Source organism: Scomber japonicus, chromosome 15 (genome assembly GCF_027409825.1).
Source record: "Scomber japonicus isolate fScoJap1 chromosome 15, fScoJap1.pri, whole genome shotgun sequence".
Lineage (NCBI taxonomy): Eukaryota > Metazoa > Chordata > Actinopteri > Scombriformes > Scombridae > Scomber > Scomber japonicus.
The window spans coordinates 28,249,705-28,371,600 of NC_070592.1; the positions used below are offsets into that span (position 1 = coordinate 28,249,705).

Here is a 121,896-nt window from a genome sequence, read left to right on the forward strand (position 1 = left end):
ACAAAATACCTATAATAACCACAACTTCCATTTAGGTCAGTAAAAATCTGTCCTGATGAATATTTATGAGTGCTTATAACTATAATTACACGGGACAAGTGTTACCAACTTTATAGCCACCTCCAAATAGCATGATGATATATATATATATATATTAACATTGTTGCGACTCGCCTGATACATTTTCTCATTATGTTGAGAGTGATGTCCTTCAAAATAATACTTACTCTGGCAATTTAGTCGTACTTGAATGTACTTTCTAGCAGACAGGGTTGCTAGTGACTATATATTTTGCCCCACATGAATGTCAACACTAAATGTCAAGTTCCTGTAGTTGTAGGAACCAAAGTTAGAGGTTCAAAGAAAATGTAAAAATGAGAAGGCCAAATGCTAACTCAGTTTCTTATGCAGTAAGTTTAAGGCACTTCAAGATGCTCTTACAATAGTGTTAGGCAGAGCAGTGAGAGGAGTTGTATCAAAAGCCTTTATTTAGTCAACCCAAAATACATGATCCACTAGAAATAAACAATATTGCATCACATAATAAAGCAACTATGGATACAGAGAACACAACTTTAACAATGTCATCAAAATAGCAGCAGGTACCAATTAAGAATCTTTATAAAAAAGGGTTTCCTTTTTTAAACCTGGTTTAAAAATCGGATAGGTTTCCCTTTGGTGATTGAAAGACCATGATGTTAAATGAAACTGGGATACTTAAAGCATCCACTGGTTTCACTCTGTACATGCTAGCGAGTGGGGAAAGCTCCACATTGGAGTTACTGTATATCTCACTGTCTTCCATCTGAGAGCTGTTTGTTTCTCTGTTATTAGCGTGGTTAGCTATGAGCTGACACACTAATATAGGATACAAGCCTGGGGTTTGTTTTCTATTAGGGTTGTGAACGATAAACCGATCCAACCGGATATTCAGTTCAACAAGTGAGAGATACGGCTGCATGGGTAGGAGCCTCCTCAATCGATACGAATTAGCCATGAATTCTTGGATGAATCAGTTGTAGAGTCATGGATCAGGTATCGCGAGACTTGGAATCGGTTGGTGGCATCACACACGGGTCAGCGTCTCTGAAACAACTTAAGAAGCTGCTTGCGAAGCTCCGTAGCCGCCTAGCTGGTATTAGCATGAGTGATAAACAAGTGACAACACGGAAAATGGAGGAAGTGAAGAATGACAGCGTCAGCCTGAGCAATGGAGGTGATAATATTGCACCTTTGTTATCTATTCTAGTGTTCACTTTGCTCAGGTTGAAATGTTACACTTTGTTGTGACTATTCTCTGCTACTTTTACCTCTGGAGTTCCCATCCAACGACTCAGCCAGACTGTTTTTTGGTCCATGTCTAAAAATAAATACATTGACATGTGATTTTGTTGTTCTGGTTTTTTTTGCCAGTGCCATAAAGCCAAAATGCTTGGGGATATGTGGTCTTTTACATATTTGAAAATAAAATATTGTACTGTCACTTTCATAGAATTGGCTTCTTTATTTTATAAAATATCTACAACAAATATTAACCGTAGACTCAAATTGTATCATTCTTACACTGTATCGAATCAGTCTGTAATAAAAGGATATCATTTTTGAATCAAATCGTAACATGTGTATCTGGATGAAGATGTGCAACTCCATTTTCTATACAGCTTCATTATTAGATTATTATAATAAACTGATAGTAATTAATCACAGCAGAATTGTACAATTAGTTAATTGTTGTACCATTTGGCAGCCTTGATATGAAACACAAGTGTAAAAATGCATTCAATTATTAAATAGGATAAACCAGGCTTTTACTCAAAGTAACACATGTATTGTAAATAGGATCAATAACCAACAACCCTGTTAGTGACTGTTTGTATGTGGCTGGGTGGTGGGCTTATTATGGAGAAAGTCCAGGGCCATTTTTTGGTCCCAGTCCATCCCTGGTTACAGAGTGACTACACTGGTCAGTTCTGGAGGAGTAACCAGAGTAGAGCAACATGCTGTGTCTTATGCTTACCTTAGCTGATCTCATTATTTAGTAGGGGGGCAGGTTCTGGAACATATGGACAAGTATGCTACATGTATATTGCTGCATTGTGAGAGCATTAAACCAAAAATGAATTAACATGTTCTTCAGTAATGTATGACTGGATTAAATAAAAGAAAATGTAAAAAGTTAAATGAATACAGACTGTATAGAATGGATTGGTCTTTACACACTCTCAGTATATACATAGAACTTGAATGATAAAGTCTTCTAATCTCTTTTCTAACATTCCTAATATTTGCCTGCCTTTCTCCTTCCTGATACCAGGTCTATAGTAAACAACACGCTTATTATACAAACACAGTTCTTCTGGAAGAGCAGATTCATAGATTCATCCAATCAGAAAAAAAGAAAAAACTCATGTATACTTTGAAGTTTAGATTCAGTTTTATCACATAAGGTTAAAAGTAAGGTGGAAAAAGTGCCTATGGCGTCACATTTGGTGAAGCATCCTATAAAGTGTAGAAATGAATGAACCGATACACATGGGTTGATTAGTTATGGTTTAGATATCACAGGTGTTGAAGGTTAAGTGAGTGTGCAAGTCATTATGCTGTAACTGTACAATGAGAGTCTTAATGAGGTCACATGATAGTTGCTAAAGTGTACTTTGATTCATAAGTTTGATGCAGAGAGCTGGAGAGAATGACACAGACTGTTTAATGTTGTATGGCTGAGGCTTTCCCCTGGAGCTGGCTAAGCACTGGTCCACCATCTGGTCTGAGCAGCACTACTCCAGAGAGCGTTTAGGGGGATGAAAAAAAAAAAGAAGAGTGAGAGGTTGAAATGCACACACACACAGAATATAAATGTTGAATAAGTGGAACACTTAAGACAAAACGTTTCTTTTTTTCGATTAATACTCACAATGAATAGTCATTTTTTGCCACATCAGCTCATGTTCTTTTGCTGCTGCTATTGTATTGCTTTTTGTCTTAAATACATAAACTCATTATCTGCATGCATTCATTAATATGTCGTTCTAAATGACTCTTACTGTTCTGTTCAGTTCAAAAAGCTGATTTACAACCAATGTTTTGTTTTTTGATTCTTCTAAAAAAAGAAATGACAAAGGAAGCTATGGAAGTGTACTGCTGCCATGTCAGAAAAAGATAAATCAGTATCAATAAACATCAATCTCAGATCAATAACTCATGTTATAAAGTGAAAGGTTCATTATTTAATATAATTATAACAATTACAATAATAATAATAATAATGATAATAATAATTACATTAATCTCTACTGTAAACTACATGGAGCAGCACAGAAGGATGTTGTAATAAAATCAGATTAAGATGAAAAACATTTTGTTGTAACAATAAACTTTTCCCGTTGTGAGGTCATACTGACTCTGTTTGGCTTTTACGTTTCCATAGCAACAGAACAAGAAAAGAGAAACATAAAGAGGCTGTCCTGTCATCATGATGGACAGACCAGCAGGAGGAGGAAGGTCTCTATGAGGTGTCCCATCTGATGTTTCCATGGAGACCATTCCTCTCATCCTCCTGCAACTTCTTCTCCTTCCCCTCTTTTGTCATAACTCTTCCTCCTCCTCCTCCTTCCTCCTCCTCCTCCTCTTCACTCCTCCTCTTTACTCACTCTGCCTCCTCCTCCTCACTCCTCCTTCTTCCCCCTCTTTACTCCTCCTCCTCGTTCTTACTCCTCCTCTTTACTTCTCCACCTCTTCCCTCCTCCTCCTCCTCCTTATTCCTCCCCCTCTTCTTCCTCTTTACTCTTCTTCACTTCTCCTCCCTCCTCCTTACTTATCCTCCACCTTGTCCCCCTCCTTCTCACTCCTCTTTACTCCTCATCCTCAACTCCTTATTCCTCCTCCTACACTACCTTCTCTTCTTTCCTCTCTTCCTCCTCACAGGACAGCACATGAAGTTCATCCTCCTTCTCAAAGTCTTCATCACTCCTCCTCCCTCCTCCTCCTCCTTTTCCTCACTACTCCTCCTCCTCCCCCTTACTCATCATCCACCTTGTCCTCCTTACTCCTCCCTCCTCCTCCCTCCTCCTCTTGCTCCTCCTCCTCACTTGTCCTCCTTACTCTTCCTCACTCCTCCTCCTTACTCCTGGTCCTCCTACACTACCTTCTCTTCTTCCCCCTCCTCCCCTTCAGTCTCCTCCTCCTCCAACCTTCTCAAGAGACTCCTCCTCCTCACAGCACATGAAGTTCATCCTCCTCCTCAAAGTCTTCATCACCCCTCCTCCTCTTTACTCCTCCTCCTCCTCACTCCTTCTCCTCCTCGTCTTCCTTACTTCTCCTACTCCTATTTACTCCTCCTCCTTCTCCACCTCCTCCTTAATCCTCCTCGTCCTACACTACCTTCTCTTCTTCCCTCTCCTCCCCTTTTGTCTCCTCCTCCTCCTCCTCCGACCTTCTCAAGAGACTCCTCCTCCTCCTCACAGAACAGCACATGGAGTTCATTCTCCTCCTCAAAGTCTTCATCTACCTTGGATGAAGACTAGTCCTCCTTACTCTTCCTCACTCCTCCTCCTTACTCCTTGTCCTCCTACTCCTCTTTACTCCTCCTCCTCCTCCTTCTTCCTCCATCCTACTTGATCCTTCTCCTTACTCGTCCTCCTCTTCACTTCTCCTCTGTACTCCTCCTCCTACTCTTCCTTATTCCCCCTCCTCCTCTTCTTTAATCCTCTTCCTCCTACACTACCATCTCTTCTTCCCCCTCCTCACCTTCTGTCTCCTCCTCCTCCGACCTTCTCAAGAGACTCCTCCTCCTCCTCCTCCTCACAGGACAGCACATTCTCCTCTTCAAAGTCTTCATCTACCTTGGATGAAGACTTGTCCTCCTTACTCTTCCTCACTCCTCCTCCTCCTCCTTCTTCCTCCTCCTACTTGATCCTCCTCCTTACTACTCCTCCTACTCTTCTTTATTCCCCCCTCCTGCTCCTACACTACTTTCTCTTCTTCCCACTCCTCCCGTTCTGTCTCCTCCTCCTCCGAACTTCTCAAGAGACTCCTCCTCTTGAAGGTCTTCATCACTCCTCCTCCTCACTACTCCTCCTCACTCATCTTCCACCTTGTTCTCACTCCTCCTCCTCTTCTTCCTTACTTCTCCTACTCCTATTTACTCCTCATCCTCCTCCTTCTCACTCTGCCTTCTCCACCTCCTCCTTACTACTACTCCTTAATCCTCCTCCTCCTACACTACCTTCTCAAGAGACTCCTCCTCCTCCTCACAGGACAGCACATTGAATTCATTCTTCTCTTCAATGTCTTCATCTACCTTGGATGAAGACTTGTCCTTCTTACTCTTCCTCACTCCTCCTCCTACTCCTCTTTACTCCTCCTCCTCCTACTTGATCCTCCTCCTTACTCCTCCTCCTCACCCTCACTTGTCCTCATTACTCCTCCTCTTCCTTCCTCCTCTTCACTTCTCCTCCTACTCTTCCTTCTTCCTCCTCTTCTTTAATCATCTTCCTCCTACACTACCTTCTCTTCTTCTCACTTGTTCTGTCCCTCCTCCTCCTCTGACCTTCTCAAGAGACTCCTCCCTCTCCTCCCAGGACAGCACATGAAGTTCCTCCTCAAAGTCTTCATCAGTCCTCCTCCCTCCTCTTTATTCATCCTCCTCCAAACTCCTCCTCCCTCCTCCTCTTCTTCTTTACTCCTCCTCCTCCCTCCTCCTCTTCTTCTTTATTCCTCCTCCTCCCTACTCCTCCTTCTCACTCCTCCTCCACCTGCTCCTCCTTGTCACTCCTCCTTCTCCACCTGCTCCTCACTCCTCCTGCTCACTCTCTCACTCCTACTCTTCCTCCTACACTACCTTCTCTTCTTTCCGCTCCTCCCCTTCTGTCTCCTCCTCCTCCTCACAGGACAGCACATGAAGTTCATCCTCCACCTCGTCCTCCTTACTCCTCCTCCTCCTTGCTCGTCCTCCTCGTCTTCCTTACTTCTCCTACTCCTCTTCCTCCTCACTTCTCCTCCTTAATCCTCCTCCTCCTACACTACCTTCTCTTCTTCCCCCTCCTCCCCTTTTGTCTCCTTCTCCTCCAACCTTCTCAAGAGACTCTTCCTCCTCCTCACAGAACAGCACATGGAGTTCATTCTCCTCCTCAAAGTCTTCATCTACCTTGGATGAAGACTAGTCCTCCTTATTCTTCCTCACTCCTCCTCCTTACTCCTTGTCCTCCTACTCCTCTTTACTCCTCCTCCTCCTTCTTCCTCCATCCTACTTGATTCTTCTCCTTACTCCTCCTCCTCTTCACTTCTCCTCTGTACTCCTCCTCCTACTCTTCCTTATTCCCCCTCCTCCTCTTCTTTAATCCTCTTCCTCCTACACTACCTCTCTTCTTCCCACTCCTCCCCTTCTGTCTCCTCCTCCTCCGAACTTCTCAAGAGACTCCTCCTCCTGCTACTCCTCACTTGTCCTCCTTACTCTTGCTCACTCTTCCTCTTCCTCCTCACTTCTCCTCCTTACTCCTCCTCCTTAATCCTCCTCCTCCTCCTACACTACCTTCTCTTCTTCCCCTCCTCCCCTTTTGTCTCCTCCTCCTCCTCCAAGGACAACACATGGAGTTCATTCTCCTCCTCAAAGTCTTCATCCACCTTGAAGACCTGTCCTCCTTACTCTTCCTCACTCCTCCTTACTCCTTGTCCTCCTACTCCTCCTCCTACTTGATCCTCCTCCTTACTCCTCCTACACTACCTTCTCTTCTTCCCACTCCTCCCGTCCTGTCTCCTCCTCCTACTCCTACGAATTTCTCAAGAGACTCCTCCTCCTGCTACTCCTCCTCACAGGACAGAACATGAAGTTCATCCTCCCCCTGAAAGTCTTCATCACTCCTCCTCCTCTGTACTCCTCCTTACTCATCCTCCACCTTGTTCTCACTCCTTCTCCTCTTCTTCCTTACTTCTCCTACTCCTATTTACTCCTCATCCTCCTCCTTGTCACTCCTCCTTCTCCACCTCCTCCTTACTACTACTCCTCCTTAATCCTCCTCCTCCTACACTACCTTCTCAAGAGACTCCTCCTCCTCCTCACAGGACAGCACATGGAGTTCATTCCCCTCCTCAAAGTCTTCATCTACCTTGGATGAAGACTTGTCCTTATTACTCTTCCTCACTCCTCCTCCTACTCCTCTTTACTCCTCCTCCTACTTCCTCCTACACTACCTTCTCTTTTTCTCACTCCTCCCATTCTGTCTCCTCCTCCTCCTCTTCCTCCTCCTCCCCCAACCTTCTCAAGAGACTCCTCCCTCTCCTCCCTCTTCTCCTCCCAGGACAGCACATGAAGTTCATCTTCCTCCTCAAAATCTTCATCACTCCTCCTCCCTCCTCTTTACTCACCCCCCCCTTGTCCTCCTTACTCCTCCTCCTCACTCCTCTTCCTCCTCCCTCCTCTTGCTCCTCCTCCTCTTTCTTACTTCTCTTACTCATATTTACTCCTCTTCCTTCTCCTTCTCACTCCTCCTTCTCCTCCTCCTCCTACACTACCTTCTCTTCTTCCCCTCCTCCCCTTTTGTCTCCTCCTCCTCCAAACTTCTCAAGAGACTCCTCCTCCTTCTCCTCACAGGACAGCACATGGAGTTCATTCTCCTCCTCAAAGTCTTCATCCACATTGGATGAAGACTTGTCCTCCTTACTCTTCCTCACTCCTCCTTACTCCTTGTCCTCCTACTCCTCCTCCTCCTCCTTCCTCCTCCTAATTGATCTTCCTCCTACTCTTCCTTATTCCCCCTCCTCCTCCTACACTACCTTCTCTTCTTCCCACTCCTCCCGTTCTGTCTCCTCCTCCTCCGAACTTTTCAAGAGACTCCTCCTCCTCCCTACTCATCTTCCACCTTGTTCTCACTCCTCCTCCTCCTGGTCTTCTTTACTTCTCCTACTCCTATGTACTCCTCATCCTCCTTCTCCACCTCCTCCATACTACTACTCCTCCTACACTACCTTCTCAAGAGACTCCTCCTCCTCCTCACAGGACAGCACATGGAGTTCATTCCCCTCCTCAAAGTCTTCATCTACCTTGGATGAAGACTTGTCCTTCTTACTCTTCCTCACTCCTCCTCCTATTCCTCTTTACTCCTCCTCCTCCTACTTCCTCCTCCTACTTGATCCTCCTCCTTACTCCTCCTCCCCACCCTCACTTGTCCTTCCTCCTTCCTCACTCCTCCTCTTCCTCACTCCTCCTCTTCCTCCTACATTACCTTCTCTTCTTTCATCTCCTCCCCTTCTGTCTCCTCCTCCTCCTAACAGGGCAGCACATGAAGTTCATCCTCCTCCTCAAAGTCTTCATCACTCCTCCTCCTCCTCCTTACTCATCCTCCACCTCGTCCTCCTTACTACTCCTCCTCCTCCTCACTCCTCTTCCTCCTTACTCCTCCCTTACTTCTCCTCCTCCTTCTCCACCTCCTCCTCCTCCTCACTTCTCCTCTTTACTCTTCCTCCTCCTCCAACCTTCTCAAGAGACTCCTCCTCTTCACAGGACAGCACATGGAGTTCCTCCTCCTCCTCAAAGTCTTCATCCACCTTCTAAAAACCTCCCCACACATGTTGTTGGCAGTAGGAGGAGAAAGGAAGGAGAACTCAAGTCCTCCAGCTGGCCTGTGTTCTTCTAAGTCTCTGCTGTCATGGAGACCACTGTCCATCATCTCTGGGAGAACAGGATGATAGGATAGTGAGGGGACAGTTTCTTGTCTTTTTCTTTGTCCTCGTCCTTTTGTTCCTCTCCCAATCCTCAGGCAACTCCTCCTCCACTTGCACCTCCTTCTCTTCTTCCCCCTCCTCCACTTCTTTCTCTCGCTCCTCCTCCTCTGTGTCGCTCGGCTTCTTTGCTGTTACTCCTCCTAAGGGTCCTCCTCCTTCTCCTCAGTGGACTCCTCCTCCTCAAAGCCTTCTTCTGGTTCCTGTTCATCATAGGCTTCGTGTGTGTGTCTGTGTGTGTGTGTGTGTGTGTGTGTGCGTGTTGGCACATACAATCAAAATAGCTGGTGTTGTCCTCAGTCCTTAGCTGGGGGATGAATGGAGGCTCCTCATCCATAAGGAACCTCCAGCAGAGACCCTTGAAAAACAGGTGAGCCTTCACCTCCCCAGCTCCTCCTGGAGAACAAATGAGACAAACAGACACAAAAAATGTTGAATGTCAGGAAACACTAAGTAACACTAACCTGCCCCCAGCTGTTTCATCACAATCTTCTGCAGGAGAAGACTGATGAGGTGCTGGGCAGCAGCTGTTGGGGCTGCTTCCCCCTCCAGCCAGATGATGTCACCTGAGAACAACAAAAAAGCACATATCAGCAGAGGTGCAGTGGGGATTTTTTGAGTGTGGGGGGGGGGGGGGGACTGTTTTTATGACGTCATCACAAAAAAAGTATGCCACACATGCACACACACAAAAAGTTCAAGTTTGCTAGATATGGAAACTATAGCTAATCAGTTACAAAAATCAGCATCACCAACAACAATTATAATATATGCTGTATTGCTTCTTTCTCATAACCACACACACACACACACACACACACACACACACACGCACACACAAATCATACCAATTTACAATAATACAATAATAATAGAGACACACACGCAATTCACATCAAACACACTGTCTACGTACACAGAGGTTAATTGAACATCATGTATCGTTTAATCAATATCACTCACAATGTATTAGTTTATTTCAATTACGCAATGCTAAAATGCTAAATTTGAAGTTAAGTTCGTGGGACAAATCCAAAATAATCACAGCAGACGGAGCTACCATAAAAAAAACACCAGTGTATTGCTACATTGCCTCTTCCTCATAACCACAAATCATAGGCCTAGAGTCACACACACAAGTCACACACGCATTATATAGCCTATGCACAATATTAAATCACAGCTGAGCAGACAGTTCTGCCATAATAAAAAAACAGTGTAACTTACGTTTGATGTTTTGCTTTTCATTAGGCTTCTATTCCACAGTCAAATTAATCACCACCATGGGTCAGGATGGTCGATGCGGTCAGTTGCAGGTCTCGTTCTCCCGTCTTCAGTGGAGCGATGGCACCTCAGCCATGTGGTCACGTATCCTGTCGGAACCCATTGGTTTAGTGGTTGCCCATGCAGGTTGATGAACATCAAGGCCAATACTCTTTCGATGAGTAACTTTGTGCAGGTTGGGGTAGTTACAAGATTAATTTGGCTGAACCCCCTTTGACATTCCGCAGTGCTGCATGGAATGACTTTAGTGTAGTTCATTAAAGGCCTGAGGTCATCAGGTGTAGCATACCCGTTGCCTAAATCCATTAATTGCACTAAGAGTTGGCAGCCCAAATCGATTGCAGAGTTCACTTATTTCCACCTCTCCAAAAGCAAGTGGCATATTCTATGCTGGTGGCCAGTTCTCACGGTCCAGGACTTTGAGTTGTGAAATCAAGTGGGCATAGTCTGCCGGTTGATGCACACTATTTTTGCATTGTCTTTCAGCGGAACTGTGCCAAGAACAGCTTCAAGGACTTTGGTCCTGGGTCGTTCTCCCATTCCATCAATGAACCAAAAGCTATGGTTGATCAGTTTGTCTGTGTAGGCAACTGATGTGGTGCGGTTTGGTAAACACTGTGACAGCAGGGCTAACTCGTGCAGTGCCTCATACATAAGTGCCAAGTCTAATACAAACTGCTTTGAAGTCAGTCGCTTTAAAAGACCTTCATACAGGCTCCTTCAGAGGCCAAGCTAAAATGAGCATATAATGACTCAAAATTATTCCAAACAGTAGACATTGTGCGAAAGGAACTTGCCACCACTCTCGTACTTAACCCTCCTGTTGTCCTCCAGTCACGGAAGGAAGGGAGGGAGGAAGAATGAAGGAAAGGAGGAAGAATGAAGGAAAGGAAGAAGGGTAGGAGGGAGGGAGGGAGGAAAGAAGGAAGGAAGGAAGGAAGGAAGGAGGGAAGGAAGGAAGGAAGGAAGGAAGGAAGGAGGGAAGGAAGGAAGGAAGGCAGGAAGGAAGGAAGGAAGGAAGGAAGGAGAGGAGAGGAGGGAGGAAGGAAGGGAGGAAAGGGAGAGAGAGACAAGGAGGAAGGAAGGAAGGAAGGACAGAGGAAAGAAGGGAAGAAGGAAGGACAGACAGAAAAAAGGAAGGAAGGTAGGAGGGAGGGAGGAAAGAAGGAAGGGAGGAAAGAGAGAGAGGAGGGAGGAAGGAAGGAAGGACAGAGGAAAGAAGGAAGGATAGAGGAAAGAAGGAAGGGAGGATGGAAGGACAGACGGAAGGAAGGAAGGGAGGAAAGAAGGAACAGTCAAAACAGACGGGGTTTATTTGACCCGGAAGGACGACACGAGGGTTAATACACAGCTGATTTTTCCCACTTGCTGTTGCAACTCGGCAGCACACTCTCTCAGCTCTCTTTGGTTTTGGGGTGATTGACAGTACACAGTGTAATTTGTCCATAAATGCCTGACAGCGGTTCACAGCGCTGATGTCAGACACAGTGTCACCCACAGCGAGTTCCAGCCGGTGATTTAGGCAATGCCGAGTCAAACTATTGGGATACTGCTCTGACAATTGTTTTGCAACACCAGATTTTCTCCTCACCATGACACTTGCACCATCACTTGCAAACGCAACTAAATGCTTCCTCAAGTATGCATCATCAAAGCGATGTGCATCGAGGCATTTCAGCAGGTGTTGTACAATTGTATTCGCTCTCTGGTCCAGAAGTTCAATCAAATCAAGAAACATGAAATGTGGATCACAGTTCTTTTTTGTTTCACATTTGAGGTACACAATTAGTGTAGTTTTAGATCTCAGGCTGTTTTACACATCTGTGAAGCTATATGATCCATTATCTGTGCTGCACTGTAACAGGGGTGCAAACCAATTCCAGTGTCAATCCCATTCTCATTTTGTAAGTCCAATAATCCATAATGATCAGAAAATGGCCTGTTATTCAGTGCCAAGTAGTAAGCAGTATGGAACACAGACCAGGTGGCCTTCATGTAGGATGTGTTCATATTGTCACACACACTTTCTCAAGAGTTCCTTTTTTTGCATTATCTTGAATGCGTTGAGCAGCAACATGTCCATTAGACCACTGATGTTTTTAAATCTTTTAGTTAAAATGAAAGTCTGTGTAAAGTAAGAATAATATGTGTGTGACATACCACAGAAAAGTGTGTTATTAACCATTGTGCCAAATTTGAATGATTAAAAAAATCGCCAAATATATGAAATTAGGCTTCAAAGTTGTGTAAAACTCAGTCTCTTTCTCTGCTCCCAAACGCTGTGGGCGTGGCCACCCCTACCAAGTGTCACCTGTCAATCAAAGTCACCACCTCTACCAGAAACATGGACGCTACGTCTGAGAGCTTTCTGCCGTTAGCTCAGCGGCTAGCTCAGCTGCCAGCTCGGCGGCTAGCTTCTCGGCTAACTCAGTGGTGGCTAACTGTAGTAGTAGTAGTAGTGTGTGCTGAATGTATTTCTACCTCTACAGCAGCAGGGGCGGGTTTATGCTAATCACTAAATCCTGAACACAGAAATGTTGAAACACAGTTTGTGAAGCCTAGCTCCACAATTCAAATCTAAATGGTTGAAATGCTTTTTACACCTTTTTTAGAAATACATTTATGACCTATTTAATGTGTTAACAAGAAAATGTCTAAATTCACTTTACACAGTCTTTAAGTTAACATTCTGCTCTTGTCCTTATCGTTATGGGTGAATGTGTAGGAATGACATTCATCTCCCAGTCGTGAACCTTGGATTTTAAAAACCGACAAGTCAGTAATAGAAGAGCACACTACAGCCAAGTTTTCTGTCCTCACAATCTATCCAATGGTATGCCTCCTTCTTTTTCGCCCACATCTCCTCAGTCCATATGTCAAATGGTGAACTGCTTCCAGGTCCATCCTAGCATTAGCAGAAGTAGGGGCTGGTAGCTGGTGGTGCTGACTTGTTCCAACATTATTGTTATTGACGTCTTTACAAGAGTAAATATCTATATTTTTCTGCCGACTTGTCATTTTAACACTGGGTTCATAAATGAGAACAAGCTGCGCTTTGAATCACTTTTTTTCTCGTTTTTTTACCTCGAATAGGCAGGAGTGTGTCAGGATGATGACGATCATACTAACTTTAATGTTAATTTTATTTATAGAATAGAACAGAATAGAATCTAACTTTATTGTCCACCATGATGGAATTTTGTCTTTGGGTCACCAATAATAGACATGCAGTATACAGAAATAACATAAGATCCATAGAATCCATAAACTCCATAAAATCATTCTTAAAATACATAAAATATGTAAAGTATAAAATATAAGTGCATATCAGTTTATGTATTACAAAGAAATATTTCAAAGAAAGATAATACCGGGTTTTGTTTTTGCTTTATTTTGATAGTAGGTGGCATAGAGACCGACAGGAAACAGGGAGTGAGGGGGAGAGAGAGGTAACCTGCAGCATAAGTACCTTGCTGGACTCGAACCAGGGACATTGGCTTTATATGGCATACTTTTTATTTATTTATTTATCGTTTATTTGCCGAGGACAATGTATATTAATGTACAATTAGTGCAATGACGTCCTGTAAATATACCGGGTTTAGCTCAAGGCTAATTTCCACCCGTAGTCCTCACATTAAAAGACAGACAGACATACCATAAAAACAAACATCTTAAAATATAAAAAAAATAAAAAAATATATATAAATAAAAGAAGGCACAATGTTAGCAGCAATTCTATCCTAGGATACAGTACAGGATATGATATAATAACAAATAAGGGCTACAGTAATACTGTATTAAAGTGCTAGTCAGAATGTTATTCATGGGTGCATATTTGGTGGGACAGTAAGCATTCTTTAAGATGTTTTTTAAAAGCAATAAAAGTGGAACTATCTCTGATCGGAGTTGGGAGACTATTCCAACATGCACTGCCCTTGACAGTTAATGAGTTTTGGCCTATATGGCTACGTCTGAACTGCACCTCACAGACCCCTCTGGAGGCAGATCTGGTGCTGAGTGTGTTGTCTCTCCATTTAAAAAATTCCTCTAACGGGGGAGGAGCCAGCCCATTGAGGGTTTTATAGATAAGGCAGCTGTTTTTAAAACTTTTAAGATTTTCAAAACTTAAGTTGCACCTCGCAAGAATTGGACAGTGATGGGAAGAATAGGATTTTCTGGTAAATACCTTAATAGATTTTTTATATAGTTGTTCGATCGGTTTCAGTGTGGTGACACCAGCAAACGACCATACCACAAAACAATATTCAATGTGGGACAGAATCATACAGTGAAGGTAAGATTTAGCTGCATCAGACGAGATGAGGGGTCTGATTTGTTTAAAATTTTGTAGGCTGAATCTTATTGTGTTGGCCACTTTTTTGATGTGTTTTTTAAAAGTGAGATTTGAGTCTAGTGTAAGACCAAGGTACTTGAACTGGGTTACCTGGGTTACAAGTTCCTCTCCTCCAATGAATACGTTGGTTACGCTGTAACCATGCAGCTATCAAGACGCTCCTTAACATTGGATTAACATTGAAATTAATCTTTTTTTCTTCTGCTACTTCTTCTTCTTATTATTATGTATATATTTTTAAATCATGCTACAAGAAGTGGGGACGACATTCCCCCGCGTTCCCCGTCCACTACACACCTGTATATCAGTAATCCAATAACAGAGTTAAAAGTTTAGCATAAAAAAAAACCCAAAACAAAAAAAAACATACACTGAATGAAAAACATCTTAAACAAGTTCAATGTAAAAGAAATAAGAAATTCTAGCACGTGTTGCAAGATTTTCATGAAAACCACAAAGTAGGATAATGCAAATTTTTAATAATCTTTTAAAATAAAGGAAGATTGATTTAGATCTGCTAGCATGACTTAAATATAGAAAGGTCAATTATGTTCTTGTGTCCATGTCGTTTAGTCACATTTAAAGGGTTAAAATTAGAAAATAAATGTATGAATAACTTGCACACATTCTTTTTTTGTGGACCCAGCATCAAATTTCTGCTTTTAATCCATTTTGAGAGAATATATTAGAGGATTATGGCAAAAATGTCTAAGTGGTGTAACCATAAAAACTTTGTACCAAATAATTCAACTTGCTTAAAAACAGTAAATAGTCAATAGAACACCATATCAACTAGTTTGGCATGATCTTACATTATAACTTTTATATTAAATAAAGGTAATGGAATACAATTGTTCTAAATATTACATTTAATCTGGGGATCTGAGTCCACTTAAATACACTTAGGGTGGATAAAATATTGAATATTTGTCATTCTTTTGTGGTTATATCATTTGATATTTTCAGGAGCATTCAGTCTAACGTTAGGTAAAAAATGGTGCAAATGTCATTTCAAATGATATAAAACCAACAAAAATATTAAATGTACATTTTAACAAACCTGATGCTGCTTTTAAAACTATTTTTTAAAGATATTTTTAAATTGTTCATCTTGCCAAGCCTTTATCACTGACCCAGAAAGAGATGAATTGAAGTTAAGACTCTCACCTTCATTCATGGTTGAAGAGCTGGAAAGAAATACTTACCTCTGCTAGCTGCTGCTGAGGTCTCAGGATAGATGTTTTAATGTCGTTGAAGATGGAAGCTGTAAATTCAGTTTTTCTAACACTGAGGTTAACTCGAACGCTAACTCACTGCTACTGAACACAAACCTGACTGTCTTCTGTGGCTCAATAACTGGAATGAAGAATCTGTCTTCTGCTTACTGAAAGTTCCAAGATTCCATTGTACTGTGATGTCATATAGGTAATTTACATATAGAAGCCAACTCATTAGCATATTTTAGAACACTCTCTCACACACACACACACACACTTGGGATAAAAACAGCACATGACAAAGCAGAATCAGTATTTTCTTACAGTATTATTTCATCTTTTGTTGTCACTCATGTTCACACCACCTGAACCTTCCTGTTGGTCCTTCCTGTTAAAATGCCGGTCACACTAGGGACCTTTGTCTCATGTTATCCTCATCCCTTGTTCCACAGGGAAAATGCCCGTCAGTCCCACAGGACCAGTGACAAACCATCCACTGTTCCATCCAATTGGTGTGTCCCCCCTAAAAAATGAGATACCATATTCATCAGTGATGCCTCCTGGCCTGTTGCTTTGGTTACCCAACCATCACATGCTCATCAAGAAAGTATCCCACTCTCTTCAAGTGGTGGACACAGTTTTAAAGACTTAGAAGTGTACTGCACTGATTTAGCATTGAACTCTTATAACATTGTCAGACTCATGATGGACAGCTTAAGAATTAATAATCAAAGCCAACGAAGCAGTACCAGAGATATCGCCTTTTTTATCCATTCATTCTTCTTTGTCAAAACCTGGCATGTACATTACCCACAATACAACTGGACTGGAAATCACTCAACCGTTAAGATTCGGTGTGGAGTAATAGAAGCTAATGTATACTGCTGGTCTCCAGCAGAGATGAAGGGTCTGGCAATCTCATTTCTTTTAGATTTTTTTCATTTTCAAACTTGAAGTCTCAGCCCCAACTGATACTGACTTAAGTGACATCACTTGAGGCAATTACCATATTTCACACAGCTCCAAAACACTTTATACTACTTTACTTTTTTCATATATGCAGCAATACTCCCTAACTCCTTGAAACACACACTGATGTGTAAAACTTGTGGAATTACCTTTTTAGTACTGCTGGTTGTCTTATGTATTAGTCATGGCATGGCACAGGACCATTGATACAGATTAAGTTCTAAAGGGTAGTTAACCTCAGACATCCAAACTTCCTCAAATGGGAGAATGTTAACTTGTAAACAGGACAACATATTCTTGCTTACATCATCAGCTCCAGTCATAACTGTGAACATCATCACAACTGAACATCTGTTATGTTACAAAATCCTCTCAACTCAAAGTTTCACAAAAGTACTGTTTCCATAGCAGGAACCATCCCTGAAGGACAAGCTCCCAGAACTTGTATAGGGGCAAAACGAGTTCCTGCCAGAAATAAGCGTTTACACGACGTTCAAAACTGTTGCAGAATGATGAGGTCACCTCCAGAGTCCGTTTTTTTTTTACCAAACTAGCAGGTCCATCCCTAAAAATGTTAAAGCAAATTTTCAAGTATTTATGTAGTACTTCTTTAGTCGATCACCTAATCAAAATTTCAACAATGAATTTCTCTTAGAACTGTACATATTGTAATGGCTAACAATGATGAGGACTCAAGAGCAGGACTGCAACTCTAAAACACTTGAACAATAAATAGATATTTCTAATCAGTGGTCAGAAATACAACAGAGGATACAAGCTCGAAATAAAACTAATTAACACAAGGCCACTTCTAAATAATAACACAGACTCCAAAAAGGGTAATAAAAAGATCCTGTATAAGAAGATCTAATCTGAGATGAATTTTTCTTGCACTTTTAAGGACTGCATTTCAATTTCGTTGTACTTGTACAATGACAATAAAGACATATTATATTTAATCTAAATAAATGCTAAATACTGATTTTGAATCCGGACAGTGTGACTCCAGTCAACAAGAACATAAGTACAGACAAAATGCAGATTAAGAATGGCCTATGATTTGACTCAAGGTAAAAGCTACTTCTGGTTTGGTTCTTTTCTGTCAGTTCTGATGTTATAACTCATAGTTGTTGTCATTTATAATAAATCCTCACAGATTTTAATATTGATTTACACCTTCACTATTAAACAAAAAAGCATTTATTTTCTAGATGACCCCAAAATTGTACATGTACAGTATGGTTTATAATACATTAAAATTTGCCTTTAACTATCTAATCTAACTATTCACATCACGTTTAATTTGAATCAAGTGCTGCTTTTCCTTCATATTTGAAGCCTGTATGAGACTTTTAGAGGCAGATAAATGGAAGTACTAACAACTGCTTTTGGACTTGAACTGAATGAAAAAAAAAGTGTTTAATGTGTGCTCAGTCAACCATTTAATGCCTATTGTTAAAAATGGACATTCACTCTTTGTCATGTTTCATTGTATCAAATGACTTTCCATCAGAATTCACATAAAGATGTCTCACCGAGGCAGGAGAGTTTTTTTCTCTCGTTCTGCTCAAATTGCATTGGCGTTTTAAGATCAACTTGCATCTGACCTTGGCAACTTTTATTTTGCACTCTTATTTAATAATGTGACGGATGATGTGTTGTCTTATGAACTGCATTCGATGTGAAGCTGAAGACATATCTCTTATTCTCCAGGATCCAGATCTGTCTGTGTTGACCCTGCAGAGTCACCTTGGACATAACAAATGATACAGAGAGCTCACACTGACACCCTGATACCATGTGGAGCCTCATACAGGTCACTTCTAAAGGGATTTTTATATATATGATGAGGAACACAGTGGAAGATAATCAAATAAAGCAGGAAATATATATCTCACTTACAAACATACTGCTTAGAATTAACACTAGAATATGGTGATATTATAGTGTTAATAGTTACAGTAATTAAAAAGCAGTGTTGATCCACACACAAGCAAATACCAATCCTGATGATATGAAGGAATCCAATAAATGTTCACAACCTGAATTCATCTAACATTATCAATCAATCAGTCGATCTTTATACGGCAGCAAGGAAAAACTGTTCAAACATCAGCCAGCTCTAGGTGGGCAACCATCAGTCTTGACCAGTAGGGTTGAGGGAGAGAGAGAGAGATAGTGAGTGAAAGAAGGAGAAGAGAAAGAGGCACACTGACAAACAAGCAATCATAACTTAAAATAATAAGAGTGGTGACAGCAATCGGACATCCACAAGGACCAGGACGTTGATGCATCTGCCTGTGAGACGAGTGAGCACAGAGAACTCCAAGGAAGACGTTTAAGTTGTGAAATGCATAAATAATACATGAATATAAATGGATAGAGAGGAGGGAGGAGGAGAGAAGAGCCCATTAAGACAGCACTGTAGAGTCTTAACACTGTAAACTCTGAACGATCAAATCATATTTAATAAAGTGTGTTTATTGGACCTTCTGACATATAATTTAAAACAAAACAAATACAACATTGTTAGGCCCTTATAAGTCCTGCATAAAGCTCATATCACCATCTACAACATGTTTTATGCATGATGATGATATATTATTTACAGATAAATGAGCTTCTATACCTGCTGTATCTAATCTGATTTTCAACAGGGATTTACCATAAAATAACCTATAAAATATTTAGTCATTCAGCATTGTATTGGTTCATCTGTGAACTACATGTATCTGATCTTATACATCAGGAAAAAGAATGATCACACTGATGATGTGTCTAAAACTCATGTATCACGTAGGATTTATTAGGCATTTCTTTAGATTCTAAATTGTTTTATACAGTGTAAACTGGACAGTGCAAAATATGTTGATTCAATCAATAGTACATCCTCTGGGAACAATTAATTTAATTTAATTTAATTTAATTTAATTTAATTGGTGGATGTTTTGCTGATGCCACTATATAACAGTCAGAGGATTTCTCAGTATATTAGAATCCATCCACTGGGGACTTGGAATATCTGTACCAAATTTATTGACAATTCATTTAATAGTTGTTGAAATATTTCATTGAAAGCCAAATATGTCAACCTCATGTTGGTGCTAGAGGATAACTTAGAGTAGAGGTGAAAAACTAATTTTAGTTCAAGGGCCTCATACAACCCAAGGGGGCCAGACCAATAAAATCATTGCATAATAACCTATAAATTATATAAAATACATATTATAACTTTACAATAATAAACTCTCTAGGGGCACTATTGTAAGAAATACAATAAAAGACCAGAAGTGTCGACTGTGAAAATAGGTGAGAATAGCATTAAGGTGCATTTTAACGAAAAATTGGACAATTGGCCGGATTGGACCTCTTGGTGCCCCAGTTTTGGCCTGTGGGCCGTATGTTTGACTCCCCTGACTTAGAGGGTCGCTAAATTCAACAGGATGTATTCTCTGTGAAGAATGAATGTCTGTACGAAATTTCACAATAAACCATCCAAACATGTTTAAGAGATTTAAGTTTGCATTAAATTGATAGACTGACCAAAGCTCCTCTGATAACATGGTTAATATTTGTTATTGTTGTGCAGCAGTCTGACCACACACAGCCTCACCAAACACTGATGCTTACACTGATTTTTTTGTACAGTCCAAAGAGAGATCCAAGCTTTATGATGCGTTTAAGAGTCAATACATGGTCAGGAGTGACAGATAGAAAGATTTGCTGCCTTTTTTCAGTCCAGTTGCATCATCCTCATTAACTAAAGACAGATAACAGTCATTCTTTCAGGACATATTTTAGTATATTTGAAATATTGAGATATATTTCTATGTGTGATGGTAAGAAAGTTAAATAAGAAACAAAGCTGCAGGAACTAGAAGATGGTGTTTAATCTGTGAGCGGCAGGTAGCCAGTAGACTCAGATGAAGCTCTGGGTGTCAAACTGGAGATGATCTAGTGTGTGTGAGGAAGTGGACCACAGTGCCAGCCGTCACACACAGCTCACCTTAAGACTCAAAATACTGTGTGAGAGCGCTTTCTAACCCCCAGTCAGAAGACATCTAATTGCTAATCTATAATCCTTTTAATACGCTTTTGCCTTTTTCCGATTGATCCTTTTCCAACTGGAACAGCAGCACCCGGGGCTACATTAATCCTGTTATTGAAAGCCTGGAGTGTGGCTCTAGAAATCCAAATAGCTCTTTTACCCCTGTCACCCACACTCCCCACCAATTGGGTCCCTGGTTATTGTCTGTAATTGATAACCCCATCAAAATGAAACAAAAGCTACATTAGACAACAAGAGCTTTGTTCAGCTGTGGAGGAGAGGATTTTTTTTGTCTGTATTGTATCAGTTGACAAATCTTTTGTGTGTTTTGGTGTGTAAACTGGAACACTTTCATTCATGAAATTGGTGACTGTTGAAATGTGGCAAGGGACTGTATACAAATTATTTGACTGATTATTTGGCATACCCTACCCAACAACAACAATAATAATAATAATAATAATAATAATAATAATAATAATAATGGTACAATAGGATTTGTCAAATAATTTGTATACAGTCCCTTGCAACATTTCAACAATTATTTATTATTAGTAGTAGTAGTAGTAATAGCAGTAGTTGTAATAGTAGTAGTACTTGTAGTAATTGTATTAGTATTATTATTAATATTACAACAATTAGACCCCCAATATATTATGTATGAATAATATTCTTTCCATCCACTCTTTTTATTTTTTTATTTTTTAATAAATGGCTATAACTACCACTGAATGAAAGAACCTGGAACAGACCAGAGAACTGTAATATTTTCACCACACTCCCAGATACCAAATAATAAAAATACATATGAATTAGATCAGCTGATATTACAGCCTGATACGTATCATAATCAAACCAATTTTATAAAGGCCTGAATCACACAGCCATGAACAACATGTTTCATTGTTGTAAAGCAAAACAAGTCATATCATGATGAACTTGAATCACATTACATTATACTAAACTTGTAATGACATAATTTTCCTTTCTGGGAAGGCAGCAGTGAGTATTGATAGAAATGATGTGTAACCACTCATCTAGTTTAACCACACTGACATATTGGCTGTGCAGCTATTAAGTGATTATGACAGAGAGACAGAAGCAGGATTACAGTCCTCTCCTAATTGCACACTGAAGCATAGATGCGTTGAATTCCCCTTCATTTTAATAGCATGATAAAGTTGTATCAGTCACTCATCTATTTATTTTTATTTTGATTATTTGATTACATTTAAATGTTTCTGTAAATCGCTCTCGATAAATTGACTTGACTAAATCTTGCAAGACTAGGCTGAAATATAATATTTCTTCAAAAGGAAGAGAAAAAAAAATCATGATTACACCTTCGTGTCTAGTAGCTTTCACACAGTCCCTAATCTGAGACAAACATCAGGTCATCTTGGTCGAGTTAGTAATTGGATTAGAGAGCCCAACAATTCAAAATGAACTACAATACACTAAATGTCAGCACACTAAATAACCACTAACATTTAGCACAGGTAATGATCTATGAGTGATATCAGCTGAACCATGCAGCCCTGACATTATAGTGACACTGAGATTTAGTCACCTTTTGCACCTTTGCTAATCATCTAAACAATACTGTATTTCAAGGTAAAACATGTTTTATTTCAGTAAATCAGCAGCACATTTTATTTTGGGACATTTGTAAAGGACTGTGTTTTTTTAACCAGGCTATCCGATTGAAAGAATGAGTTTTCAGTTTTGGTAGAAGCTCCAGCAAATCTCCATGACCTTTGATCTAGACTGTCCAGCCACTCTTTCATTTCATCAATCTGTGATTAAGTTGTGCCGATTTTTTTTTTATATATTCTGCTCGGTGAAAGATTGCAGAAAACAGAAAAGAGGTAAAAGAGTATAGTTTTATTTTAACACCCCAGTATTGTCAATGATAGCCTTTATGTTCACTCTGATTTGATCTACACAACCAGGTTTAAAATACCTGACAACAGTATCCATCATTATTCAGCATCCTTTGTAGCACAGTATTGTTCAGACTCTATTGTTCATGAAACAATAGATGACAAATGATCATGTGGTTGTTCTGGAGTGTTAAATCATATATTCACTGTTCATGTTCAGAGATCCAAGTTTAAGCCCACAATGTCCTTAACCCTGTTACAATCTTACAGTATGTTCTGGGTCACTTTTAACCCAACGTAAGAATCCCCTCATAAAAAGTGTTTATACCAAATGTTGAAGCACAGATGTGTTTAGAAAGCATCAATAGTGGATCTGACTGATCAATAAATGTGATTAAACCTTGATTCATGTTCCAGAGAGCAGAGAGAGTGTATTTTTTAGCTCCTATCACACAATGTCATGTCCTATTTGACCTAAGACATGAAAATATAACATAGCAATAATGATGGAAATGTATTTAATGTAAAGTGAAAATGAACTGTGGGGTTTATTGTATAACCATTAGAGCCATCAGTCTTCACTGCTACATCATAAAAAGAATGATTCAAACTATGAACTATTCATTTAACATAAACACATGTCAATAGATACAGAGATCATTTGACCCAGAACACACTCAATGGACAAATATTTGTAGCATTTATACAAACATTTTAAATATTTTCATTTTTGTGCATTTTGGCCTACTTCAGGAAAAGTCATCAAATTTCAGAGTAAAAGACATTTGGGGAGTTTGACAGCTGTCACATGTCAAAAAGGAACAAACAGTATGGAAGGGTTAACTGTTTGAACTCTAAGCTTGTATCTTTATGTTTTAGCCAGGCGTGGCTGGTTATTCTCAGAATAAGTGGGGCTACTCAGAAATACCAATTTGCATGTGAGTTTTACTGGACATGTTTTAGTTTTTATCGAAATCTTTTTGTGCAACTTAAAATTGAATGTAATTGTCTGCATGTCCAGAGTGTACTTCAGGTATCACACATTGCTTACACTGGGTCAAACTAAGTCTTGAGGTCATGAAAGGCTGCACCAAATATTGACCATGAGACACTTTCTCCCCTTGAGACAGTAGGTGCAGATGTCTGCTCCTTTTGAAGAAAACAGGAGGCACTGTGATGGTGTTGCTATGGCAGCCAAGGTCAGAGATGTCTTTGCCTGCTTCTCTCTGAACAGAGTAGAGGTAACTGTAGTCAGAGGTTGGATATTGTTGACCCTGAGGAATGGAGGGAAAGTGTGCTGAGCTGTGTTCCCAAACACTGTACATTCATACACCTCCAATTTTAGAGTTGTAGACCAATACACTAACCGCTGAGGACCCAAACTCCAGAATTGAAGGGGGCATCAGGACAGAGCGTGTTATTCTCCTTGGTCAAGTCTCAAACCTTTTCATTGTAAGTCATCTTGGACACCTGTGCACTTCCTCTACTGAGGTATGAGCTGCATATTAAAATATACAACACACATCTTTTTAACACAGGTAAGGTACATGTATGAGTGGAATGGGGAGAGTGTCTAGGGATATATGAACCAAAAATAAGTCATATTAATGGATTCTGTCACTGCTTTTGTTGCTCTTTATTTTTAGTCTACTATTAAGTCTAGAACTACAGTTCCCATAATACTGAATAAATAGATGAAAGCAAGAAGTAATGCTACAATATGAGTTGTGTGAATTTATTTACATCCTTGCAAATTATCAGCATGAAAAGTCATGCTGAATGAATTATAAGCATCCTGTTAGCACTGAGACCATGCATGTTAAAACAACTATAACTAGAACTCATACAAACATAAGGATCACTTCACAAGACAAGATCTGCAGTTATGGGGAGCGTCTTTATTTAAATTGACTTCAAAGCGACATCAGAGATATTTATATCCCAGAAAAGTGAAAATCACACTCAATCTAATATGAAATGCATCATGTCTGCGCGTTCCAATTTAATACATCATCATCAGTGTGTGCTTATTGACTCGATTGTATGTATCAGGTGAAAAAGGCTGATAACTATGCAGTACTGAATTGTGGAGATAGAGCCTTAAACTGTTTCTCACTCGCTCATTTTTCCTGATTTTCTGAGTGGTGTACCCGCATGACCTTGGTCCCTCCCCTACTACACCGCGTTCCAAATTATTATGCAAATGATATTTTTCTCAGATTTTCCTAAATAGTCAATGAGAATGACAGTCAGTATAATTTTCAAGTCATCAACCGTTAGAGTATAATTCGAATTTTATTGAACAAACGTCCCAATGATAACAGTGCATTTTGAGTTTTTTATTTTTGAAAAAAATACTGTTCCAAATTATTATGCACAACACATTTTCAAAACATTTTATAGGTTGTAAAGATCCATTGAACTTGTGAGTTTCTGGACAGTTTCTGCTTGAATGTCTTTGCAGGATGTCAGAATAGCCTCCCAGAGCAGCTGTTTGGATGTGAACTGACTCCCACCCTCATAGATCTTTTGCTTGAGGATGCTCCAAAGGTTCTCAATAGGGTTGAGGTCTGGGGAGGATGGGGACAACCCCATGAGTTTCTCTCCTTTTATGCCCATAGCAGCCAGTGACACAGAGGTATTCTTTGCAGCATGAGATGGTGCATTGTCATGCATGAAGATGATTTTGCTACGGAAGGCACAGTTCTTCTTTTTGTACCATGGAAGAAAGTGGTCAGTCAGAAACTCTTCCAACTTTGCCGAGGTCATTTTCACACCTTCAGGGACCCTAAAGGGGCCCACCCGCTCTCTCCCCATGATTCCGGCCCAAAACATGACTCCCCCACCTCCTTGTTGACGTCGTAGCCTTGTTGGGACATGGTGGCCATTCACCAACCATCCACTACTCCATCCATCTGGACCTTCCAGGGTTGCACGGCACTCATCAGTAAACAAGACTGTTTGAAAATTAGTCTTCATGTATTTCTGGGCCCACTGCAACAGTTTCTGCTTGTGAGCATTGGTTAAGGGTGGCCGAATAGTAGGTTTTTGCACAACTGCAAGCCTCTGGAGGATCCTACACCTTGAGGTTCGTGGGACTCCAGAGGCATCAGCAGCTTCGAATACCTGTTTGCTGCTTCATGATGGCATTTTAGCAGCTGCTCTCTTGATCCGATGTTTCAAGCAGAAACTGTCCAGAAACTCACAAGTTCAATGGATGCAAGAATTGTGAAGGTGATATCACAGAAGGGGTCCTATGTTAACATGTAACTTGGCCTGTTAAGATGCTTTTTTTATTGAAATAGATTTTGATTTCAGTAATTATGACCTCCTAATGCTGCAAATTCAACAAATGACCATTTTCAGTTCTTTACAACCTATAAAATGTTTTGAAACTGTGTTGTGCATAATAATTTGGAACAGTGCATTTTGAGTTTTTTATTTTTGAAAAAAATACTGTTATCATTGGGACGTTTGTTCAATAAAATTTGAATTATACTCTAACGGTTGATGACTTGAAAATTAGACTGACTCTCATTCTCATTGACTATTTAGGAAAATCTGAGAAAAATATCATTTGCATAATAATTTGGAATGCGGTGTATATAAGACAGAGAGTCTTCTCTCCTCAGTGGTTAACCTGCCTAGTGGCCAGTTATTGTTACTACATCTAACACTACTCTACAGTTAGCCAGTTAGCCACCGAGTTAGCTGCCGAGCTAGCAGCAGAAACCTCTCAGACGTAGCATCTATGTTTCTGGTAGAGGTGGTGACTTTAACAGGTGACACTTGGTAGGGGGCGGGGTTTCAACGAACTCGGAGGGCACTCCCACAGCGTTTGGAGCAGAGAAAGAGGCTGAGTTTTACACAACTTTGAAGCCAACTTTTTCTGTGGTATGTCAAACTCCAAACACATATTTATTCTTACTTTATACAGACTCTTAACTATGCACTTGTTAACAGTTAATTATGCTTTTTGCAGATACCGGATCTAAAGTGAGAACAATGCCTTATTAAGGATAATAAATATTTTATTATGCATTTATTAATGATTAACTTTTACAGTTTTCCAAATGTATTTGGAAGATGGATCCTAAACCAACCTATTTGACAGATACATTTGTAGGGCACAAAATGCACAAAAATGGAAGGTTAACAGTGATTGATGCACAGTAATGGTATTTAGCCTGTTTCATATTTTCTCCAATTAAACATTACTGTATGTTCTTAATAAGGACATGCCAGCAAGCAGTGCACCAAGGGACCAAGACAGTGAAATCAGTTAGGGACAAATCTCTTTTCAACAAGTCCAGACTTTCACTCTTTCAGTGGATGCAGTTCATTTATAGGTAATACATTTTATAGTGCTAGATCATTTATAATTACTTTGAACAGGGCCTACGTCTCAGGTTGATATGATGGAAGACAATATTGCTGCAAGTACTGCAACCCTCTCCAAGATGGCCAAAAAACTAAGGAAGGTCTGTAGAAGGTCTGTTGACCGAATGAGACGACAATGAGGACAGCTCATTGGTGGACGGCAGGAATTCATTGTAATTGATGAGAGTCATTTCCGCCATAAGAGAAAGGTGTGTAGAGCTAAAACAAAGGGCTTGCTGTAAATGGTTTGTGGTGCTAAGAGAGTGATTGGTAAAAGTGACAACACCATCACAATTAGTGGGCTGGACAGAATATTCATTAAAATTAAGAATCTGTTGGCCTTATATGCTATTGGTTACTTGTACCATAAAGCTTAAACACCCTGCTTTCAGATACTTGTCTGTCTGCAGGTACCAAAGTATTATCATACTGAATGTTTAAATAATCTTAATGCAGGTTTTTTTCACATATATGAATAGTAGAATGATGATAATTGTCGTTATCGTGTAATTTGCAAATTTCTTATTTTGTTTTGGACCTTGTCCCACTGATTGCACATCATGTCAGGATAGGATCAAACATCATTAGTGATGAATGGTGTGCTTATCGTTCCCTCCCTGCACTCAGCTATAATCATATGAATGTGAATCATGCAAGGTGGTATGTAGATCCCCAAACAGTTGCCCACACACAGCACATAGAAAGATTCTGGCATAGCATTAAGGAGCAAGTCTGGAGACAAAGACATAATCAAAGTGAACGCTTACTGTCTGACCATCTGTCTTATTGAGTGGACTGAATGGCTAGGCAGGAAACACAAAGATGGTTCTCTTGGTAGGCTGTTACGTGATGTAGCTAAGAGGTACGGGGTAGGCTACAATGAAGGCTAGAGAGCAGGTGGGGAGGTCCCGGTCTGAATAAAATTAAGTCAATGAAGAAGTGCCTTAAACCTGCATTCTTTATAATGGCCAGCAACTCTAAACAGTTCCCCAATGAGTTTATGGTCTCAAGCACTTGTTTCAGTGCAAATAGACCATATTCAAAGAATGCACAAAAGCAGTTGCTTTGCAAAATGTTTAAACATTAATTGCTCACTGGAATTAAAATAATAACAACCTCAGTTTTATGTTGCACTTTGCAAAATAATATGCCTCAATGTTTAAAGATGCTAGAAAGTGTATTCTTTTTTTCAAATGCCTGTTTTAGGTGATTTTTATTTTTATATATTTGTAGTAAAATGGCCTCTTGACAGCCACATGCAGCAATAAATAAAACGATTCTGGGCTTCACCGTTGAAACATTTGTATAGTTGTGCAAAATCAAACCTTTCATGTTTTTCATGAGTTTCGTCACCATGGTAGGGTCTCCTAAATGCTAAGAAGGGGAGCGGGAGGGGTATTCAGTTGGTTGCAGTCTGCAATCTCACCACTAGATGTCACTAAATCCCACACACTGCACCTTTAAAAAGGTAGTTCTAAAGGCTAGAAGTGTGTGCAGTAAACAGTCAAATTTAGTATGAAAGTAAATTAATGTGGTACAAGTAGCCTTTAGAAGTAAGCACAATCATTTTAGTGTCAGTTACAGCAATATTGTGTAGTGTCTTACATCAATTGCCAAACGATGATGATGATTGACAGCTTTGTAGAAAAACGCACAGATTCAGGTGTATTATGCTAGTAGACGCTAATGTAGCCTTTGCTATCCTAGCATCTTACTTTAGTGTGCTGACATTTGAACCATCACAGTAAATCTAGATTGGCTTACAGTACAAAACAGAAAAGTAGAGCTGTTCCACCAGCACAAAGTGAGCTGAAGCTTTAGGGTAATGGATCTTATATCACCTTTAATGTCCTTATATTTCAGGAAAATGTGGTGTTCATACCAAACTCATACCACACTACTAGTCTAAGATAAAGAGTTTTATTAATTCACAGCAATTTTACCAAGCTATAACCTTAATTTGACAATGATCCATTGAAACGTAAATGAATCTATGTGGAATATTTAAATGGTAACTAGTCAAACATTTCCATTTTAAGTCTATGCTGTATTTTCTTATTTAAATTTCACTTGTGCTGCTGTTATGGCTGCAGGCGAAGTATTTTATGGTGTGTGTGAACGCAGAGTGTAGCATCATTTATCTTTTTATGGGCTTAGCAGATAATGAACTTAGTTTTAACTTAATAGTATTTCACTGCAAGTGTGGGAAAAAATTGCCTTCTTATTTAAATTTCTCTATGCATTAAATCCCCCCCTCCCTTATTACCAAACACTAGAGCCTGACCCCTTAAGGTCAAATTGATGTGTGGAGAAAGTGACCTACTCTGCATTCGACTATTAACCCCCAGTCAGTAGAGCCTGATACTTCTGCTAGTGTTACAAAGTTTAGAGAGAAAAACAGTTTACAGTAGTTATGGCAGGAAATGTACTTAAATAAAAGGAGAGGAGGAGGAGAAAGGAAAAGATCAAAAAGATAAGGCCTGGAAGGGATGTTGCAAAGAGGGGTGTGTACTTTAGCAGGTAATTAATTCTCCTAGATTAAAACGCTACGTGTTTCATCAGACGTTTTCAGAGGCCCTGAGGCAGTGCTCTTTTAGACACAATCACTATTAATTAAATTGTTTTCCATAGTGTTATTGAACTTTTAATAAGGATAACAAACACCCACTGTGAAGCCTCTTATAGCTGTCTTGAATCTCTCTTGAGTCCCGTGGGAACTGTGTATCATTACATATGAGGGTAACCTTTACCTCCGTGTCATTTCAGACTCACTGATGTAGGTCTAATGGAATTTGGGAATGAGAGTGGGAGGACATTATAAGTTTGATGAAGTTTGTCAAGATGCATTAATTCAGGTGATTTTCACTTGCTATGTCCCTATTATGTGGTCGTCATATGTTAAATAATGATTATGTCGAAACATAATAGGTACTTAAAAGTGTCCTACACAAGGGGCGTGAGTGCTAATCCACTCATATTAACATCCTAAAGAAAAGAAGGAGCCTGCTGACCCTGCTTTATAAGTCCATGTGCAGTCCATGTGAGTTTTTGGTGTTTAAAGTGTCACACAGTGGTTGTCATAAAAGGCCGTAAAATGAAAAGTATGAACAGATCAGATCAGCAAACTGCCCGCTTAAATTATGAAATCATTTAAAAAATATTTATCCATCAAAACAGTTTCATGGAATTTAAAGCATACATAAGAAAATAAAGACAGTGATACATGATATTGATACTGTCTTTAAGCTGGACTGATTCATATTCTCATTAAAAAGTTCCAGTTTTTGATGGTGGGGGAGAATTGAATTGGGGGAGGAAGAAAATTCCACAGTTTTGGGGCAGCAATAGAGAAGATCCTGCCCCACATAGTACGTACTATGATGCTACATTTTGAATAAATAAACTCGGAAAATATAAACTAAGTGCAAGATTTTGGCCGAGCACTGTTTCCACAAAGGGAGAAACTGGTGACAGTTGATGACTGAGGCCCCGTTTATACATACCCGGTTATTTTTAAAAACCGAGACATTAACCATCGTTTGCACCCTCCGTTTAGACGCAAACTGAAAATGATGCTTTTTAAAAACTCCGGCCAGAGTGGAGATTTCGGAAAACTGTTTGCACGTTTGCATGTAAACGGAGAAAAACAGAGATTTGGGGAGCCCACGGCAGATTGTGAGACGGAAACTGCTCCTGGGTTAAATGCGACATTGTTTATAATCTACAGTCTATGTTTACAATCTACGGTGATCATGGATGCAGAATAGCAGTCACATTTATGCTGGTGCAATCCCTTTGTATTAGTTTGCATTTGCAAATATAAGTGTTGTATTATGTGGAGGAATGAAGTGACGTTGTTGTTGTCGCTATGCGGGATTCTGATTGGCTGACATGGGTTTGAGCTGCTCTTGACGGCATATATACACGGGTTAGTGTAAACGTAAAGTTTTCTGAAAACGGACTGGTGTGCACGCAGTTTTTTTTGTAAACAGAGGATGAAATGTCTGTTTATGAAAATAGCCGGGCACGTGTAAACGTAGTCTGAACCTGGCTCATATGCAGCAGCAGAGTAGATGTGTTGATGACTTGATTGCGGACAGGTGTGCAATTAGGTGAAGCAGTGATTGACAGACCACACCCAGCTCCACAATCACACAGAGAAACAGAAATTGGTCAAGATATTGTGTGTGATGTAAACCGTAGTGCAAGTAATAATACACCCACGGATAATTATCTTCAAATATGTAGTTCACTTCACCTCTGCTGGCCTCTTTTAGCCTCATTTATCAACCTTATTTCCAGCAGTAGGTTTAAAAGGCGGCAATAATCCCACTGTATACTACCTGCTGAGTACCAATCAGGAGACAAAGTGTGCAGTTTAGCCACATATTTTTAACAGGAGGTGGTGAAATAGAGCAAAACAGTGAAAGTCAAATTAATGCTCATGTTGCACTGTGTCTGCTGACTGTGTGAATAGGCAGTAGTTTGCTATCATGTTCACCATACCAACTTTATAAAGGTGATAATGTGTCAAATATGTCAATATATTGTATGTCAGATATCTGCAGACGTTGACCTGTGTTACTGCTGAGTACACAACAGCTCACATCTGCTCCACCGTGAAACCTCAAAGGTTTTAATGGCTCTCTGGTGGACTTTTTGAACCCTTTGTGCATCCTTTCCTTAAACCCACAGTTGTAAAGGCTGATAACACTATTTTTCAGCAGCTATCTATCAATCTATCTATCTATCTATCTATCTATCTATCTATCTATCTATCTATCTATCTATCTATCTATCCATCCATCCATCACTGCCACTGAAAGACATCTACGTGTAAAAAAGTTATTTTGAATAAAATGATTTCTTCCTTCTGCACAAAAATGCCCCCCCCCCCTCTCTCTTACATTTCACAAAATGCCAGACAGTAGAAATGAAAAGCAGTTTACTTTTGCCCTTTGAAAATGTCATGCAAATACTCAAACGCATCATCTTCTCGCTCAGTCACAGTCAGGTAACATTCAGGGACTAATGCGTTCCGCTCAAGAGAAAGAAAGTGGACGATCTCCCGCTGAGGACAAATATGACAGAGAGACGCAGAGAGGAACACAGATGTAGAGATAGTTTTTTCTTCTCTGTAGAGGAGGGCTGAGAGGCGGGGGAGGGGAGGGGAGGGGAGGGGAGCACTAAGAGATCTGAATAACTAATCCAGCGGAACTTTTTCACTTCGCTCGAAGAGACCTTCAGGGACCTCCATCTGACAACTTACAGGAACCTTTTCACCTCCAATCACACGAGGGCCAGCCAGGGACAGGAAATAGAAATTGCAATTATAATTGTTTTAATATTTCTTTAATTATATCAGTTATTTCTGGTTATAGAATATTCAATGCTCTTCTTAGAAACAGTTCGGGATAGAAGAAAGTTTCCTAGAATGATTGTTACCTTTAGGATACTTCTGTTCCCGAAATTGACTTGAGTGTTCTCTTAAAAAAAGCACAAAAGAAGCCCAGAAAACAAACATCTTAATGAGGTTAACACCCATCAGACTCAAGATGAACCTTTTCAAAATAAAAAGCAGCAGTGGTTTGGGGAGAAATGGCCGGTGTCTAACTGTGAAGATTCAGAAGTGATTAATGAAAACTAATATTTCACAGCAATTAAAATAATTAAAGCTGTAGGGCTTTTAGCTGTTAGGCTGGATTGCTGCAGGAATGAGGTGGCAACAAAGCTGAGAAGCAAATTGCATTACTAAGTTGAGGAGAACTGTATTAAAATGCAAATGTACAGCTGTTAATAGTTCTTCAAAAACCAATAATCCCCCACAGTCAGTCATGTGTCAAAATGGTTAATGGAAAAATATCCCAGAGGCACGCAGGGTCCTTTTTCCATTCCGCTTTTGATTAAAGCAGAAATTCTGTTCGGAGGAAAAGAAGCGCGGTTTAGGTCAGTATGGAATTGGCCAAGATGGCTTAATGTGGGCAAGATCCCAAACTCATTGTTCTGATGCCCTGATTTCACAGACATCTCTTCTCATGGGAAGAATCCTTATCGTGAACAAGAGGGGACTAGGCTGCATAAGATCTGCAGTTATTACATTACATTCATCACGCAGCTGAGCGAGACACAACCTGTGTAAAGGAAATTTTGACATGAAATGATGCTCTGTGGCGGTGAATGACAAGGGAATGTTTGAGAATGTTCCAGAGGCATCACAGATACTCTGTTCTGTCAGATTAGGCAAATTACATAACTGGCTTGAGAGTGGGTTATACTTTATTTCATAGTAGATTGTATTCACAGTCTACTCACATCCATGATTACATTGTAAAATATTTTCATGTAAATTTACAGTAATGAACTGGCAGCGTTGCCATTATCTTACAATTCTCCTACTGTAATTTGCTTTTAAAGTTTGCTACTGTACTGAGCTACAGTACATATTGAGCTACTGTATTTTCTTAATTTTACAGTAAACAACTGGCAGCTGGATTGCCATTATTTTACTGTGAAATTAACATTTCTTAATTAGTTTTGTCCTGTATATGTAAAATACCGTTTAAACTGTTTGTGTATTACTTCAACAGTATTTTAAAGTTATCTAAAATGATCAAACATATATTAGCCTATATCTGCTTGATTTTTTATCGGGTAGAGACAGCAAGGAAGCACAGCCCTGCACATGCTGGAGGAGGTTTTGGCATTCAAGCACAAGTTGACTGTTTGCCAGAGATTTACAGAGAGGTCTACTGTCTCACTTCCCCTCTTTGAGAAAGTTCAAACAAGCTCAAACAAGTCTGTAATCACTGCAATGCAAACATCGTTTGGGAAACGATTCTGTGACTTCAGAGATGAAAAAAACATTATCCTTCCCTGTCACTCCCCTGACCATCCATCCATCCCTACTAAATATGACTGCATTTGCAAGTGTAAGTCAACCCGATCTGGAGATGGAACTGGCCGACATAGCCGACAAAGATATGTGGGTGTCCAAGATCCAGCGATTGACAGCTGATCTTGAAGATGTTGCCCGTCAGAAGGCCATGCTTGCTCACAATCACAAATGGTAAGAGATTGAAAACCCTCCCAAACCGGACCAACTTGTTTTTGAAACATGGAATGCCATCCCCGACACTTACACCAACATGTAAAAATATGCATTTGGAGTCCTGTCGATATTCGGATCCACATATGTATGTGAGCAGGTCTTCTCCACCATGAACTATATAAAAAACAAACACCGCTCACGCCTCACAGATGACAGCTTGCAATCTTGCGTGAAGATGAGGGTGACGACTTACAGCCCTGATGTGCAGACGCTGTGTGCTAAGCTTCAGGAGCAAAAGTCACATTAACCAGGTAAAGTAAATATTTTAATTTGCTATTATTTTGTAAATAGGCTATATTTTACATTGTTCAGTGAAATACTCCCTTTTTGAAGAGACACAGAAGCAGACGGCTGTTGGATCATTTAAGTTCGGCTTTTCATTTTGTGAATATGAGGAGGACTCAAAATGACATTGAGTATTTTATTTGTAAGGAACGTTCAAAATGTTTGTATGCATAAATACAATTTCGTTTTCTCTGTTGCAGTTCTTCCATTTCATAAATGCAACACACAATAGTTTTTATACATAGAGGTAAAAAACGATATGCAGTGTTACGTTCAACCTGCTTGACTGGTCATTTGTTTTGGTCTGCTGTTTTTGTGCCCTGTGTTTTTCTTTTGATTTCCTTCTGACATGCAAATGAGGGTGTGCCATAACGAGACTACAATTGGTGGAAGAGGTTTGTGCCCTGGCCTGTGATTGGCTGCAGCTGGGAGGCACCTGCTTTAAAGGAGCCAAGATGGTGGCGGCCTGGTGGCAGCAGGCAATTTCCTCGTCCTCCTCCTCTCCCAACCGGCCACACTTTTGTTCTGTCTTGTTATTGAAAGTAGATATAGTTTTGATAGTTTATGTTGAGTAGTAAGGGTGGACTGCCAGTTTTGTTGACCTTGTTTTCTCTTGTTTACTTAGTTAGGGAGTTAAGTTCCTGTCATTTGTTTTCTTAGAGCATGTTTCTTATTTTCTTGATAGGATTGTTTTATTTGTTATTTTGGCCTATTTCGGTCTCTGTCTTTTATTTATATCTACAAATTTATTTATTGATTTGTGTAAATAAATTTGCTTTATAGACAACCTAATTTCGATTGTGGCTACTTGGGAATTGGGGAAGATGGGGCTTATTCAAGTTATGCCCTAAGCACCCCTAGACTGAGGCATAACAATTCGTATGCATAAATACAATTTTGTTTTCTCTGTAGCAGTTCTTTCATTTTCATAAATGCAACACTTCATTTTAGATGTCAAAGGGGTTTTGTGGCAATGTCTGGTGCAGTAGAGAGTTGCTTTGGTCACTGACTAGACTACTCTCTGCTGCGTTGCATCACTTAGAGTCCTGTACTCCTTGCGTTTAAACCAGTTATCTACTATCTTGCTTTCGAAATGTTCTCTACTCCGAGATGTAGACCTAGCCACCGTATGGTGGTTAGTAGTGTTGGAGGTGGCACAGCTCCAATTGGTGTTGGCACTGTTGTCACAAAAGGAATCAGGGGCGGATTCCTAATTATAAGGGTTGGATTAGGGGATTCTCCTGGAACCCCCTAGGAAGGCCGGTGTGCGTAAAATTGCGGTAAAGAGGCTCTTCCCTAAGGTAAAAGATCCTGGTGTGATCTTTATGTCTTGGGATAAGACCTGGACATCAAAACTTAACATGGTTCTTCGCCCCTCTGTAATCGTGGGCTTGAGGGTACCTTCGGTCAGCCAAGATTGCCTTCTGTGGAAGATCTCTCAAGGGGCGGTGAGAGAATCTCTCTTGCATATGAGAAAAGTCCACAGGTCAAGGACAACCCTAGTGGTCTGTAGGGTTTGTGCTACGACCTTTAAAACTCCACATAGAGCTGTTTTGCCATGCAGCCAAATGTAGTACTGTTGGTCCCGGGGTTAGGAAACCCACCACACATGCTTGTGATTTATGCCCCTTGAGATTCTCCTCCAAAGGGGGTCTCTCTTTACACCAGAGAGCGAAACATCTGGAGAGTTACATGAGACGGTTGGGCGAAGCCCCTCCATCTGGGAACATTAGATGCGTGTGGTCCACCTCGGATACTGACACACTGTTCCGATCCAACGGAGTTCTCATAGGTTTTGTAAAAGAAGTGGTGAAAAGCACTTCCTCACTTTACCGCAAATCAAGTCTGTAATAAATGGAGACAGATCAAACCTAAAAACACCAAGAGTAGCGGCTGTGCCTCCCGCTGAGGATCTTAGTGAGTTTCTGGCTGCCTAGAGGGTTGGGGTCCCTTGTGAGGATACGGTATCTCTGGCAAAGATACACCCTAGAGCAAATATCAGACCAAATAGTGGGTTTGGGTCCTCCATCTTAGGAAAATCTGATGTTGCTCTGAACAGGCTCTTGCGGGGGCTCATTTCCTCATGGCAAAGGGCGTAAGGCTAGGCATACAGGCTCAGCTTCTCGGGATAAAAAACTGGTTAAGACAACCTCATTCAAACATGTTCAGACTAAATACTATACGAACAAGGAGGAAGTGGCACAATTTATCCTCGATGGCAGGGAACGTTCTCTATGTGAGATTGATTCCCCAGGTGGTGACTAGGGCTTACAAGGGGATCTGGGAAAAGGTGGATGAATATGTGGGGCTGGGTCAGTTTGCCCGCCTGCTTAAGTCGGACAACATACCTTTCCTTTCCCCCATTTCTCCAGCTGAGGCAGTACACAGGATGGACCAGAAAAAGGCAGCAGGCCCAGATGGTGTCCGCCAGAATAATCTGTTTCTCTGGGATAAGAAAGGAGAGAAACTAGCAGACCTATTTAATGCCATGCTGCTATCTGGCCATATCCCTTCATGCCTCAAGCAGAGCAAAACAAAGCTCATCCCTACGCTCATCTAGTGACCCTTCTAAAGCTAAAGAGAAACCAGTGGCGCCCTATCACTGTTGGGTCAGTGATACTTAAGGCCTTCTCCAGAATCCTCACCCTCCGGCTCGAGGACGCTTGTCCTATCCATCCAAGGCAGAGAGGTTTTACTGAGGCCCCGGGGTGCTCCGAAAACCTAGTCATTCTAGAAAAACGTAATCAAACTGCGTAAATCCAAGAGGAGATCCCTGACAGTGGCTTTCATTGATCGAACCAAAGCCTTTGACACGGTCTCTCACAAGCACATAGGCGATGTGCTGAGAGCGAGAGGGGTTGATGTGCTGATGAAGATCATCCGAGACTCGTACACGGGTTGTACAACAAGAATCATGACTGCTAATGGCCTGACTACGGCCATTACTCTGAAAGTAGGTGTCAAACAGGGAGATCCTATGTCCCTTACTCTTCAACCTGGCCCTCGATCCATGACTCCACACACTGGAGAGTCTGGGCAAAAGGTGTAGAGGTTGAAGGCCGGAATTTGACGGCGCTGGCCTTTGCTGATGACCTAGTCATCTTGAGTGACTCCTGGAATGGCATGAACCAAAATCTCGGAGTACTCTGAGTTTTCCAGTCTGACCGGGTTGAAGGCTAACCCTGGGAAATGCCATGGCTTCCTGATAGGGATGGGGGACGAAAAGCGCTACTCACTGAACGGGTGTTGGCCATGGTCATTGGGTGGGGATGAAATACACATGGTGGGAGCACAGGAGTCAGTGACATATCTGGGCGTTCAGATTCATCCTCTGAAGGGCATCCTGGTCCCTCCTATCCAAAATAGGATAGAAGACATGACAGACAAAATCTCTAAGGCTGCCCTCAAACCCTCTCAAAAGGTGGATGTATTGAAAGCGTACGCGCTTCCAAGAGTCACCTATGTTGCTGACCATGCGGGTGTCACAATGTCACTCTTGAACGAATGTGATAGGGACATTCGGGTTGCGGTCAAAAAGTGGCTCCATTTGGAGCCCTTTACGACTGATGGCCTACTGTATAGCAGGAACAAAGATGGAGGTTTTGGGATTAGCAGATTGGCATCTGCCATTCCTGCTACCCAGCTTAAGAGGTTGCTGTCTCTGTACAACTCGCGTGACGAATGTACTAAGACCATGTCCAGGGCTGTCTTCCCCCGGGGCAGACTCTGGCAACTTTGGAAAAAGGTTTGGCCCGAGAAGGTTGCACTTGGTCAGAGGTGCGACCTAGATCTCGAATCTGATACTGGGAACAAAATAAACACTCGAGCCTGGAGGCAAACAGAGTTTGACAGATGGTGCAAACTTGCCCACCAGGGCATGGGAGTTGCGGTAGTCAGAAATGACAAATTCTCCAACAGTTGGCTCACGGATGCTCAAACAGGCAAACTCACGGAGTCTGAACTGATTATGGTGATTCAACTCCGCACCAACACCCTACCTACACTATCTGTACTAAGGAGAGAGGCAATCCCGGCTAGCTTCCTAGATTGCTGCCTCTGTGGATGTGGCAAAGAGACCCCATTCCACATAATAAGTTGCTGCAGGGAACTGAAACTTAATAGAATAGTAACCACAACAAAGTATGTGACTTCTTGCAGAAGGAAGGTGAGAACCACAAATGGAGGGTTCTCAGTGAAAAGACATTGAAGACTTACAGGGGCTGGGTGGGTATCATAGTCCGGAAAAGTAAAGCTCTGGTGATAGATGTCACAATCTGTTTTGAACGGGACATCAACACACTGGAGGCTGCCTGTGCAGGCAAAGTCAGAAAGTACAATGTGTTCAAAAAGGCTGTTGCTGACCTCCTTCCAGGGGTCCATGAGGTTGAATGCTTTGGCTTTCCTATGGGGGCCCGTGGTGATGGGAGTAAGACGTGAGTAAGACAAGAGCAAAGACAGTGGCTACTGTCTTAAGTAAGAGGGTGCTGCTACATACAGTGGACATGTGCAAGATGTTCAAGTCTCTGACCTATTAATAACATGGATGTGAAGACATAACATAATAAATAAAGTTGATTCTAACCTTTGTCCCATCTTCTATTGGCAGTGGGAAGGTGAAAACTGCAATGTCTGGTAGAGCATTTATGTGGCTCTGCTGCAGATAGAACATTGTACAAACATCCAGTTTCTGTTTCCAGTTTGCAAAGCTGTTTGGGTATTGACAAACAATGTGTCGGCATACTGTGAGGCACTGTGAGCGTGTTGGGTTAGGCTCATACTTCCTCATCTTGTCTGCTATCACTTTCACCATCTGCCATCATGTGGCAGGTGAAGGCCTCTTACCCTCTGAAATGGCTGAATGAATGTCTACAAGTGTGAGGTCCCATGGTAATTTAATGAACTTTGGCTATAATTTGCTCATGTTGGAGGAGGGCTGGTCTTCAGTTCCACTTGATGTCAAGAAAGAGAATAAAGATGAGTTGGATGGACTGGAAAGAGGTTCACTGAATTCAGTGGTGGTGGGAGGCATGAGAGGCTATAGAATTTTAAAAAAATGAATGTCATAAAAGAAAGCATATCCATTTTGAATGCTTCCAATAGTTTTAATTGTTGAATAACGGATAGTAAGTCTGCAATGTCCTCTTCTTTTAAATACTTGAGATCGTCTTTTAACTCTAAACCAGAGCTTAATGACTTGTTGAACAGCCTCAGAAATAGTTGGCAAGTCTATGAGAGAGAGATAGGTATATACTTATTGTCAAATTTTGACAGGTCCCAATCAGAAGCTGCTACATCATAGGTGGGCGTAACCCCCACCCCCCTTATTAGAGCCAATATTATGTTACCACGTCATCACCGGAAGTCCTGCCTTATTTTCCCACGCTCTGTGAGCGTGTGAACTCTGAGAAACCAATGATAAGAGGGGTGGGTGAATTCCCTCGAGTTTTGAAGTTGCTTTAGAAAGTAACCTGAGTAAGTTGTAGGAAGGCTGGGCTGTCAAGGTTGTAAATCAAGGTGGGGGCGCAGCATACCTATCCCAACACAGAACCACATACACACATATAGTAATAGTGACCAGTTGTCATTCATTAAATCACCTCGTCGGGGAACAGATGTGTGAAAGAGTGAAGAGTGAAAGACAGCCACAGAGGCAAACAGGGCTGGTTCACATAGACACCTATGCTGAAGCATTGATGAGTTGTTTACTTCCTTATTATCGTTAAATCACAGTGTTGGTGACATGTCTCTTCGTGTTAATAAGCGTTCAATTTCTGCAGGCACGTTGACCGACGGTTTCGTCTTTAAACGTAAAAATCAGTTTAGACTGAGCAAAGCAAAGACAAAATGCAAGACATCTCAATCCAGGATGGGGAGAGGCATCTGTCTCGTGGTAAGTCAAATTTTTTTCAATTAAAAAAAAAAAAAAAGATCTGTTTCGTTGTTTTTAAAGATTAAAAAAATCTGTTTTGTTTTTTAGCTGATCTCTCTGTGATCTCTCTCTCCTAAAGTGACTCCGGATGAGTTTGAAAATATAAATCTCACCCAATCTGATTACGGTATGTTTTATTTTTCATTGACAAATTTAAGTTTTTTTTCCATCTTTTTAATTAAACTTGTGTAAGCTACATTTATGTATTCAAGGAAAGTAAAGTAAAGTGTGATATTTACTTAGAAACGCTGGATCAGACCTGTGAAAGATTTTACACCGACGGAAGAAACAGGATTCCGTGTGTGCACTATGGTGATTTGGTGGTCGAAGATATTTGACGATGAGGACAGGAATGTCTTATCCCAGCAGATCACTAGCGCTGAGACGCAGGAAAAGACACCAGATCCTGAACGTTTGATTCAAATCCATTACTCAAGAAATCCTGATGAGGAATGAATATTAATCCAAGCCACATATGTGCCATCTGAAACTGCTTCCCCATCGAGAGATCCTAATGAAGAAAGAATATTAATCCAAGTTTTCTCCGATGACAATCTCCAAACTCGGCCTGCTTCCACATTGTTGGATCCTGATCCTGTGTCGGAGGAACACGGAGGTTAGTTTTTTAAAAATGTTATGCATTTATTGACATTCTGTATATCATTCACGTTGCCGCGTGTAGACTTTAAACGAGCGGATATGACTCGCGGTATGTTCAGGCGGGGGAGTTCCTGTCCTCTGAAAAGAAGCCAATGCCGAAGTAACTTAGAGCTGCATTCTATCAAAAGGCCACCAGGGGGCGACCGTTGTGTTCAAAAAGACGTCCGGCTCTATACAAGTCAATGGGGAATTCACCAATTTCTCACTTGATTTCTAACCCCAGTAAACATTTTCAAAATGTGTTTATGGTCTCAATCGCTAGTTTAAAGCCTTCTTCAATGCAGTCTGGTGTTCATTTGTGAAATTTTGGTCTCCCTGATTTTATATTTGACGATAAAGCAGGCTACGTGACTACGTTGGGATTGACCAATGTCCTTGAGATCCAGCCCTCGCAACCAATCGCAGCCTCCCCGCTCTGCCGTTGGTCCCGCCCATACATCAGTCCATGACTCCGTCTCATACCCATATAAGAAGAATCCGTGTTCTTTTTTTCCCGGCATGCACCTGAAATTTTCAAGATGGCGCTGCCTAGATTCGATACTATTGGCTTCCGAGCAGCAGTCCACAAACCAATGGGTGACGTCACGGATGTTACGTCCATTTCTTATATACAGTCTATGGGTATGTTTCAACTCATTCTCAAAAAATACAGCGCCCCTTATGGCGCGGAGTGGTACATGCGTGCTGTGTATGTCGTTTAAATATAATGTTATAAAAACACTGTCTGTTTTACAGCAGAAGGAGTTGTACCGTCTGAACCTGCTGAAACTTCTTTTTCACCTGTGAGGAGCGCCGGATGGTGATTATTATTAATTTCTCACGACGGTGTATATATGTTTGTATAGGGGCTAAATTCATGTTTTTTTTTCTCAGTACGAAGACAAAGGTTGGCGTGGGCCCGTCAACAACAACAAAAGGAGGCATGTGAGAGGCTATCAGCTCTACAACCATCGGGGGAATTGCAGGGAGTCAATCATGCTTCAAGCCATTCAAGCCATTCTCTTGTTAGTTAAAGTTGTAAGAGGTGACTCTTCAGTCAACATTGTTTTTTTTTTAATGGGGGGGTTATTTTTTTTATTTTTAGATTTTTTTTTTTTAAATGTCAGAGCAGCGCAGTATTCCTGATGAACAGCATGAAGGTATAAAGACATTAAATGGGGAGTCTAACCAGTATGGTATAATACCGTTTCAACTACCGTATTTTCTGGACTATAAGCCGCTACTTTTTTCCCACACTTTGAACACTGCGGCTTATACTACGGTGCGGCTAATGTATGTTTTTTTTTCGTGGTGCCTAAAACATTTTGCCTTGTAACAGTAGACCAATAAAATTGATGAGTAGTTCACAGAGGTCCAATGAAATTGTGTGATAAATCAAGCGCGCTTTATTATTGTAAATCAGTCATTTGTACTCACTCTCATCAACCTGGAAAATACTCGAAGAAAAGCATATGATGCGGCTGTTACGTACTTCATTATTTTTTCACTTTGTTTCATGTTTGATACACGTTGTTGTCCGACTCGTTCATAGGAGAGAACGGGAGAGTTCGCTCAGTAGGTAAGTTTTAATTCAAAGTTTTCCAATAAATGATGTACAGTGACAGGTGCGAACGAGGTAGATTACTCCAGTAACAGTCAGACTTAGTTTAATGACTTAGAAGTCACCAAATGACTTACTTTAACGAATTTCGTTAGTTTATATAATGCAGATTTGTAAAATATTACTTTTGAGGGTCACAGTGACAGACAATAAACTTAGCATGTGATAATTGTGGTAGCAGCAGTGCAGCAGATGTAATGACGTCCACGCAGCACGTTGGATGCAAACTAATATTAAGCCTATAGCCTATTCATTATAATGTCCATGGACATAGATTGAGTTATTTTGCCTTAATAATGACAAAATAATACACAATAAATGGTCGGATTGGGAACCCATATGCATAATGTCTCCTCACTCGCATTTACTAGTGTTGCTTGAAATGACCAGGGCTCAGTTAATGTTGCCTTTTGAAACATCGTCGATTTCCCGGGATGCCCGGGAAAATTGCCTCCCTCAAGCAGGGTACACTTGCACTCACAGCACACTACCCAAATAATCCGGATTTTAGGGGGCAAACGTGCTTGGGCACGGTACGATTGCCTAGGGCGCCCTAAATGTGTGTGTCGGGTTAGGGTTAGGGCGATCGGACCAACCCTAGCTAATATCTCATATTACAACGTGGGACACCTGCGGCTTAAAATCCGGTGCGGCTTGTACAAGTACAAAATTGATTTTCTTTCTAAAATTAGAGCATGCGGCTTTTAATCAGGTGCGCTCTGTAGTCCGGAAATTACGGTACTTGCAGCTATAGAAGAATTAGACCAACGCCCTGAGCCAGAGCCACTCCAACACATAGACGATGCTCCCCAACTCTTGAGTCAAAACCTGCAAAGTGATCAAAATGAGTCCTCTCAGCAGCAGCAGCAGCAGCAGCAGCACGGAGGGTCTCAGGTAGAGTTAGATTCTCAAAATCAGAACGAATCCGTCACACAACGCAATCATTTTAACAATCTGGAAATAAAACGCGTCTTTAACATTCCTCCCCTCGGAGATGTACCTGATATTGCTCAATTTTATCTAGATGTGTTGCAAAACCTGACAGATATAACAGAGAGAGTCAGACCTGAGGTCAGACGCAATGACATCATACAGCTAGAGATAATAGGTGAAAATGTGAGAGACCACGTCGTCATTAAGTATGATGAGAGGGATGATAACATGGTACCGGCTTTTGAAAATTTGTTAGCCAGGTTGATACAATCTAACGGGTACATCGAGGGCTCCCATCTAGAATTCATCGTTCAAGTGCTGCGAAACCACCGAGGCGGTGCAAAATGCAAACATAAATTGTTAGACAACGAAATAATCAACCTGAAACAACGCCACCTCTACGTGGTAAACAACCAAAACAACTCTTTATGCTTCGCCATTAACTTGGCTCATCTCACTCATCCCGATTTTACCAACAGTTAGGCCTATGAACCCGGTAGAGAGTTGCAATGTCTCGCAGGCCTGAGGGAGCAGATGGAAGTAACCCTAAGTGACATAGGCAGATTTGAACAGATACTGAACCGTAAAATTGTAGTGTTTTGCAGAAGTTCTGAGACACAAACTCTTTTACCTCTTCAAACAGATGTTCCCAAGTCAGCTCATCCTCTGTATCTTTTGTTTCAAAACCACTACTACGGGATAAAAAATGTTAAAGGTCTCTTAGGAACCAATCACTTCTGCATTTTCTGTCACAGAGGTTACGAACGCCGCGAGAAACACTACTGTCCTGATCATTGCAATCTCTGCTTCGACCCTAACTGCCCTAGTCATTATTCTGAAGCAGTATTCTGCTCAGAGTGCAACAGAACTTGCTGTACGCGCGCACCGAAGACGCTGTGTCTTTGTAAAACAAACCGGCGCCAAATTGACTCTTTAGCGTATCTTCCGAATAATTGAGCAGAGTCTCAATCATGGCTCTGTAAGGATGAGTAGCGCTGGACTGTGAAATCAATCTATACCCCAGCATAACGTCGCATTGGCTGAAAATTGTATTGAGAGGATAATTGGTGAGCGCCACGGCCGTGTCGGCTGGGATGTCGGTCCCGTCCTTCTCTGTAATTTTCACCCGGAGATGCAGCATGGTATCGTTTAGATCCAGATACTTTTCACCGTCTCCGGGGATGAAAAATTCTATGGGAGAGTTGTTGGTCAGAGCTGAGAGGGGTTGGCATTCTTGATATTTTTTTCTCCTATGGATAATTGTATCATGGGAGCGGAAAATAGATCCAGTTCTGCCAGGGTGCACTCAGGTGATTTCTGATGTAAAAGAGCCATTTTTTGTTGTTGTTGTTTTAAAATAGTTTAAAATATATCGGAGCTGTGCGTGGACTTCCTTCTCTTACCCCCGTCGCTCCCTACTGATTTGCTCCTTTTGTTTCTGGCGTTTTTTTAAGGGAAAAAAAAAACTCTGTCACCGGGTGGGCATTTCCTCTTTCTACAGGATAAGACCATCATACCTCCTGAACCCTCTTGATTCCCCTGTTGCGATGTTGGTGGCTGCCGTTTTATGAAGTTTTGCAGCGGCAAAACCGGTCTTCAGTAGAGGAGATATAAAACGAAATAATTTTGAGAAGATAGACCCTATACCTCTACCATACATCACCGGTGCTCCGTAAAAAGCGGGTAGATTCCCTCCCACTTGACCTTCATAATAACAGATAAAGCGGCGAGGATCCTCTTTGAGACTTAGCATAACTGTCCTTAATGAAGAGGCAAAGAACGTTGAACGGGTTTAAAGTGGAGCTTCACGATAGTCTTTCCAAAAACAAAGTCCACGTGCTTGTTGCAGCCTGTTTTAATTTCAATGCGGATGTTTTTGATGTAATTCTTCGATACCGGTAGGTAATGCACCGTATTATACCTGAGACTCACCACGTCTCCGAAATCACCTTTCACGTTTACGACACACAGCAGCGGTGAGTAGCTATCCCCAACCGGTTGATACTGAATGATGTCCGTGTATAGAAAGGTCATGTGTCATTTTGATCAAACTAAAAGGGGACTTGAGTCACTCTGTACAATCCAGGTGGGGACCAACTTTTCTGTTTTAGAGCACTAAGTTTAAAACAAACTACACATGAAACTCTTTAAAACTCTGCTTCCTGTTTTGCTATTTATGACAGTGGCTTTAAGGTACACTACACTGTATATTTCAGTGATTATTCCCGTACATGTTAAACTACACAACTCAAGGACTAAAAACAAATATTTGTTTTTTCTTCTTTTGAGAGGTAACAAATAATTTCCCTTCTTTTTTGATACACTGTAAGACAAATAACAATCACCAAAGACATGTGAGAGGAGTCAGAGGTAAGCAGCTCTGGGGACCATGGAGGAGTTGGCAGAATATGCTAAGTGGGACTGTCCATACCTGCATATTAAACAGTCAGGGCTCCTCAATGAAAGTTCACAAGAGTCTTTGGCATCTTTTGGAAGTCATTTCTGTGACAGAAAATCTTCTCTACAAGATGAGGTAAGATGTGCCTTGCAAATGTTTTTTTCTCTTCACTTTTTTTTTTTAAATATACATCCTCTAGAGTATAAAAAAAATTATGGTAACCAGTCACCACTTATTCTTGAAGTGTTGCTATGAAAATGTACGTCATTTTTACAAACTTCCCTAACCACTTTTTTTCCCTTTTTTCCAGAAAAGTCAAATCAGTCGTTGTTCATCCTAAACAACAAGGAGTACAATTTAGATGGACATACACAGAGCAGAAGAAAGGTATATTTTTGTGCAGTATTTCTACATATGTCTCACGCTGAAAGGAAATTAAAAGTTCCAGTAGCTGAAGAGTAGTGCCAAGTTGAAGTCATGACAATCAGTTTTCTTTGTTGCATTTTTGTCATTCATCTTGTATGTGTGTGTAAACAAATGAACCTATAATAAGTGATGAATGAAAAACTGACCTGTTAACAAATGACCATGTTAAGCGATAACTGATAATTATGATGCTAATGAATGAGAAATTAAACCCTAGAACATTTAAAATCATAGCACAATGCTTTCAAAGTTCTTTCTAATCATATTTATGTTACTTTCTTGTCTATCAACAGTAAACAAAGATTGGATTCTGGGTGACAGTTATGTCAGACATAGTGAAGACCATGCAAGAGAGACCATGGGGGCCAACCTTGGTGTATGTGCCCATATCCAGTGGTTTGGCAGGGGAAGCATGTTTTGGGACTCCCTACTTCACGTCTTCCACCAGTGCCTTAAAGGAAGAACTGCTCCAGATGTACTACTGATTCACTGCGGTGGAAATGACTTGGGACGTGTGAAAAGCGTGCTGCTTATCAAAGCAATGAAGAAGGACCTGCATTACCTCCACCAACAGTTTCCTAGGATAAAGATTATTCTTTCTTCAATCAATCAAAGACGCCAATGGAGGTACGGCCCACCAGGGAAGATGGATAAAGCACGGAAGTTTGTCAACAGTGTTATGGACACTTTCATTCTGGGTTGTGATGGGAGGACTGTACATCATCCAGACATCGTGTTTGACAAGCCAGGGCTATTTCTGAGAGACAACGTTCATTTAACTGCCAGCGGACAAGATATATTTTTAAGTGCAATTGCCAAGGTTCTGAAAGACTCTCCTATAAAGTTGATGTTGGATTAAATCTTTAGACCACAATTCTTCAGTCAGCCAGCTGATAGCATAAACTCTCTAAAACTAAAACTTTGGTTTTGCTTGGAGGCACACAAATGTATATTTGTATTAAATTGAAATTATAAATGTATCTTTAAAATGATCAGTCTAGTTAATTTCATCTTTATTCATACATGCTGGTGTGTGTGTATGTCGCTCCATGCTATCTCAATGGGAACTTGTGTCATTATGTACCAGCCAACAGTGGACCCATGTCATTCCATATGCAAAACAATAAATAAAATGCATTCCTATACAGATTGTGGATGCAAGTACATTAAAATTAATTCTTTTTAAAAAGTAGAAGTCTGATGGTAGGTGGCCACAGATTAACTTTTTTGGCCTGCTGATGAAGTTGTCTACAGCCTGTGTCAAAACTAGCACAATAATTAAAGAGATTAAAATAAATTGACAGTAGCCTAATTTGCTTATCTTCTTATCTTTTGCAAATATGTTTCTTCCTCTGTATCTCTACAGAGACCTGAGATTTATATCAAAAATAAAATAATTCAATATCCAGTTTAAGATAGATTCCAGCATTGCAAGATTGTATCCACATACTGTGTGTTGTTTGGATCATTTAGCTTTTACACAATTCAAACTATAGAAGGTCCCCTCTTGCACTGCAATGCAATTATGGATGAGTAATGACAGAAGAGGACATTATCATTAAGGGATAAGAATTTATAATACATCTATATTATGTAAACCCCGTATAAAGCAAAATTTTGTGGCCAATACTGCAGTCCTTGCTTTTAGTGCATGCAGCCATGTTACTTTTGAATTCCATGCAAAACAATAAGTATTCTTAAATGGAGCCATCTTTTTCATTATTATTTCTATTGAAGAGACTGAGAATAGAATAATGATAATACTAAGTTAAATTATTATTTTTTTAAAGAAACTGAGAAAATCATTGTTGTAAACAAAGACTCATTTGGGTCATTAGGTGAATGAATGGGCCATTAGGTGAATGAATGGGTACAGACAGCTCCACTGCAGTATGTGGAGGTCCACTCTTTGATAGGTAAACGTCGCTCAGAGATCTAAGTCCCCTCTTGGCAATTTCTTTAAAAATGATTAAAAGTCACATTTTCAGTAATAATATGGTAAAACACATCCAAAGTAAATTTTATTTCCATTTTTGTTTTTTCAAAATAAGTGTAAACTTAAGACCCCTCTTGTCAGGTTGGCCCGACAGGTCCACTCTTACCCCTATTCGCGTGTGTGTAAGAGAGTAAATATGCGTTTTATCAAATCACTGCAAGTTTTGTCAAGTTAAGGAGCGTGGGCGGCTAAACATTTGATGTCATTCATTCAGAAATGACAATGTTGAGAAAAAAAAAGCTTCTCAAAACCAAGAAGGAAGCCATACGCTTCCGTACCACTGAGAGCGGAAGACGTGTCCTTTTTCTTTTTCTCGTAATTACGAGATAAGGTGTCTAATTTTTTTTTTTATCCAGTGAATGCAATACGCTTCCGTACCCAATACCACTTTTGCATACAAACCACTTACAACTGTCCCAGGTATATGGGATTCAATGTGTTTAAGACTCAAAAGGACAAGTCATTCTCTATATTTTCTTGACATCATGTTGATGGTAGTACACAAAATGTTCATAGTAAAACTGTGTTTGTGTTTGACATTTGTTAGACAGCTGGTAATGTGCAGTGTGTGCTTTAATTAAGGGTTGGACAAGGGTTTAAGTGTCTACTTGTTTGTTTTTCCCAAAGCTTCATCAGGGTATATGTATATGGTACCACTAATAGAAGTCTCAGTAGATATATACATAGTTTAATTAATTATTTCAGCTTCAGCCAGCCTTCATCTATTGGACTGAACCAGTTTCTAAATAAATCCCTTTTTCCACTACCCACTGTCCCAGTGTCTCTTGGGTCCTAGATTAAATGGTATTGTCACAGAACAATCATGCAATGAATGCAGAGAAAACCAGTGTTCTTATACTGTGGCTGATTAGGTAGATGGGAAGCAGGTGTGCAACAGACAGCAGCTCCATTTAATCAGGAAAGCCACACCCAGCGTCTGAAAGAGAACTCACACAAAAAAATAAAACACCAAAAATAAGTCAACAATCATGATATTTTAAGACCTAACTCTTTTCCTGGAAATTCAATATTTTCTTGAGCGTCTTGAGCAGAACAAAAACAAGATGGCTCTTATCTGATTGAAATCCGACCACCTTGAAAAGAAGTTTCCCAGCTGCTGTGTATCACATTGATTTTGATCAAAGTGCATCTCACTCCTCAAAAACACCTTAAATTCACAAAGAGCATCTAATAAAGCTTCACTGTAAAATCAAATTAGTTATTACTTAAAAAGCATGCAAAGTGATTGCACTTAAAAAAACAAGTATAGAGAAATAGGTATTGTAAATTGTACTAACTAGTGCTTTTTTAGTAGAGTACACTTAAACATGAATTAAAGCAACTAAAACAATCAAGTAGAGTGTACTTGATAATTTACTTTAGATGTACTCTCGACTTAGTAAAGACTACTCAGAATTACTATTTCAATCTACTAAATTATTGCATGTGAAATTTACTGTGTAGTCCATACAACACTCTTATCTAAGTTGAACTAACTTATGTGACATCCCCTGTAACTTAGCATTTCTAAGTTATATTTACTTGAACAGCCATCTATCTATCTGTGTCTATCTATGCTAAAACCATGTAGACCGATTGCCTCAAAAAAATTAAGTGTTACTTCAGTAACCTAAGTGCTTCAAATATCTATACATGAATGAAAAACAAGTTCAAATCTCCTAAAATAATCTAATTTACAGTTCAACATAATAAATCAAGGTGATAACACAGTTGAAATTTCAATTACCGTAAATTCCGGACTATAAGCCGCTACTTTTTTCCCACACTTTGAACACTGCAGCTTATACTATGGTGCGGCTAATGCATGTTTTTTTTTCGTGGTGCCCAAAACATTTTGCCTAGTAACAGTAGACCAATAAAATTGATGAGTCACCTAGTTCACAGAGGTCCAATGTAATTGTGATAAATCAAGTGCGCTTCATATTGTAAATCAGTCATTTGTACTGACTCTCATCAACATGGAAAATACTCGAAGAAAAGCATATGATGCGGCTGTTACGTACTTTATTTTTTCACTTTGCTTCATGTTTGATACACGTTGTTGTCCGACTCGTTCATAGGAGAGAACGGGAGAGTTCGCTCAGTAGGTAAGTTTTACCTTACAATGACAGGTGCGAACGAGGTAGATTACTCCAGTAACAGTCAGACTTAGTTTAATGACTTAGAAGTCACCAAATGACTTACTTTAACGAATTTCGTTAGTTTATATAATGCAGATTTGTAAAATATTACTTTTATGAAGGTCACAGTCACAGACAATAAACTTAGGATGTGATAATTGTGGTAGCAGCGGTGCAGCAGATGTAATGAAGTCCACGCAGCACGCTGGATGCAAACTAATATTAAGCCTATAGCCTATTCATTATAATGTCCATGGACATAGATTGAGTTATTTTGCCTTAATAATAACAAAATAATACACTAAAAATGGTCGGATTGGGAACCCATACAGTATATGAATAATGTCTCCTCACTGCATTTAGTGTTGCTTGAAATGACCAGGGCTCAGCTAATGTTGCCTTTTAAAAAATCGCCGATTTCCCGGGATTCCCGGGAAAATTGCCTCCCTCAAGCAGGGTACACTTGCACTCACAGTCACTAGCCAAATAATCTGGACTTTAGGGGGCAAACGTGCTTGGGCACGGTACGATTGCCTAGTACGCCCTAAATGTGTGTGTCGGGTTAGGGTTAGGGCGATCGGACCAACCCTAGCTAATATCTCATATTACAACGTGGGACACCTGCGGCTTTTAATCAGGTGCGCTCTGTAGTCCGGAATTTACGGTATATCCATTTTTAAAATTTTTCTTCCTTTTTATATCAACACGTCAACAATAATTGTTTTATTTCCAGCATCAGAATCATTTCGGGAAAAAAATTATCCATCTGATTTTTAGGTGCTTATTTTAAACAGTGAGGTAACAGTAAGACAAGCTTAAGTGTGGCACAGTAGTTGGTAATAAACTGAAAACAGGGTTGGCGCGCACAAGGTGGAAAAAGGAACAAAGGTCTTAAAATGGGGTTGGTCCACACAACATGGCACTAGTTTACATTCATTACATTTTAAAAAGTCACAGAGCACACTTTAGTTTCAGGTCTGTTAACACATTATGCCACTCTAAAATCGTATTGAGCTGGTTTAAAACTGGATTTTAAGAGGCTGTATGCAGCTATTGCCATTGCAAATACTGGCTTCTGTACACCACCATTTAAATGACAGTATAAAACATAAGCTCAACCACTTCTACATTTTTGGGACCATACCAATAGGTACATTTATCCAGCAACAACATACTGATCTTTTTTACATCAAAGAAAAACATTTAGTATAACAGCCAATTTGGTAATCAAACAAACATGTACTGGAGGTTTGACATTGTACAGTGAAACAATAACTTTTTCTTCACAATAACAATCTGAAACACCAAATTTTCACCTATGTTACATTTCTCTGACAACTCACTGCACCAAATGTCTGATACGACAGTCCAAACAAGAGGCAAAGTGCCTCAAGTAGGTTCTGGAGATCATCCATTACAATACCTCCTTCAACAATGGTGTAGACAGTGGGTCAAGGTGGAGCTGATTTGGAGACAGTTGCACATCAGTCAGTCACCACTAGTGATGGGAATGGCAGTTCTTTTTACTGTACTGAATCTTTAGAATCTGTTCATTAAAATGATTCGTTCAAAAGATTTGTTCACCGAATCGTTCAGTGCTCTCCAACTCCCTGAACTGATAAACAGCCAAATAATCCGTCATTCAGTTCATGATTCAGCCCTGAGGTTGACGTTCACTTTACTGAGGGACGGTGCGTTCAAGGACTATATTATACAATCATTCGCGGGACACGCAGCGCTGCTTATACATGCACTAAAAATATTACACAGTGAAAGTGTCTTCTGTGCACAGTAAAATAACATAACATGATGCTACACTGATGTTAGCAACACAGCGCTAATGTTAGCAGTACATGTACTGAACGTGAGTCAACTCCTCAGCCCTCAGTGCCCTGAGTCAGTGAGTGACTGACACAGCGCCACTTTCAGCAGTTCGCGAACGTGATTCATTCGCGAACGATTCATTGAACGACATGCTGAGGACGTGAATCTCGTTCACGTACTGTGCTGAAAGTGGGCTGAATCATGAACTGAATGACGGCGAATCACATTCGCGAATGAATCATTGAACGACATGCTGAGGACGTGAATCTCTTTCACGTACTGTGCTGAAAGTGGCGCTGTGTCAGTGTTGTCGTTCACTGAGTGATTCGTTCGCAGTGAACGAGTGAGTGAGTCGCGGCAGTTCCACTCCCAACCGGCAGCCATGCTCGCGGCTGAGCTCAACTGAACTGAACTGAGAAAGGAATGAATCAGTTCATGAAGTGATTCAGTTCGCTTCGTTCACTCAAAAGATTTGTTCGTGCGAACGACTCAACACTAGGCCCTGGATGTTGTGGGGCTGTCATAGTTGACACGACTCTGTAGCATTGCGTGGACATCGGGGGCAGTGCCTCTGGATTGGCAGACTGGGGTGGTGGTCCTTCTTTTTAAGAAGGGGGACCGGAGGGTGTGTTCCAACTACAGGGGAATCACACTCCTCAGCCTCCCTGGTAAGGTCTATTCAGGGGTGCTATAGAGGAGGGTCCGTCGGATAGTCGAACCTCGGATTCAGGAACAGGATTCGTGGAACTGTGGACCAGCTCTACACCCTCTGCAGGATCCTTGAGGGTGCATGGGGGTTTGCCCAGCTAGTTCACATGTGTTTTGTGGACTTGGAGAAGGCATTCGACCGTGTCCCTCGGGGAGTCCTATGGGGGGTTCTCCGGGAATACAGAGTACCAGACCCCCTGATAAGGGCCGTCCGTTACCTGTATGACCGGTGTCAGAGCTTGGTCCGTGCGAGGAGTGGAGTATGAGATAGTGATAGAGATAATAATTGTTGACTGTTCGCAGATTCTGAAATATCAGGTGAGAGCACACTGTGGGTGATGATTAAAAAACAGAGGGCGGGAACAATGGATGCCAGTGCATACAGTCATTTATTTTTTAAGAGCTTGTTCTTAAAAATCATAGTAAAATCAACTGATTAAAACCCTTTAAAATCAACTGATTGAAACTCTCTAAAATGGTTTCAACCAGGTTAAAAGCTAGCAGAGTCATAAAAAAACAAGAAGTCTCTGTTTAAAAAGGAATGCAGCCAGACCAGGATAGGTGACACACAAGGTTTTGAAGAGGAGACTTGTTGCAGCGTCCGTTAGATATTTCCGGTGGCTTGTCTCTCCCAACATGGAGGCCTACCTGGAACACACAAAATCACTGCCAGTATCATCGTTCACACACCATCCACTCTCTCATGTGGATGTCAACACCAGAACGTTACTAACAGCCCAAAGGGATACTCACACACCAGGCAGAGCGTTGAAGCCCTGCCCGCTGCGAGTGTGACACGTTGTAACGTTCTGGATTTTCCGTCTTTCTCTGTCTCCATCTTCCTCTTGGCCCACGGTTCCTGGTCTCTCTGTCCTCTCCAGCCAAGCTCTGTCTCGCTTGTCAAGCTCTGTCTTTTTTTTGCCACTGTCTGAACAGCTTTTTATTCCACTTCTCCTTCCGGTCGGACCCTCCTCGCAGGTGCAGGGTTATTATTCACTAATAAAAGGTGTGTTCACTGGCAGTTGGGCAATCTAAAACATGCAATAAAAACACACACACAATAATGAATAAAACCATGCAAGAATAAAACTCTAAAATTGTGCAACAATAAAACCAGTCCCAACTGCCGTGTGACAGTCCGCATTGCCGGTAATAAGTCGGACTTGTTTCCGGTGAGGGTTGGACTCCACCAGGGCTGCCCTTTGTCACCGATCCTGTTCATAATTTTTATGGACAGGATTTCTAGGCGCAGCCAGGGTGTGGAGGGGGTCCGGTATGATGACCTCAGGATTGGGTCACTGCTTTTTGCGGATGATGTGGTCCTGTTGGCTTCATCAGATCGTGACCTCCAACTCTCACTGGATTGGTTCGCAGCCGAGTGTGAAGCGGCTGGGATGAGAATCAGCACCTCCAAATCCGAGTCCATGGTCCTCAACCGGAAAAGGGTGGAGTGCACTCTCCGGGTCGAGGATGAGATCCTGTCCCGAGTGGAGGAGTTCAAGTACCTTGGGGTCTTGTTCACGAGTGAGGGAAGGATGGAGCGTGAGATCGACAGGCGGATCGGTGCGGCGTCTGCAGTAATGCGGACTCTGCACAGATCCGTTGTGGTGAAGAGAGTAGATTTACCAGTTGATCTTCGTTCCTACCCTCACCTATGGTCATGAGCTTTGGGTAGTGACCGAAAGGACAAGCGGCCAAAATAAGCTTCCTCCATAGGGTGAGAAGCTCAGTTATCTGGAGGGAGCTCGGAGTAGACCCGCTGCTCCTCCGCGTCGAGAGGAGCCAGATGAGGCCTGGCCTGGGAACACCTCGGGATCCCCCGGGAAGAGCTGGACAAAGTGGCTGGGGAGAGGGAAGTACCCTGCGACCCAAACCCGGATAAAGTGGAAGAAGACGGAACGGAACATTTTGGCCGTTGATTCATCACATTGATCTCATCAAGTTTAGGCTATAGCCTCAATTAGATGTAGGCTAATCAGTTGTTGTGATTTTATGAGTCGTGTACACATTGATCTTATCAAGGTAAGGCTTTAGCCTTACTTAGATGTAGACTAATCAGTTGTTGTGTTCTTTTAGTCATCCACACATTGATCACAACAAAGTATGACTGTAGCCTCACTTAGATGTAGACTAATCAATTGTTTGTTTGTTTTTGTCATCCACGCATTGATAACATCAAAGTAAGGCTATAGCCTCACTTAGGTGTAGGAGCTGTAGGAAGGCTGTAGCCTCAATAAGATGTAGGCTAATCAGTTGTTTTGATTTTATGAGTTATCCACACATTGATCTCACCAAGGTAAGCCTGTAGCCTTACTTTGATGAAGGGGCTGTAGTAATTCTATAACCCTACTTAGAACTAGGGGATGTAGTAAGTGGTGAAGCAGCAGCAGTAAATGTTGGGTTTGCATTTGCAGTAACTTAATACAGCCCTGATATGCATGTGGGAGAGGGAACAGTGAGGCTGATGTCAATGAGACACAACACAAACAGAGACACTGGACTACATGCTGCAGCATTTACTGTCAATCTCCTATGCATGTGAAGGCCGGGAATGGTCGAATCGATCTTTAACCATAACCATCGTGTAGTTGATATTATAGAAACCAATCACATATGAGATGCTGGCATCGAGCATTAATGATCATTTTGAGTATCAATATTTTGTCTGCTGAGTGTTTGGAGAGCATATATTTTTTGCCATAAATTTGGGCATATAATTGTTGGTAAATCAGTCCCTATTTTAAGTGTCTCTGAGTAGGATTCCATTCAATTTACAATAATAGCAGAATTATATTGTCAGAAGGTCAGAAGGTGCTAGACCCAAAAGCATGAATTCAGAGGCAAAAATCAAATGTCCAAACAACATTTATTTAAATCATAAAAAATAAACCAGGCCTTAAACTAAAGAGGCAAACTAAATTAAGAGAGAGAGGTCCAAAACAACCTTTAGAATAATACTGGGAAGTTTTCAACTGAGCAGGCATGATGAGAGTGGGGCATGTGGCTTTACAATCTGACAGAGTAATTGAGAAAGGGCTGTATATAAAGGGGAGACTGAGTGGGAGGATGATGGGGGGCCATCTGTGGATGAGGGTGATGAGGCTCAGGTGAGGGGAATGAGGTGATCGCAGGATCTGCAATGACAGGAGAGTTGGTGAAAAAGCAGATAACCCTGTGACATATTCTTACTATTCTCACAGAGGTTTTTTTTCTGTACACTATGATGCCGTACTTTTCAATCAGAAATCTAATTGTTTTCCTTCTTTCAGCTGCCTCTTTATTTAGTTGGACACAGTTTATCAATCATCAAATAAATCTTGTGAAATAAAAATTCCACCAGGTCCTCATAAAAATTTTATTAAATCATTTCCTCTGTGGCAGTCCTGTGAGATAAAACTGGCATAAGTGTTAAGTACAATTAAACCAAACAAGAATAGTTGTGTTAAATGTTTGCCTCCACACTGATGGTATTTAGTTATATGCAATCACATGTTTAAGAAATCCCCGCTGGCTTGTTAAAAGTGAGCATTGAGGGCAAACTTTTGGAGGCAGCTCCTTAATGAGGACAGCTATAAAAGCACCCCGCGGACCGGCAATGAACACACAAAACCTGGCATCCACTTTAATTACTGATAAGTTGTGAGCCAGCTAAAGGCAGCGGATTTCCCTCCCCCAGAGGCTCTAATCTGTTTAAAGCCGACTGCTGATCCTAACTGCCGAGTCGGAGGATTCGATGGCAGGTGCCACTGTGAAGTCCCAGAACAGACGCTATCAGTCTCGCATCCCAATCTCCACATCTCACAGGGACTTGAATACAAGTTTGCCTCTATGTGTCCAACTTTTTGGCACGCTCGATTATTAGGAAATCTGCTCGATCACACATGGTGCAAGATCAGAAGAAGCTCCAAGAAGTAATTATAGTCAGGCACGGAGCTTATGTGTACTGGGCCTCTTTTACTGAGGAGGCAAAGTGATGCTTCCAACAGACTGTTTAAATACACTCTGTTTGTACACTATCCACATGTGAAATATGGAGGCTGTGTAATTTGTCATAACACATACCAAGTGCTCCGAAAAAATCCATATTTAATCATTTCGTCATTTCTTCAGCCTGAAGACAAACCTACTATATAGCAGAGAAATCATGTGACTCCTGGCTGTGATTATGATGCCTTATAATGCCTCATGAGGTGGTGCAAAGATTTTCTATAGCTGGTTATTCATGTGTAATAAATGGGTCAGGATATTTAACTACAATAGTTTTTGAGTACCGTCTGAATTGTAATAATTGAGCACTGTAAGTGACACAAAATACAAGGTACTGGTAGGTAGATAGATCCAGAATGATTCCTTTCATTTTCCAGTATTTTCTTTCAGGTCTTCAGTGTCTGCAGATGAGTTTCGGAGATGCTTGTTGCCCAACAATACAAACACAGTGATCACAGATAAGGCATACCTTCCAATCTAGTGCCTGAAATGATGTAAGCACAATAACTGGGGTTTGTAATAACTGCCCGATCATATAAGATATGTCTAGGGTAAGCTGATGCTATGCTGCTGTAAATCTAAACCCATGCTGTAGTTCAGTTCAGCACTGCTGCATCCACCTCTGTAACCCTTTATGTCAAGTGTAAATCCAGATTCATGTTATTTCAGCATTGTGCATAGTCTATGATTTAGATCAGAAGTAGAGAACCCTGGATGATTTATTACAGGTTGAATCGCAATAGAGTCTCGCGACATTGTGATCTCTGCTCTGAGAAAACTCAGACAGATTGTATACCTAGTCTTAGAGCAGGCGTTTTGCTGCTGACACTGTTCTCATCATTGACATTTTTACCATTCTGTACCAAAAACAAATTCCACCAACATTGGTCAAGTGGCCTTTAAAGTGAAATTGTTGTGTTACAAACTGTGACAAAGTGGGTAAGACCACACCATTTGTCCCTGTTACACTTTCATCTATTTCTTGCCATATTTGTCATTAGGTTGTTCAGCAAGTAGAACATATCTGTCTGTACCACAGCTTTCACATACTATCCCAGGTTGTGTTTGTGTTACACATTAGCTTGCTTGGGTACTTACCATATTCATCATGTCATCATGCTTTTAGTAGACAAAAAGGGGAGCCTGTGAACCTCTTTTTGCTTTTCAACTCTCGCTCACATCACCATTAGATGTCATGAGTTGGACCAAATATTACATTGATTTATTGTGTGGAGTTAAATGTTTGGTTCACTATTTGTTATTTGTATTTGCAGTTGTATTTTTTTGTGTTGTCCAACCCTGCTCCTCGAGAGCTACTGCCCTGCATGTTTTAGATATCTCCCCACTGTAACACACCTGATTCTAATAATGACCTCGTTATCAAGCAGCTGAAGCTTGTCAACAGGCTTAACAAGAAGTTAATTATTATAATCACTTATAATTATCGTATTCCATTTCTGCCAAATCTGTAGATGTCTCTAAATCTTACAAGCTGGTCTTTAAAAGGAATAGTTCAATGTTTTAAGAAATATGCACTTACTGTTTGTGTACAGAATAAATAACTTGTTAATAACATGCTGTTTCCCCGCTTCCAGTCTTTATGCCAAGCTAGTCTAACTATATCCAGCTCAGATCTAAGAGGGTTAATTAGATCTTTTCATCTCACTCTTGGAAAGAAACTGGTTAAGCAAAATATCTCAATATGTTTAACTGCCTTCCATAATGTTCTTTCTCTAATAGTCTTTAGAAATAAATTGTTGTTGTTTTTTTTGCATGATTTTGAAGAATTGTGAGATATCCACATTCTGTTTAGTGATCGTTGTGACATCAGCATGTGAAGTCCTGTGGTCACAGATTTGCAGCCTGCCAGTGACTGCTCAGAACAAAATGAACTGCAGCACCCAGGGCCAAAATACAAGCCATTTTAAATTACAACACACTAGTAACAAGATGTTGTAAGCATCCACAACACAGTGCACAGTACAGTAAACTATTTTCTCTGTGCTTCTTAATTCTCCTGTCAGGGCCTCTCGGGAACTTGGAACTACTTTGTTGTAAGCCAGTGTATTACTGTACACTGGAGCCTGGTATTGTAGCTTCAATCAAATGACAGGCATAGTGATATGTAACCAAACTTCAACAACTACTTAGTGACTGACAGAAAGAACTCACACAAACCAACATTCAATCGATAAAATTTACTGTATTCTTTAATTCATATGTACATCCCCATCCCTTACTACTCCCCCCCGCCCCCCAATAAAGAAAAACTCAATGGATACTTTTAATATATTTAGTCAGTTTTACAGCTTCTGTACAGGATTGCTGTTTTCATGAAATTCACATCTAGGGCAGCAACATCATTTTCTTTGTTAGAGGAACCAAGAACAAGCATAAATGGAGTGAACAAGAGCGGGAAGGGGGAGGGGGGTAAACACACAGCTCATGGGGGGCATGTACAGAAGCAGCGCAATTGGGATAAACTATGTACAATACAAACCATTCACACAAATTAGGCTCTAAGATATAGAATTCAATACATTACATTTGATATATTAAGTGACAATGAGCAAGCCCCCTCCCCCTCGAATAACCCACTGATAGATCAGTCAGGCAATCAGACATTCAATCAGCCAAGAATGAACCAATCGCCCGACGAACTCAACATCTGGCTGTACTAGCAGGAGCGCTCTGATGACAGCTGAGGATCGACAGCGTTACAGTGTCAGAGTGCGTTAACGCCGAAACTCGCCTGAGGGAGAAGTCTGCTCAGTCCCAGCTCAGCCCCTACACAGGCAAGACCACCGTACATCTCTAAAAGCATCAAACTCACTTTAGAATCTTCACTGCATCTTCAGCTGTCTTGCAAGTTTTGTAAAAACATCAGAGGATTTAGATTTTTCTTTTTTTTGTAAATTCTTTTTAAATGAGGAGTTAATTTTGTTTTCCAGTTATGCAGGATAAACTGCAAGAGCGTAAATAGCACAGCAGGGGCAAACAGTCCATATGTTGGTATCCAGAGAGTCAATGCATTTGTATTACGAATATTCTGAAAGAGCAAAACAAAGTTATTAACATCTAGTTTGACAAGGAATGAGAACTCAACATTAAAGCAACAAAGGGTAGAGTTTAAGTAGTGATAAACAACCCCAATAAAATGGCAGATAATCCCCTGCTATCTACACGTGGTTACACAGGGATGAAACATAAATCAGGAAAACAAATCTAACTGATAATAATCCTAGTCGTCACAGAGTTTCTCAGGTAATTTGAAGCATTTTACAGTCTTATATTCCGCATTCTTTAACAGTTGAAAGCTCTCTTTGTGAAATTCAGAACATTAAATTGGGAATTCGGTTGGGATGGTTGGCTGACACTCTGATATGGACATGTTTAGGGGACAGAACGGCTAACATACACATTTCTCTGGGATTGGTAGAAGCCCCCAGTCTGTGCTCCACTCGTCCACTATACTGCATGTGACTGTACAGGAACGTCAGCCGGAGGGGAAATAGGGAGTGTCACTGTGGTAGTTGTAGTCCGGGCACACTTTCTGCACCAGTTTGTAATCGGTGCTGTAGAAGGAAATGAAGATACAGATGACTTTGAAAGGTTTGGAGCAGAGCCAGGAGACGTGGCTCTGGGTCTGCTCCTGATAGCAGGTCTTGGACGGGTCGAAGTTGCAGAGCGTATTCTTGGCACCCTTCTCCACCTTCTCATACTCTATGCGGCAGTTGAAGGACTTTGAGTCCTTGGCGTCGATAACGGACTGCTGCGCCGCAACATCGAACTCCACAATCTTGGTGGGAGGGACCAAGCTGACGGACACGTTCCCTTGGCCTGTGGAGTTGTGGCGGAAGTAGACACTGAAGGTGCCGTTGCCATGATCCACGATCTTACCGGTGATTAGCAGGTTAAGTTTGACCGTCTTTATGTTGGAGTGGAAGTCCCCCCAGCCAAACATCTTCTTGAACTTCCCCGTCTTGACCATGGGCCGCCGCTTAGCCCGCGGCCGCGAGTCTTGCAGGTCTGTGGAGTTCCTCAGCCAGTCCCACAGGTCCTGCTCAGAGTAGGGTTCCGGAGTATCATAGCGAAGGTCCAAGGCTGTGCTGTTCTCTTTGCCATGCAGAGTCTGTGACAGCAACCTACTGATGGACATATCCTTACTGCTTTCTGTCCATATATGCTTTAGCGTGGATTTGGGGCTCCCAGACTTCACAATGTCTGACTTTGAGGCATGGGCACTTGTGACCTGGGGAAGAGAGAAAAGAAAATCTGTCAGCCAATGTACAATGTGTTTATGACTCTTCTGCTTGTTTGATCCTGTTAGGCATGTACAATGTACACCTTTTTAATGATTAATACAATATTAACTATAGTATTAGTTGACATCACTTCAAGGTAACCTGTACTGTATTTTTCACTAAAATAGCTACAGTATATTCTTTTTTGACCTTTTCATCAGGTCTGAGTGGGAGATATTACTGCACTGCTCTTTATATGAGATGGGGACATTAACTGTGTACCTTTGTCGAACCAAATTACCTAGTCCTCACCCTGGACATATTTCCTCTTGCAATACATTAACACACTGTCACAAACACTCATATAAAGCATATGCAGTATAACACCACAAGTTTTAAGTGCCTCATCGTTTCTTTCGGATGTGCCAAGGTAGAGTGTGCTTATACTGCCCCCTGTGGCCTAAGGGCAAAAACACCTACTCCAACTGGTGAGAACTACAGTTTTAATGGCTGTTTTTCCCTCCTTAGCCACAAGTGAAAACAGTGAAAACGTACTTTGACAAGACAAGCCATGCTGTGCTTTCTGGTGATACACTGCCCCTGTTTGTTTGAATTAGGTGGACAATGCTTGTACATTGCACCTTTAACTTCCTTTAAGTGCAGCACAAAGCATCTCCCTTAAGGTTATAGGGAGTAGGGTTCTTCCTCTGCCTTTTTGTGATGCGCTTCTACCTATCTTGGTATGTTATCGCCTCAAACTTTCCATCTGTGAAATACCGTGAAACCATCAGCTGGAATGTGCATTATGTCCCACACATGCTTATGTGTTTTCATTTGTGCAACATACCTCTATAAACCTTTCCATAGCACCACTGATGGTCAAACACATCTTAAAGCAGAGGTCTAATCAGCTAGAATAAGTGAAAACACTTATGTGGGTGTAGATTCCCTTTTAAAGAACAGCAAATTATTGTTTTATGCCACCCAAAAGCTTCAAATCCTCAAATGTCTTTCTACCTCATTTAAAGAATCATGTGTAATTTCAAGTGGGCAGGGGATCTCAGTCTAGGGCCCTAGACAGGCTTAGGCCAACCCCACCAATACAGGAACGTACTTCTGTATTAGGTGAAGTGATGCTTGATGAAATATTACTTATCTATATCATCTATAACATTCAGGAAATAATGAGTTTCACATTCAAGCGTGCAGTTTTCAACAAAATTGACCAATCAAATGTATTCTGTGGGGGGTTAGAGATAATCAATCTTTGGTGCAAGCTTCAATTTCAGATCATGAAGGCAGACAGCTCCAAATTGGGAATTATAGTGCAGCAAACTGGGCGAGAAAGAGAATACAGCAATCAAAGTAAAACATATTGCTCTCATCTCCTCCCTCTGTCAAATAGAGGGCTGGCTCATACAGATAAAGGCAGTAGCTGTTCAGCAGGTAAAGACTGCCCTATTAACTAAAGAGTGCTACTTGAATTGATGATTGATGAACCCAAGGGTTTTCACTATTTAGTGCCGATGAGTGGAATTAGGTTCATACAGGCCCCAGTGGAGGTATGTGACATTGATTGCCTGATTTCTACTGTAAGACATGACAGCAGATCCGTCTTGCTGAGGTTTTTGCATTTTGTGGGTTGCCCCAAGGATCGATACTTGGAAAATAAGGTTTCACTACCAATCAGTTGGCTCTTCGAATTGAATTCCCTCACAGCAAGCCTCTGGGCAGCAGCACAGGAACATACTGCCAGCTTTATACATAGTGTTACAAGGTGAATATAGCTGTATTGTAAATTACGGCTCAGATTGGACACCAGTATAAAAATAAGATGGGACTTGAAAGGGTTTTTGAGTTTTAGATTACATTTTATACAGTGTTTGTGTTGAGCTACTTCTGTTGGCCAAAGCTATAATTGGGATTTATAAAAGAATACACAGAGGTCCTTGTTCAACAGTTTGAGGCACACATTTTCAGCTTTTATAGATGCAGGGACATAAGCCAACTGCATGTTACTGCTTTTCAGTGAAGCCTGCTCAGAGGCCAATTTCATTACATAATTAGCAGCATTAGCACCACTTTGTGATGGAAAACTATGATAAAAGCTTTGGCACACATTTTTTCATGACAGAAACAAGATGAAATCTAAATCAACCTTTGAAGTAGGAGTAAGTACAAGTAACCTTTGAAAACTGAAACTATGAGAAAATGTTTTACAACAAATAAAGACGTTTTATAAGTTGCTGTAGCTAATGAGAAGCATCTAGCATTTTGTTGCGTGTTTGCCATAATGTAACGAGTTTCCAGTTATAAAACGTATGAGATTTATGGACTTTTTTTTGGACAGCTTCAAGACGTAAAAAAGAAAAGGAAACAAACTGAAACAACCAAACAGCTGGGAGAAACCACACAAGCATGCAGGCTAGCAAACAACATTTATAGAAAAGCTAATGCTAATGTGACAAGCTTCTGGTGACGTTAACATTCTCTACAGTTTAAGTAACTATCTTATATAAAGGCTATGAGTGCAGAATGAATGCAATGTTTGACCTTTCACTTTCTTTCTCTAGATGTTAGCTAAAAGAATAGCTGTTTGTCTCAAGTTAAACCCAGACAGTGAAAGCTAATGTAGTGTATCCAGAACAAGGCCAAATGACCAAGAAGATGATGATTTTGGGAATGACTGTTAGTATTGAGGAGTCTGGTATAACCACACCTTTTCTACTAACCTAGCAATGAATGATAACATGACCACAGTAGCTCACTCTACACATCAAAGATGGCGACAGCTCAAATAGACTATAAATGAAGAAAAAATGACAAAAATTCAACAAAAACTAATCTCTATTTTTGTCAAACAACTAAAACGAAAATGAATGTGCTAAAATGAACACTGGTCATTAGCCATTAAGCTGTGGCTCTCATGGGTGCAAACCGATAAATGGTTCATTTGAAAGACTGTAACATTAAAAGGGTATTCATTACACTCAAACATGTAAGTACAAACTGTTAGATCCCAAGCCAGTCACCCACTGGAGATCATGTTCTACATAAAAACATGAGTGAAATCAAAGTGAAGAAACAAACAGAAGCTGACTGAACTTAAAAGCCCACTCAGGGGAGCTAAAGTGGGGTCTCAGGGGATCTATCTTTAGCCTGAAGGGTTAAACTCAGAGAGCACTTGGCTGCGTGAGGCAGACACACTCAGCAATCATTTCCTATTCAAACAGGTGAGGTGGCCTTCTCATACTGAAGAATATAACAGCACAGTTGAGAGTGAGGATTACATTGGAATGGATTTATGATAATGTGTCTGCTTATGAAGAGGATTTGGAAAAGTCCCTTTTCTCTCAGTGCATTCAAAGGAATTTATTAAAAAATGAACATAAAAACAAAAGACAAAGCACAAGAAATGCAGTAGCTTTGAGGGGAATCATCTATTTTTTCTTTTCTTTTAATGTTTAGACAAATTCAGTCTTTGAACATTTAGTCGACTGTAGAAGAGGACATAAAAAGTATGATACAGGCCAGTTGTGCAGCTGTGTGTAACATTTTTTTTCTTTCTTTTTTTATCCAAGCCAGCAGTGTAACTGTTGCATGGAAATTTCATGCATTAAAAATGTCACTTATACTGTAGTATAGCATTAAAAGCAAAATTACTCATGCAAAAAGACACATGTAACATTATATTTGACATGATATAATTGAATAGTTATTACTGCTGCATTAACATGTAAACAACTCTGCAGCAGGTGGAACAAGTTCCAATTTTAAGTATTTGATATACTCCTGTATCATATATACTGCCTAATTTAGTATATAAGAATGCATCTTTTTTTTTGCACCTAATAGGTTTTTAAAAATTTCAACCGCAAGGTAACTAGTAAAGCTAGTAAATAAATGGAATGTAGAAAAAAATAATATATGAAATTGAAATAGTCAAGTACAGCACAAGAAGTCAGGTAAAGTAAGTCAATATATAGTTTCTCTCCACCACTGATACCAGCCCATATGTAACTGAATGAAGTTTCTTATTTGAACAAATATCAAGAAGAGACCCAAACCATCAGTCTCTTCACATCTTCACACTTTCGGACTTTCTAGCTTTTCCTGAGGCACTAAGCTCATTGGTTCCTTCTGAAGCTGTGCATGTAAATCTTTTAAAAAAACAACTCTCAAAGATATGGTCAAAAACATTCCTGGGCATTGTAGTTTTTAGCTACTGTTACTCAAAAAGTAGAAAATAGGACATTCCCTTAAGGAGTATTTTCAGCAGTGGAGTTAAACACATTTGGTGCTCCAATGAGTGTTTACAGCAGCAGGAGGTGTGATGTTAGCCTGATAATCCCACTGAGTTCCCATTTCCTTGTACTTCATTTATTCAGCCTGACATGTTCATGTTAACCAACATCTGTTTCTAACAGTGGGAGAATTGTATTTATTAATTTATTTTTAAACTCACACACTCAGAAATATGAGACATCGTTTTAAAAATTATTATTAAAGATATTTTAAGTCACTACAGGAGCTAGTAGTGGTTGGGTTATTTTATTATGACTGAAGAATTGCTAAATTGTTAATTCTGTAAGTCAATTTACTAACAACCTGTACAGCTGCGTTAATCAAAATATATGCTCAAATACACTTGGGGTCATTTTTCTGTCACTATTGTTCATGGATGTAGCTGGCAAGCTAGGTAGGTATGTATAAAGATGTCATTCCAAATGTTGGTCCCATCAACAAAGCTCTGATAGGTCGATTGTTTCTCCAGATGGATGAAACAGACGTCAATGAGCAAAACACCAGACCTATCTGAATCTCTGAACAAATGTCAGATGTGTGATGGCAGCGATTCAGGGGTAGGCATCCAAATTTGGTGTATGTGGGACTGAATTTAAATAAACTACAGTGTGTTTGTTCATGGTAATGGGTAATGAATGAGCATGTCACCCACTGCAGAAATGTTATGACAACCATGAAGCTCTATGGCACAAAGGAATAAAACGTAGGATTTGGATAATAGATCATTGTCATTGTTGGTTAAATGTAAAATAACCTGTTAGCTCATGGCCAGAATAAGAGGTCCATAACAATAAAACACCTAAAATTCCATTGAGTTTTAAAGAGGTGGTTTAAGATTCTGACAGTCAGCGGATGAAACAGTGTCTCGATTACTTTATATTGTCAGAATTTCTATACTCGTTTTGCATAATCATCTACTTGAATTAGGTCAAATATGTTCCCTTGGGAATATGCACCACTCTGTCTCTGAAGATGCTAAAATTGATAAATTGATGTTTAAAAATGATCACACTATTGAGGAACTAGAGTGACTTTATTCAAACTAATTACGTCAGCGCTATATGACTGACACTGAGCATAAAGTGTGCACGCTGCAGCTGTTTATCTGTACTCATTGTTCATCTTGTCCAGTGGGTGGGCTCTATGTGCTGCATACAGACATGTTTATCTGTGCAGTTCTCAGACTCGGGCATCATCCAACATGTTTCGGGACGAGTGCCAGTGGGTTCGCTGGATCCTGGATCTGCCAGCTGTAGTGCTCTCACCTGAGGGAACAGTGCATCTGGAAAACATGGCCGGCTCTGTGGCCAGCACAGGCCTTGCAGACACCTGACTACTGGCCAGGCAGCCAGTTGGTTGCCCCCAGGCAAGGAAGACTGCTGGGCAAGGCAAGCTGAATAGTCTGTCTGTTCTGTCCAGTCCAGACATGACTTCTATACTAAAGTCTCTGCTCATGCTGTGGTGCACCATCTAGAACACTATCTGAATTTGTGAAGCGGAATATAAAAGAATGTAACAAAAAGATGTTACTTAGTTGCAGTTTGGCGCTTGACCCATACTAGGGACTTTGATCATTTCATCATGTCTTGTTAAGGGGGAAAATATATCTGTGAAGTGGCAGGATGAAAGACTGATGATTTGAGTAAGTTGTCCTCATTTTATGCAATGAAATATGTTCATCAATATAAAAGTTTCAAAAACTGGTGTTGGTTTGCACCATGGTTATCTATACATCATTGTGATGCTTGAATTGGACCAGTATTTACTGCTACAATAACATCAGAGGTGAAATTGAACTGAATTGATGACTATCAGTATGTTCACACCATAAGACTCAGATCTATCCTTCTCTTGCACAAACAAGAAACAAGCCCACCAAGAAGAACTACTGTTCGTGGTGCAACATGTGAAGACTTTTCTCCCAAAAAAAGATGACAGCATCAGTCATTTTAGCAAGTACCCCAAAGATGCTTTGTCCCAAGTCTGGATAACCAACTAACCAAGTGACCTTTTGGGGTTTGATGAATTGCACATTTGCATTGTACTGTACTGTATGCACCACTGAAGCACCAAATAAACGGTAGGGCCTTTACAGTGGAACATGCCTTTCAACATAATCTTGAGGCCCCTTCTTGTACAGGGGCTCTTAGTTCAAATCTAGGACTTTTAATTAAGTTAATATTGTGCTTATGTGTTGTATATTTCACCGCTCTATAAACAGATATCTGTGTACGAATGCAGAATCTATAGACAATGGGACAAGATAGGTACCAGAAGCATTTCGTTTGTAGTCCGTTTGTAGTCTAAATAGTATTGACCAATCACAAGCAGGCTTTGGTTGCAATCCCAGAACCGCTTGGCTATCGTCTGATAAAGATTAAGCTTCCCATTAGTTTATTTTTAATTTTTATGTATCTACATTCATATGCATATGTCTGTTTTTTGAGATTAGCTGAAATGACGTTTGGACCATCTCAGTTTGCTAATCTCTCTGTAAAATACTTGGCCCTAATATCTGTTATCTGGATATCCAGTGGCTACACCAGAAACTGTGAAATATTGGCCGTTACCTCCAGGGCTAAATCGTCAACAGAGAGCAGATAGGTTCCAAGATTATCACAAACTAATACAATACATACACACTACACAGAAAGTGAAATAAATAGTGGGTGGGGTAGAGGATTAAATCATTACAAAACACAGTATGTCATGCTTAAGTTTGATTGCAAGGGAATCAAAACAGGATGACCCCCTGAAGAGAACACTGGCGTCTGCAAACCGGACAATATCAGCTGTGTTTTAAATGCTGCTGTAACCAGGCCCTTAGATTATAATGCAAATTAATCATATATGTTTTTTTTTCATTGTTCTGTGTACAGCAGATAAAGATATATTCATGTGGAAACAGGGGACTAATATAGTTGAAATGCTGGGGCTGTCGGTGGGTCATTCATTAAGCAGACATAAAAGCATCATAAAAAGCAGCATGCTGGGTAGCTGCTGGTTTACAGGACCAGCTTCCAGCATATTGTCTGTATTGTATATCTGTATGTCTTTTGCTCTTGAACCAAAGATTTGAATGTCAATAAAACCTTAAAGACCTTAAAGTGTAGAGTGAATTCAGACAAAAAAGCATTTCAACCTTTCTGTGATTTTCAGGATTTAGAGGGCGGGTCTGAAAATTAGCATAAACCCGCCCCTGCTGCTGTAGAGTTATAAATACATTCAGTACACACTACTACTACTACAGTCTACAGTTAGCCAGTTAGCTGAGTTAGCAGCTGAGTTAGTCGCCGAGCTAGCAGCCAAGTTAGCCGTCGAGCTAGCAACTGAGTTAGCAGCAGAAAGCTCTCAAACCTAGCATCCATGTTTTGGGTAGAGGTGGTGACTTTGATTGACAGGTGACACTTGGTAGGGGGCGGGGTTTCAGCAAACTCGGCGGGCACTCCCACAGCGTTTGGCAGCAGAGAGTTTAATACAACTTTGAAGCCTAATTTCATATATTTGGCGATTTTTTTAATCTTTCAAATTTGGCAGGGTGGTTAACAACACACTTTTCTGTGGTATGTCAAACTCAGAACACATATTTATTCTTACTTTACACAGACTTTAAAATAAGGCAGTTTCATCTTCCACTCCCTGCCCACGCTCAACAGTTGTTTCAATTTTCTTTAACATTGCTGTACACTTCTCGCCTTACCTTTAACCTCAGTCTTTACTGGACTGGCTGGTATGTGGCAGTTGTGGTCAGCTATTTCTAGCCACAGGTCATCTGTCAGAGAGTGTGTCACAGTGTGTTAGTGTCAGTGTGCAATGTAAGCTGTGTGATAACCATCTGATGTGCTCTCTGAGTGACAAGCTGTCACCACTGACAAAGCCATCTCTAATACAAACCCACACACATGATGTTGGGTACATATTGTAGGTTGTGGTGAGATACAGTGAGTCAACAGTAGGAACTAGTGCCAAGATACAGCATGACCTCACTTTAACTTAAATGCGGTGCTTGTGTTTTTTACATTTTAAACTCTCAGTCAGTAGTTGTTTCCATATATGATTAGCCAGGCAGCAGGTGTTCAGCACAGCATTATGTAAATACAAATACTTTCATAAACTGACTACATGCTTTTAATCAATCATTCATAGAGATGAAAAGATTTGGATAGCAAAATTAAAATGCATGTTTATGAATGTTGGGACTTATTACTACAAATTATAGGGTGTTAAATATTCAGGTGTTCTTTTTGAGATTAATTGGAAATGTTTGCCTCATTAGGGCGACAATGTAACAACACAAACACAACTGGGACCACTGAGAGCCTTCAATTAGCGACTCAATAGCACTTACAGCGCTTGCTGGCCATTAAAACTTGATTTCACAACTCAAAGCCAGAATGAATTTACATTGAAAAGGATGCTTAACAATAAACCTATGACTTAAATCATGCAAAAGTAATATACTGTACATTTAGTGATTGAGATTCATTTAGTCGTTATATATATTGATGTTAAATCTATACTGTTAAAGGTTTCTGCTTGTTCTAAAGACCGACTGAGACATTTTTCTATAGGTGTATATGTTTTCCCACAGTTACGAGCTTGAATGTTCCCACTTTAAACTCCCTACAACAAATCATAATTGAGCATAGCACAATCAAAATAGCTGATGTGGGATTTATACTCAGCAGCGACAACAGTTGTGTGGTCATTTCCTGAATGAGAGCTGAATGTACGCCTCGCTTAATTTGGCTGGACATTGGAGAGCTGTGAGATTTCATGAGTCAAAGTTAAATCAGATGGAACTCTGAATGAAGCGAACAGGGCAGGGTAATAGGGAGTGCCTGCAGCCATTCTGAGATGCCTAATGAGTCCTGTCTAAAAGTCTAGAAGCAACTTACAGGATTGGGGTACCAACTTGTAGTGAAGTATGTAGAAATTCAATATATAAATGGACTGCCTTTACAGAGCATAGTGCCTCACAATGCCTTACATTCACCTGTACACACACTTGTACACACCATAGATTATAATTATTATATACTCATTTTCTGTCAAACCTATCAGATTTTAATTACTTGCCTAAATCTATTTGTGAGGGTTTGGGTAAGTTAACAGAGGAACCTACATGCACACCTACAAATTCCACAGCTCTGAACTTCAGACCATACATTTTCTGTTAGTTTTGCCCATTTTCTTTGTTATGCAGTAATTATTAATTCACTGTGTATTTCATTGTACTGATTTATGTCAGACTGCCACCTTCCTCCACTGATACACTTAGTCATTAGTTGGCATTTCTATGGGAGATTCATCAACATAGTGTGAACCACGCTGTCTATACCACTCTAGAGATGTTGGACTGAGAATATGGTCAGTTTATCATGAACCAGTTTGTATGCACCTAAAGGATTAAAGTTGTGTAAAGTCTGTACAATTAGTTAAATAATATTATTATATCATGTGTAATTCTGTCACTTACATTTCTTTCCTTTTGAACCATGAAGGTTAAATTTGAGTTCCATAATTTGGGTAAAAAAAATTAAAGGTAATGTTGCATATTATTTGTTGTAGGCACACAGAAGTCCTGAGAGTCATAACGTAGCACATACGTATCACATAGACTAGAACAAAAATAATTTCTCCAAATATAAATAGGACTGATTAAGTGATGATGTTATTTTGCCAGAAAGAAGTCCAGAAGACTCCAGCGCAAATATCACACATTTCAACAGATTATAATAAAATATCATAAAAGAAAACAAACAAAGCATCAAAATTGAAAATTTAAACTTGATATTGATTTAATTGAGGAACTAAACAACCAATCACAAGCAGGAGTAACCCTACAGGCTGCCAAATTCCAGCTAAGGTAATGTATCCCGGTGGCCAGTGTTGGTACTGCAAGTGAGCAAATAATCACAATATAAACTACACTTTAGGATAGCCATTGCTTAGGGCCACATAATGGATCATTATGAAGTCCAGTGTCCAGTTCTAATAATACATCTATTAATGACACTTACTGAGAGACACACGGACTGTGAATTCATATTGCTCTCCCAGATCACAACTGCCCTCCAAACAGATGGCCCAACCAACCAGTAGGAAATAAAGACATGATCCCTCACTGACTTCCCACCTGCCAAAATCAGACTGCCAAATGAAACACTGTTTCATGCTGGAGCCAATCACAACTTGAGCATATATTTAAAACCAGCTCAAGTCTCTACCTTTAAGAACTTGTTACGCCTCATTTAGATGAAGGAAAAACCCTGATAATAAAAATCATCTACAGATTTACCCTGTGGTGCCCCCAACTCTTAGAGGAAATCCTGGAAGTTCTTTCATTTATTCTTGTAATTAACTTGTCGCTTTTTGCTGAACACATGGGTATTATTGATGTGGCTGTGTTTTGCCAAGAGCTGAGGAGTGGAACAATAAATCAGATCTCAACACTTGCATTGCAATCCATGTTGTGTTGTAGGCACTGAGGTAATTTACACCTCGGTGACAGGTGAAGGAAATGGCCTGAGAGGTTACATTGTATTAATTCATACTGTACACACTATAGATGTTAGCAACAACAGTTACTCCAGGAACATACATTCAACATTAGTTTGAACATGAGTTAATGGCAAGAAGGAAACAGAGTCAAACTGAATTACACCCCAGGCTTTGGTTTCTAGAAAATGAGTGGGGCTGGCACAATTCTCTTTTTTAATTTTTTTTATACTGTGGAATAAAACCGAAGACAAAAGATCTGAGATGAGATGAGCTCCAGATTCTCTTGCTCCTTTGTAAACTTCCAATCATCATATCCCATGCAGAGGGAGCTGCAAAGCAGGGCCGGAATAAAGAAGAATGAAGGCTCAAGCACAATGTAGTGTATTAAAGAAGCCTCATGAAAGCTCCAGAGAATGAAAACAGAGAGGGAGAGAAAGAGAAAGATAGGACAATATGAGGGTCTTAGCTTTGCAATATAGGAAGAGGAAGACTAAGGAGGATTGACCCTGAACATACCAACAATTAACCTTCAGCTGAGTAGAGTCATATAGAAAACGGAGCCATCGCAGGCTGTCCGCTGATAAATGAACATAGTGAAAGTTCTTTTTTACAGGCTGAACCACGAACACGTACTCCAACATGTTTTCTTCAATCACAGTTTCCAATTTATGGAATCATACAATAATCATAGACTGTGAAGCTGTTTTTCAGCTAGTAGCAATAAATGTTAGCAGTAGCTACACGTTAATTATAAGAGCAAGGTAAAGGATTCAATGGCACTTTCAACAGTATGTGTTATTTCACAGTCCGTACTTCGGTCTCCAAGTTCCTCTACTAGACATCTGGCTTGGTATAATGCTCGTACAACTGCATAACATGAACACATACACAGAAAAGACTACATAATATCACTTTGGAGATGGAGATTCTTGGCTCAATTAACCTGGCAGGCTACATGTTTTACCCCAACCAATAGCCATAGTTTTCTGTCTTTCTCATATTGCACCCATATGCTATAAAGATCGATATAGCAAGGTGTGACGTCACCAGTTTGAAGCCCAGAGTTGCAGCTTATGGCTATTGTTTCCATTTGGAGCCAGGAGCTTCCAGATAAGGAGTTTAGCCTTTCACGCCCCGCTAGCTTAGACCGAAACAAGTTTACTGGGAAAACTGAGCAGAGCATTTGAGCTAACGTTTGTTACTGTAGCTGATTTGTGCTAATAGGTGTCATAATCAAGTAACGTTAAACATAGTGAGATATTGTGACAGTAATTCAACTCAGTGCGAGTCGTAAACACGTAAACACTGACAAAGACAAAGTAGTTAGCAGGTCTGACATTATGAAGGAGAGGAGGATGACATTTTAAAGTTACATGTTATGTACTGGGTCTTGTTTATGATGTTTAGAGGTCTTCTGTACATTTACAAAAATATCTTCAGACTGAACTGTCACTGAATGAATCAATATATTTTAGTTGTGAATCTCCTCACAACTGTCAGTCTGATGTTATACATAGTATACCATACAACTGAGCTTACTGAAGGACTGCAAAAACTACAGAGGCAATAAAGTAAACACTGTCATATAGCTGACTGCTGAGTTAGAAGTTTAATATAACATGTTTGTATAGTACTGAACTGAATGAAACAGTATGAAGAGGCAACATATTGAACTTGCCACTGAACCAGAGCACAGTCAAAAGCAGTTAAGCAGTGCTTAAGGACATAGTTTTAAGAACAGTGATGCATTCATACTGACTTTGAACATCACCTCACAGTAAATAATTTAATATACAGTATAATTTAAATTAACACATTTATATCAAATCAGTAGATTTGTCATTTCAGCCTCTTGCGGAGTCACTGGCATTTTTTTATGACACTGAGTGTTTCTTACTGTAAATAGGATTTCTGGCAACACCGTATGCAATTTGAGACTTTTTTCAAAGTGTATACATTGTTTTGGTTGAGGGCTTAAAGTCAATGCTGATTAGATATGTTAGCTACTGTAGCTGTGCTGGGGTAGCAGACACTGAAAGACACATAATTGGGAAAAGGCACAGAAGCACAGGGAGCACAGAAGCACAGGGAATACAGAGAGTTGCTTGGAGGGATTGTTTGTTTTTACACCAAATTTGGTTCAGATCTGTGGTAGCCCTTTGACTATCTTGGATTTTGCTCAGTGTTAACATTGTCTTTAGTTATATTCGATATGAAAGTCCTATTGCAAATTTTAAAGTCAATAGAAACTCAATGCCATTCCTTTGGGACATTTTGTTGCTCAGCACAAACACCACTGATCATTGCTGAAACAGCACTGAATAAGTAATGTAATTTTAAAAATCATTTTCAGAGAATTGGCCAAATAATTCTACATTTGAGGAAAACACTTCTTTGGACGTGAGACAATTTAAAAACTATACTCAGTGTTTCTGCTCTGGTACATTGAGCAGCACATTTAGACATGGCCAGAGCATTCAGAGCCAGCTCTCAGTCCCACTGTCCACATCTCATACAGGGTTCCTTAGAAAGCATAAACCATGAAGCAACTAACAGCTATCAATACCCACACTACACAATACGAGTTAAACCAGTGCTGCTGGAATAGCACATTTTGCCCATGTAATAGAGCTGTCTAATGGTCATGTAAGCAGAGTGTTAGACACATCATTAGAGCAGGCTTTTTTGGTCTGTGTGAATGCAAATGTGCAGACCGTGTATGTGTGTGTGTATGCATGTGTGTGTGTGTTTGCTCTTGCTCTTAGTTTCTCTCTCTTGATCTATTTGAGCAAGCCTATTACATTCAAACACAGATTATAAACAGGTGCAAAATTCAAGCTCCCTTGAATGTTAACAAAGAAATACAACATAATTAAGACTGACTGTTCTTATACGTGTGCAAACAATGAGATTAATATTTTCAAACCTGTCCTTTTTAGTTCAGTTGAATGGAACTCTGGTTTGTCATCCTCCTTGGTGTGATTCATTCAAGTCGCTCCACAGTAATCACACTAAAACAACCGTACCACGACCCTTTAGAAGAGATGGTCTTGATCTGGTCTGGAGGTCAATGGTGGGAATATGATCAAACCTAGTACATTGTATTTGATCAGTGGACCTCATTTAGGACCTTCATGTATTCATGTTCTTGCTCCTGCCCTAGATTCATATGAGCAATAAGCAAAGTGAACATTCTCATGTGGCTTGAAGTGATTAATTTTGGTTCACCAAGGTGAACAGGTGCCCCTTTTCCCTCTCCAAACACTTTTCCCTTTTAGCTCACCAAGTTTACCAACAGATCCATTGATTTGCACCAGAGATAACTAACTATAGGTTGAAAGCACCCTCAATATTTTTGGTCTGAGGTTGATGCTGCAGGAAAATTCATGTAGAGTCCAACATGAAAATGGTTCATCCTCTGGGCATTGGGAAACTGATTAACTGCAATCTGTCCATGAGATTTTCTGACTTTTCGGCCTGATGTTGTTCAACTATGACTGAGTCAGCTGGATTTCCAGAAATAATAGATCCATGTCCATAATGATATTGTCAAGGCAGCTACACTCAGTAGCCACTTCATTAGGTGCACCTAACCAGCTGCTCATTAATACAAATATCAAATGAACTAATCAGTAACTCAGTGGATAAGAGCAAACAGATGTGCTTTGGTGTTCAGAAGAAAAAACATCTAAATAATAAAGAAATATTAATGAAGTGACTTTGATTGTGAGATGATGGACCTTTTACATGAAAGACATTTTGATTGGGGATGATAGGAAAAGCAATGATGGCTGAATTTCATTTAGCTGCCCCAATTTCATGGTCCTGGTATTGTACATGTTCACACACTGTCATGATTTAGTGAAACACTTTCTTTCAGTAACATCTATACCTTTCCTACTATGATCAGTCAAAATGTTTGCTATGAATAAGACTTATTGTAGGAGCCACACAGGATGCTTTGATAATCTTAACTGTAAGTGAGAGAGGTCAGTTCTCAGACCTCACAGCACATCAAACCTTGAAGTGAATGAAATCCAAAAAGCAGAAGATCACAGCTGGTTCCACTCCTGTCTACTAATAACAGGAAACTGAGACAGCAGTAGGCAACAGTTTACTAAAAGTGAACAGTGGAAGATTGGCTAAAAACCTTATGGAGTCTGACGAATCAGGATTATTGCTACAATAGTCACATGGTACTGCCAGAATTTCATGATAATGGCATGAATCAATGGTTTCATCCTGTCTTATGCTAACTGTTCAGAGGGGTGTTAATGGTGTAATTGTGTATGAAATATTTTCTTGGCACAAATTTGCCTCCTTTAATACCAACTGAGCATCATTTAAATACCAAAGTCTACCATGTGCATGCCTGTATATCACAGTTTTACCAAGGCTACTCATCAGAGTTCAATCTAGTTTTTTCACTGCAGACTTGTCATAGTAGGAAAAAAAGGTTTTACTAATTACATAAACATCGGTAACATGGCAGTAGCAGACATGTCAAATCCATGGCTTCTTTATTGATGGATTATCTATCATAAGCAACAACAGCACGCTTTACTTTTAATAAACGTCTGTAAATTTCCCTTCTTAGTGGTTAGGCCCATTTCTACCAGGGTCAAAAGCCTGTATTGCAGCCCTATATTTAATGTTTTCCTCCTTCAGTTGAAATTTAATACATAATAAATACCAATCACAGAGACTGTGTGGGCAACTCCATTATGATGGTTTGCATATGTACAGCAGCACAATATGAAAAGGATGGGCTGAAGGTCCTGAAACAGGATCTACTGTATGGATCAGCAGGTATGGTGATTATTAAATACTCTCTCAGCCAGTCTTATCACTGATTTCTAAGTTGCTAAACAGCTGTGCCAATCACTGTTAAGCATGATGACAACAGCTCAGCAAACTGAAAGCTTTTCTTCAAGATACATATATCTGGATGGTTCTTTTACATAAAGCTATTTATAAGTTTTTAATTACATGTGATAACTTCTAGAATGAGGTTTTATATTTATATTAAGCTGTGCTCCACACCTGAAGCTGCTCTACCCAACTCAGATACATACGATTATATCGGATATCTTTTTAAAAATTGAAGCAACAATGGAATATATGATACAGGTAAACATCCCATCACAAATACAGTCAGTTTAAACTGTGTCATAACTAATTACATATGAAGATAATAAGAATAGAATACAATTAAATAGCAAAAACAAATACATAAATTAAAAAAATAAATAAAATTGGGGGTTTATATATGTATATGTATATATAGTGTTTTATATTGATTTATTAATTTAATACTTTTTTTCACGATTCACTAATTTGAAATATTTAATAAAGAGTCCAATTCTAAGAGGAAATGTGTGATATTAAATACTGTTTTAGAAAATGTTTGTTTGTGAATAAAACATTTGGCATAAAGAATTATAAAATGAATCAGATAGTCATAATAGCAGATAATATCTCTGAAGTCATAAGTGTATGCAAGGTTGAGGGCTTTATAAAAGTGAGTCCAGATTGGTGATGATATCGGATATCAGATGGGTGTTTATCTGAACTAATAAAGAGCTTGCTCCTTTTCATGGAAATGTTTCAATTTTACTACAAATTGTAGTAAAATATAATAAAAAAACCTTCCCACTCTTGTTGTCTTAGAGTTTACAAGCAGAGTTTGGAAGCTTGCTGTTGAAATTCAGAAGCTAATACGTCCCGAGGTGCCATAAATCAAAGCAGGCTTTATTTTGTCAGCATGCAGATGGCCCAAATACACAACTCACCTCAATTAAGACCTGAGGAGGGGAGCTAAAAGGGAAAAGTGTTTGGAGAGGGAAAAGGGGCACCTGTTCACCTGTCATATCGGCGGCTCCTTCTGATCAGCGGTTCAGAGCCCCCCCTCCCCTACCCTTCCCCGAGCTGTTTCAATGCTGAATTAATGATGGCAAACAAAGCCAAAGCCTCCACACAGCCCCTTTGTGAGTTCATTCTCTTTCCACTTTGGTCCCTCTCAACTAATCTTCAGTGTCACACTTAATGAGATTTTCAGTTTGTAAAGTAAGTGGAGCAATAACTCCCCCAGCACACGCTGCCGTGGCCCATTCCCACCATCGCCTCCAATGCTTTTAAAGCAACCACTTCTGCACCTTCTTGTCTATTCCTCCTCTAAAGTAAAGGATGCATCATGAAGGATTATTACTTACACAAATCGCATTAAATTATTCACTGTGCAAGTACGGCAGCTGAAAGTACAGTATGTGTGTAATGTGTGGCGTTATTTGCTTCATTATTCATAATGAGCAGTTTCTGCAGCTTCTCCAGTTCCTGAAGAAGAACAAACAATGACTCATTACACATCATGAAAATGAGATAAATATGCATATCAACATTAGCTGAATTGAATAGTTAATTCTATTGCCGTCTTCAAACGCCGTTTTATTTCATGTAATTAGTGTTTTGATGAGTGTGATGTTGAAGTTAATCTCTCAGGCTACTGAGAGGATCTAACAGAGAGCGACAGATTAACATTTTGACATGTGGGGATACAGAGCTGTTAGCTTTGACTAGATCCTGCTGTCCACTCTTTTCTGTCATATAATTGTATTTTCTCTCTAAACAGTCACTTCACTACACTTGTTACTGCACATATCACCTGAAGCTGTTCTCAAATTTATTTTTTTTTTTATAACACATATGACCTCACATTTCTAAGAATTAAAGTTAAAAAAAGTTATTGGCTGAGTGTGAGCAATAATACTAATATGACACATTTATCATGTAACTTGCACTACTTAACTTATCTTTTAAAATGAACTATTAAAAGAAGCTCATATCAGAGAAGGTACAGCTTATCAGAGATATGGATTGACCCTACATCTGCAGTTTATTTAGTAGGATGTTGTATAATTGTACATTTTTCTAAAGTTCATTTTCTTGGTGTGAAATTTTTCAATCTGTGAATATTTAGCTGGTGAAATCTAAGATATTTATAATGCATGAAAGATGAATTCTGATACACACTGTGAATAGAGGTATGAAGTATGTCGAACAACCAATATAATAAGGATTCAATTAGAACCATGCTGAAGTGCAGATTATGACTATGACTATATATATATTATTATAATAATTATTATTATTATTATTATTTTATTTATTTATTTTTTAAAGAGCCAATTGGTGTAAAATCATCTCCAATGTTCAAATGCAAACACACCATTCTCAATGAAACTGCTTAAGCTAATTCGTTTTTCCATCATGATCAATTACATTTTTTATAATAACAGAAAACAGAGGTGTGCTCAGCTGTGGAGCTGTCTTATATTTAAGAGCATTTTGAAGTTTAAAGTTTATTCTTGAGTTTTTAAGTAGTATTTTACTTTTATCTCCTAAGTCCAAAATGTTACTATTAGCAGTGTGATGTTATATGGGCCTTGGTCTTTCTGATTGCAGTCACATGTCTATGTTCAGTTAGGGATAACAGGAGAGAGTGGAGCAGAGGCACCAAGTCAAAGCAGGTTGACCACAGACGACCCAGAAGTCATATTTATGAACACAGTCACTGTTTTCTTTGCCAGATAACCATCAATCATCAATCATCATCCTTTTAGGATTTGTAACATGCAAAGTTTCTTTTATAATAATAATAAAAAAATAATTTTATATTTTTAACTGAAATCCAAAAGTTGGTGCAGTAATTTTGCATGCATGTCAGCTTTCTGCAAGCTGCTGTCATCCATAACTCCCTTCTGTGTCTACATCCATAAAGAGGCTTTTTCACATCTTTGCATAACTATAATTCCAATTTCACACAGTGCACACACACACACACACACACACACACACACACACACACACACACACACACACACACACACAGATCGAGCTATTGTGTTACAGTATGTTTCAACATGAATCTGTAGCTTTATGGTAACAGTTCATAACATCACTTATGATAGAGTTTGTAGCAGGTGTGACTGCTGGTTCACATCTACAATATTTCCTCACATATTCTCACTCAACCAAATGATGTACAGAAAGTCTGAACAAACCTTAATATTAACACTGTGTAAAATGTGCTTTTTAATCAAAAATACTATTGCATTCTATATGATGAAGAACTAAATGACTTTCTTTGACACAGATGACAGCAGTGTTGCCAGGCTCTGTTTGCACTGGTTTGCTGTTTTCAGGGATGGGGGGGATTTGTAACTAAATTTGAGTGGATACCACCAGAATGCATTTTAGATATATATTTTAATTGTTTTGTTATTTTGCACATTTGTATTAATGTATTATAATTGCACAGCATATATATACATCTGTTATCTGTGTCTCTTTTGACCTTCTTTTTAATAATCTTAGTTTTCTCTTTTTTCTTTGATGAATTTAACCTTTGCAGTGCAGAGTGCCTATAGATTAAATCCCTGAGGGTTTTTTGCACTTCTCCATCACATCTTATGTTGCTTATATGTAATATAATGTGTATATATATATATATACACAGTATTAAAACCTTAACTTTCTTGATTTCATCTCAACAGAATAACTGAACTCACTGAGCGACTTCCTCTTGTGTGACTTAATAACACACTTCTGTTTAAATGTTCAGAAACCAGCATGACTCTTCAACACATCGAGGACAGACTGGAACACTGTGATTAAAACTAATATTTGTTCCTCCTGCACTTCTCACTCCGCTATTATTAGAGTGTTTTTTCAGAGTATTTCCATCCTCACATGAGAGCTGAACTTGGAGGTGAAGGATGCTGTGTGTCTGTTTAACACACAGATTCACAGCATGTCTGAGTCTGGTCCAACACTTTGCTGGAGGGATTAGTGTTATTGTTTTGATGACTAATTTTAGCATTAGTCTAATTCACAAGTCAATTCAGGACAGTTGGGATATTGTGTCTCTCCTTCAAGCCATGTACATTCTCTACTAAGACATTCCACTGTTTAAAGACCATGTAAAGTGAATTCAAACATTTTCTTCTAAACACATTAAATAGATCATAAATGTATTTCTAAAAAAGGTGTAAAAAGCATTTCAACCATTTAGATTTGGAGTGTGGAGCTAGGCTTCACAAACTGTGTTTCAAGATTTCTGTGTTCAGGATTTAGTGGGCGAGTCTGAAAAATTATGATTAGCATAAACCCACCCCTGCTGCTGTAGAGGTATAAATACATTCAGCATGCTACTACTACTACAGTCTACAGTTAGCCAGTTAGCTGCGAGTTAGCCGACGAGCTAGAAGGTGAGTTAGCAGCAGAAAGCTCTTAAACGTAGAGGCCGCTCTCATCAGTGGTTAACCTGCCTAGTGACCAGTTATTGAAATACAATATCCATGATCAAGTCTTTGTTTCTGGAGTTTTTTTGTGTTTTTATTGTGTGTTGTTCTGTGTGTGCTTTTCATTTGTGATACCTGTATCATTTGTGTGTATTTCTACAGTACTGGAGGTTGGTGTTGCTTTCTCCTCTGGGTCCAGGCTTCTTTTTTTTTCTGCTAACAAAAGTCAACTCATGTTTCCAAAGCTGACTTTTCTAAAGCCATAAATGCTTTACAGTAGATTTATTCCAAATATTTCATATCATATAAATATGTTTGATCACATTTAAGAAACTTCATTTACTGTAGCTGTGAACTGAAACTCATTTCCACCACTCTGCTGCGCTCAGTTATTCTTCTCTAATATTAGTACTTCCCTCTTTCCATACTTATTTCTAGTCACTTCCACTTTCTTTAACTACCGTCAATTAAACATGAACACTTGCTGCAAACGTTTTTCACATTAAAAGCATTCTAGCAGCTTACAGGGCATCATCCATCCAATTCCTGGTTTTAATGTGAAAAAATATGTTGAAAAGTGTTAATGTAGAACTGTACACATTTACTACCTGACATGTTGTAACAACTGGCCTTTGCTTGTATTATTTCAGTCTCTGCCATTATTTAAATGCTGGCTTGTATTTGAAAATGTAGGATATTATACATAAAGCCATGATGACAATCCTCCAGTGCATTAAATAAAACATGATGCACTGATGTTTTTTTCAGCTCCTTTAAACTTATAAAGCTCATTAATATCAGATAGTTTTTACTCAGGAGTTGATACAGCAGCTGTCATGGATTACAATAGGTATTGATTTTTATTTGGACACTATATACACTAACCCTAACCCTCACATACTGTTCATATTCTGACCCGTCACAGAATTTCTTCACAATTAGTCTCAGTAACAAACTTCTGAAGCACAAATCATTCATAAACACCTCATCAGTCACAGATTAATGTGAGATTTATCCTTAATGAAGCTTTCATAGAGCAGAAAGAGTTTTTTTTGTTTTTATGAGGAAAAAATATATCAAAAACACTACATAATGGTCCACTGTTACATAAGACAGGAGAAACAAATGATATAAAATGTGAAGAATGAACATTTTTGATATTTCGGATGAATATGTGTCGAATATATATATTTCCTTCTTTGTATGTTAAGTTCATGATTTCAGGTTAACAGCTTTTACTGACCTCAGATGTGAAAATGAGTCAACGTTGACCCTGAACAGTATGTAAGGATGCATCAGAATATCAGTGTTGAAGTGTTGATGAACTGAGCTTATTTGGAATGATATTCATATCTCCTGTGTTAAACCCCACACTTCACTCTCAGACCCAGAGACACACAAAATATATATATTAAGCAATAAGATGGAGAGCAGTCTGGTGCGTTATTTGATTTGATTTTACACACATTATGAAGTTCTTATCTTTTCTCCAGAGCAGAGATGTGGAGGTCTGCAATGAGAGTGTGTGCTGGAGCTGACCTGAGGATGGGATGGAACTGCAGTCAGGTAAAAACACTGAGGGAGAGAGCCACAGGAGCCACAGGAGCGCAGCCACATCTCATTACTATGCACAGTTGTTGCCTCAAATCAAATTAAACCCATAATCCAATAAAGCACAATTTTTGCTTCCACTGACCCCAAAGGACCTCATCTCAAACCTATGACAAGCTGGAATCAATATGATATAAGAGCTGAGGGTATAACTAACTCAGCTGAGACAATAAGATGTAGTTTACGGGGTCGCTCCACCTCTTTTGTATTGGCTGCCTGTAATTGCATTTCAGAAATGCTTTTTAGTTCGCTACTGTCTATCATTGATTTTCAGGTCATGAGGTGACATTACAGAGAGGAGAGGATGGAGGGGTGGTGGAGGAGAATGCAGTACTGATGCATTAATACACATTCACTGAATCAGGACTTCTTAATTAGTTTCTCTGGATGAATGGTCAGAGGATGCAGGAGTGATCAGAAAGCAACACTAGGCAACAAAACATGACTAAATAAGTAGTGGTGCTTATTATTTTCATCATCAAGTATACTAATAATTATGGCCATGATTATGTATTATTAACCCTTACATACTGTTCATATTCTACACCCTCACAGTATGTTCTGGGTCAATTTGACCCGGTCTAAGAATCTCATCATAAAAAGTGTCTATACCACATTGTGAACCACAGATCTTTTGGGGCCCTTTGGAAAAAGTCATCAAATTACAGAATAAAATACATTTGATGAGATTCAGTGTAGACAAACAATATATTAAGAATATTCCATATTCATTAATAATGGAAAAAGTTGTTTTACTGCCAAATGTTTTATTCAGATTAAGTTTTCAGTAAATTTTGTGTGTAAATTCAAACTCTTATCCTAACCCACTGACCCTATAACCCTCTCCTATATGGCGCAAAGGCTTGCTATTGAGCACAGTAGCTTTCTAGATTTCCAAATTAAATTTCCAATAAGTAAAAAAAATGTGTCGTATGAAAATGCTCGTATTAACAAACCCTGAGAGAATTGTCCACTTCCCTCACCTCTATACAGCCTCTTTCACTTCAGAATTTTGATTTTACAGCGTTCAACTCCATTGTTTGGTTCAGTCTCATAAACCTGGTCTCCATCAGCAGCAGGCAGCTGTTTCCAGTGAAAAAGCTCTGATAAAATCACTGTACACCAGCAAACGGCACACACACACACAGTTAGAGACTAGCTGCTGAACACAGTAGAGCATTTATCAGGTAAAGACTCAGATATTTTTCTCAGGAGTTGATAAAGACCAAACCAGAGCTAAAAGTAGAATAAATGGATTACATCTACATCTAGTGGACACAACGAGGCTGAAAATGACGACTTATGTAAACAGGCAGATGTTAGCCAAAAAGTGATCAGATGTTAATGATGTACCACAGCTGGCTTCTACTGCCAAATGGTCTTATCAGGCACAAAATCAATGCTGCCATATGAATCTGGGTCTCCTTTCACCACATTTGTAACATTCAAGCTGCAACCTACAACATGAGGTCATTTCCTCTCGCATTCATTTTGAGCCCGTTGGTTTGGATCAAAGACCAATTCAGTTCTCTAAGGGCCAAATCTAGAAACAATGGATTGTGCCTGCTAGTATCACACATCATTTGCACTCACTATCTGCCCAGTTTCATGGTTCTGTTCACCAGAGATTTTGCAGTAATGATATGACAACACAAACACACCCATAAAGTTTTGCAGCTAAGTGCATTTTGCCCTTGTTTTGTATCTGATTGAGTTAGCAGAGCAGTTTCCAGTGTGGTTTTCCTTCACACTTCAGCACACAGATTGGTCCATAATGAAAACTGCAGAGAGCACAAAAGCCTCATATTGCAGGTCTTTAATTAACGGAGAGAAAGAGAGCTCTTCACAATCACAAACCAACTTTCATGGATTTTGCTTCTTTTACTTCTCTAGTATTTCACATCTATAACATAACTTTGTACCTGTCTGGTATATATGCAGAATGACAATAAAAATAAATCTAATCTATCTAATCTACTTTATACAGATATTAATGTGACTCACATAGGTCTGAAACATGACTGAATGCATCCTGGATTTCACAGAAACATCAGTACTGATGTTGTGTTTGTTGTCCACAGCTGGCTATGTGTCACAGCAGGCTGCAGCAGCACACAACAGCTGAAATGATAAGTGTCAGCATAGCAGCAGTAACTTCATTAACACCAGATCAGATTGGCCAAGATCTGACAGTAATGGTAATGTTCTTTGCTTTGCTACACACCTACAGGTCAGCCACAGACTCATTCAGCTCTTTCATACCATCAGATATCAGACAGTACAACACTACAGCTCCCAGTACTTCCCACCCACACTAATGTTTTGTATATTTATTGTTCATTGTATATAATATTTGGAGATTGTTTTTATTGTATATTTTTACCGCTTTTAAAGAATACTGTTGTGTCAATATTTAATTTCCCTGAAGGGGGATCATAAAGTTACCCAACCCTACCTACCTGCAAATTCCAGTTTAAATTGTGGAATTGTTTGTAATAAGCAGCCTCTTACTGGATGAGCTCTGTCAGTGCTCTTATTTTAAAATCCAAGATAACATACAACCCCATTTCACCCCAATATCATTCAAGCAATCTTCAAGATTTGAAGAGAGAGACAAGCAATGCAGTTTTTTTTTGGCATAGAAAGGGGCCAATTATGTGCTAAATGTATTAATATGACCTAATTTGCATACATGTAAACGACACAGGTGCACCATTGCTTGGTTTGCACCAACATTCCACCCTTTGCCTGTACTTTGAGAATAACACTCCATCTTTTTGTCTTACAGGTTTAGCAACTACACCATCCAATGCTCTTGTGGCTTTAGTCCTTTGTCTTGTGTCTGCTAATGAACACAGATATAATGTATTAATCCATGAGAGGAACTATATTGTCAGCACAAAACACTGCAATAACTGTAATTCAGATCATTTTAGTGTGATACAAAGAATCTAGATAAGTGGCTGGGGTTCTAGTGCTGATATTAATCATCCTCTCTGTTCATTAATGACCTTTATTATAAAATGATAATGAGGCACCATCATGTTGTTCACTGCTTAGAAAGTAGATATTATTACAATAAGACTGGTATCCAGCCAGCATGTCCATGTGGGCCCCATAAGGGTTAAATTTGGGCAGCAAATATGGGTCCCAAATGGGTTTGTCCACAGTTTCCAGGGTGGTCCCACCTGTGTTTGCCAATATGGACTTCGAGTGGGTTCTGACTGGGTTTCAGGTAGGGCCCAACTGTGTGGGAACCAGAATGGGGCTCATTTAGCCAACCCAAATGGGCTTCACATATGGGGCCCATACAATTTGCCCTGTTTATTCCCACATTTAACCCCCGTGGGGCCCACATGGACATGCTGGCTGGGTATAAATACAATAAATTAAGCAATATGATTTAATACTACTACTACTAATAAAAATAATAATAATGAAAACTCTCAAATCACTTTGCAGAAGTCAAATTGAAAGTATCTCCACAGCTTTTTAAGAAGTAGAATCACACTGATGGCCAACAGGTGGCTTTTAGCCAGCCTTATCTTTCTATTCCAATTAAATTCACACCAGCTGCTTCCTATTCAAAGCATGTTGCCCATCTGCACTCCTTGACCACACTACTGTGTGCGGGGAAGTTCATTTTCATTCCAATAAAGCTAACTGAGTGCTCACCTGCATCTCAGAGCTGCAGCACCCTCAGAGAGGGCAGTGGACAAGTGGATATGAGGCCCGCCACACAACATTAATGTGGATTGTGGATAAGCTCAGCTGTAAATGGACAGCAGCTAGCCTGAGATTAGCCCTTATCAGACTGATTGAAGCCCCTGTGTGAGGGGAGGGGAGGAGGGGACGCGGGGTTAGGCTAACGCTATCACCACTGCTCATTTTTGAACATCATAAGCCAGGTAGGTTTAGGCAATGGTTCCTCTATTCCAGCTGCTAATGGGAAAATCAAAGGCCTGTGTCGCGGCTGAAGCCAGAGGGTGGAGGCTGCTAAGTGAATGCCACGCTCCGGATTTCATGCCATGTCTGCCTTTCTCTCTCCGCCTCATCAAAGCAGAGCAGCAGAGGAATGTGAGCTGTTATCCGTTACCTGAGGCCTAATTGGCCCTTTAATTCCATATCAGATCTCTGTTCACTTCAGCAGCTCCGAACCGACTGAGTGGCCACACGATGTCATTGTATCAAAGCACTCTGTCGAGGTATGATATAAACCAGACCTGTTAAACAGTCAGCCATCCTTTTCAGATGGGTTTCGGGCTCCCAGGAGGTATGTGTTGGGGCATTGAGGTATGTAGCGGTCACAGCACTGCAGACAGGCTGTCACTGTGACAAGATGTCTGACAGAAAAAGCAGAATAATGACCTACAAATGAGACTTGTCAAAGCAGAGACATAAGGAAGGAGAGACCTTTGATTCCAAACACAGACTTTACTGTCCACTGATGTGTTAAATGAATAGGGGATCAATTATTATTATAACCTTTGTCCATCACAAGTAAAAAGCATTAACTTGTGTTTTATTCTCTATAAGCCACCACCAGACTCACAGCAGGTTTTACACACTCAGAGTCTACTTGCCAGAAATGTGAGGATGTGTTAAAATGTATATTAGAAATGTACAGAATGAGGCCAAAGCATTTAGCATCTTTAGACACTATCTTGCATATGTGTGGTAATTTGCATAATTATATTATTTAGCATTAATCAGCATAATTGCCTTTGTAGACAATATTATGAATTATTATTAAATTATGGCAACTTCTTGGCTAATTTTGGGCAATATTACAATGTTTTCCAAAATTCAAAATTACTGTTTTAATCAGAGGTGGAAATATTTCACCTCCAGGTAGGCTGATTTTAATCAATTTTGAGCCCATTTTGCCCATCACGCCTGCAGTGCATTAAGAATAAAGAGAGCTTCATTGGTGTTAATGTTGAGATTGGAGTTGGTCGATATATCAATATTATGTTCAATATAGTGATATGAGACTAGATCATCTTAGAATTTGGATATCATAATATCGTGATAAGGTAGAACTGTTGTCTTTTCATCATTTTATACCACTGATATAATGATATATAATAGCATAGTAATGTAATAATATGATTGTTTTCATTTAAATGTACACCTGGCAGGCTAGGAGAAAACCATTAGGATTCATCTTCTGGAGAGCATGAATATCTACTGTGAATAACATTGATATATTTTACTCTGAAGCAACATGCGGCACAGCTTCAGTGATTTACAGTCTTATTGACATTACAATACTGTTTGCTATTACATTACATACTCCTTTAATGCTGGAAGAGGCAAAAAAGTATGGAATTGATTTCTGCTACAGCCATGCTGCTGTCTTGTCTGCAAGGAGTATGTTACCACCTCTACAACTTAATACATTTGAAAATAAACCTCTTCACATTATAGGTCATGGGCAAGCTCAACCTCGCATATATAATGAGGATCAGAATAAAGCCTATTTGCAACACAGTCCATGTTTCTGAACTCCCCCCCCATTTGTAAAGCCCTCGCTCCAAAAACAAGCGCTGATATTTGAACAAAAGGTGCACAGGTTGACTTTGTCTGTGTCAAGACCTTGCCTATTGTCCAGCATCACGATGGGGCTTTTGTAGGAATAATGTCCATTTAAAATGCTCATTGTCCTCCCAGTGTGCCTTTCAGCCTGATGCTGTGTACCATTAATCACAGAGGACAGCAGCCGGCTGACATTCTCAGACTGATGGGAAAGGCAGGGCTTAATCGTACAGGCCAGAGAGGAAGAGGATGGTACTGTGTATATACATGCTGGTGTGTGTGTAGAGGGTTCAGGGGTGTGTGACAGAAAACATTGAGACTGAAAAGCCAGCTGTCTTATCAACTCAGTGTGGCTGGAAGAGAGAATACTAGACTTCATTTTATTTGACAAATTAATTTATGGAAAATATTAAGACACCAAGCTAGTCGTTAAGAGTAAAATCTGAAAAGTTATTTGAAGAAAACTCAACTTAATTGCTACCTCTATCCAAATTTGACTTGAGGAGAGACACCAAATCCTTCAAACTTAAAGGCTGATTATGCCTTATGTTTTTCTTCTCATCAATAAAGCCCAAACCAACTATGCATGTATATCAACGGGAAGATGACAGCTCTATTGTCTAATGTGGGTCTATTGTGTTGTGGTTGACTGATGTTTTGGCTAAAATATCTGAAATAAACACACATCTTTAGATATTTGATAGGCTATATTTAGACCTATTTATTGACCTGTTTTATTAGCCAGCATGTAAAGAATGTGTATTTGTATGCGTTGTATCCCAAAAACACAACACAGAAGAATAAAAACAGACAAAAATAAGGTTATAATAATGACAATGATGATGAGATTAACACAGTAATAGGCTATTTAAGTTAAATTAAAAGTTAAATGGGATATAAAACATGAAATGAAACGTTAGATGTATGAAAATATATAAAGGTGACAAGTGCAACTATTAAATGTGACATGCATAACTAATTCAGTCATGTAACAGTGGAGACTGAATGAAATGTATATACAAATGTACAATGTAAAGTCGAGTTTGATAAAATATGTGAAAGTGACAGTGCAGGGATCAGTGAAATTAACACACACACACACACACACACACACACACACACACACACACACACACACACACACACAGTCCGTTATTCATATTAAATAGCTTCACCTATACACATTCTTGGAAATATATAAAATTACAGAGTTTGTGGGATTGGGGATGCAGAAGACTGTTGTATTATTATTATTATTATTATTATTATTATTATTATTAGAACATTGCACACTTGCATATAATTTAAGGAATGTATTTACATTGTAAATTTACATTATTACAGATGGGTTTAGAGATTGTTTATTGCATATTTTATTTTATCTTATTTTTCATCACTTCACCATTACAAGGCTACTGTGTGTCAATTTTGAATTTCCCCCCAGGGGGATCAAAACATATTCCTAATGATGAATGACTCAGAATTATTTTATGATTTCAAGAAAACAAAACATTAGAAATAACTCCATCCCTGACCTTCCGTATCCCGTTTCACTACATCGCCTTCATCCTGCAGCTCTCAGCATCATTACAGGTCATGCATTACATGTAAAATACAAGTTTCACACAATGTAACACAACAGTGGATCTCCAACAGATAGTCGGCTCTGCTCTGATTGAGATATTCAGAGCAGCTTATACTTATACAAAACTTGTGTGAGAGAGAATGCAGATTAGCTGGGAATGACTCACACTTATGGCAGGGCAGGAAAAGCAGCGGGCTTACAAAATGAAAGTGGATTTAAAATGCAAGATTTAACCTTAAATGGCTTTCGCTACACTCTGTTATCACTCTACACGAAGACACATGGGGCGGTCAATGCTGAGATTTTCTGGTAAGAAATGTGTCTTTCTTTGCAAAAAAAATTGATCTGAATTAATACTGGATGATGTTGAGTTTCTCCACTGTGTCTTCTAGTGCTGATTATTTTACATACCAAAGCTGTAACATTGTGTTGTGTGTCTGCTTCCACCCTCTCATGTCTCAAACGTGTCTCCAACTACAAGTTCATCATATCTGTAATCTGTTATAGCATCAGCAACACATCATGACTGGCTATAACATGTCTTGGAAACACTTGAACTAGATGACAGTGGACTTGAACAGATGTTGCTCCTGACAGATGTTCACTGGAACTACTTTCTGTCACATAAACAGTCAATAGTACAACTGTTGGCAAAGAGACACTGACTCTGAAAAGAAATGCTGCATACTACATTTTTACCATCGTATTGCAAATCTAGCTGCATGGATAGATACAAGAGGTAAGTGAGAAAATAGGTACATGGATGGTAAATATGTTTATTAAAACACCAACAAACCCCATCATTCTATAAACTGCACTATCCACAATGACAAAGGTAAGTCTGGTGCTGTTTTCCCATATAAAATCAGGTTTTAAGCCAACTGTGAACATTAATACATGAGCCAATATTTGCACTGACTGGGGAAAAAAGGCTTGTGAAATAAAATAACAACCAAGGCATGAATAAGCAAAGACTGTTTGCTCATATGGTTAATACAGTTACTGCATTTCCACAGCACAGTACAATAAAATCATATCATACTCACCACTCTGCTGCTCTAACATTCCAATTATAAACTACCACTACTGTACTTCTACTTTGTTGTCTTTGAGTTTCCATTAATGAAACTCAACACTTTCTGCAGATGTTTCACAATAAAAGTCTACCAGGATGGGGAGGATAATGTGTTGGAAGGTTTTAATGTGAAAAAGCCTGTGCATAAAGTGCTGGGTTTCATTGATTGGTACTTTAACAGCGTAGTAGATGCAAATGGAGCTACATCTAATTAGTGACAGAAAACAGTGTTTCTGTTAGGAAAGAGAAGTATGACATGCTTCTATTGTCATTATAGTGATGGAATTGGTGCTGTGGAAGTCGACATGGTCTCATGGCGTTAATGAGGTTTTTATTGTGTCCATGTGGTTTAGTCAAATTTAAAGGGTTAAAATGTGAAAATAAACATATGAATAACTTGCACATATTCTTTTTTTTGTGGACCCAGCATCAAATTTCTGTTTTTAATCCATTTTGAGAGAATATATTATGGCAAAAATGTCTAAGTGGTGTAACCATAAAAACTTTGTACCAAATAATTCAACTTGCTTAAAAACAGTAAACAGTAGTTTGGCATGATCTTACATAATAACTTTTATATTAAATAAAGCTAATGTAATACAATTGTTTTAAATATTACATTTAATCTGGTTTAATTATGTAAACCAGGAACCATTTACATTTTTTAATGTAATTATTAGTATAAATCCACTTAAATCCACTGTACATTAGGTGATAAAATATTAAATATTTATCATTCTTTTGTGGTTACACCATTTGACATTTTCAGGAGCATTCAGTCTTTTGGTAAAAAAATTGTACAAATGTCATTTTAAATGACATAAAACCAACAACAATACTAAATGTAAATTTTAACAAACCTGATGCTGCTTTTAAAACTAGTTTTTAACATATTTTTGAATTGCTCATCTTACCAACCTTTATTTGTCACTGACTGTTATATGTATAAAGACAGGTAAACATTTAAACAAGAAGACATCATGCCAAAAAGTGATAAAAAATTCACTTATATAAGCCAAGAAAAAATAAGAAAATTACAAAGTTTTTTCAAAATAATCTCAGTTCTCTCTGCATACTATGTAACTATAACTTCTTGACAGCAGAGTCAGCTACAAAAAAATGAACTGCAACTCGTAAAATAACCTAGTAAAATAAGCCTTACGTATTATGCATATTACATGCTTGTTTCCATAATATAAAGCTGTACTCTCGATCAATAAGTCAGTGATTCTGAGTGAGACACATTACTAATCCATACAGAAACAGCTGTCTTTATTTGGCAACATCTGTGATTTCCACAGGCTGAACTAAGCTGTGTCACATCTCGCCTGCTTGATCCACAACTCATCCTGCTTGACGGCACACACTGCGTACTGTTTGAATTCTTCTCTCCTCTATTTGAATCTGGCACACCGAGAAAAAAAAAAAAAAAAAAGAAAGTCCGATGTGATGCGGCAGAGTTAAACTGCTAGATTTTCCACAGTATTTCACAGTCATTTGAACAGCTGCAGTATTAGCTGTACAGGGTATTTCTCCTGGTGACTGAGAGCTGCTAAAACCTATTGAGGATTTAGTCCAACTATTTAAAAAGGGAGGGATTAGAGAGCCAATTCCATCCCTGCATTCCCCACTACAGGCCAGCGCTGGAGCTCAGCTGGCATATGTGTGTGTGTGTGTGTGTGTGTGTGTGTGTGTGTGCGTATTATTCCACCCGCTTTGCTGTTGGTCATAACAAGCTAAATAAACAGCGGGAGAGGGGAAAACGTGCATGTCTTACATTGCAATACCAAAAACAGCAGCTGAATTTCAATGCATGATTCATTAGAGACAATCCTCGGGCTAATGGTTAGGAATATTTCCTTGTGTAAAACACTCAGCCAAATACATAAACCTTCCTCCGGGGCGAGTAATACATTAGTAAAAGAACTGCTGCTAATGTCTTAATAATGACAGAATGTGATTTATGATTGACAGGTGCTTTTTTTATATGTCGTCAAGGTAGAGCAGGCAGGCGAGCACGAAAGGGGCGCTTGTAAGAAATGATGCTCGGGTTTCTGACATGGTGAGGAGATCCTGCTTTTTCCTCTGACATGCCTGGAAGTTGTTACAGATTTGTCAGTTATGGTGGAATGACACGGCAAGATTGATGTCTGGCTCCTGACTGGTTATAGACAGAGTCAGGTCGATCACCTCCAGTGCCAGCACAAATTTTGGTAACCTAGCTAGCTGAGCACATTACCGACAAACGTATGTGTCGCAATAAGCCGATAGGGGTTCAGTCTCTAAGTTAGGTGAGGCACTAGAAGAAGTCCACCCTCACATTTTGCAACACCTTTCTTTCCCAGGATACAAAAAAAAATCCAATAGGGGGCAAACGATTGTATGAGGCTTTGTGGCTACATCCTTTGTACCTTTGTACTGTGTGACAACCCTAACGCCTAACCTCCAAACTCCATCACACAGTGTATCATAGCAACATGCATTCCTATGGAGCTAACCAGCCATGAACAGCTACCATCACATTCTCCTTTTCTCTCCTTGAAAGACAGGAAGTCCACCAGTGATTGACAATCTAAAAAAAACACCTTAATGCCTTTTTGACACCATTTACACCAGACATTTAACATGGGTTACATATCTGGATATCTGAATAGGACATCATTTCACACTGTGTTGTGATCAGAACGCTAGCAGATTGGTGGTCTGGCTTGCACTGTATTCACATTTCAGTCCGGTGTAACTATGGTCTGTACACCGTCACCATATCTTTAAGCAAGAAAATCCAACCAGGAAGGTGAAAGGACCCCTAACCAACACATTCTCATCCCAGGTTGTCAAATACTGACGCTTTGTCAACACCCCTTGGTGTCTGATACCGATGCACAAGATACCTTTTGGCATCTCAATGAGACTAACCAGGCTTTCAACTAAATCCAATGTTGACCCATCCACAACGATATTACACACTCAGAGGTGGTCTGGTTAGGTTTAGGCACAGAAAACACTTGGTTAGGGTTAGGGTTAAGGTTATGGTAAGATAGTGGTTTGGGTTAAAATGATCACTCTTAATAGGAACAGCAACATGGCGACAAAAAACTATGCTGAGTGGCAGAAAATGCAGCTAAATATTATTTTATTTTATGGCTATTTTCAATTCATCTTTGTATTAACTGCTCTGTCGCCTATCATTAGTTACTCCAAACTATAGGAGGAGCATACAGTAATGCTTAGGAAAAGGTAGCACATTAAAGCTCATTAAAGTCTCTCCCTCGTTGAGTGTTTCCATGCCGACATCCTTTCTGCACAATCACACTATTCATCGAGAACAAAATATATCTGAATATTCAGTTCCCCATTAGTAAACCTACAGCTACCACTGTGATGTGGAACTAACTGCCATATAAAATGTGTACATTTTGATTTGCTTATTATTTTACAATATGCAAATGATCAGTCATTATTCATTATTGATCATTAGAGCAGCCTGGCTACCTCTTTTACAATGTTCCAAGCAGACCAGCAACTATCAGTAGTGTTTCCTGTCCCGCCCCTCCTCCTGCTCTGCTGCAGACTAAACTGTGCATTTATGCTGACTGTAAGAAATCTGCAAGAGCAAACACATTCAATTAACTCCAGAGATCTTTTTTTTTCTTTTCTTTTTTTTCTTGAATGGCTTTACTGCCTGAGCCATTAACTCGAGACTTAGAGCCAAATAGTTTTTAAATTTTAGCTGAGTCAAAGATATAAACAGGGGTTTTATTGGGAAATGTGCAACTACAAGAGACACCCTGCATACAGCAGTACTGCATCCAGCTCTATTCAATGTAGGGTTCATTACTCAAAATGTAATTTTACTATTTATTACTGTGTGGCAGCAGTAATTCATTACACTTCATTATGCTCCTGCTTTACTGATGCACCTCTGAAAGCACTGAAAGAAGAGCGTCTGTTCACATCTTCTGATAACAGGTCAGTTTCTTCTCATAGGAAAAGAATTACAGTTTATTAATATGGTTATTTACTCAGTCTGCCTCTCTTTCCAATCCAGTAATGTAGACATAGATATGAGGAGCAGTCTTATTCAACATTACTCACATTATTCATCTAATTATGAAATCAGTGTTTGGAACAGCGTTGAATACTTTGTTGGATGAATAAAAATCATTTATCCAACACTTTCTTTCACTTTCTTTTGTTCTTTTGTGTCTTAATATGTTCTCTGCTCCTCATTAGCCTTTACTTACAAACATTATGTGTGAGCTATTTGTATAAGCGTCTGGCCTCCAGTTTATCCTGCAAAGGTGTAGGTCTTAGTTCTATATTTACTGCATTTTATGAGAAAAGAAGTAAATAAATAATGTGTTTATTCAAAATCAAAACTATTTTGATTCCATTTTCAAAGACTTTTATGTAAATTCTAAACACTGAGGAAGGTCAAAGCATCTGCATTTTCCTCCTGAGAGGAGAAACTGAAAGTGAACAGAGCATGCAGGTAGATTAATAGATAGATTTCAGTGTGTGAACTCTTTTTACTTGCAGTATTTTGTTTTACCTTTTTTCTTTTGTCTTTAGTTAAAGTAGAAATGTTTTTGTCCTTCAACCAATACGGGCAAAAAACTAATGTTTAGTTTTTGGTTACTTTTCATGGCATTTTATCAGATCATCAGTGTAGACAACTTTAGGTAACACAGTGAGTCATTTAGGAATCAGGATTAAGAATTATGACGATTGACATTGTAATGTTTAACTGCAACATATGTTCTACCTAAAAGTACTGTATGTATGTACAGATGCATGTAAAGCCCAGGTATTACATGTAGAACTAAGTCATATAAGTTCTACATAGACACATAATTAAAGTCCCTCCACTCAATAGTGCAATGTCCACACACAAGTATGATTTGTGACATCACAATTAGTCTGGAGCCAATCATGATCCAGTATTCAACTTAGAAAAGTGTGATGTTGAAACTTGAAACACTGAGAATGAACTTAACAGTGAAGTAGAAGATCCATTCAACTTTTCAAATGAACAATATTTAAATAGAAGGAATTTTAAACTCGATAACAAGTTGTTGTTTTATTTTTGTATACTAGACACAAATTATTATTCTGAGTGTTGTATGTATGTATGTATGTATGTATGTATGTATGTATGTATGTATGTATGTATGTATGTATGTATGTATGTATGTATGTATACATGTATGTATGTATGTATGTATGTATGTATGTATGTATGTATGCATGTATGTAAGTATACATGTATGTATGTATGTATGTATGTATGTATGTATGTATGTAGTTTATTTTATTTTATGTATCTTATGAATTCTATGGACTTTATGTCATTTCTGTCTACTGTGTGTCTGTTATTGGTGAGCCAAACACAATTTCCCACCATGGTGGACAATAAAGTTCCATTCTATATTATATTATATGATATTATATTAGTATATTAGTATATTAGTATTTGATATAATATAATGTAACATATCTGTAGAGGTAAGTATGTAACTGTGTATGTAGGTAATAAAACGTATATATGTAACAATTCTAAGAGTGTTAGTTATTGTTTAGAAGGTGCAACCTGACAGCAGACATTATTAATAAACAGATGAATATTCATTATAATGAATCTAATAAAATGCTTCTTTTTGTTGATATAAAATCTATAGAAGTATTAACGTCACAATCAGGTGAAGTTCCTGTCATGCTGAAACTGTAACTGAAGCACAAACTGTACTCAAATGTGAGAAAGGAAAATAAAATAACAGCAAATACAAGAATAGAAAAGGAACTGAATGAAAGAAGAAGTAGAATAGAAACGATAAAACCAGACAGTGATTAATGATACTAGGGGAGCGGAAGGCAAAAAGCTGGAGAAAAAGTTTGAACTGATCTTTAAATACAGTTAGACATTTCTTCCTGTGGGAGGAGGTTTTAACAGCTGCCAGATTAGAAACTCCTCACAGCCTCACCACAACTTTCCCCTCTGTGCTCAGGGAAGGTGTAAAGGCTCCTAGAGGACCTGCGGGGGCCTTTTAAACTCTTCATACATATTCTTCATCATCTCCTGAACCGGCTGATATGTGAGGATTTCTATCTGCGAGTGTCCATCCTAAAAAACACACAGTGGTCAACACAGAAAGCAACTGCTGCTGCTGCTACTGCTACTGATGCTGATGCTGCTGATGCTGAGGCTGCTACTGATGCTGATGATGATGTTGATGCTGATGCTACTGCTGATGCTACTGCTGTTGCTACTGCTACTGCTGCTGTTGCTACTGTTACTGCTACAACTACTACTACTGCTGCTGCTGCTGCTTGGTCCCGAGCAGTTTAATGTTTTAAGTAATGTCTTGTGAGGCCTGACAGATCGGCCTCGCTCTCCCCAAGCCGCGGGCCCGACGCTCAGAGAGCCAAGAGAATCCATCAAAGCGACAGGATGAATTAGTGCCGAGACACCTCACTACCTGTTAGGAGGAACTCCCATCAGCAGTAATTGATTTGATAAATGCTTGAGCATACACAGAATGAGAGATGGGAAAGGGGAGAAAGAGAGATGGAGAGGTGTGTGAGGAATGAATGAGAGAAAGTTCTATATTGGGGTAAAGGTTTGTTAAAACAGGACGCCTGTTTCCAGCAACGAACAACTTTTTATTCACCTCTGACACTTTTCGCTCCCCTTCAGCTCAAATGAGATTTTCAAACGGGATCTGACACGCTTAATAGCCTTCACCGCCTCAAAACACACAGCAGGCAGGAGCCTCTTCCTCATTCACTGTTTTTTAGGAAATCAAACCTGGAAGTCGATGTTTTACCCTGAAGGTTTAACACGCTTAAATCAAGGCAGCGGACTCTCAAGTCTTCAGTCTTCGTGACTTCAGCATGTTTTACTGTGATGTTGGAAGAGTGAATCACTTTAATAGAGCTCAATCACTCTACTATTAAAACATGCACATGGTGACTGATTACAGTATGTTTAGACTTCACTTTCTACTTTCATGCTGAGGAATAAAATGGTTTATTTAACTTGGCTGTAATTTCCTCTTAATTTCCCGCAGGAAGTAAAACTATTTCTTCTGATACCAATTATAGAAATGCAGAATATAATTATAAGACAGTTATTTTCATCCGAGTTCAGTTAGTTTAGTTCATAAGCATCATCATCATCATCATTTTCGATTTCCAATAGAGTTTCCTTGAAAAGACAAAAAGATAAAAACAAAATGTGTTGATTTAATAAATAAAAATGAATAAAATCTAGACCACAGGCTCAGTAAACTAGGTTTCTGTTTCTTGACTCTCAAATTTGACTGTGAGATTTAATTTCCATAAACCAGAGCTGTACTTTATCTCAAACTAAAGAAAAGTTCTTTTTTCTCCCTTTTTGAAAATACTGTTCATATTCGACACCGTTCCAGTATGTTCTGGATGGATTTTGACCCGACCTAAGACTCATCTCTTAAAAAGTGCCTCTGCCACATTTTGAACCACAGATCTCACCACCGCTCATTTATAGAGAAATACAGCTCCTATCACACAATATCATGTCCTATTTGACCTAAGACATGAAAATATAACATAGCAATAATGATGGAAATGTATTTAATGTAAAGTGAAAATGAACTGTGGGGTTTATTGTATAATCATTAGAGCCATCAGTCTTCACTGCTACATCATAAAAAGAATGATTCAAACTATGAACTATTCATTTAACATAAACACATGTCAATAGATGCGGCTCAAATTTGACCCAGAACAGACTCAATGGACACTCAATGTAGCATCTATATAAAAGTATAATATTTTTTAAAGTCATCAAATTTCAGAGTAAAAGACATTTGGGATGTTTTTTTTTTTTTTTTTTTTTTTTTTTTTACAGCTGTTAAATATCAAAATGGGTTGACTTTGACCTAAACAGTATGGAAGGGTTAAGTCTAGCTGGAACCTTCACACATCTGTGTCAGTGAGCACTGTGAGGTCTCTGTATTGTTCTTGTTCTCTATTGTTCTAGTGGTTACACCATTTGACATTTTCAGGAGCAGTCAGTCTTATTTTGGTTAAAAATGGTGCAAATGTCATTTCAAATGACGTAAAACCAACAAAAATACCTAATGTACATTTTAACAAACCTGATGCTAATTTTCTATTTTATCGTTTTATCAATCCATATTCATCACTGACCCATAATCTCTCTGTAACTGAGCGACAATCTAACCTGATCTCCACCTACAACATTTTCCCAGAGCTTTCAACCAGCACAGATTTGCTCAACTACTGTGAAATGTATTTATGATATTAAACATACATCCATGAAAGAGGTTGAAATGTCTGGAAAAAGCTAGAACAAGCTAGAATGTTAAACTAGAGTAATGTGTGAGCTCCAGATCAGAGAAGCTTTAACAGTGAATCTAATAAGAGTTCATGAACAGGTTGTGATGGAATTTCAGCTGCACATCAGCTGCATGTCTGTCCTGTACTGCAGCATAAGCCGCTTCACTGACACAACACTGATAAAATAACCAAACAAGGCTTTATATTCACGAGCAAACACACACACACACACACACACACACACACACACACACACACTCACACACACACACACACACACACACACACACACACACACACACACACACGTAACAGCTGCTCGTGCGCTGCGTTAAAAAAGGAGACGCTGACTGAAAATGAGCTGGTTTATGAAAAACTACACATCTCCATCAGCTGCAATGCTTCCCATCATAAGATGTGAGGCTGACGGTAAACACAGAAATGCATGTGAGCATGTTTACACTGTATATTTGACCAGCGACCTGTATGAGGTGCCGTGAGGGACATTATTCAGAAATACCTCTCACACACACATGTGAAACGCTCTTATATACACTACTGAAACACTCTCATACGTACAAGTGAGTGAAATACTCTCACACACACTACTGAAATGCTCTCATACACACTACTGAAATGCTCTCATACACACAAGTGAAACGCTCTCATACACACTAGTGAAACGCTCTCATACACACTAGTGAAACGCTCTCATACACACTAGTGAAACGCTCTCATACACACTACTGAAACACTCTCATACACACTACTGAAATGCTCTCATACACACTACTGAAACGCTCTCATACACACAAGTGAAACGCTCTCATACACACTAGTGAAACGCTCTCATACACACTAGTGAAACGCTCTCATACACACTACTGAAACACTCTCATACACACTACTGAAATGCTCTCATACACACTACTGAAACGCTCTCATACACACAAGTGAAACGCTCTCATACACACTAGTGAAACGCTCTCATACACACTAGTGAAACGCTCTCATACACACTACTGAAACACTCTCATACACACTACTGAAATGCTCTCATACACACTACTGAAACGCTCTCATACACACAAGTGAAACGCTCTCATACACACTAGTGAAATGCTCTCATACACACTACTGAAACGCTCTCATACACACTACTGAAACGCTCTCATACACACTAGTGAAACGCTCTCATACACACTACTGAAACGCTCTCATACACACTAGTGAAACGCTCTCTTACAAACATGTGAAACACTCTTACACACACTACTGAGATGCTCTCATATGAACAACTGAAATGCTGTTGGAAAAGCAGTCTGGAAAGCAGATGAGATCAGGTGGCAGCAGCAGGGGGCAGAGATAAAAAGCTGTGGTCAAGTCAGACAATTTCCAGCAGCCTTCAGTCTTCTTCATGTTTTTGTTTAATTTCGGGTAGCAGTTTGGGTTTGAGGTGTATTATCGCTGCCAGCTATGTTGGAGTGTGGACCAGCCTTACAGGAAGTTGCAGAAACACTCACATCCCATTAGATCTAATTCAGATTTATTAAAATGTTCTCAGACCTGTATATCAGTTTGTACACACACTTTCCAGTTGTTTATGGCATTAAAGTGTTCTACATGTGATTTGTGATTTCTATTCATGGTTAAACCTCAATGTGACATGAATTCTCATGTAAATCAGCTTCTTTTCAGTTTGCTGCTGTGTATAAATGATGCAGCATGTCAATACATTAAAAACATTAATAGTCAAACACAGAAGAAAGAGGAGAAAAGCTATATCATATTATTGATCTGTCAGATACTCAGACTGTCAGGGGTTCATGTCTGTACCCATGTTTTTAACAATCACATCACTTATCAGAAGATTTGGTGTTGATAAAGACTTCAATATCAAAATCAGTGCAATGTTAATATATATTAGACAACAATTATTGTAGGCAGTTTATGATCTGTAAAACTGATTGATTTAGTCACTAACTGACACAACATGTATTCTGTTAACACAATGAACCTTTAAAATCAGAAAAATAAAATTCAACTCCACCTCCACTTCAACAAAATAGAGAAGTTTCTATAAAACTTCATATAGTAAAGTCAACATCTAAACCAATCAGCTGTTAGATCAGGTGAGAGCACGGCGTTTCCCATCATGTCCTGGGTCTTGCACAGGGGTGTGTCTAGGATTTTTTTCTTGGGGGGGCCAGATAGGGTCACAATCTGTAGAGGGGTGGCATATTGTATTGACATATAAAAAAGATTTATAACGTCCTACGATAGGCCTTGACTTTAGGTGATGGATTATTTACACAAAATAATGCTAGATTGAACGATTTCACAATATGGCATACAGTGTTTAGAAAATGAAATGGTATATTAGCCCAGTAGTTCTTAAACTTTTTTACACCAAGGACCCCTAAACTGATACACATTAGACCACGGACCCCCTGAGTGTAACCCTGAACTCTGAGTTGATCTACTCTCATCTCAAACGAGCCTAATGATGCTACGATAGCATCTCGACTCAAACAGGCTGCAGCTTGAAGGATATGAATCTAAACAGTCAGTATCATCTGGAGAACTGCTCATTCCTACAACATACAGGCATTGTGCTGAAATTTTCAAACAGACCAAAAGCGTGTGATACTGTTCAGTTGCTCGTCAGAGTTGTGCTGTATCTCTGTGTTGTAACTGATTTCATGCAGTAATGCATAAATCACAATGTACAGTAGTAACAATTTCTAACTAGACTTTTATAACTAGTGTTGCAATTTATGTTATTATATGACAACTGTAACTGCAATAAAACTGTAATGAGTAAAATGCCAATATGTCATTTATCAAACCACTTGTTCAACAAACACAACTGAGTTTGCTATGAAATTTTAAAATTCTGCAGGTTGTTGTAAACAGCATCTCCTCTCTCTACCTGCTGCAACAGGCATGACAGTCAGAGGAGGACACACTAATGTCAGAAATATTATTTAGTTTATTGTCTCCCGCAACAATGAAATATAGCTGATTTATGCCTGTGAAAAACATTAACCTTGTATAAAAACAAAAGAAGATGAATACCAGGTTTTAGCAAAATTGCTATTTTCCACCCATAGTCCCTGGGCAGATTACTCACAAAATGAGTAAGAAAATCAGACAGTAAAAGAGAACAGAAATATATACAAGCACAATCATCCCTGCATCACAAAAACCTTAAACAAAGCCCCCACCATCATTTTTTAGTCTGAAATTTGCTTGCCCTTTGCTAAAACCCAAGTCAAATCTGAAGTGCCTCCACATCTGAAAATAAAATTCATGGTTTGTATTATCTCACACAAATGAGAGGATTTCAGTATATTGTGTGAAAATATTTCACTATAATGTGTGAAAGGATTTCACTATAATGTGTGAATGGATTTCACTAGTATATATGAGAGCATTTCACTTATGTGTATGAAAGCATTTCACTAGTGTGTGTGAGAGGATTTCAGTATGGTGTGTGAGAGGATTTTCAGTTGAAACGGAAGGTGGTTCAGTAAAACAGGAAGGTGTGTCAGTAAACCCTTCCGGGCTTCGGTTCAAAAAAAATGCGCGATTCACAACTCTAACTCGCGTCAGCGGAGACCATCAGAACCTTATCAAATGCGACAACAGTCGGGCAGAAACCGACCGTTGCAACGCCGAGCCGCGACCGGCTGGGCAGTCACATTTTCCCCTCCGGACAGCACAGCAACATGACACTGCCAACTGCAGCTCCAGTCCGGAGAGAGTGTGCGCCGCGTTATCAAGCACAACGCTTCAGCGCTTGGACACCAGGCACCAGGAGGAAAAGGTAATTATAAATCGTTTTTTCTAAATTGTTGTTTAATCTAACCAACGTAACGTAACGTATTTAGGACTGTGTGAACATGTCACTGCTTGTGTTTTTAGCTGCAATAAATATACACAAACCAGCATTGCTTTGGAGAGATGTTTTATTGAACGGCCAGTGTGTCCGGCAGGTAAAGTTTTCCCCTGCCCTGTTGTTTGTTTGGTAGTCGCTCTACAGTGCAATTTGGACACGCGACATGTTCAATATTAATACACTTAATAAAATAAACCAGCGATCATCGCTCTCTCTCTCTCTCCTCTCTATATTGGTTGTTTACTTGAACAGTGTCATGTCTTAAACTAACGTTACTGACTGTTGGTACTGTTGTCTGTTGCTACAGAATGTTACAGTCTGTAAATCCTGTTATTTTCTGCTCCACATTGAAGCAATAATACATTTACCAGTGATGATGTGTTAAAGGGAAGGGCAGATATATGGTTTTCCATGGTAGATTTATGGCTCAGAGAGAAATCACGTAAATACGAGTGTTCAGGGCTTGAAGTGATAAAATTGATTAAAATGAATAGATTTGACCTAAAAATGAATATTAATAGGTTAAATATCTCAAGGAAATTGAATCGAACGCAACTGGACTTGGTTATATGTACAGTGTGATTACAGTGTCGGAAAATAAAGACTATATTATATATTAGCCGCATCATAGTATTAGCTGCAGTGTTCAAAGCGTGGGAAAAAGTAGCGGCTTATAGTCTGGAATTTACGGTACTCTTACTGGACAATTTATTCAGTATCAGCTGATGTTAATTGCTTTAGAGATGATTCACATAATTAATTAGCCCAACTGACACTGATAATATTTTTGTTTTTACAGAAGACGAAGGACCATCCAAAATAGAGAAGATACTGGCTTTCACAACTGGAGCATCCGTGGTGCCACCTATCGGCTTTTCCCCAACTACTTCTGTCCAGTTCATTCACAAAGGAGATGATGGCTTCTCTACATCAATGTTCCCTCTTGCCGACACATGTGATAATTGCATCTAGTTGCTACTACATGTGTCTTACCAACTATGACTTACTAACTATGACTTTGCATTAGGAAACACATATGGGTTTGGCAGGGCATGAACATGGCATGCTCTGAAAACTTGAAACTTTCTGTCTGTCTCAGAGTTATCAGTTTCATTTCTGAATGCCGTATGCAATATGACTGATGTGATATGATTTTATACAGTTTCACCACAGTTCAGTTGACTCAGTCAGCCTTTGTTTTAGAACATATTTACATTTATTTTTAACGGCACGTTTCATATTCTTGCCAAACTTTCTTTTAACATGTACTTGTTTAGACAGTTAAAATTTAAACAATTAATCTGAACATATGCTCTGTATCCCTTTCTGTGACTCACTTTCTGTCTCTTATTCGTCTATCAATCTGTTTGCCTCTCTGTTGTGTCTGTTTCTCCCTCTGCCTGTCTGTTTGTCTCTCTTGTCCTGTCTTTGAATGCTCGTTCCTTTTGAACAAATGTTTATCATGTTCATTTATTTGTCCTAAAATATTTTACAATGTTTTAACAAAACTTTAATTCACAGAATACACTGCACATGCTCAGATGATTCACATGCACAGTATGCTCATTAAGCTCTCTATAAAGCCTCTCCTGATGGAAATTGTCAGACTCCTCTCTTTGCAGCCTCTCAATGCATTGCAGAGCATTAGTAAAAAAAACGACAACATCCTCCTCATTTCCTCTCACTTCAAAAAATAAAGCTTGGACTTGAAAAACGAAGAATATCAGATGAACATACATTGTGGTTGAAGCAAGAGTTGAAGTACTTCAAACTCAGTAAAAGCACATGCATTTCCCTGTGTGGAGTCTTCCTGTTTCCGTCAGATGACAGGAAGGCCTTCCTGTTTAACTGTAATTTTCATATTCACTACTGAACTGTTATAGTTTACAATTCTATATCAGAGCAATTCAGCTGTGTATATGAGCACATTTTACTAGTATGTGGTAAAGATTTTTAGTAGTTTATGTAAAATGTTGTGCGTGTAAGAGAGCATTTCAGTAGTGTGTATGAGAGCGTTTCACTTGTATATATGAGAGCATTTCAGTAGTGTGTATGAGAGCGTTTCAGTAGTGTGTATGAGAGCGTTTCACTTGTATATATGAGAGCATTTCAGTAGTGTGTATGAGAGCATTTCAGTAGTGTGTGTGAGAGCGTTTTACATGTGTGTATGAGAGCATTTCAGTAGTGTGTATGAGAGCGTTTTACATGTGTGTATGAGAGCATTTCAGTAGTGTGTATGAGAGCGTTTTACATGTGTGTATGAGAGCATTTCACTAGTGTGTATGAGAGTATTTCACTCACTTGTACGTATGAGAGCGTTTCAGTAGTGTATATAAGAGCGTTTCACTTGTGTGTATGAGAGCATTTCAGTAGTGTGTGTGAGAGTATTTCACTCACTTGTACGTATGAGAGTGTTTCAGTAGTGTATATAAGAGCGTTTCACATGTGTGTGTGAGAGGTATTTCTGAATAATGTCCCTCACGGCACCTCATAGACCTGCATGGAATTCATTTTCTCCGCCTGAGGTAGAAAAACATGAATTGATGGCAATGGAATGATAAGAGGAAGGGAGGAGGAGGAGGAGGAGGAAGGGAGGGATCTGGAATACATAGCAAACAATAAGGAGGAGTGAATCTGATTCCAGGGGAAGGAAGGGAGCGTATGAAGTCGAGGGTCAGCTCGATAAGAAGAGTTATTCATGTGAGTCTGAGGAGTGAGTGTGGAGAATAGAAAAGTCAGAGAGAGAGAGAGAGAGAGAGAGAGAGAGAGAGAGAGAGAGAGAGAGAGATAAGCAGACAAGGAGACAGAGAGAAGCGGTAAATGAGAAAGAGAGATAAGAGGAGGAATGGAAAGGCCTCCTCTTCTTCTTCCTCCTCCTCCTCGCCTTCCTCTAAGAAGAATGACTCTCATCCAGCTGTGACTGACAGCTGTCACTTCTCCCCTAACCCTCCTCTGTGACTGGAGGACAAAAAATAGAACTGTAATTCTTAAAAATCAATATGGCTGCAATCTCCAGGGCTGCTGTAAGTAATGAAGCCCTGTCATTTGCTGCATTGGGGAACTGATAAGTACTCTGATTGTTCTATTCCATCATCGCTGCAGACCCTCACTTCAGATGGATACAAACATTTAAGAAAGGGACACAGAGGTCTGTGCTGTAATGTATTGATTAGTGAAGCAGGATAAGCTGCATTTCACTGTGTTTGCACTGGAGTTATATTTGTTATCATTAAAATAACACTCAATCATTTTGCTGAGGTAACAACCCCCCCCCCACACACACACACACACACACATATATATATATATATATATATTGATAGCTGGCAACCTATGTCTAAGCAATAATAGCAATTATTCACTCACTTTCAGAATAAAATGACACTTTCAGAGTAAAACTCCTTTACTTTATTAGATTATATCCAAGAGATAATAAAAATAACCCACTTATAAAGTTGGAAACCAGGGTGAGAATGTTGCTGCATTGTAACCATGATTTTAGTTTTAAATTGTGTGAAATATTAAATACTAACCTAAAAAACCTTTTCACAGTAAAACCAGTGAGCAATGGTCAGGCTATGCACTGTACTGTGTAAAAGTCTTAGGCCAGTTAATGACCATCCATGTTTATATTCCAGTCTCTTTATTAAGATACAAATAATACAAATACAGGAAATATAAACACTACATTTAAAAGAAAGAAAAAGTTGTCTGAAGTAATCTTCTGGTATATTACACCAAGCTTATTTCTTTTATTTTTTTCTCTTCCCAGCTGATTTTTATGACTGTCACATTCTGATCTTTGGCATTTTGGATGGAATGATGTGATTGAAAGTTGGTTTTATACATATTAGCAAGCTTCCAACAATAACATGTGTATGTAATGCACACATCTTTGTTCACAGCAGTCATTTTGACATGCAATAATAAAGTAATCCAGATGTTAGCAATGACTTTAATTAAGGTTCCATTCCATTTAGGTTGAAGAGATCCAGGTTCCTGTTATTACTCAAGAGTAAGGGGAGGTCACACTAAATACTTTTGTTTCTGTTTTTTAATACTACATACACATTTCCTGTATTTGCTGGTTGTATTCTAATAAGGAGACTGAGAAATAATTATATATGATAATTATAGCATTGATACACAAAGGAGGTTATCAGCTTACTGAACAGCTGTCCCATATATTGGACCAGTTATCATAAATGTATTTCAGTGAGCCTTTTTATTTATTTATTTATTAATTTTATTTATTCTAAGTAGAAAATGCAATGTTCTGAGATAGTTCAGATACATTTCTAATGATAAATGTGCATTTTATTTTCATGATGGTTTATTCAGTAAATGAAAAGGTATATATTCATGATAAAATGTATTTTATGTCTTTCTATCATTGCTGTGATGTCTGTAATGGACCAACAGTCTCACAGCAGTTTGTGAAATAGTCATGAAATCATCAATAGATTTGTGAACATGGGTACTATTTTTTATTTTTTTCATCATTCAAACTAATGTATTTCAAGTGGAAGTATGTTTCATGTCAGTCTGCAGCACTGAAGCTGAACTCTTTTACTCATGTGTTATTCATTATTTGAACTATAACTCTTACTTTACTCAATGTTTAATCATGAAGTTTGTATTTCTTTATTTTAATTTGATCAGTACAGTCATAGTCTGCATCAGTGTGATGGGCGGACCAGAGGACCTGCTGCATGCAGGGAAGATTTTAATGACATCTTCAACATCTTTCAACACAAAAACATCAGAGTCCTTTATATCTGAGCAGTGTAGTAGGTTAACAAGGCCATCAGTTTTAATTATGTCACATTCAAATCTGAAAATGAGAATGGGTCAGGTTTGGATATGAGAAGTGGAAACAATACCCGTGAGCCTCGTTGACCGTTACTATGGAGACGAGGACAGTCCACTTTTATCCGCTATTTACTTTTTATTACTGAATTTATTCCAAACTGATTAAGATTTTTTGTGTGCAGCTGGTTCAGTCTCTCTATTCACACACACACACACACACACACACACACACACACACACACACACACACACACACACTGTACATTACACGTCCAGTATCAAACAGCAGACAAATGAGTTAGTTCTAATTTTCATAGGAGTTAATGGATTAAAGTAAAAGTACATCAGTCAATTAGTGGGTCACAAGAGAGTCTTGAAGCCCCCCTCTCCTCCCCCCCTGCAGTAACACAGTGGGATACAGAATTATAAAAGACCCAACTAATAGAAAGCCTCTCTGCTACATTAAAGGGAAATTACATATATTTTCTTAAAATGTTGGGATCCAGTTTTAGTTAATTTACCACATGAATGTCAGACTGAGCACAGAGGGTTGGATTATCCTTCAGAGTCTAAACTGAGTAAAATTCCCCTTTTGCTTTTCTCTTTATGAATTTCTTCTCTCTCTTTTAAAAAAAAAGAAAATGACTAGTAGGACCGGTACTGAAATGCACTGAAGATCTTAATGATGGACAGTGCTAAAAACTTGTTTCCCACAGCAGATACATTCACGTGCTGCTAAAGTACATTGTGAAAAACACCTGGATCATGGACAGATGTTTTTTTCCCACTCCACAAAGAACAGGACATTAACACTGGAGACTCTGCATCCTGTTTCCTAGGTGATGGTTTAAGTGATTGGAAAGTAAGCTTTAGTTAAATATTGAACAAGAAAATGTTGATAAAAATGTATTTGCTTTTCTTTAATAGTGCTACAAAAGCATATTTTCTATGAAGCCTCATGGTGCATTCAATGTCCCCAGTTATTCCTATAAACTGCTTTACTTTTACTTTCCAAAATGTGTTCAGGGAGCCACCTGCAAACTAAAGATGCTCCAAAAAATAAAATAAATTCTCCATTCTGTGTGTTAAAACTCTTCATTAGATGCTCATAACTTTCCTTAAACCTTACTGACCTGTTTTAAAAAAAAATTAAGCCTGAAATCTGATATTTCCTTCTTATCATACAAAGAAGGAAATATATTAGTCAGATATTCATCCAAAATGTCATAAATATTCATTCTTCACATTTAATATAATTTGTTGAAATAGTTTATCCTGTATTATGTAACAGTGGACCATTATATAGTGTTTTTTATATTATTGATTATTATTATTATTATTATTATGAATGACTAAATGTGAGGACATTGTGTGACGGGTCAGAATATGAACAGTATGTGAGAGTTACACCTGCTGATCCTCACCACTCTCATCACCTTCCCCTCATCTACACAGGGAGAGAGAGAGTTATTAAACCTAACTGACTTTATCATTTATTCCCCCTTAAAACATTTTTTTTTTAAATCATGTGTGTTGACAATTTGCAGCCTGCTTTATATATATATATATATATATATAAATATATATATATATATGTATATATATATATATATATATATATATATATATATATATATATATATGTATATATATATATATACATATATATATATACAGGCTTGTTTGCTCAGAGTGACAGCGACAGCACAAACAGCAGGAACCTGACAGACATGTGGGTGTCCACCATAAATTGGGAGTACTGTACTTGTAAAGCAGCCCGAGCATAAAAGTCAACCCCCCCCCCCCCCTCCCTCCTGTCCTGTTCACATTTCTCTCACTTCATCTGGCTTTGCGCTACAAAGTGTGAAAGTGAGCCAGAGAGAGTCGCTGCTTTGAAGGTTTAATGTTGGGATTTTAGCTTTTTGCTCTGATATGAAGATTGGAAGCAGGAGAACAGATGGAGAGCTGGAATATTTAACTAACAGGGATACTAGGTTTTTTTTCCTGATAACATGATGCATCCTCTCTGAAAAAAATGAGAATGAAATGTGTGACTTTGATATGTTGCAAGAAGTCATTTAGATATTTAAAGAAAAGATAGTCTCTGTAAGTTTTTAGGTTAAGACATTCAGTCACATTTTGGTGGGTTCTTGTGAGTGTTGGCAGCGTTTGCAGATATCTGAGCTGAATGTTAAATATCCCATAATCCCAGGAGGTGCAGCATTTACAACATTCCCCATAAATCAAGTAATAAGTTTGAAATGGTTGAGTTCAACTAGAAGGTGAGTAATCATTTGAAAATGAGAGCTACTTTTCTACTTTTTAAAATGTTAGTTTGTCAGTTTGTTATTTGTTCCAATGTCTAAAAGACACAAGAACAAGAAACTCCAATTAACTGTGTGAGTTGTGATTGTTGTCTGGAGTAACATGATTGTTAATAGCAGCTCAAACTCTCGTGGGAGAAGGTCTGGGTGAATGGAGGGTCACCTTCACCATAGCAACGGCAGATCAGGAATAATTCATAACAGTTATGACTGACACTGACAATCACACATCATCAGCATATATTTAGACTTTAAATTTGGTGGATTTGTTGTTTGTTGAAGCTGAGGCTTGATTTTACTGTAAGTGCACCTGACTTATCATTAAAGTTCACATTAACCCTTACATATGGTTCAGGTCAAATCATTTTGACGTTTGACAGTTGTAAAAAAACAAATGTCTTTTACTCTGAAATGTGATGACTTTTCCTAAAGTTTCCCAAAATGCACAAAAATTAAAATATATTAAAATATTATACTTTTGTATAGATGCTACAAATGTTTGTCCATTGAGTGTGTTCTGGGTCAAATGATCTCTGTATCTATTGACATGTGTTTATGTTAAATGAATAGTTCATAGTTTGAATCATTCTTTTTATGATGTAGCAGTGAAGACTGATGGCTCTAATGGTTATACAATAAACCCCACAGTTCATTTTCACTTTACATTAAATACATTTCCATCATTATTGCTATGTTATATTTTCATGTCTTAGGTCAAATAGGACATGATATTGTGTGATAGGAGCTGTTTTTTCTCCAAAAAAGCTAAAAAAATACAGAAAATTGACCCAGAACACACAGTGAGGATGGAGAATATGAACAGAATATAAGAGTTAAGTATATGAATATATTTTCTTTATGCAAAGTTGCTTCAGGCTACAGTGATGGAACTACAGGCTGCATTGAACCAACAGGAATAACAACTGAATTAATATCCAACAATAATATGATTGTAGTTGCTGTTCTGTATGTTTGGAAGGTAAAATGCTTTGAGCTGCAGCATTAGTTACCACAGACTCCAGCTAGCATTGTGAGAAGGTTAGCGTGATAAACCATTCATTCTGCATCATGACACATACTCAGGGATTGTAGCTGATGCTCTGAACTGGAGAATTTCATTAGAAAAAGCCTACCTTACCTTTATTTAAGTGTTCACACTCATTTCTCACTGCTCTGCTTTAACTGCTCTTTTATTAACACAAAAAGCATAAATCACTAAATGCTGTTGAACACTTTTTTCTGCTGTGTTGAACATGAGTCACATGTCTGTAAGAAGATATAATACATAGTTTAGTGTGAAGGTGTAGCTCACATGGAGGGTTTATGTGTGTGTGTGTGTGTGTGTGTGTGTGTGTGTGTGTGTGTGTGTGTGTGTGTGTGTGTGTGTGTGTGTGTGTGTGTGTGTGTATGTGTGTGTATCATCTACTCATTCATTTGATGGTTATTTTTGAAGAGGGCAATGTTCCTTAAACACTCAATATTCAATTAAAGTGGCACTCAGCTATTTAATATAATCAAAGTCCAGTGTGGAAGATATCATGATGAAAAACACAATATTTATGATTCATGAAAGTTATAAATGTGTCAGATCTGTCCTGAACACTGAAGAGCGTTAAATATATGCCACAATTCATTCTCACAAATAAGAGAGGTTGATTTTGTACAGGGTTAGGAAGGTTACAGATTACTAGTTACTCTATTTAAAATGTAATAAGTAACGTAACTATTTCAGTGACTTAATAAAAGTAATGTAACTTATTACATTTGATGACTATTATAATGTTCTAACCAATGTTTCCAGCTGTTAGGGTAAGTGTTCCCATTAAGCGCCAACATCTAAGTTGAGCTGTTTTTCATGCATACTGACATGATTTATAAGAGAGATCATTTCTTATAAAGCAACATTTATCTCTCATTGTAAAATGTATTCATTAGTTCATGTAGATTCTGGAATATAAAATAAAGATATTTGATGAAAAAGTCAAAAGTCTTTCATGAGCTTTATTGGTATGTGACACTATTTAAACCCATGTGTGCCATATGTGCTAAAAAATATTGATTTCAAAGTATTAAAAACAGTAATATATGTAATCAGTAACAAGTTAAATATTTAAAAAAGAGTAAAATGTTAAAGGTGTGATTTCAGATGTAACCTCCTTTGTAATCATCAACATTTTCATCAGTAACATGTTGCTCACTAACTGGAACAGATTACATTTATTTTGTAATTAACATCTTTTTAAATTCCTGATTAGACAGTTTTGAAATCAGTTGAGTCCCAAAATGTTCAAAGTATCCTCTGGTTCTGCTCAGAAGGAATAAAAAGCTACTGAAGCAGTTTGAGCATCAGAAAGTCAGACTGTCCAGTGAAGCTCACACTAATAGAATAGTTGAGCAGCTCTTTAGATGAGCCTGAGCTGCTTTCACTGCAGCTTTTACACTGCTGAGTAAAAATCCTCCCACATCCCACTGCAATGACTTCTCTGCTACAGGAAATGCTCCCATATTGTGGACCAATACTTGGCTCTAAAAGCTGGCTTTGGAGTGCTCACACCACTGTTCATCACTCATTGATTTTTTTATTTTTTATTATAAGTCATCCATACATGTCTGTGGAGCGAGGCGACAGCGTCCGCATGGCCAGTCACTGTAACCTAACAGGATGGAAAGATCTAAAGGAGAAGATAACGGACATGGCTGGTAATTCCCATCAGCGGGAGCCGTGACTGTCGGACTGTGCAGCAGACGTGAGCTCCGATGGCAGATCCATCACTGCCTGTGCAGCGGAGGGTAGCGTCTCTGCACCCCTCCCTCCCTCCCTCCCTCCTTTCTCCTCCTCCTCCCCATTTCCACTCTTTCCACCTCCTCCTCCCCTAAGGAGCGCAGCATCTCAGCCTGCTCTGTTTCACCGGTCAGTCAAGCCCATCATCAGGTTAGAAAGCGAGGCAATCCATCACTGGAAAAGTCCAAAATTTCACTTCCTGTTCTGGCTTTGTCACTGGCAGAGTGTTGCTCCTACTGTATCTTTCTACTGCAGCTAATGACGGAACACACACACACACACACACACACACACACACACACACACACACACACACACTTATCTTCTCAGTACTGTATATGGACGTTATGAGACTTGGTCATAAGCTGGAAGTCATTAGTCATATTTTATCTTAAAATAAAAGAGAACTCTGCAGTGAGGTGAAATATTTCCACTTGGCTCCGGTCTGATTTTCATTGTTTGATAAATGATCTGCTATATTGAAACAAATACAAACGTAAAATAGCAATAAAATAATGGAAATCACTCCTTTAGTATGAAGACTAGACATGGTAGATGTATATGTTCCATCACTTTTAACCTGTATTATCCTGAAATGTGCATTTTAAAAGTGGCACAAAATATCTATATCTATGAGTGTCTGAATAAAAAATGTACTTCAATAATTCAAACTGTGTCATTCTTTCTTTTTAAATGTTTCAGTTGTCATCTTCGTGTCCAAATAGAGATATGTGATATCCAGTAATTACTGCAGATATTCCTGGATTCATTATCTACTCTGCAGATAAGGCTCAAATATCCATACAGAGCACATAGTTAATACACACTGTAATGGGACATGTTTGCTTTGCTGGTTTTTGAGCTAATGAGAGCTGAACTAGAAATCTGTAATACATTATTATTAAAGGTTAAGTATGAAGGGTGGTGTTTGGGAAAATGTATATATTTTATCTGTGGAAAGATAAAACAATAGAAATAAATCAGAAAGATTCCAATTGAAACGGTTTAGTTTTTCCTTATCTGAATGGAAACTTTAACCCTTACACACTCTTCAGAGTCAAATTTAATTCATTTTTCACATTTGAAAGTTGTAAAAACACCAGACACACATTTCTATTAGCTGGTCTTATCCTAATGTGACCCACAGTGTACAACCATCAGACTATACAACACCACAGCTCCCAGTACTATGTATTGTGTAATTATTGTTTATTGTATATAGTATTTAGAGATTGTTTTATTGTGTAGTTTTTATTCTATTTTACATCACTTATTACTGTTGAATTTCCCATCAATAAAGTTTCCTAGCTAAAGTTTTCCTGCCTAAAATTGGAAATAAAATGCATCTTTTTTTATTTTTGTGCAGCTGAAACACACACACATATATATATATATATATATATATATATATATATATATACATATATATATATATATATATATATATATATATATGTAAATGTACAATTTTGACCTGTTTATAGAAAAAAGATCAAAATCAGCATAACATGCTCTCCTGGACCATAAAATAGTGATTATGAATGAAAACAGAAGTATTAATAACTGATGGTGAATGTATGAATGTGAATTAGTGAAGAGACTAATTATGAGTCTGAATATGAACAGTATGTAAAGGGTTAAGTAGAGAGGGTTAAGTATGTTGGACAGTAGAATAATACAAATCATTTAGGAATATATAGAAGTAATGTGGACTGTAAGGTGATGGGTGCAGCAGTAAGGTGATGGGTGCAGCAGACAGAGTGCCATCCTAAAGATTGTTGAATCATCTCATGTGAATGCAGATATCAGTGTGAGCATTAGAGAGAGAAGTCTGCTGTATGGCTCCGGCCGTGACGAGTGGAGCGATGGGGGCCGACGGGGGCCGACTGGCAGGAGTCACAGGAGAGATACCTGGAGATGTAAAGCAGGTTGGATGAGGTTATCTAGTCCTGCCTTCAGAAACACTCTCCTCCCCAAAGCTGCTTCAAAGAGCTGCTATCAAGCTGCCACATGCTTCACCCATAAAAAGGATTGCTCTATGCGCTGAGGAAGAGTAAGGGGGGTGGGGGTGGGGGGTGGAAGCTTCCTTTCCCTCATAGGATCAAACCTGGGGTCGTGAGACGGGGCTGGATTTTTTTTTTTTGTCAGGGAACGACGCCCTTCGACGATCAGCTCCAGCTTTGACCTCTGAACTGTGAACACGATTGAAAATGTGGAGCAGAGAACGGAGGCTGTGGTCATTAATCACAGATGCCTGCCGCCTCAAATATATACCATCCACACACACACACACACACACACACACACACAGAGGACACCCAGGCTGTAAAGTCAGACTGGGTGCAAGTAGATCCCTCTCTAATTTTAGCATGAAAAGATTCAAATCCAGCAAAGATCCTCCTCCTTCTCCTCTCTGGATGTGAAGCATTATTCCTGCAGAGAGGAGAAATAAAGCAGGAAGCCCAAAGCGCTCATTCCAGACACAGCAGGTGCTATTATCATTGACTTTATGGCCGAGCAGCAAGGTCAGGTGCTGTTTTGGTGGTTTGTGAGAGCGCGTGGCGGCCGAGGTTGGGGGGGTTGTATGAGGGGGGCTGAGCTCAGATCAGACGGGCCCCAGGGGGGAGGATAGAGGGGGGGGGATCAGGAGAGGTTACAGTTCACACAGTATAAAGCAGTACGACCCACACTGAGTCACCTTGACGTGTCAATTCCAGAGTTGTGCTCCATCAAACAGCAGCGCTCTGATAGGCTCTGCTAGGAGGTCAAAGGTCAGCTCCACACACGCAGCATAGGTTTCTATTATATTTACATTTCACATGTGATTCCATTTGAAAAACTGTTTTCTTTTTCTCCTTTTTTAAAAAAAATGTTTCTATGGATTTCATATATATTTTTATAAGCCATGAAAACTTCACCCAAACCCAAAGGATGGTTGAGATTCTACTTTTGTATTATTTATTAATCATTTCAATTTTTAGAGCTTTATGAAGCAAAAACGTCTAAAACCTTTTTATTTTGTTAATGTCAGGATTTGCTGCTTCTTTTGCTTTTATTTTGAAGGTCGGGGGGAAATTGTGAGGAACGCATTTCACAATCGTCTGACATTTTATGGACTATATGATTCATTAATGATGACTCAGCAATAATCAACATAATAGACGCTTTTTTGTAGGACATTAAAAAAATCTTATAATGTGAGGTTAACATTGGTGTATATATATTTCAAAAATCCATTAATGATCAATTATGCTGAATATCACTTTTATTGAATTTATTTTGAAATAAGGATCCTTTTAACCCTTAAACAGTACCACCACATGGATCTTTTCCATTTTTACATGATTCTCTTCTACATTCCATTTTCTGTAATAAAAACAAACAGTGATTTCCTTTAATTTTCAGTTTTGAACGGCATTAATAACACTTTGATGTAGTTGTTCTTTTTTTCCCCTCCTCCCTTCTTCCTTCTCTTCAATAAGCAGCTACAACAAATTATATAATTACATTTTATGCTTTTAATCTCATTTCCTCAGTTCAAATGAAATCTTTCATGACTTAATATCAAGCTCATAATTAGAATAGTACGTGAGGAGTGGGCTTCAATTCTCTGGATTCATCATGGTATAATCAAGTGTGGGTGGGAAGCCGGTGAGGGATTAAAACCTTTTTTTTTTTTTTTTTTATTACACTGCACTATAGTGACTCCTGCTGGTTGTCGAGGAGACTTGCATGGAGGATAAAAAGAAAAGATGGTTAAAAAAAAAAGATGGTACAGTTAATGGATGGATGTGATTTTATAGTTTAGATTTTTTCAGTGTCACCGTAGAGGAGAATAGTCACTATAGTGGTGAAAGTGAAATATTGAATTAAAAGAACAGCTACTCTGCATCCAGGACCCATTAAAAAAAACTCAGAGTCCTGCAGAAGTCAGACTATTAACACCCTTCAGGAACTCCTAGTATGCCACCAAGAACTTAAAACACCTGAATGAACTCAAAAACTCCACTTCCCATGAAACCTTCTTAAGAACAAGCCAAACCCTCTTAAAGCACCACAGGGACCTCCTCATGGATATCTAAAAACCTCTGTTAAGGGTCTCCAGGAGTCACCCAGGATCTCCAATTGAAGAACCTTTGACATATATGAAAGCATTCCCCACCTAGACAGTCAGCGGAGTCAGCGAGGAGAAAAAGAACAACGAAAAAAAAAAAGCTGGTGTATGTAACAGAGCTGGGTAACTGGGCTGGAGCTGAGGCGACTGAGACGGCGGCGGGGGGGAATTGCTGCCGTTGTTCTCCGAGGCTGAACTCTGGAGCCCTTTTGTACTCGGCTCTCTCCAGCAGCTGGGCTTGAATAGCTCTAAAGTGACGCCTCCATGCTGCTTTAAAAGCTAAGTAGCACAAAGGTTGAGAGAGGAACTGAGAGAAATGTTCACTTAGTCGACATCTGGGCTGAAAAAGCACACCACACACACACACACACACACACACACACTGTCTCTCTCTATGGCTCCCCTACTTGATGGTCACACAATACACTTGTCCGAGTGTGTGAGGAATGTGTGTGTGTTGAGTCCGCAGCATGTGGACGTTTGCTATATGATTTAATGATACTGGCCTGCTCTTGATTCCACGTTGATGCTTCTTTTTTTACTATTATTATGAGCTCATTTAAAAAGGGGAAGGATCAAAGGGGGGGGGGGGGTTGGTGTGTGAGATGGTGGTCAAGCGATGGAGGTGTGTGTGTGATCTCAGTGGGACTTTTCTTTTTCTCTCCAACCCACACACACACACACACACACACACTTGCTTGACACTGCAAGTCCCATTTGCACTGTTTGATAATAACACTTTAATGTAACTGCTACTACTGTTGCTAGTGGGACCGCTGCATCTGTTACTCTCAGGGGATGGGAGAGAGAGGGGAGAGAGAGGGGAGAGGGAGGGGTTGGGGAGGGGGGGTCTCAACCATCTCAGACCCTCACTGGCTGACTTCAAGTCACAGCGCTGCACCGAGGCCCAGATGTGAAGCACATCTGCCATTTCTTTTTTTTTCAGTGTCAACGCCGCTAAAATCCTTAAATCCTTGCCACACTCTGACTCTATATGTGTGACTAGAGGAGGAAGTGATGAGGTAATCATGATCAAATCTAATTGAGCCTCTTTACAGAAAAAAAGTCACTGCAGCAGCAAATAACGAGCAAAGAAATAATAGAAAAACTATCAGAGCAGCATGTGCAGAAATGTCACAATGATTAAGAAAAACATTTACATAGATTTAATTATAGCAACAAATATACAAATGAAAATATGTGGATTCTTTTGGGAAATAGGAGAAAAAAACAGATGTTTAATCTCAGAATTGAACAAAGAGATACAGATATAGAATTAATACCATAAGAAAACTTGATTTATTTTGTTAAAGGAAACTGGTGTGTTATTAACCCTTACACACTGTTCATAGTCTGACTCATAATTAGTTTCTACATCAATTCACATTCACAAATATTTGATTAATCCTTCTCTTTGATTAATCTTAACATTGACAATCACTATTTTATGGTTCAGGAGAATATTTTTTACAAAATGATGAATATCACATGTTTTAAAAAACAAAACAAAAATCATAATCACAGGTCAAACTTGTACATTTACATGTGCAAACAAAATGTTTGAAAAATGCATTTTTATCTCCATTTTTGTAAACTATGAACATATTAGGAGTCTGGCTAAAATACATGTGGATATGATGTTTGTACAGCTCTCAAATATAAAAACTGGTCAAACTTGACCCTGAACAGTATGTAAGGGTTAAGAAAACAATGAACTATAGTCCAGTATACTATAGTATAGCATAGATTACGGATTAGAGCATCACGTAGCAGTGTGGTTTAAAAAAAACAAACCGAATTTAACACAACACCTTTAACTTCCCTCCATATAAGCTGCTCTGAATGAAATCTATAGAAGAATCCCGCTGTCTATGAATAATAAGAGGGCGTGTTAATTAAATAGTGGAGCCATAGGTGAGCGTGCTGCTCTGCTTTCTATACTGTATTGCTGTCTACCTGGGCTGGGCTGTTATCGGGGTCAAGGCGCGGCTCTCAGACAAGAGGCTTAAGCAGAGACAAGAGCCTTTAACACGAAATAAAACCATCAAAGTTCAACTCTAATCCCCGCTGCTGTGGATAAGGCTGACTGTTAACGGGCTGCACAATAAGCTCGGTTTACTCTAGGCGGGCTGCCTTTATGTGTGTGTGTGTGTGTGTGTGTGTGTGTGTGTGTGTCTTTCCCAGCTACACAACTCAACTCAGACAACACGGCGAACAGGATTTATTGAGAAAGCCGACTGGATTTTCATCACCAGTGCGCACTAGTTTTTTAAAACACATATTTCCCTCCACACAAGTAGGATTTTTAAATAAATGCATGCTTGTGTTTGATGTCTATAAATGACATCAACGCTCAGAATTTAATTATAAAAAAGAAAAAGAAAAGGGAGAGCACTAAGATATGAGGGGAAATATTTGAAGAGCAAGAAGAGCAGTTGGAGAATTTGGACTCCGCATGCTCAAAAAAAAAAGAGTGGTGTCATAAAAAGGTCAAACTATACAAATTCGGCTTGAAAGACTAGTTTGAAATATTAAAATCCATTAATTTTAAACATGATTACGGTTAGGCCTGTTCTAATCCCTGCTGTGCTTCTATAAATCTCACTTTTTTGTAGGTCTTCTAGTTTTTTTGAAGGGAAATCTGCGTAAATACTTTCAGCACCTTGGAGAGCTCCACATCCGCCAACTGTGTATGTTTCACTTTGTGTTTCGGATTTTGGTTAAACATTTACACTCCTACAAACTACACACTGACACAAACAGGTTTCTGGAATATATTAAAGAAATCCACTGAAATATCAGAGTAATAACTACATTTAATAGAACGATCACAGTCTCTCACATTCATTTCATTACGTTAAACAAATTCACATTTTAAAGTGATTACACCTGTTGGCAGTTGGCTGAAATCTTTCAGGTGAAATGTTTATCAATTAAAAAGAATGTTAGAATATTAAAGTATATAAAAATAAAATAAAGCTTTCTATTAATGGAGGTTTGAGGTGTTTGTATATTTAGAATAAAGCAGCAGTTACACGTGTGTGTTTTCAGGCCTCACATTCCTAGAAATATATAAGCAACTAAAAAGTAGAGTGAGACTTTAAAACATAATAAATATAAAATAATCTATTTTCTTCTCTTTTTTCTTTTCTTTTTCATGTTTGCGCAGAAAGGGAGAGCTTCAATTCATATTTTCATTAAGAAAAAATAATAAAACCATGCAGGAAATTAACAACACAGCTACACTACAAAGAAAACTATACTAACACTAAACTACTAACACTTATACACATTTTCTTTTTATATTCATGACCAAAGGGGAAATTCACTTAATCCTGAAATTAACTTTTAATTAACTCGCGTCTCTGTTTTTTCTCTTGGTGACTCATTTCAAACACCTCGGGGAGCTGAACGACACCGAAAACATATTTATCAGAGCTAATGTTTGCTTCTATACTTCTAAGAATCTCCAGTCAATCAAACAATGCAGCTGAAGTCTCTCACAGTCTAACCCGCGGTGGAGTGTGTGCTGCTGTGTCTGTCCAAGCTGCCTGACTGTCGACTGTCTTGGACTTTTGGTTTGTTATGGCGCCCCCATGAGACCATCTCACAGCCTGTGCCGATAACTGATTTTTAAATCAACAACAACCTACAAAATATGCTATAAAAAAAATTAATATCCATCATTTAGTGTGTTTTTGACTATTAAACCTTTGCGTAAAAGTGTAGTTTCCTCCTGATTGGATTTTACGCACACCGGTATTGCGCACAGGAAAGGCCCACCTGGTGCAAGTTTCAAACAATGATAGAAAAATAAGTGTATATAAAGTTTGAATTCCTCTTCTAAACATGATATTTTAACACAGTGCCCAGTGAAACCCCCCGTACAACCGCGGTGTAACTGCATTTGGAAAGCGCACGGCACAACCTAAGAAAGTCATATGATAGTGAACTGAGAACAAATAACAAACACGGCTTTTACACTTTCTTTCAGAAAGTGGTGGAAAAAGTTGAGGTAGAAGTGCAGACTGAGTGGGAGAATCCAACTCACCAGGCAAAGTGCAGGCGTCAGGAGGAACACGGCGCACCAACTCGTCACCTGCATCCTTCCCGGAGCTCAAACTTCCACTAATTTCCCTCGGCTGGTAGTTGCAGCGTTGCGGACCATAAATCCACCTGGTATCCGCCTCACAGCACGGCCAGTCCCCTCAGCAGCCAAGGCAAAAAGGACACGACGCACCCCATGACCGCAGAACAAAGCAAAGAGAGAGTTGGAGACTGTGTGTGTGTGCGTGTATGTGCGTGTGTGTGAGTGTGTGAGTGTGGAGAGAGAGAGACACACAGGACGGACGGAGGAGCCGGTGAGGAGGCTGCTGGTGCTTCTGCTTGCTGCTGCTTCTGCGGGTGAGGGTGGTGTTAGAGGGAGGGGCCGGGGTGGGGGGGTGGGGGGAGTGGGTGAGGGGGGGGCCGATAGACAAACAGCGGTTAGTTGAGAGTTAATCCAGGTAGAGAGAGAGGAGCGGGGTCATAGCTGGGGAGCAGGTTCAGGGTCCTGATTGTCTGATAGCCGGTGCGCGTAAGAGGTCGGAGCGCTCCGATCTGAAGGGAACGGCG

General features: G+C 39.2%; 1 protein-coding gene across 1 annotated transcript; it reads right to left on the reverse strand.

Annotated features, from left to right (window-relative positions):
• Positions 1-60,344: 60,344 nt before the first annotated feature.
• Positions 60,345-121,387, reverse strand: nxph1 (neurexophilin 1). Its single transcript, XM_053334442.1, has 2 exons — positions 121,334-121,387; positions 60,345-61,100 (listed from the first exon to the last, which is right to left on the reverse strand). The coding sequence occupies exons 1-2, from the start codon at positions 121,385-121,387 to the stop codon at positions 60,345-60,347; spliced, it is 810 nt and encodes a 269-aa protein (XP_053190417.1).
• Positions 121,388-121,896: the final 509 nt, after the last annotated feature.

Excerpts from the sequence above, each read along its gene's own strand:
- nxph1 (XM_053334442.1), bottom strand. The coding sequence starts at position 121,387 with ATGCAGGTGACGAGTTGGTGCGCCGTGTTCCTCCTGACGCCTGCACTT. Across the intron at positions 61,101-121,333 it reads TGACGCCTGCACTTTGCCTG|GTCACAAGTGCCCATGCCTC; the intron begins GTGAGTTGGATT and ends TCTCTTCCCCAG.